This window comes from Haematobia irritans, chromosome 3 (assembly GCF_050003625.1).
Source record: "Haematobia irritans isolate KBUSLIRL chromosome 3, ASM5000362v1, whole genome shotgun sequence".
Taxonomy (NCBI): Eukaryota; Metazoa; Arthropoda; class Insecta; order Diptera; family Muscidae; genus Haematobia; species Haematobia irritans.
Genome location: NC_134399.1, coordinates 128,688,967 through 128,833,145, shown reverse-complemented (window position 1 = coordinate 128,833,145; position 144,179 = coordinate 128,688,967).

Here is a 144,179-nt window from a genome sequence, read left to right as displayed (position 1 = left end):
ATTTTTTTAGGTTTTGGGTGGATTTTTCACTTTTTTGGGGGTGGTCACGAATTAAAGTCCTTTTCGCTCTAGGACGCATATTTAAAGAGATATGGGCAAAAGAAGTTTTTCATATAAAAATTTCATTTTTTTTAGGTTTTGGGTGGATTTTTCAATTTTTTGAAAAATCCACCCAAAATCCTCTAGGACGCATATTTAAGGAGATATGGGCAAAAGAAGTTTTTCCTATAAAAATTTCAATTTTTTTAGGTTTTGGGTGGATTTTTCAATTTTTTGGGGGTGGTCACGAATTAAAGTCCTTTTCGCTCTAGGACGCATATTTAAGGAGATATGGGCAAAAGAAGTTTTTCATATAAAAATTTCAATTTTTTTAGGTTTTGGGTGGATTTTTCAATTTTTTGGGGGTGGTCACGAATTAAAGTCCTTTTCGCTCTAGGACGCATATTTAAGGAGATATTAGCAAAATAAGTTTTTCATATAAAAATTTCATTTTTTTTAAGTTTTGGGTGGATTTTTCAATTTTTTGGGGGTGGTCACGAATTAAAGTCCTTTTCGCTCTAGGACGCATATTTAAGGAGATATGGGCAAAAGAAGTTTTTCCTATAAACATTTCAATTTTTTTAGGTTTTGGGTGGATTTTTCAATTTTTTGGGGGTGGTCACGAATTAAAGTCCTTTTCGCTCTAGGACGCATATTTAAAGAGATATTAGCAAAATAAGTTTTTCATATAAAAATTTAAATTTTTTTAGGTTTTGGCTGGATTTTTCAATTTTTTGGGGGTGGTCGCGAATTAAAGTCCTTTTCTCTCTAGGACGCATATTTAAGGAGATATGGGCAAAAGAAGTTTTTCATATAAAAATTTCATTTTTTTTAGGTTTTGGGTGGATTTTTCAATTTTTTGGGGGTGGTCACGAATTTAAGTCCTTTTCGCTCTAGGACGCTTAGTTTAGGAGATATGGGCAAAAGAAGTTTTTCATATAAAAATTTCAATTTTTTTAGGTTTTGGGTGGATTTTTCAATTTTTTGAGGGTGGTCACGAATTAAAGTCCTTTTCGCTCTAGGACGCATATTTAAGGAGATATGGGCAAAAGAAGTTTTTCCTATAAAAATTTCAATTTTTTTAGGTTTTGGGTGGATTTTTCAATTTTTTGGGGGTGGTCACGAATTAAAGTCCTTTTCGCTCTAGGACGCATATTTAAGGAGATATGGGCAAAAGAAGTTTTTCATATAAAAATTTCATTTTTTTTAGGTTTTGGGTGGATTTTTCAATTTGTTGGGGGTGGTCACGAATTAAAGTCCTTTTCGCTCTAGGACGCTTAGTTTAGGAGATATGGGCAAAAGAAGTTTTTCATATAAAAATTTAAATTTTTTTAGGTTTTGGGTGGATTTTTCAATTTTTTGAGGGTGGTCACGAATTAAAGTCCTTTTCGCTCTAGGACGCATATTTAAGGAGATATGGGCAAAAGAAGTTTTTCATATAAAAATTTCAATTTTTTTAGGTTTTGGGTGGATTTTTCAATTTTTTGGGGGTGGTCACGAATTAAAGTCCTTTTCGCTCTAGGACGCATATTTAAGGAGATATGGGCAAAAGAAGTTTTTCATATAAAAATTTCAATTTTTTTAGGTTTTGGGTGGATTTTTCAATTTTTTGAGGGTGGTCACGAATTAAAGTCCTTTTCGCTCTAGGACGCATATTTAAGGAGATATGGGCAAAAGAAGTTTTTCATATAAAAATTTCATTTTTTTTAGGTTTTGGGTGGATTTTTCAATTTTTTGAGGGTGGTCACGAATTAAAGTCCTTTTCGCTCTAGGACGCATATTTAAGGAGATATGGGCAAAAGAAGTTTTTCATATAAAAATTTAAATTTTTTTAGGTTTTGGGTGGATTTTTCAATTTTTTGAGGGTGGTCACGAATTAAAGTCCTTTTCGCTCTAGGACGCTTAGTTTAGGAGATATGGGCAAAAGAAGTTTTTCATATAAAAATTTCAATTTTTTTAGGTTTTGGGTGGATTTTTCAATTTTTTGAGGGTGGTCACGAATTAAAGTCCTTTTCGCTCTAGGACGCATATTTAAGGAGATATGGGCAAAAGAAGTTTTTCATATAAAAATTTCAATTTTTTTAGGTTTTGGGTGGATTTTTCAATTTTTTGGGGGTGGTCACGAATTAAAGTCCTTTTCGCTCTAGGACGCATATTTAAGGAGATATTAGCAAAATAAGTTTTTCATATAAAAATTTCAATTTTTTTAAGTTTTGGGTGGATTTTTCAATTTTTTGGGGGTGGACACGAATTAAAGTCCTTTTCGCTCTAGGACCCATATTTAAGGAGATATGGGCAAAAGAAGTTTTTCATACAAAAATTTAAATTTTTTTAGGTTTTGGGTGGATTTTTCAATTTTTTGGGGGTGGTCACGAATTAAAGTCCTTTTCGCTCTAGGACGCATATTTAAAGAGATATGGGCAAAAGAAGTTTTTCATATAAAAATTTCATTTTTTTTAGGTTTTGGGTGGATTTTTCAATTTTTTGAAAAATCCACCCAAAATCCTCTAGGACGCATATTTAAGGAGATATGGGCAAAAGAAGTTTTTCCTATAAAAATTTCAATTTTTTTAGGTTTTGGGTGGATTTTTCAATTTTTTGGGGGTGGTCACGAATTAAAGTCCTTTTCGCTCTAGGACGCATATTTAAGGAGATATGGGCAAAAGAAGTTTTTCATATAAAAATTTCAATTTTTTTAGGTTTTGGGTGGATTTTTCAATTTTTTGGGGGTGGTCACGAATTAAAGTCCTTTTCGCTCTAGGACGCATATTTAAGGAGATATTAGCAAAATAAGTTTTTCATATAAAAATTTCATTTTTTTTAAGTTTTGGGTGGATTTTTCAATTTTTTGGGGGTGGTCACGAATTAAAGTCCTTTTCGCTCTAGGACGCATATTTAAGGAGATATGGGCAAAAGAAGTTTTTCCTATAAACATTTCAATTTTTTTAGGTTTTGGGTGGATTTTTCAATTTTTTGGGGGTGGTCACGAATTAAAGTCCTTTTCGCTCTAGGACGCATATTTAAAGAGATATTAGCAAAATAAGTTTTTCATATAAAAATTTAAATTTTTTTAGGTTTTGGCTGGATTTTTCAATTTTTTGGGGGTGGTCGCGAATTAAAGTCCTTTTCTCTCTAGGACGCATATTTAAGGAGATATGGGCAAAAGAAGTTTTTCATATAAAAATTTCATTTTTTTTAGGTTTTGGGTGGATTTTTCAATTTTTTGGGGGTGGTCACGAATTTAAGTCCTTTTCGCTCTAGGACGCTTAGTTTAGGAGATATGGGCAAAAGAAGTTTTTCATATAAAAATTTCAATTTTTTTAGGTTTTGGGTGGATTTTTCAATTTTTTGAGGGTGGTCACGAATTAAAGTCCTTTTCGCTCTAGGACGCATATTTAAGGAGATATGGGCAAAAGAAGTTTTTCCTATAAAAATTTCAATTTTTTTAGGTTTTGGGTGGATTTTTCAATTTTTTGGGGGTGGTCACGAATTAAAGTCCTTTTCGCTCTAGGACGCATATTTAAGGAGATATGGGCAAAAGAAGTTTTTCATATAAAAATTTCATTTTTTTTAGGTTTTGGGTGGATTTTTCAATTTGTTGGGGGTGGTCACGAATTAAAGTCCTTTTCGCTCTAGGACGCTTAGTTTAGGAGATATGGGCAAAAGAAGTTTTTCATATAAAAATTTAAATTTTTTTAGGTTTTGGGTGGATTTTTCAATTTTTTGAGGGTGGTCACGAATTAAAGTCCTTTTCGCTCTAGGACGCATATTTAAGGAGATATGGGCAAAAGAAGTTTTTCATATAAAAATTTCAATTTTTTTAGGTTTTGGGTGGATTTTTCAATTTTTTGGGGGTGGTCACGAATTAAAGTCCTTTTCGCTCTAGGACGCATATTTAAGGAGATATGGGCAAAAGAAGTTTTTCATATAAAAATTTCAATTTTTTTAGGTTTTGGGTGGATTTTTCAATTTTTTGAGGGTGGTCACGAATTAAAGTCCTTTTCGCTCTAGGACGCATATTTAAGGAGATATGGGCAAAAGAAGTTTTTCATATAAAAATTTCATTTTTTTTAGGTTTTGGGTGGATTTTTCAATTTGTTGGGGGTGGTCACGAATTAAAGTCCTTTTCGCTCTAGGACGCATATTTAAGGAGATATGGGCAAAAGAAGTTTTTCATATAAAAATTTAAATTTTTTTAGGTTTTGGGTGGATTTTTCAATTTTTTGAGGGTGGTCACGAATTAAAGTCCTTTTCGCTCTAGGACGCTTAGTTTAGGAGATATGGGCAAAAGAAGTTTTTCATATAAAAATTTCAATTTTTTTAGGTTTTGGGTGGATTTTTCAATTTTTTGAGGGTGGTCACGAATTAAAGTCCTTTTCGCTCTAGGACGCATATTTAAGGAGATATGGGCAAAAGAAGTTTTTCCTATAAAAATTTCAATTTTTTTAGGTTTTGGGTGGATTTTTCAATTTTTTGGGGGTGGTCACGAATTAAAGTCCTTTTCGCTCTAGGACGCATATTTAAGGAGATATGGGCAAAAGAAGTTTTTCCTATAAAAATTTCAATTTTTTTAGGTTTTGGGTGGATTTTTCAATTTTTTGAGGGTGGTCACGAATTAAAGTCCTTTTCGCTCTAGGACGCTTAGTTTAGGAGATATGGGCAAAAGAAGTTTTTCCTATAAAAATTTCAATTTTTTTAGGTTTTGGGTGGATTTTTCAATTTTTTGGGGGTGGTCACGAATTAAAGTCCTTTTCGCTCTAGGACGCATATTTAAGGAGATATTAGCAAAATAAGTTTTTCATATAAAAATTTCAATTTTTTTAAGTTTTGGGTGGATTTTTCAATTTTTTGAGTGTGGTCACGAATTAAAGTCCTTTTCGCTCTAGGACGCATATTTAAGGAGATATGGGCAAAAGAAGTTTTTCATATAAAAATTTCAATTTTTTTAGGTTTTGGGTGGATTTTTCAATTTTTTGAGGGTGGTCACGAATTAAAGTCCTTTTCGCTCTAGGACGCATATTTAAGGAGATATGGGCAAAAGAAGTTTTTCATATAAAAATTTCATTTTTTTTAGGTTTTGGGTGGATTTTTCAATTTGTTGGGGGTGGTCACGAATTAAAGTCCTTTTCGCTCTAGGACGCATATTTAAGGAGATATGGGCAAAAGAAGTTTTTCCTATAAAAATTTCAATTTTTTTAGGTTTTGGGTGGATTTTGCAATTTTTTGGGGGTGGTCACGAATTAAAGTCCTTTTCGCTCTAGGACGCATATTTAAGGAGATATGGGCAAAAGAAGTTTTTCATATAAAAATTTCATTTTTTTTAGGTTTTGGGTGGATTTTTCAATTTTTTGGGGGTGGTCACGAATTAAAGTCCTTTTCGCTCTAGGACGCTTAGTTTAGGAGATATGGGCAAAAGATGTTTTTCATATAAAAATTTCAATTTTTTTAGGTTTTGGGTGGATTTTTAAATTTTTTGAGGGTGGTCACGAATTAAAGTCCTTTTCGCTCTAGGACGCATATTTAAGGAGATATGGGCAAAAGAAGTTTTTCATATAAAAATTTCAATTTTTTTAGGTTTTGGGTGGATTTTTCAATTTTTTGGGGGTGGTCACGAATTAAAGTCCTTTTCGCTCTAGGACGCATATTTAAGGAGATATGGGCAAAAGAAGTTTTTCATATAAAAATTTCAATTTTTTTAGGTTTTGGGTGGATTTTTCAATTTTTTGGGGGTGGTCACGAATTAAAGTCCTTTTCGCTCTAGGACGCATATTTAAGGAGATATGGGCAAAAGAAGTTTTTCATATAAAAATTTCATTTTTTTAGGTTTTGGGGGGATTTTTCAATTTTTTGAGGGTGGTCACGAATTAAAGTCCTTTTCCCTCTAGGACGCATATTTAAGGAGATATGGGCAAAAGAAGTTTTTCATATAAAAATTTCAATTTTTTTAGGTTTTGGGTGGATTTTTCAATTTTTTGAGGGTGGTCACGAATTAAAGTCCTTTTCGCTCTAGGACGCTTAGTTTAGGAGATATGGGCAAAAGAAGTTTTTCATATAAAAATTTCAATTTTTTTAGGTTTTGGGTGGATTTTTCAATTTTTTGAGGGTGGTCACGAATTAAAGTCCTTTTCGCTCTAGGACGCATATTTAAGGAGATATGGGCAAAAGAAGTTTTTCCTATAAAAATTTCAATTTTTTTAGGTTTTGGGTGGATTTTTCAATTTTTTGGGGGTGGTCACGAATTAAAGTCCTTTTCGCTCTAGGACGCATATTTAAGGAGATATGGGCAAAAGAAGTTTTTCCTATAAAAATTTCAATTTTTTTTAGGTTTTGGGTGGATTTTTCAATTTTTTGGGGGTGGTCACGAATTAAAGTCCTTTTCGCTCTAGGACGCATATTTAAGGAGATATGGGCAAAAGAAGTTTTTCCTATAAAAATTTCAATTTTTTTAGGTTTTGGGTGGATTTTTCAATTTTTTGGGGGTGGTCACGAATTAAAGTCCTTTTCGCTCTAGGACGCATATTTAAGGAGATATGGGCAAAAGAAGTTTTTCATATAAAAATTTAAATTTTTTTAGGTTTTGGGTGGATTTTTCAATTTTTTGGGGGTGGTCGCGAATTAAAGTCCTTTTCTCTCTAGGACGCATATTTAAGGAGATATGGGCAAAAGAAGTTTTTCATATAAAAATTTCATTTTTTTTTAGGTTTTGGGTGGATTTTTCAATTTGTTGGGGGTGGTCACGAATTAAAGTCCTTTTCGCTCTAGGACGCTTAGTTTAGGAGATATGGGCAAAAGAAGTTTTTCATATAAAAATTTCAATTTTTTTAGGTTTTGGGTGGATTTTTCAATTTTTTGAGGGTGGTCACGAATTAAAGTCCTTTTCGCTCTAGGACGCATATTTAAGGAGATATGGGCAAAAGAAGTTTTTCATATAAAAATTTCAATTTTTTTAGGTTTTGGGTGGATTTTTCAATTTTTTGGGGGTGGTCACGAATTAAAGTCCTTTTCGCTCTAGGACGCATATTTAAGGAGATATGGGCAAAAGAAGTTTTTCATATAAAAATTTCAATTTTTTTAGGTTTTGGGTGGATTTTTCAATTTTTTGAGGGTGGTCACGAATTAAAGTCCTTTTCGCTCTAGGACGCATATTTAAGGAGATATGGGCAAAAGAAGTTTTTCATATAAAAATTTCATTTTTTTTAGGTTTTGGGTGGATTTTTCAATTTTTTGAGGGTGGTCACGAATTAAAGTCCTTTTCGCTCTAGGACGCATATTTAAGGAGATATGGGCAAAAGAAGTTTTTCATATAAAAATTTAAATTTTTTTAGGTTTTGGGTGGATTTTTCAATTTTTTGAGGGTGGTCACGAATTAAAGTCCTTTTCGCTCTAGGACGCATATTTAAGGAGATATGGGCAAAAGAAGTTTTTCATATAAAAATTTCAATTTTTTTAGGTTTTGGGTGGATTTTTCAATTTTTTGAGGGTGGTCACGAATTAAAGTCCTTTTCGCTCTAGGACGCATATTTAAGGAGATATGGGCAAAAGAAGTTTTTCATATAAAAATTTCATTTTTTTTAGGTTTTGGGTGGATTTTTCAATTTGTTGGGGGTGGTCACGAATTAAAGTCCTTTTCGCTCTAGGACGCTTAGTTTAGGAGATATGGGCAAAAGAAGTTTTTCATATAAAAATTTCAATTTTTTTAGGTTTTGGGTGGATTTTTCAATTTTTTGAGGGTGGTCACGAATTAAAGTCCTTTTCGCTCTAGGACGCATATTTAAGGAGATATGGGCAAAAGAAGTTTTTCATATAAAAATTTCAATTTTTTTAGGTTTTGGGTGGATTTTTCAATTTTTTGGGGGTGGTCACGAATTAAAGTCCTTTTCGCTCTAGGACGCATATTTAAGGAGATATGGGCAAAAGAAGTTTTTCATATAAAAATTTCAATTTTTTTAGGTTTTGGGTGGATTTTTCAATTTTTTGAGGGTGGTCACGAATTAAAGTCCTTTTCGCTCTAGGACGCATATTTAAGGAGATATGGGCAAAAGAAGTTTTTCATATAAAACTTTCATTTTTTTTAGGTTTTGGGTGGATTTTTCAATTTTTTGAGGGTGGTCACGAATTAAAGTCCTTTTCGCTCTAGGACGCATATTTAAGGAGATATGGGCAAAAGAAGTTTTTCATATAAAAATTTCAATTTTTTTAGGTTTTGGGTGGATTTTTCAATTTTTTGAGGGTGGTCACGAATTAAAGTCCTTTTCGCTGTAGGACGCTTAGTTTAGGAGATATGGGCAAAAGAAGTTTTTCATATAAAAATTTCAATTTTTTTTAATTTTGGGTGGATTTTTCAATTTTTTGAGGGTGGTCACGAATTAAAGTCCTTTTCGCTCTAGGATGCATATTTAAGGAGATATGGGCAAAAGAAGTTTTCCTATAAAAATTTCAATTTTTTTAGGTTTTGGTTGGATTTTTCAATTTTTTGGGGGTGGTCACGAATTAAAGTCCTTTTCGCTCTAGGACGCATATTTAAGGAGATATGGGCAAAAGAAGTTTTTCCTATAAAAATTTCAATTTTTTTAGGTTTTGGGTGGATTTTTCAATTTTTTGAGGGTGGTCACGAATTAAAGTCCTTTTCGCTCTAGGACGCTTAGTTTAGGAGATATGGGCAAAAGAAGTTTTTCATATAAAAATTTCAATTTTTTTAGGTTTTGGGTGGATTTTTCAATTTTTTGGGGGTGGTCACGAATTAAAGTCCTTTTCGCTCTAGGACGCATATTTAAGGAGATATGGGCAAAAGAAGTTTTTCCTATAAAAATTTCATTTTTTTTAGGTTTTGGGTGGATTTTTCAATTTTTTGGGGGTGGTCACGAATTAAAGTCCTTTTCGCTCTAGGACGCATATTTAAGGAGATATGGGCAAAAGAAGTTTTTCATATAAAAATTTAAATTTTTTTAGGTTTTGGGTGGATTTTTCAATTTTTTGGGGGTGGTCGCGAATTAAAGTCCTTTTCTCTCTAGGACGCATATTTAAGGAGATATGGGCAAAAGAAGTTTTTCCTATAAAAATTTCAATTTTTTTAGGTTTTGGGTGGATTTTTCAATTTTTTGGGGGTGGTCACGAATTAAAGTCCTTTTCGCTCTAGGACGCATATTTAAGGAGATATGGGCAAAAGAAGTTTTTCATATAAAAATTTCATTTTTTTTAGGTTTTGGGTGGATTTTTCAATTTTTTGGGGGTGGTCACGAATTAAAGTCCTTTTCGCTCTAGGACGCTTAGTTTAGGAGATATGGGCAAAAGATGTTTTTCATATAAAAATTTCAATTTTTTTAGGTTTTGGGTGGATTTTTAAATTTTTTGAGGGTGGTCACGAATTAAAGTCCTTTTCGCTCTAGGACGCATATTTAAGGAGATATGGGCAACAGAAGTTTTTCCTATAAAAATTTCAATTTTTTTAGGTTTTGGGTGGATTTTTCAATTTTTTGGGGGTGGTCACGAATTAAAGTCCTTTTCGCTCTAGGACGCATATTTAAGGAGATATGGGCAAAAGAAGTTTTTCATATAAAAATTTAAATTTTTTTAGGTTTTGGGTGGATTTTTCAATTTTTTAAGGGTGGTCGCGAATTAAAGTCCTTTTCTCTCTAGGACGCATATTTAAGGAGATATGGGCAAAAGAAGTTTTTCATATAAAAATTTCATTTTTTTAGGTTTTGGGTGGATTTTTCAATTTGTTGGGGGTGGTCACGAATTAAAGTCCTTTTCGCTCTAGGACGCTTAGTTTAGGAGATATGGGCAAAAGAAGTTTTTCATATAAAAATTTTAATTTTTTTAGGTTTTGGGTGGATATTTTAATTTTTTGGGGGTGGTCACGAATTAAAGTCCTTTTCGCTCTAGGACGCATATTTAAGGAGATATGGGAAAATAAGTTTTTCATATAAAAATTTCATTTTTTTTAGGTTTTAGGTGGATTTTTGAATTTTTTTAGGGTGGTCACGAATTAAAGTCCTTTTCGCACTAGGACGCATATTTAAGGAGATATGGGCAAAAGAAGTTTTTCATATAAAAATTTAAATTTTTTTAGGTTTTGGGTGGATTTTTCAATTTTTTGAGGGTGGTCGCGAATTAAAGTCCTTTTCGCTCTAGGACGCATATTTAAGGAGATATGGGCAAAAGAAGTTTTTCATATAAAAATTTAAATTTTTTTAGGTTTTGGGTGGATTTTTCAATTTTTTGAGGGTGGTCACGAATTAAAGTCCTTTTCGCTCTAGGACGCATATTTAAGGAGATATGGGCAAAAGAAGTTTTTCATATAAAAATTTCAATTTTTTTAGGTTTTGGGTGGATTTTTCAATTTTTTGGGGGTGGTCACGAATTAAAGTCCTTTTCGCTCTAGGACGCATATTTAAAGAGATATGGGCAAAAGAAGTTTTTCATATAAAAATTTCAATTTTTTTAGGTTTTGGGTGGATTTTTCAAATTTTTGAGGGTGGTCACGAATTAAAGTCCTTTTCGCTCTAGGACGCATATTTAAGGAGATATGGGCAAAAGAAGTTTTTCATATAAAAATTTCAATTTTTTTAGGTTTTGGGTGGATTTTTCAATTTTTTGGGGGTGGTCACGAATTAAAGTCCTTTTCGCTCTAGGACGCATATTTAAGGAGATATTAGCAAAATAAGTTTTTCATATAAAAATTTCAATTTTTTTTTGGGTGGATTTTTCAATTTTTTAAGGGTGGTCGCGAATTAAAGTCCTTTTCTCTCTAGGACGCATATTTAAGGAGATATGGGCAAAAGAAGTTTTTCATATAAAAATTTCATTTTTTTAGGTTTTGGGTGGATTTTTCAATTTGTTGGGGGTGGTCACGAATTAAAGTCCTTTTCGCTCTAGGACGCTTAGTTTAGGAGATATGGGCAAAAGAAGTTTTTCATATAAAAATTTTAATTTTTTTAGGTTTTGGGTGGATTTTTTAATTTTTTGGGGGTGGTCACGAATTAAAGTCCTTTTCGCTCTAGGACGCATATTTAAGGAGATATGGGAAAATAAGTTTTTCATATAAAAATTTCATTTTTTTTTGGTTTTAGGTGGATTTTTGAATTTTTTTAGGGTGGTCACGAATTAAAGTCCTTTTCGCACTAGGACGCATATTTAAGGAGATATGGGCAAAAGAAGTTTTTCATATAAAAATTTAAATTTTTTTAGGTTTTGGGTGGATTTTTCAATTTTTTGAGGGTGGTCGCGAATTAAAGTCCTTTTCGCTCTAGGACGCATATTTAAGGAGATATGGGCAAAAGAAGTTTTTCATATAAAAATTTAAATTTTTTTAGGTTTTGGGTGGATTTTTCAATTTTTTGAGGGTGGTCACGAATTAAAGTCCTTTTCGCTCTAGGACGCATATTTAAGGAGATATGGGCAAAAGAAGTTTTTCATATAAAAATTTCAATTTTTTTAGGTTTTGGGTGGATTTTTCAATTTTTTGGGGGTGGTCACGAATTAAAGTCCTTTTCGCTCTAGGACGCATATTTAAAGAGATATGGGCAAAAGAAGTTTTTCATATAAAAATTTCAATTTTTTTAGGTTTTGGGTGGATTTTTCAAATTTTTGAGGGTGGTCACGAATTAAAGTCCTTTTCGCTCTAGGACGCATATTTAAGGAGATATGGGCAAAAGAAGTTTTTCATATAAAAATTTCAATTTTTTTAGGTTTTGGGTGGATTTTTCAATTTTTTGGGGGTGGTCACGAATTAAAGTCCTTTTCGCTCTAGGACGCATATTTAAGGAGATATTAGCAAAATAAGTTTTTCATATAAAAATTTCAATTTTTTTTTGGGTGGATTTTTCAATTTTTTGGGGGTGGACACGAATTAAAGTCCTTTTCGCTCTAGGACGCATATTTAAGGAGATATGGGCAAAAGAAGTTTTTCATACAAAAATTTAAATTTTTTTAGGTTTTGGGTGGATTTTTAAATTTTTTTGGGGTGGTCACGAATTAAAGTCCTTTTCGCTCTAGGACGCATATTTAAGGAGATATGGGCAAAAGAAGTTTTTCATATAAAAATTTCAATTTTTTTAGGTTTTGGGTGGATTTTTCAATTTTTTGAGGGTGGTCACGAATTAAAGTCCTTTTCGCTCTAGGACGCATATTTAAAGAGATATGGGCAAAAGAAGTTTTTCATATAAAAATTTCAATTTTTTTTAGGTTTTGGGTGGATTTTTCAAATTTTTGAGGGTAGTCACGAATTAAAGTCCTTTTCGCTCTAGGACGCATATTTAAGGAGATATGGGCAAAAGAAGTTTTTCCTATAAAAATTTCAATTTTTTTAGGTTTTGGGTGGATTTTTCAATTTTTTGGGGGTGGTCACGAATTAAAGTCCTTTTCGCTTTAGGACGCATATTTAAGGAGATATGGGCAAAAGAAGTTTTTCATATAAAAATTTCATTTTTTTAGGTTTTGGATAGATTTTTCAATTTGTTGGGGGTGGTCACGAATTAAAGTCCTTTTCGCTCTAGGACGCATATTTAAGGAGATATGGGCAAAATAAGTTTTTCATATAAAAATTTCAATTTTTTTGGGTTTTGGGTGGATTTTTCAATTTTTTGGGGGTGGTCACGAATTAAAGTCCTTTTCGCTCTAGGACGCATATTTAAGGAGATATTAGCAAAATAAGTTTTTCATATAAAAATTTCAATTTTTTTAAGTTTTGGGTGGATTTTTCAATTTTTTTGGGGGTGGACACGAATTAAAGTCCTTTTCGCTCTAGGACGCATATTTAAGGAGATATGGGCAAAAGAAGTTTTTCCTATAAAAATTTCAATTTTTTTAGGTTTTGGGTGGATTTTTCAATTTTTTGGGGGTGGTCACGAATTAAAGTCCTTTTCGCTCTAGGACGCATATTTAAGGAGATATGGGCAAAAGAAGTTTTTCATATAAAAATTTCATTTTTTTAGGTTTTGGGTGGATTTTTCAATTTTTTGAGGGTGGTCACGAATTAAAGTCCTTTTCGCTCTAGGACGCATATTTAAGGAGATATGGGCAAAAGAAGTTTTTCATATAAAAATTTCATTTTTTTTAGGTTTTGGGTGGATTTTTCAATTTTTTGAGGGTGGTCACGAATTAAAGTCCTTTTCGCTCTAGGACGCATATTTAAGGAGATATGGGCAAAAGAAGTTTTTCATATAAAAATTTCAATTTTTTAGGTTTTGGGTGGATTTTTCAATTTTTTGAGGGTGGTCACGAATTAAAGTCCTTTTCGCTCTAGGACGCATATTTAAGGAGATATGGGCAAAAGAAGTTTTTCATACAAAAATTAAAATTTTTTTAGGTTTTGGGTGGATTTTTCAATTTTTTGGGGGTGGTCACGAATTAAAGTCCTTTTCGCTCTAGGACGCATATTTAAGGAGATATGGGCAAAAGAAGTTTTTCATATAAAAATTTAAATTTTTTTAGGTTTTGGGTGGATTTCTCAATTTTTTGGGGGTGGTCACGAATTAAAGTCCTTTTCGCTCTAGGACGCATATTTAAGGAGATATTAGCAAAATAAGTTTTTCATATAAAAATTTCAATTTTTTTAGGTTTTGGGTGGATTTTTCAATTTTTTGGGGGTGGTCACGAATTAAAGTCCTTTTCGCTCTAGGACGCATATTTAAGGAGATATGGGCAAAAGAAGTTTTTCATATAAAAATTTAAATTTTTTTAGGTTTTGGGTGGATTTTTCAATTTTTTGGGGGTGGTCACGAATTAAAGTCCTTTTCGCTCTAGGACGCATATTTAAGGAGATATTAGCAAAATAAGTTTTTCATATAAAAATTTCAATTTTTTTAAGTTTTGGGTGGATTTTTCAATTTTTTGGGGGTGGACACGAATTAAAGTCCTTTTCGCTCTAGGACGCATATTTAAGGAGATATGGGCAAAAGAAGTTTTTCATACAAAAATTTAAATTTTTTTAGGTTTTGGGTGGATTTTTCAATTTTTTGGGGGTGGTCACGAATTAAAGTCCTTTTCGCTCTAGGACGCATATTTAAGGAGATATGGGCAAAATAAGTTTTTCATATAAAAATTTCAATTTTTTTGGGTTTTGGGTGGATTTTTCAATTTTTTGGGGGTGGTCACGAATTAAAGTCCTTTTCGCTCTAGGACGCATATTTAAGGAGATATTAGCAAAATAAGTTTTTCATATAAAAATTTCAATTTTTTTAAGTTTTGGGTGGATTTTTCAATTTTTTTGGGGGTGGACACGAATTAAAGTCCTTTTCGCTCTAGGACGCATATTTAAGGAGATATGGGCAAAAGAAGTTTTTCCTATAAAAATTTCAATTTTTTTAGGTTTTGGGTGGATTTTTCAATTTTTTGGGGGTGGTCACGAATTAAAGTCCTTTTCGCTCTAGGACGCATATTTAAGGAGATATGGGCAAAAGAAGTTTTTCATATAAAAATTTCATTTTTTTAGGTTTTGGGTGGATTTTTCAATTTTTTGAGGGTGGTCACGAATTAAAGTCCTTTTCGCTCTAGGACGCATATTTAAGGAGATATGGGCAAAAGAAGTTTTTCATATAAAAATTTCAATTTTTTTAGGTTTTGGGTGGATTTTTCAATTTTTTGGGGGTGGTCACGAATTAAAGTCCTTTTCGCTCTAGGACGCATATTTAAAGAGATATGGGCAAAAGAAGTTTTTCATATAAAAATTTCAATTTTTTTAGGTTTTGGGTGGATTTTTCAAATTTTTGAGGGTGGTCACGAATTAAAGTCCTTTTCGCTCTAGGACGCATATTTAAGGAGATATGGGCAAAAGAAGTTTTTCATATAAAAATTTCAATTTTTTTAGGTTTTGGGTGGATTTTTCAATTTTTTGGGGGTGGTCACGAATTAAAGTCCTTTTCGCTCTAGGACGCATATTTAAGGAGATATTAGCAAAATAAGTTTTTCATATAAAAATTTCAATTTTTTTTTGGGTGGATTTTTCAATTTTTTAAGGGTGGTCGCGAATTAAAGTCCTTTTCTCTCTAGGACGCATATTTAAGGAGATATGGGCAAAAGAAGTTTTTCATATAAAAATTTCATTTTTTTAGGTTTTGGGTGGATTTTTCAATTTGTTGGGGGTGGTCACGAATTAAAGTCCTTTTCGCTCTAGGACGCTTAGTTTAGGAGATATGGGCAAAAGAAGTTTTTCATATAAAAATTTTAATTTTTTTAGGTTTTGGGTGGATTTTTTAATTTTTTGGGGGTGGTCACGAATTAAAGTCCTTTTCGCTCTAGGACGCATATTTAAGGAGATATGGGAAAATAAGTTTTTCATATAAAAATTTCATTTTTTTTTGGTTTTAGGTGGATTTTTGAATTTTTTTAGGGTGGTCACGAATTAAAGTCCTTTTCGCACTAGGACGCATATTTAAGGAGATATGGGCAAAAGAAGTTTTTCATATAAAAATTTAAATTTTTTTAGGTTTTGGGTGGATTTTTCAATTTTTTGAGGGTGGTCGCGAATTAAAGTCCTTTTCGCTCTAGGACGCATATTTAAGGAGATATGGGCAAAAGAAGTTTTTCATATAAAAATTTAAATTTTTTTAGGTTTTGGGTGGATTTTTCAATTTTTTGAGGGTGGTCACGAATTAAAGTCCTTTTCGCTCTAGGACGCATATTTAAGGAGATATGGGCAAAAGAAGTTTTTCATATAAAAATTTCAATTTTTTTAGGTTTTGGGTGGATTTTTCAATTTTTTGGGGGTGGTCACGAATTAAAGTCCTTTTCGCTCTAGGACGCATATTTAAAGAGATATGGGCAAAAGAAGTTTTTCATATAAAAATTTCAATTTTTTTAGGTTTTGGGTGGATTTTTCAAATTTTTGAGGGTGGTCACGAATTAAAGTCCTTTTCGCTCTAGGACGCATATTTAAGGAGATATGGGCAAAAGAAGTTTTTCATATAAAAATTTCAATTTTTTTAGGTTTTGGGTGGATTTTTCAATTTTTTGGGGGTGGTCACGAATTAAAGTCCTTTTCGCTCTAGGACGCATATTTAAGGAGATATTAGCAAAATAAGTTTTTCATATAAAAATTTCAATTTTTTTTTGGGTGGATTTTTCAATTTTTTGGGGGTGGACACGAATTAAAGTCCTTTTCGCTCTAGGACGCATATTTAAGGAGATATGGGCAAAAGAAGTTTTTCATACAAAAATTTAAATTTTTTTAGGTTTTGGGTGGATTTTTAAATTTTTTTGGGGTGGTCACGAATTAAAGTCCTTTTCGCTCTAGGACGCATATTTAAGGAGATATGGGCAAAAGAAGTTTTTCATATAAAAATTTCAATTTTTTTAGGTTTTGGGTGGATTTTTCAATTTTTTGAGGGTGGTCACGAATTAAAGTCCTTTTCGCTCTAGGACGCATATTTAAAGAGATATGGGCAAAAGAAGTTTTTCATATAAAAATTTCAATTTTTTTTAGGTTTTGGGTGGATTTTTCAAATTTTTGAGGGTAGTCACGAATTAAAGTCCTTTTCGCTCTAGGACGCATATTTAAGGAGATATGGGCAAAAGAAGTTTTTCCTATAAAAATTTCAATTTTTTTAGGTTTTGGGTGGATTTTTCAATTTTTTGGGGGTGGTCACGAATTAAAGTCCTTTTCGCTTTAGGACGCATATTTAAGGAGATATGGGCAAAAGAAGTTTTTCATATAAAAATTTCATTTTTTTAGGTTTTGGATAGATTTTTCAATTTGTTGGGGGTGGTCACGAATTAAAGTCCTTTTCGCTCTAGGACGCATATTTAAGGAGATATGGGCAAAATAAGTTTTTCATATAAAAATTTCAATTTTTTTGGGTTTTGGGTGGATTTTTCAATTTTTTGGGGGTGGTCACGAATTAAAGTCCTTTTCGCTCTAGGACGCATATTTAAGGAGATATTAGCAAAATAAGTTTTTCATATAAAAATTTCAATTTTTTTAAGTTTTGGGTGGATTTTTCAATTTTTTTGGGGGTGGACACGAATTAAAGTCCTTTTCGCTCTAGGACGCATATTTAAGGAGATATGGGCAAAAGAAGTTTTTCCTATAAAAATTTCAATTTTTTTAGGTTTTGGGTGGATTTTTCAATTTTTTGGGGGTGGTCACGAATTAAAGTCCTTTTCGCTCTAGGACGCATATTTAAGGAGATATGGGCAAAAGAAGTTTTTCATATAAAAATTTCATTTTTTTAGGTTTTGGGTGGATTTTTCAATTTTTTGAGGGTGGTCACGAATTAAAGTCCTTTTCGCTCTAGGACGCATATTTAAGGAGATATGGGCAAAAGAAGTTTTTCATATAAAAATTTCATTTTTTTTAGGTTTTGGGTGGATTTTTCAATTTTTTGAGGGTGGTCACGAATTAAAGTCCTTTTCGCTCTAGGACGCATATTTAAGGAGATATGGGCAAAAGAAGTTTTTCATATAAAAATTTCAATTTTTTAGGTTTTGGGTGGATTTTTCAATTTTTTGAGGGTGGTCACGAATTAAAGTCCTTTTCGCTCTAGGACGCATATTTAAGGAGATATGGGCAAAAGAAGTTTTTCATACAAAAATTAAAATTTTTTTAGGTTTTGGGTGGATTTTTCAATTTTTTGGGGGTGGTCACGAATTAAAGTCCTTTTCGCTCTAGGACGCATATTTAAGGAGATATGGGCAAAAGAAGTTTTTCATATAAAAATTTAAATTTTTTTAGGTTTTGGGTGGATTTCTCAATTTTTTGGGGGTGGTCACGAATTAAAGTCCTTTTCGCTCTAGGACGCATATTTAAGGAGATATTAGCAAAATAAGTTTTTCATATAAAAATTTCAATTTTTTTAGGTTTTGGGTGGATTTTTCAATTTTTTGGGGGTGGTCACGAATTAAAGTCCTTTTCGCTCTAGGACGCATATTTAAGGAGATATGGGCAAAAGAAGTTTTTCATATAAAAATTTAAATTTTTTTAGGTTTTGGGTGGATTTTTCAATTTTTTGGGGGTGGTCACGAATTAAAGTCCTTTTCGCTCTAGGACGCATATTTAAGGAGATATTAGCAAAATAAGTTTTTCATATAAAAATTTCAATTTTTTTAAGTTTTGGGTGGATTTTTCAATTTTTTGGGGGTGGACACGAATTAAAGTCCTTTTCGCTCTAGGACGCATATTTAAGGAGATATGGGCAAAAGAAGTTTTTCATACAAAAATTTAAATTTTTTTAGGTTTTGGGTGGATTTTTCAATTTTTTGGGGGTGGTCACGAATTAAAGTCCTTTTCGCTCTAGGACGCATATTTAAGGAGATATGGGCAAAAGAAGTTTTTCATATAAAAATTTAAATTTTTTTAGGTTTTGGGTGGATTTTTCAATTTTTTGGGGGTGGTCACGAATTAAAGTCCTTTTCGCTCTAGGACGCATATTTAAGGAGATATGGGCAAAAGAAGTTTTTCCTATAAAAATTTCAATTTTTTTAGGTTTTGGGTGGATTTTTCAATTTTTTGGGGGTGGTCACGAATTAAAGTCCTTTTCGCTCTAGGACGCATATTTAAAGAGATATTAGCAACATAAGTTTTTCATATAAAAATTTAAATTTTTTTAGGTTTTGGGTGGATTTTTCAATTTTTTGGGGGTGGTCACGAATTAAAGTCCTTTTCGCTCTAGGACGCATATTTAAGGAGATATGGGCAAAAGAAGTTTTTCATATAAAAATTTAAATTTTTTTAGGTTTTGGGTGGATTTTTCAATTTTTTGGGGGTGGTCGCGAATTAAAGTCCTTATCTCTCTAGGACGCATATTTAAGGAGATATGGGCAAAAGAAGTTTTTCATATAAAAATTTCATTTTTTTTAGGTTTTGGGTGGATTTTTCAATTTGTTGGGGGTGGTCACGAATTAAAGTCCTTTTCGCTCTAGGACGCTTAGTTTAGGAGATATGGGCAAAAGAAGTTTTTCATATAAAAATTTCAATTTTTTTAGGTTTTGGGTGGATTTTTTAATTTTTTTTGGGGGTGGTCACGAATTAAAGTCCTTTTCGCTCTAGGACGCATATTTAGGAGATATGGGAAAAATAAGTTTTTCATATAAAAATTTCATTTTTTTTTAGGTTTTAGGTGGATTTTTGAATTTGTTTAGGGTGGTCACGAATTAAAGTCCTTTTCGCTCTAGGACGCATATTTAAGGAGATATGGGCAAAAGAAGTTTTTCATATAAAAATTTAAATTTTTTTAGGTTTTGGGTGGATTTTTCAAATTTTTGAGGGTGGTCACGAATTAAAGTCCTTTCCGCTCTAGGACGCATATTTAAGGAGATAAGGGCAAAAGAAGTTTTTCATATAAAAATTTCAATTTTTTTAGGTTTTGGGTGGATTTTTCAATTTTTTGGGGGTGGTCCCGAATTAAAGTCCTTTTCGCTCTAGGACGCATATTTAAGGAGTTATGGGCAAAAGAAGTTTTTCATATAAAAATTTCAATTTTTTTACGTTTTGGGTGGATTTTTCAATTTTTTGGGGGTGGACACGAATTAAAGTCCTTTTCGCTCTAGGACGCATATTTAAGGAGATATGGGCAAAAGAAGTTTTTCATACAAAAATTTAAATTTTTTTAGGTTTTGGGTGGATTTTTCAAATTTTTGAGGGTGGTCACGAATTAAAGTCCTTTTCGCTCTAGGACGCATATTTAAGGAGATATGGGAAAAATAAGTTTTTCATATAAAAATTTCATTTTTTTTAGGTTTTAGGTGGATTTTTGAATTTTTTTAGGGTGGTCACGAATTAAAGTCCTTTTCGCTCTAGGACGCATATTTAAGGAGATATGGGCAAAAGAAGTTTTTCATATAAAAATTTAAATTTTTTTAGGTTTTGGGTGGATTTTTCAATTTTTTGGGGGTGGACACGAATTAAAGTCCTTTTCGCTTTAGGACGCATATTTAAGGAGATATGGGCAAAAGAAGTTTTTCATACAAAAATTTAAATTTTTTTAGGTTTTGGGTGGATTTTTCAATTAAAGTCCTTTTCGCTCTAGGACGCATATTTAAGGAGATATGGGCAAAAGAAGTTTTTCATATAAAAATTTCAATTTTTTTAGGTTTTGGGTGGATTTTTCAATTTTTTGAGGGTGGTCACGAATTAAAGTCCTTTTCGCTCTAGGACGCATATTTAAGGAGATATGGGCAAAAGAAGTTTTTCTTATAAAAATTTCAATTTTTTTAGGTTTTGGGTGGATTTTTCAATTTTTTGGGGGTGGTCACGAATTAAAGTCCTTTTCGCTCTAGGACGCATATTTAAGGAGATATGGGCAAAAGAAGTTTTTCATATAAAAATTTCATTTTTTTTAGGTTTTGGGTGGATTTTTCAATTTGTTGGGGGTGGTCACGAATTAAAGTCCTTTTCGCTCTAGGACGCTTAGTTTAGGAGATATGGGCAAAAGAAGTTTTTCATATAAAAATTTCAATTTTTTTAGGTTTTGGGTGGATTTTTCAATTTTTTGAGGGTGGTCACGAATTAAAGTCCTTTTCGCTCTAGGACGCATATTTAAGGAGATATGGGCAAAAGAAGTTTTTCATATAAAAATTTCAATTTTTTTAGGTTTTGGGTGGATTTTTCAATTTTTTGGGGGTGGTCACGAATTAAAGTCCTTTTCGCTCTAGGACGCATATTTAAGGAGATATGGGCAAAAGAAGTTTTTCATATAAAAATTTCAATTTTTTTAGGTTTTGGGTGGATTTTTAAATTTTTTGAGGGTGGTCACGAATTAAAGTCCTTTTCGCTCTAGGACGCATATTTAAGGAGATATGGGCAAAAGAAGTTTTTCATATAAAAATTTCATTTTTTTTAGGTTTTGGGTGGATTTTTCAATTTTTTGAGGGTGGTCACGAATTAAAGTCCTTTTCGCTCTAGGACGCATATTTAAGGAGATATGGGCAAAAGAAGTTTTTCATATAAAAATTTCAATTTTTTTAGGTTTTGGGTGGATTTTTCAATTTTTTGAGGGTGGTCACGAATTAAAGTCCTTTTCGCTCTAGGACGCTTAGTTTAGGAGATATGGGCAAAAGAAGTTTTTCATATAAAAATTTCAATTTTTTTAGGTTTTGGGTGGATTTTTCAAATTTTTGAGGGTGGTCACGAATTAAAGTCCTTTTCGCTCTAGGACGCATATTTAAGGAGATATGGGAAAAATAAGTTTTTCATATAAAAATTTCATTTTTTTTAGGTTTTAGGTGGATTTTTGAATTTTTTTAGGGTGGTCACGAATTAAAGTCCTTTTCGCTCTAGGACGCATAGTTAAGGAGATATGGGCAAAAGAAGTTTTTCATATAAAAATTTAAATTTTTTTAGGTTTTGGGTGGATTTTTCAATTTTTTGGGGGTGGACACGAATTAAAGTCCTTTTCGCTCTAGGACGCATATTTAAGGAGATATGGGCAAAAGAAGTTTTTCATACAAAAATTTAAATTTTTTTAGGTTTTGGGTGGATTTTTCAATTTTTTGGGGGTGGTCACGAATTAAAGTCCTTTTCGCTCTAGGACGCATATTTAAGGAGATATGGGCAAAAGAAGTTTTTCATATAAAAATTTCAATTTTTTTAGGTTTTGGGTGGATTTTTCAATTTTTTGAGGGTGGTCACGAATTAAAGTCCTTTTCGCTCTAGGACGCATATTTAAGGAGATATGGGCAAAAGAAGTTTTTCATATAAAAATTTAAATTTTTTTAGGTTTTGGGTGGATTTTTCAATTTTTTGGGGGTGGTCACGAATTAAAGTCCTTTTCGCTCTAGGACGCATATTTAAGGAGATATGGGCAAAAGAAGTTTTTCATATAAAAATTTAAATTTTTTTAGGTTTTGGGTGGATTTTTCAATTTTTTGGGGGTGGTCACGAATTAAAGTCCTTTTCGCTCTAGGACGCATATTTAAGGAGATATTAGCAAAATAAGTTTTTCATATAAAAATTTCAATTTTTTTAAGTTTTGGGTGGATTTTTCAATTTTTTGAGGGTGGTCACGAATTAAAGTCCTTTTCGCTCTAGGACGCATATTTAAGGAGATATGGGCAACAGAAGTTTTTCATATAAAAATTTCAATTTTTTAGGTTTTGGGTGGATTTTTCAATTTTTTGAGGGTGGTCACGAATTAAAGTCCTTTTCGCTCTAGGACGCATATTTAAGGAGATATGGGCAAAAGAAGTTTTTCATATAAAAATTTCATTTTTTTTAGGTTTTGGGTGGATTTTGCAATTTGTTGGGGGTGGTCACGAATTAAAGTCCTTTTCGCTCTAGGACGCTTAGTTTAGGAGATATGGGCAAAAGAAGTTTTTCATATAAAAATTTCAATTTTTTTAGGTTTTGGGTGGATTTTTCAATTTTTTGAGGGTGGTCACGAATTAAAGTCCTTTTCGCTCTAGGACGCATATTTAAGGAGATATGGGCAAAAGAAGTTTTTCCTATAAAAATTTCAATTTTTTTAGGTTTTGGGTGGATTTTTCAATTTTTTGGGGGTGGTCACGAATTAAAGTCCTTTTCGCTCTAGGACGCATATTTAAGGAGATATGGGCAAAAGAAGTTTTTCATATAAAAATTTCATTTTTTTAGGTTTTGGGTGGATTTTTCAATTTGTTGGGGGTGGTCACGAATTAAAGTCCTTTTCGCTCTAGGACGCTTAGTTTAGGAGATATGGGCAAAAGAAGTTTTTCATATAAAAATTTCAATTTTTTTAGGTTTTGGGTGGATTTTTCAATTTTTTGAGGGTGGTCACGAATTAAAGTCCTTTTCGCTCTAGGACGCATATTTAAGGAGATATGGGCAAAAGAAGTTTTTCATATAAAAATTTCAATTTTTTTAGGTTTTGGGTGGATTTTTAAATTTTTTGGGGGTGGTCACGAATTAAAGTCCTTTTCGCTCCAGGACGCATATTTAAGGAGATATGGGCAAAAGAAGTTTTTCATATAAAAATTTCAATTTTTTTAGGTTTTGGGTGGATTTTTCAATTTTTTGAGGGTGGTCACGAATTAAAGTCCTTTTCGCTCTAGGACGCATATTTAAGGAGATATGGGCAAAAGAAGTTTTTCATATAAAAATTTCATTTTTTTAGGTTTTGGGTGGATTTTTCAATTTTTTGAGGGTGGTCACGAATTAAAGTCCTTTTCGCTCTAGGACGCATATTTAAGGAGATATGGGCAAAAGAAGTTTTTCATATAAAAATTTCAATTTTTTTAGGTTTTGGGTGGATTTTTCAATTTTTTGAGGGTGGTCACGAATTAAAGTCCTTTTCGCTCTAGGACGCTTAGTTTAGGAGATATGGGCAAAAGAAGTTTTTCATATAAAAATTTCAATTTTTTTAGGTTTTGGGTGGATTTTTCAATTTTTTGAGGGTGGTCACGAATTAAAGTCCTTTTCGCTCTAGGACGCATATTTAAGGAGATATGGGCAAAAGAAGTTTTTCCTATAAAAATTTCAATTTTTTTAGGTTTTGGGTGGATTTTTCAATTTTTTGGGGGTGGTCACGAATTAAAGTCCTTTTCGCTCTAGGACGCATATTTAAGGAGATATGGGCAAAAGAAGTTTTTCCTATAAAAATTTCAATTTTTTTAGGTTTTGGGTGGATTTTTCAATTTTTTGAGGGTGGTCACGAATTAAAGTCCTTTTCGCTCTAGGACGCTTAGTTTAGGAGATATGGGCAAAAGAAGTTTTTCATATAAAAATTTCAATTTTTTTAGGTTTTGGGTGGATTTTTCAATTTTTTGGGCGTGGTCACGAATTAAAGTCCTTTTCGCTCTAGGACGCATATTTAAGGAGATATGGGCAAAAGAAGTTTTTCATATAAAAATTTCAATTTTTTTAAGTTTTGGGTGGATTTTTCAATTTTTTGAGGGTGGTCACGAATTAAAGTCCTTTTCGCTCTAGGACGCATATTTAAGGAGATATGGACACAAGAAGTTTTTCATATAAAAATTTCAATTTTTTAGGTTTTGGGTGGATTTTTCAATTTTTTGAGGGTGGTCACGAATTAAAGTCCTTTTCGCTCTAGGACGCATATTTAAGGAGATATGGGCAAAAGAAGTTTTTCATATAAAAATTTCATTTTTTTTAGGTTTTGGGTGGATTTTTCAATTTGTTGGGGGTGGTCACGAATTAAAGTCCTTTTCGCTCTAGGACGCTTAGTTTAGGAGATATGGGCAAAAGAAGTTTTTCATATAAAAATTTCAATTTTTTTAGGTTTTGGGTGGATTTTTCAATTTTTTGAGGGTGGTCACGAATTAAAGTCCTTTTCGCTCTAGGACGCATATTTAAGGAGATATGGGCAAAAGAAGTTTTTCATATAAAAATTTCAATTTTTTTAGGTTTTGGGTGGATTTTTCAATTTTTTGGGGGTGGTCACGAATTAAAGTCCTTTTCGCTCTAGGACGCATATTTAAGGAGATATGGGCAAAAGAAGTTTTTCATATAAAAATTTCATTTTTTTTAGGTTTTGGATGGATTTTTCAATTTGTTGGGGGTGGTCACGAATTAAAGTCCTTTTCGCTCTAGGACGCTTAGTTTAGGAGATATGGGCAAAAGAAGTTTTTCATATAAAAATTTCAATTTTTTTAGGTTTTGGGTGGATTTTTCAATTTTTTGAGGGTGGTCACGAATTAAAGTCCTTTTCGCTCTAGGACGCATATTTAAGGAGATATGGGCAAAAGAAGTTTTTCATATAAAAATTTCAATTTTTTTAGGTTTTGGGTGGATTTTTCAATTTTTTGGGGGTGGTCACGAATTAAAGTCCTTTTCGCTCTAGGACGCATATTTAAGGAGATATGGGCAAAAGAAGTTTTTCATATAAAAATTTCAATTTTTTTAGGTTTTGGGTGGATTTTTCAATTTTTTGAGGGTGGTCACGAATTAAAGTCCTTTTCGCTCTAGGACGCATATTTAAGGAGATATGGGCAAAAGAAGTTTTTCATATAAAAATTTCATTTTTTTTAGGTTTTGGGTGGATTTTTTCAATTTTTTGAGGGTGGTCACGAATTAAAGTCCTTTTCGCTCTAGGACGCATATTTAAGGAGATACGGGCAAAAGAAGTTTTTCATATAAAAATTTCAATTTTTTTAGGTTTTGGGTGGATTTTTCAATTTTTTGAGGGTGGTCACGAATTAAAGTCCTTTTCGCTCTAGGACGCTTAGTTTAGGAGATATGGGCAAAAGAAGTTTTTCATATAAAAATTTCAATTTTTTTAGGTTTTGGGTGGATTTTTCAATTTTTTGAGGGTGGTCACGAATTAAAGTCCTTTTCGCTCTAGGACGCATATTTAAGGAGATATGGGCAAAAGAAGTTTTTCCTATAAAAATTTCAATTTTTTTAGGTTTTGGGTGGATTTTTCAATTTTTTGGGGGTGGTCACGAATTAAAGTCCTTTTCGCTCTAGGACGCATATTTAAGGAGATATGGGCAAAAGAAGTTTTTCCTATAAAAATTTCAATTTTTTTAGGTTTTGGGTGGATTTTTCAATTTTTTGAGGGTGGTCACGAATTAAAGTCCTTTTCGCTCTAGGACGCTTAGTTTAGGAGATATGGGCAAAAGAAGTTTTTCATATAAAAATTTCAATTTTTTTAGGTTTTGGGTGGATTTTTCAATTTTTTGGGGGTGGTCACGAATTAAAGTCCTTTTCGCTCTAGGACGCATATTTAAGGAGATATGGGCAAAAGAAGTTTTTCCTATAAAAATTTCAATTTTTGTAGGTTTTGGGTGGATTTTTCAATTTTTTTAGGGTGGTCACGAATTAAAGTCCTTTTCGCTCTAGGACGCATATTTAAGGAGATATGGGCAAAAGAAGTTTTTCATATAAAAATTTAAATTTTTTTAGGTTTTGGGTGGATTTTTTAATTTTTTTTTGGCGGTGGTCACGAATTAAAGTCCTTTTCGCTCTAGGACGCATATTTAAGGAGATATGGGAAAAATAAGTTTTTCATATAAAAATTTAAATTTTTTCAGGTTTTGGGTGGATTTTTCAAATTTTTGAGGGTGGTCACGAATTAAAGTCCTTTTCGCTCTAGGACGCATATTTAAGGAGATATGGGCAAAAGAAGTTTTTCATATAAAAATTTCAATTTTTTTGGTTTTGGGTGGATTTTTCAATTTTTTGGGGGTGGTCACGAATTAAAGTCCTTTTCGCTCTAGGACGCATATTTAAGGAGTTATGGGCAAAAGAAGTTTTTCATATAAAAATTTCAATTTTTTTAAGTTTTGGGTGGATTTTTAAATTTTTTGGGGGTGGACACGAATTAAAGTCCTTTTCGCTCTAGGACGCATATTTAAGGAGATATGGGCAAAAGAAGTTTTTCATACAAAAATTTAAATTTTTTTAGGTTTTGGGTGGATTTTTCAAATTTTTGAGGGTGGTCACGAATTAAAGTCCTTTTCGCTCTAGGACGCATATTTAAGGAGATATGGGAAAAATAAGTTTTTCATATAAAAATTTCATTTTTTTTAGGTTTTAGGTGGATTTTTGAATTTTTTTAGGGTGGTCACGAATTAAAGTCCTTTTCGCTCTAGGACGCATATTTAAGGAGATATGGGCAAAAGAAGTTTTTCATATAAAAATTTAAATTTTTTTAGGTTTTGGGTGGATTTTTCAATTTTTTGGGGGTGGACACGAATTAAAGTCCTTTTCGCTCTAGGACGCATATTTAAGGAGATATGGGCAAAAGAAGTTTTTCATACAAAAATTTAAATTTTTTTAGGTTTTGGGTGGATTTTTCAATTTTTTGGGGGTGGTCACGAATTAAAGTCCTTTTCGCTCTAGGACGCATATTTAAGGAGATATGGGCAAAAGAAGTTTTTCATATAAAAATTTCAATTTTTTTAGGTTTTGGGTGGATTTTTCAATTTTTTGAGGGTGGTCACGAATTAAAGTCCTTTTCGCTCTAGGACGCATATTTAAGGAGATATGAGCAAAAGAAGTTTTTCATATAAAAATTTAAATTTTTTTAGGTTTTGGGTGGATTTTTCAATTTTTTGGGGGTGGTCACGAATTAAAGTCCTTTTCGCTCTAGGACGCATATTTAAGGAGATATGGGCAAAAGAAGTTTTTCCTATAAAAATTTCAATTTTTTTAGGTTTTGGGTGGATTTTTCAATTTTTTGGGGGTGGTCACGAATTAAAGTCCTTTTCGCTCTAGGACGCATATTTAAGGAGATATGGGCAAAAGAAGTTTTTCATATAAAAATTTCATTTTTTTTAGGTTTTGGGTGGATTTTTCAATTTGTTGGGGGTGGTCACGAATTAAAGTCCTTTTCGCTCTAGGACGCATATTTAAGGAGATATGGGCAAAATAAGTTTTTCATATAAAAATTTCAATTTTTTTAGGTTTTGGGTGGATTTTTCAATTTTTTTGGGGGTGGTCACGAATTAAAGTCCTTTTCGCTCTAGGACGCATATTTAAGGAGATATTAGCAAAATAAGTTTTTCATATAAAAATTTCAATTTTTTTAAGTTTTGGGTGGATTTTTCAATTTGTTGGGGGTGGACACGAATTAAAGTCCTTTTCGCTCTAGGACGCATATTTAAGGAGATATGGGCAAAAGAAGTTTTTCCTATAAAAATTTCAATTTTTTTAGGTTTTGGGTGGATTTTTCAATTTTTTGGGGGTGGTCACGAATTAAAGTCCTTTTCGCTCTAGGACGCATATTTAAGGAGATATTAGCAAAATAAGTTTTTCATATAAAAATTTCAATTTTTTTAAGTTTTGGGTGGATTTTTCAATTTTTTGAGGGTGGTCACGAATTAAAGTCCTTTTCGCTCTAGGACGCATATTTAAGGAGATATGGGCAAAAGAAGTTTTTCATATAAAAATTTCAATTTTTTAGGTTTTGGGTGGATTTTTCAATTTTTTGAGGGTGGTCACGAATTAAAGTCCTTTTCGCTCTAGGACGCATATTTAAGGAGATATGGGCAAAAGAAGTTTTTCATATAAAAATTTAAATTTTTTTAGGTTTTGGGTGGATTTTTCAATTTTTTGGGGGTGGTCGCGAATTAAAGTCCTTTTCTCTCTAGGACGCATATTTAAGGAGATATGGGCAAAAGAAGTTTTTCATATAAAAATTTCTTTTTTTTTAGGTTTTGGGTGGATTTTTCAATTTGTTGGGGGTGGTCACGAATTAAAGTCCTTTTCGCTCTAGGACGCTTAGTTTAGGAGATATGGGCAAAAGAAGTTTTTCATATAAAAATTTCAATTTTTTTAGGTTTTGGGTGGATTTTTTAATTTTTTGGGGGTGGTCACGAATTAAAGTCCTTTTCGCTCTAGGACGCATATTTAAGGAGATATGGGAAAAATAAGTTTTTCATATAAAAATTTCATTTTTTTTAGGTTTTAGGTGGATTTTTGAATTTTTTTAGGGTGGTCACGATTTAAAGTCCTTTTCGCTCTAGGACGCATATTTAAGGAGATATGGGCAAAAGAAGTTTTTCATATAAAAATTTAAATTTTTTTAGGTTTTGGGTGGATTTTTCATTTTTTTGAGGGTGGTCGCGAATTAAAGTCCTTTTTGCTCTAGGACGCATATTTAAGGAGATATGGGCAAAAGAAGTTTTTCATATAAAAATTTAAATTTTTTTAGGTTTTGGGTGGATTTTTCAATTTTTTGAGGGTGGTCACGAATTAAAGTCCTTTTCGCTCTAGGACGCATATTTAAGGAGATATGGGCAAAAGAAGTTTTTCATATAAAAATTTCAATTTTTTTAGGTTTTGGGTGGATTTTTCAATTTTTTGGGGGTGGTCACGAATTAAAGTCCTTTTCGCTCTAGGACGCATATTTAAAGAGATATGGGCAAAAGAAGTTTTTCATATAAAAATTTCAATTTTTTTAGGTTTTGGGTGGATTTTTCAAATTTTTGAGGGTGGTCACGAATTAAAGTCCTTTTCGCTCTAGGACGCATATTTAAGGAGATATGGGCAAAAGAAGTTTTTCATATAAAAATTTCAATTTTTTTAGATTTTGGGTGGATTTTTCAATTTTTTGGGGGTGGTCACGAATTAAAGTCCTTTTCGCTCTAGGACGCATATTTAAGGAGATATTAGCAAAATAAGTTTTTCATATAAAAATTTCAATTTTTTTAGGTTTTGGGTGGATTTTTCAATTTTTTGAGGGTGGTTACGAATTAAAGTCCTTTTCGCTCTAGGACGCATATTTAAGGAGATATGGGCAAAAGAAGTTTTTCCTATAAAAATTTCAATTTTTTTAGGTTTTGGGTGGATTTTTCAATTTTTTGGGGGTGGTCACGAATTAAAGTCCTTTTCACTCTAGGACGCATATTTAAGGAGATATGGGCAAAATAAGTTTTTCATATAAAAATTTCAATTTTTTTAGGTTTTGTGTGGATTTTTCAATGTTTTGAGGGTGGTCGCGAATTAAAGTCCTTTTCGCTCTAGGACGCATATTTAAGGAGATATGGGCAAAAGAAGTTTTTCATATAAAAATTTAAATTTTTTTAGGTTTTGGGTGGATTTTTCAATTTTTTGAGGGTGGTCACGAATTAAAGTCCTTTTCGCTCTAGGACGCATATTTAAGGAGATATGGGCAAAAGAAGTTTTTCATATAAAAATTTCATTTTTTTTAGGTTTTGGGTGGATTTTTCAATTTTTTGGGGGTGGTCACGAATTAAAGTCCTTTTCGCTCTAGGACGCATATTTAAAGAGATATGGGCAAAAGAAGTTTTTCATATAAAAATTTCAATTTTTTTAGGTTTTGGGGGTGGTCACGAATTAAAGTCCTTTTCGCTCTAGGACGCATATTTAAGGAGATATTAGCAAAATAAGTTTTTCATATAAAAATTTCATTTTTTTTAGGTTTTGGGTGGATTTTTCAATTTTTTGGGGGTGGTCACGAATTAAAGTCCTTTTCGCTCTAGGACGCATATTTAAGGAGATATGGGCAAAAGAAGTTTTTCATATAAAAATTTCAATTTTTTTAGGTTTTGGGTGGATTTTTCAATTTTTTGGGGGTGGTCACGAATTAAAGTCCTTTTCGCTCTAGGACGCATATTTAAAGAGATATGGGCAAAAGAAGTTTTTCATATAAAAATTTCAATTTTTTTAGGTTTTGGGTGCATTTTTCAATTTTTTGAGGGTGGTCACGAATTAAAGTCCTTATCGCTCTAGGACGCATATTTAAGAAGATATGGGCAAAAGAAGTTTTTCATATAAAAATGTCAATTTTTTTAGGTTTTGGGTGGATTTTTCAATTTTTTGAGGGTGGTCACGAATTAAAGTCCTTTTCGCTCTAGGACGCATATTTAAGGAGATATTAGCAAAATAAGTTTTTCATATAAAAATTTCAATTTTTTTAAGTTTTGGGTGGATTTTTCAATTTTTTGGGGGTGGTCACGAATTAAAGTCCTTTTCGCTCTAGGACGCATATTTAAGGAGATATTAGCAAAATAAGTTTTTCATATAAAAATTTCAATTTTTTTAAGTTTTGGGTGGATTTTTCAATTTTTTGGGGGTGGTCACGAATTAAAGTCCTTTTCGCTCTAGGACGCATATTTAAGGAGATATGGGCAAAAGAAGTTTTTCATATAAAAATTAAAATTTTTTTAGGTTTTGGGTGGATTTTTCAATTTTTTGGGGGTGGTCACGAATTAAAGTCCTTTTCGCTCTAGGACGCATATTTAAGGAGATATGGGCAAAAGAAGTTTTTCATATAAAAATTTCAATTTTTTTAGGTTTTGGGTGGATTTTTCAATTTTTTGGGGGTGGTCACGAATTAAAGTCCTTTTCGCTCTAGGACGCATATTTAAGGAGATATTAGCAAAATAAGTTTTTCATATAAAAATTTCAATTTTTTTAAGTTTTGGGTTGATTTTTCAATTTTTTGGGGGTGGACACGAATTAAAGTCCTTTTCGCTCTAGGACGCATATTTAAGGAGATATGGGCAAAAGAAGTTTTTCATATAAAAATTTCAATTTTTTTAGGTTTTGGGTGGATTTTTCAATTTTTTGAGGGTGGTCACGAATTAAAGTCCTTTTCGCTCTAGGACGCTTAGTTTAGGAGATATGGGCAAAAGAAGTTTTTCATATAAAAATTTCAATTTTTTTAGGTTTTGGGTGGATTTTTCAATTTTTTGAGGGTGGTCACGAATTAAAGTCCTTTTCGCTCTAGGACGCATATTTAAGGAGATATGGGCAAAAGAAGTTTTTCATATAAAAATTTCATTTTTTTTTAGGTTTTGGGTGGATTTTTAAATTTTTTGGGGGTGGTCACGAATTAAAGTCCTTTTCGCTCTAGGACGCATATTAAAGGAGATATGGGCAAAAGAAGTTTTTCATATAAAAATTTAAATTTTTTTAGGTTTTGGGTGGATTTTTCAATTTTTTGGGGGTGGTCACGAATTAAAGTCCTTTTCGCTCTAGGACGCATATTTAAAGAGATATTAGCAAAATAAGTTTTTCATATAAAAATTTAATTTTTTTTAGGTTTTGGGTGGATTTTTCAATTTGTTGGGGGTGGTCACGAATTAAAGTCCTTTTCGCTCTAGGACGCATATTTAAGGAGATATGGGCAAAAGAAGTTTTTCATATAAAAATTTCAATTTTTTTAGGTTTTGGGTGGATTTTCAATTTTTTGGGGGTGGTCACGAATTAAAGTCCTTTTCGCTCTAGGACGCATATTTAAGGAGATATTAGCAAAATAAGTTTTTCATATAAAAATTTCAATTTTTTTAAGTTTTGGGTGGATTTTTCAATTTTTTGGGGGTGGTCACGAATTAAAGTCCTTTTCGCTCTAGGACGCATATTTAAGGAGATATTAGCAAAATAAGTTTTTCATATAAAAATTTCAATTTTTTTAAGTTTTGGGTGGATTTTTCAATTTTTTGGGGGTGGTCACGAATTAAAGTCCTTTTCGCTCTAGGACGCATATTTAAGGAGATATGGGCAAAAGAAGTTTTTCATATAAAAATTTAAATTTTTTTAGGTTTAGGTTTTTATATGAAAAACTTCTTTTGCCCATATCTCCTTAAATATGCGTCCTAGAGCGAAAAGGACTTTAATTCGTGACCACCCCCAAAAAATTGAAAAATCCACCCAAAACCTAAAAAAATTGAAATTTTTATAGGAAAAACTTCTTTTGCCCATATCTCCTTAAATATGCGTCCTAGAGCGAAAAGGACTTTAATTCGTGACCACCCTCAAAAATTTGAAAAATCCACCCAAAACCTAAAAAAATTTAAATTTTTATATGAAAAACTTCTTTTGCCCATATCTCTTTAAATATGCGTCCTAGAGCGAAAAGGACTTTAATTCGTGACCACCCCCAACAAATTGAAAAATCCACCCAAAACCTAAAAAAAATTGAAATTTTTATATGAAAAAGTTCTTTTGCCCATATCTCCTTAAATATGCGTCCTAGAGAGAAAAGGACTTTAATTCGCGACCACCCCCAAAAAATTTTCGCTCTAGGACGCTTAGTTTAGGAGATATGGGCAAAAGAAGTTTTTCATATAAAAATTTAAATTTTTTTAGGTTTTGGGTGGATTTTTCAATTTTTTGGGGGTGGTCACGAATTAAAGTCCTTTTCGCTCTAGGACGCATATTTAAGGAGATATGGGCAAAAGAAGTTTTTCCTATAAAAATTTCAATTTTTTTAGGTTTTGGGTGGATTTTTCAATTTTTTGGGGGTGGTCACGAATTAAAGTCCTTTTCGCTCTAGGACGCATATTTAAGGAGATATGGGCAAAAGAAGTTTTTCATATAAAAATTTCAATTTTTTTAGGTTTTGGGTGGATTTTTCAATTTTTTGGGGGTGGTCACGAATTAAAGTCCTTTTCGCTCTAGGACGCATATTTAAGGAGATATGGGCAAAATAAGTTTTTCATATAAAAATTTCAATTTTTTAGGTTTTGGGTGGATTTTTCAATTTTTTGGGGGTGGTCACGAATTAAAGTCCTTTTCGCTCTAGGACGCATATTTAAGGAGATATTAGCAAAATAAGTTTTTCATATAAAAATTTCAATTTTTTTAGGTTTTGGGTGGATTTTTCAATTTTTTGGGGGTGGTCACGAATTAAAGTCCTTTTCGCTCTAGGACGCATATTTAAGGAGATATGGGCAAAAGAAGTTTTTCATATAAAAATTTCAATTTTTTTAGGTTTTGGGTGGATTTTTCAATTTTTTGGGGGTGGTCACGAATTAAAGTCCTTTTCGCTCTAGGACGCATATTTAAGGAGATATTAGCAAAATAAGTTTTTCATATAAAAATTTCAATTTTTTTAGGTTTTGGGTGGATTTTTCAATTTTTTGAGGGTGGTCACGAATTAAAGTCCTTTTCGCTCTAGGACGCATATTTAAGGAGATATGGGCAAAAGAAGTTTTTCCTATAAAAATTTCAATTTTTTTAGGTTTTGGGTGGATTTTTCAATTTTTTGGGGGTGGTCGCGAATTAAAGTCCTTTTCTCTCTAGGACGCATATTTAAGGAGATATGGGCAAAAGAAGTTTTTCATATAAAAATTTCATTTTTTTTAGGTTTTGGGTGGATTTTTCAATTTTTTGGGGGTGGTCACGAATTAAAGTCCTTTTCGCTCTAGGACGCATATTTAAGGAGATATGGGCAAAAGAAGTTTTTCCTATAAAAATTTCAATTTTTTTAGGTTTTGGGTGGATTTTTCAATTTTTTGGGGGTGGTCACGAATTAAAGTCCTTTTCGCTCTAGGACGCATATTTAAGGAGATATGGGCAAAAGAAGTTTTTCATATAAAAATTTCAATTTTTTTAGGTTTTGGGTGGATTTTTCAATTTTTTGGGGGTGGTCACGAATTAAAGTCCTTTTCGCTCTAGGACGCATATTTAAGGAGATATGGGCAAAATAAGTTTTTCATATAAAAATTTCAATTTTTTTAGGTTTTGGGTGGATTTTTCAATTTTTTGGGGGTGGTCACGAATTAAAGTCCTTTTCGCTCTAGGACGCATATTTAAGGAGATATTAGCAAAATAAGTTTTTCATATAAAAATTTCAATTTTTTTAGGTTTTGGGTGGATTTTTCAATTTTTTGGGGGTGGTCACGAATTAAAGTCCTTTTCGCTCTAGGACGCATATTTAAGGAGATATGGGCAAAAGAAGTTTTTCATATAAAAATTTCAATTTTTTTAGGTTTTGGGTGGATTTTTCAATTTTTTGGGGGTGGTCACGAATTAAAGTCCTTTTCGCTCTAGGACGCATATTTAAGGAGATATTAGCAAAATAAGTTTTTCATATAAAAATTTCAATTTTTTTAGGTTTTGGGTGGATTTTTCAATTTTTTGAGGGTGGTCACGAATTAAAGTCCTTTTCGCTCTAGGACGCATATTTAAGGAGATATGGGCAAAAGAAGTTTTTCCTATAAAAATTTCAATTTTTTTAGGTTTTGGGTGGATTTTTCAATTTTTTGGGGGTGGTCGCGAATTAAAGTCCTTTTCTCTCTAGGACGCATATTTAAGGAGATATGGGCAAAAGAAGTTTTTCATATAAAAATTTCATTTTTTTTAGGTTTTGGGTGGATTTTTCAATTTTTTGGGGGTGGTCACGAATTAAAGTCCTTTTCGCTCTAGGACGCATATTTAAGGAGATATGGGCAAAAGAAGTTTTTCATATAAAAATTTCAATTTTTTTAGGTTTTGGGTGGATTTTTCAATTTTTTGAGGGTGGTCACGAATTAAAGTCCTTTTCGCTCTAGGACGCTTAGTTTAGGAGATATGGGCAAAAGAAGTTTTTCATATAAAAATTTCAATTTTTTTAGGTTTTGGGTGGATTTTTCAATTTTTTGAGGGTGGTCACGAATTAAAGTCCTTTTCGCTCTAGGACGCATATTTAAGGAGATATGGGCAAAAGAAGTTTTTCATATAAAAATTTCATTTTTTTTAGGTTTTGGGTGGATTTTTCAATTTTTTGGGGGTGGTCACGAATTAAAGTCCTTTTCGCTCTAGGACGCATATTTAAGGAGATATGGGCAAAAGAAGTTTTTCATATAAAAATTTCAATTTTTTTAGGTTTTGGGTGGATTTTTCAATTTTTTGGGGGTGGTCACGAATTAAAGTCCTTTTCGCTCTAGGACGCATATTTAAGGAGATATTAGCAAAATAAGTTTTTCATATAAAAATTTCAATTTTTGTAGGTTTTGGGTGGATTTTTCAATTTTTTGAGGGTGGTCACGAATTAAAGTCCTTTTCGCTCTAGGACGCATATTTAAGGAGATATGGGCAAAAGAAGTTTTTCCTATAAAAATTTAAATTTTTTTAGGTTTTGAGTGGATTTTTCAATTTTTTGGGGGTGGTCACGAATTAAAGTCCTTTTCGCTCTAGGACGCATATTTAAGGAGATATTAGCAAAATAAGTTTTTCATATAAAAATTTCAATTTTTTTAAGTTTTGGGTGGATTTTTCAATTTTTTGGGGGTGGTCACGAATTAAAGTCCTTTTCGCTCTAGGACGCATATTTAAGGAGATATTAGCAAAATAAGTTTTTCATATAAAAATTTCAATTTTTTTAAGTTTTGGGTGGATTTTTCAATTTTTTGGGGGTGGTCACGAATTAAAGTCCTTTTCGCTCTAGGACGCATATTTAAGGAGATATGGGCAAAAGAAGTTTTTCATATAAAAATTTAAATTTTTTTAGGTTTTGGGTGGATTTTTCAATTTTTGGGGGTGGTCACGAATTAAAGTCCTTTTCGCTCTAGGACGCATATTTAAGGAGATATTAGCAAAATAAGTTTTTCATATAAAAATTTCATTTTTTTTAGGTTTTGGGTGGATTTTTCAATTTTTTGGGGGTGGTCACGAATTAAAGTCCTTTTCGCTCTAGGACGCATATTTAAGGAGATATGGGCAAAAGAAGTTTTTCATATAAAAATTTCAATTTTTTTAGGTTTTGGGTGGATTTTTCAATTTTTTGGGGGTGGTCACGAATTAAAGTCCTTTTCGCTCTAGGACGCTTAGTTTAGGAGATATGGGCAAAAGAAGTTTTTCATATAAAAATTTCAATTTTTTTAGGTTTTGGGTGGATTTTTCAATTTTTTGAGGGTAGTCACGAATTAAAGTCCTTTTCGCTCTAGGACGCATATTTAAGGAGATATGGGCAAAAGAAGTTTTTCATATAAAAATTTCATTTTTTTAGGTTTTGGGTGGATTTTTCAATTTTTGGGGGGTGGTCACGAATTAAAGTCCTTTTCGCTCTAGGACGCATATTAAAGGAGATATGGGCAAAAGAAGTTTTTCATATAAAAATTTCAATTTTTTTAGGTTTTGGGTGGATTTTTCAATTTTTTGGGGGTGGTCACGAATTAAAGTCCTTTTCGCTCTAGGACGCATATTTAAGGAGATATTAGCAAAATAAGTTTTTCATATAAAAATTTCAATTTTTTTAGGTTTTGGGTGGATTTTTCAATTTTTTGAGGGTGGTCACGAATTAAAGTCCTTTTCGCTCTAGGACGCATATTTAAGGAGATATGGGCAAAAGAAGTTTTTCCTATAAAAATTTCAATTTTTTTAGGTTTTGGGTGGATTTTTCAATTTTTTGGGGGTGGTCACGAATTAAAGTCCTTTTCGCTCTAGGACGCATATTTAAGGAGATATTAGCAAAATAAGTTTTTCATATAAAAATTTCAATTTTTTTAAGTTTTGGGTGGATTTTTCAATTTTTTGGGGGTGGTCACGAATTAAAGTCCTTTTCGCTCTAGGACGCATATTTAAGGAGATATTAGCAAAATAAGTTTTTCATATAAAAATTTCAATTTTTTTAAGTTTTGGGTGGATTTTTCAATTTTTTGGGGGTGGTCACGAATTAAAGTCCTTTTCGCTCTAGGACGCATATTTAAGGAGATATGGGCAAAAGAAGTTTTTCATATAAAAATTTAAATTTTTTTAGGTTTTGGGTGGATTTTTCAATTTTTTGGGGGTGGTCACGAATTAAAGTCCTTTTCGCTCTAGGACGCATATTTAAGGAGATATTAGCAAAATAAGTTTTTCATATAAAAATTTCATTTTTTTTAGGTTTTGGGTGGATTTTTCAATTTTTTGGGGGTGGTCACGAATTAAAGTCCTTTTCGCTCTAGGACGCATATTTAAGGAGATATGGGCAAAAGAAGTTTTTCATATAAAAATTTCAATTTTTTTAGGTTTTGGGTGGATTTTTCAATTTTTTGGGGGTGGTCACGAATTAAAGTCCTTTTCGCTCTAGGACGCATATTTAAGGAGATATTAGCAAAATAAGTTTTTCATATAAAAATTTCAATTTTTTTAAGTTTTGGGTGGATTTTTCAATTTTTTGGGGGTGGACACGAATTAAAGTCCTTTTCGCTCTAGGACGCATATTTAAGGAGATATGGGCAAAAGAAGTTTTTCATATAAAAATTTCAATTTTTTTAGGTTTTGGGTTGATTTTTAAATTTTTTGAGGGTGGTCACGAATTAAAGTCCTTTTCGCTCTAGGACGCTTAGTTTAGGAGATATGGGCAAAAGAAGTTTTTCATATAAAAATTTCAATTTTTTTAGGTTTTGGGTGGATTTTTCAATTTTTTGAGGGTAGTCACGAATTAAAGTCCTTTTCGCTCTAGGACGCATATTTAAGGAGATATGGGCAAAAGAAGTTTTTCATATAAAAATTTCATTTTTTTAGGTTTTGGGTGGATTTTTCAATTTTTGGGGGGTGGTCACGAATTAAAGTCCTTTTCGCTCTAGGACGCATATTAAAGGAGATATGGGCAAAAGAAGTTTTTCATATAAAAATTTCAATTTTTTTAAGTTTTGGGTGAATTTTTCAATTTTTTGGGGGTGGTCACGAATTAAAGTCCTTTTCGCTCTAGGACGCATATTTAAAGAGATATTAGCAAAATAAGTTTTTCATATAAAAATTTAAATTTTTTTAGGTTTTGGGTGGATTTTTCAATTTGTTGGGGGTGGTCACGAATTAAAGTCCTTTTCGCTCTAGGACGCATATTTAAGGAGATATGGGCAAAAGAAGTTTTTCATATAAAAATTTCAATTTTTTTAGGTTTTGGGTGGATTTTTCAATTTTTTGGGGGTGGTCACGAATTAAAGTTCTTTTCGCTCTAGGACGCATATTTAAGGAGATATTAGCAAAATAAGTTTTTCATATAAAAATTTCAATTTTTTTAAGTTTTGGGTGGATTTTTCAATTTTTTGGGGGTGGTCACGAATTAAAGTCCTTTTCGCTCTAGGACGCATATTTAAGGAGATATTAGCAAAATAAGTTTTTCATATAAAAATTTCAATTTTTTTAAGTTTAGGTTTTTATATGAAAAACTTCTTTTCCCCATATCTCCTTAAATATGCGTCCTAGAGCGAAAAGGACTTTAATTCGTGACCACCCCCAAAAAATTGAAAAATCCACCCAAAACCTAAAAAAAATTTAAATTTTTATATGAAAAACTTCTTTTGCCCATATCTCCTTAAATATGCGTCCTAGAGCGAAAAGGACTTTAATTCGTGACCACCCTCAAAAATTTGAAAAATCCACCCAAAACCTAAAAAAATTTAAATTTTTATATGAAAAACTTCTTTTGCCCATATCTCTTTAAATATGCGTCCTAGAGCGAAAAGGACTTTAATTCGTGACCACCCCCAACAAATTGAAAAATCCACCCAAAACTTAAAAAAAAAATGAAATTTTTATATGAAAAACTTCTTTTGCCCATATCTCCTTAAATATGCGTCCTAGAGCGAAAAGGACTTTAATTCGTGACCACCCCCAAAAAATTGAAAAATCCACCCAAAACCTAAAAAAATTGAAATTTTTATATGAAAAACTTCTTTTGCCCATATCTCCTTAAATATGCGTCCTAGAGAGAAAAGGACTTTAATTCGCGACCACCCCCAAAAAATTGAAAAATCCACCCAAAACCTAAAAAAAATGAAATTTTTATATGAAAAACATCTTTTGCCCATATCTCCTTAAATATGCGTCCTAGAGCGAAAAGGACTTTAATTCGTGACCACCCTAAAAAAATTCAAAAATCCACCTAAAACCTAAAAAAATTGAAATTTTTATATGAAAAACTTCTTTTACCCATATCTCCTAAACTAAGCGTCCTAGAGCGAAAAGGACTTTAATTCGTGACCACCCTCAAAAAATTGAAAAATCCACCCAAAACCTAAAAAAATTGAAATTTTTATAGGAAAAACTTATTTTGCCCATATCTCCTTAAATATGCGTCCTAGAGCGAAAAGGACTTTAATTCGTGACCACCCTCAAAAAATTGAAAAATCCACCCAAAACCTAAAAAAATTGAAATTTTTATATGAAAAACTTCTTTTGCCCATATCTCCTTAAATATGCGTCCTAGTGCGAAAAGGACTTTAATTCGTGACCACCCCCAACAAATTGAAAAATCCACCCAAAACATAAAAAAAATGAAATTTTTATATGAAAAACTTCTTTTGCCCATATCTCCTTAAATATGCGTCCTAGAGCGAAAAGGACTTTAATTCGTGACCACCCCCAAAAAATTGAAAAATCCACCCAAAACCTAAAAAAATTGAAATTTTTATATGAAAAACTTCTTTTGCCCATATCTCCTTAAATATGCGTTTTTTAAGTTTTGGGTGGATTTTTCAATTTGTTGGGGGTGGTCACGAATTAAAGTCCTTTTCGCTCTAGGACGCATATTTAAAGAGATATGGGCAAAAGAAGTTTTTCATATAAAAATTTAAATTTTTTTAGGTTTTGGGTGGATTTTTCAAATTTTTGAGGGTGGTCACGAATTAAAGTCCTTTTCGCTCTAGGACGCATATTTAAGGAGATATGGGCAAAAGAAGTTTTTCATATAAAAATTTAAATTTTTTTTAGGTTTTGGGTGGATTTTTCAATTTTTTGGGGGTGGTCACGAATTAAAGTCCTTTTCGCTCTAGGACGCATATTTAAGGAGATATTAGCAAAATAAGTTTTTCATATAAAAATTTCAATTTTTTTAAGTTTAGGTTTTTATATGAAAAACTTCTTTTGCCCATATCTCCTTAAATATGCGTCCTAGAGCGAAAAGGACTTTAATTCGTGACCACCCCCAAAAAATTGAAAAATCCACCCAAAACCTAAAAAAAATTTAAATTTTTATATGAAAAACTTCTTTTGCCCATATCTCCTTAAATATGCGTCCTAGAGCGAAAAGGACTTTAATTCGTGACCACCCTCAAAAATTTGAAAAATCCACCCAAAACCTAAAAAAATTTAAATTTTTATATGAAAAACTTCTTTTGCCCATATCTCTTTAAATATGCGTCCTAGAGCGAAAAGGACTTTAATTCGTGACCACCCCCAACAAATTGAAAAATCCACCCAAAACTTAAAAAAAAATTAAATTTTTATATGAAAAACTTCTTTTGCCCATATCTCCTTAAATATGCGTCCTAGAGCGAAAAGGACTTTAATTCGTGACCACCCCCAAAAAATTGAAAAATCCACCCAAAACCTAAAAAAATTGAAATTTTTATATGAAAAACTTCTTTTGCCCATATCTCCTTAAATATGCGTCCTAGAGAGAAAAGGACTTTAATTCGCGACCACCCCCAAAAAATTGAAAAATCCACCAAAAACCTAAAAAAAATGAAATTTTTATATGAAAAACTTCTTTTGCCCATATCTCCTTAAATATGCGTCCTAGAGCGAAAAGGACTTTAATTCGTGACCACCCTAAAAAAATTCAAAAATCCACCTAAAACCTAAAAAAATTGAAATTTTTATATGAAAAACTTCTTTTACCCATATCTCCTAAACTAAGCCCATATCTCCTTAAATATGCGTCCTAGTGCGAAAAGGACTTTAATTCGTGACCACCCCCAACAAATTGAAAAATCCACCCAAAACCTAAAAAAAATGAAATTTTTATATGAAAAACTTCTTTTGCCCATATCTCCTTAAATATGCGTCCTAGAGCGAAAAGGACTTTAATTCGTGACCACCCCCAAAAAATTGAAAAATCCACCCAAAACCTAAAAAAATTGAAATTTTTATATGAAAAACTTCTTTTGCCCATATCTCCTTAAATATGCGTCCTAGAGAGAAAAGGACTTTAATTCGCGACCACCCCCAAAAAATTTTCGCTCTAGGACGCTTAGTTTAGGAGATATGGGCAAAAGAAGTTTTTCATATAAAAATTTCAATTTTTTTAGGTTTTGGGTGGATTTTTCAATTTTTTGGGGGTGGTCACGAATTAAAGTCCTTTTCGCTCTAGGACGCATATTTAAGGAGATATGGGCAAAAGAAGTTTTTCCTATAAAAATTTCAATTTTTTTAGGTTTTGGGCGGATTTTTCAATTTTTTGAGGGTGGTCACGAATTAAAGTCCTTTTCGCTCTAGGACGCATATTTAAGGAGATATGGGCAAAAGAAGTTTTTCATATAAAAATTTAAATTTTTTTAGGTTTTGGGTGGATTTTTCAATTTTTTGGGGGTGGTCGCGAATTAAAGTCCTTTTCGCTCTAGGACGCTTAGTTTAGGAGATATGGGCAAAAGAAGTTTTTCATATAAAAATTTCAATTTTTTTAGGTTTTGGGTGGATTTTTCAATTTTTTGAGGGTGGTCACGAATTAAAGTCCTTTTCGCTCTAGGACGCATATTTAAGGAGATATGGGCAAAAGAAGTTCTTCATATAAAAATTTCAATTTTTTTAGGTTTTGGGTGGATTTTTCAATTTTTTGGGGGTGGTCACGAATTAAAGTCCTTTTCGCTCTAGGACGCATATTTAAGGAGATATGGGCAAAAGAAGTTTTTCCTATAAAAATTTCAATTTTTTTAGGTTTTGGGTGGATTTTTCAATTTTTTGGGGGTGGTCACGAATTAAAGTCCTTTTCGCTCTAGGACGCATATTTAAGGAGATATGGGCAAAAGAAGTTTTTCATATAAAAATTTCAATTTTTTTAGGTTTTGGGTGGATTTTTCAATTTTTTGGGGGTGGTCACGAATTAAAGTCCTTTTCGCTCTAGGACGCATATTTAAGGAGATATGGGCAAAATAAGTTTTTCATATAAAAATTTCAATTTTTTTAGGTTTTGGGTGGATTTTTCAATTTTTTGAGGGTGGTCACGAATTAAAGTCCTTTTCGCTCTAGGACGCATATTTAAGGAGATATGGGCAAAAGAAGTTTTTCCTATAAAAATTTCAATTTTTTTAGGTTTTGGGTGGATTTTTCAATTTTTTGGGGGTGGTCGCGAATTAAAGTCCTTTTCTCTCTAGGACGCATATTTAAGGAGATATGGGCAAAAGAAGTTTTTCATATAAAAATTTAATTTTTTTTAGGTTTTGGGTGGATTTTTCAATTTTTTGGGGGTGGTCACGAATTAAAGTCCTTTTCGCTCTAGGACGCATATTTAAGGAGATATGGGCAAAAGAAGTTTTTCATATAAAAATTTCAATTTTTTTAGGTTTTGGGTGGATTTTTCAATTTTTTGAGGGTGGTCACGAATTAAAGTCCTTTTCGCTCTAGGACGCATATTTAAAGAGATATGGGCAAAAGAAGTTTTTCATATAAAAATTTCAATTTTTTTAGGTTTTGGGTGGATTTTTCAATTTTTTGAGGGTGGTCACGAATTAAAGTCCTTTTCGCTCTAGGACGCATATTTAAGGAGATATGGGCAAAAGAAGTTTTTCATATAAAAATTTCATTTTTTTTAGGTTTTGGGTGGATTTTTCAATTTTTTGGGGGTGGTCACGAATTAAAGTCCTTTTCGCTCTAGGACGCATATTTAAGGAGATATGGGCAAAAGAAGTTTTTCATATAAAAATTTCAATTTTTTTAGGTTTTGGGTGGATTTTTCAATTTTTTGGGGGTGGTCACGAATTAAAGTCCTTTTCGCTCTAGGACGCATATTTAAAGAGATATTAGCAAAATAAGTTTTTCATATAAAAATTTAAATTTTTTTAGGTTTTGGGTGGATTTTTCAATTTTTTGAGGGTGGTCACGAATTAAAGTCCTTTTCGCTCTAGGACGCATATTTAAGGAGATATGGGCAAAAGAAGTTGTTCATATAAAAATTTCAATTTTTTTAGGTTTTGGGTGGATTTTTCAATTTTTTGGGGGTGGTCACGAATTAAAGTCCTTTTCGCTCTAGGACGCATATTTAAGGAGATATTAGCAAAATAAGTTTTTCATATAAAAATTTCAATTTTTTTAAGTTTTGGGTGGATTTTTCAATTTTTTGGGGGTGGTCACGAATTAAAGTCCTTTTCGCTCTAGGACGCATATTTAAGGAGATATTAGCAAAATAAGTTTTTCATATAAAAATTTCAATTTTTTTATGTTTTGGGTGGATTGTTCAATTTTTTGGGGGTGGTCACGAATTAAAGTCCTTTTCGCTCTAGGACGCATATTTAAGGAGATATGGGCAAAAGAAGTTTTTCATATAAAAATTTAAATTTTTTTAGGTTTTGGGTGGATTTTGCAATTTTTAGGGGGTGGTCACGAATTAAAGACCTTTTCGCTCTAGGACGCATATTTAAGGAGATATTAGCAAAATAAGTTTTTCATATAAAAATTTCATTTTTTTTAGGTTTTGGGTGGATTTTTCAATTTTTTGGGGGTGGTCACGAATTAAAGTCCTTTTCGCTCTAGGACGCATATTTAAGGAGATATGGGCAAAAGAAGTTTTTCATATAAAAATTTCAATTTTTTTAGGTTTTGGGTGGATTTTTCAATTTTTTGGGGGTGGTCACGAATTAAAGTCCTTTTCGCTCTAGGACGCATATTTAAGGAGATATTAGCAAAATAAGTTTTTCATATAAAAATTTCAATTTTTTTAAGTTTTGGGTGGATTTTTCAATTTTTTGGGGGTGTACACGAATTAAAGTCCTTTTCGCTCTAGGACGCATATTTAAGGAGATATGGGCAAAAGAAGTTTTTCATATAAAAATTTAAATTTTTTTAGGTTTTGGGTGGATTTTTCAATTTTTTGAGGGTGGTCACGAATTAAAGTCCTTTTCGCTCTAGGACGCTTAGTTTAGGAGATATGGGCAAAAGAAGTTTTTCATATAAAAATTTCAATTTTTTTAGGTTTTGGGTGGATTTTTCAATTTTTTGAGGGTGGTCACGAATTAAAGTCCTTTTCGCTCTAGGACGCATATTTAAGGAGATATGGGCAAAAGAAGTTTTTCATATAAAAATTTCATTTTTTTTAGGTTTTGGGTGGATTTTTCAATTTTTTGGGGGTGGTCACGAATTAAAGTCCTTTTCGCTCTAGGACGCATATTAAAGGAGATATGGGCAAAAGAAGTTTTTCATATAAAAATTTCAATTTTTTTAGGTTTTGGGTGGATTTTTCAATTTTTTGGGGGTGGTCACGAATTAAAGTCCTTTTCGCTCTAGGACGCATATTTAAAGAGATATTAGCAAAATAAGTTTTTCATATAAAAATTTAAATTTTTTTAGGTTTTGGGTGGATTTTTCAATTTGTTGGGGGTGGTCACGAATTAAAGTCCTTTTCGCTCTAGGACGCATATTTAAGGAGATATGGGCAAAAGAAGTTTTTCATATAAAAATTTCAATTTTTTTAGGTTTTGGGTGGATTTTTCAATTTTTTGGGGGTGGTCACGAATTAAAGTCCTTTTCGCTCTAGGACGCATATTTAAGGAGATATTAGCAAAATAAGTTTTTCATATAAAAATTTCATTTTTTTTAAGTTTTGGGTGGATTTTTCAATTTTTTGGGGGTGGTCACGAATTAAAGTCCTTTTCGCTCTAGGACGCATATTTAAGGAGATATTAGCAAAATATGTTTTTCATATAAAAATTTCAATTTTTTTAGGTTTTGGGTGGATTTTTCAATTTTTTGGGGGTGGTCACGAATTAAAGTCCTTTTCGCTCTAGGACGCATATTTAAGGAGATATGGGCAAAAGAAGTTTTTCATATAAAAATTTAAATTTTATTAGGTTTAGGTTTTTATATGAAAAACTTCTTTTGCCCATATCTCCTTAAATATGCGTCCTAGAGCGAAAAGGACTTTAATTCGTGACCACCCCCAAAAAATTGAAAAATCCACCCAAAACCTAAAAAAATTGAAATTTTTATATGAAAAACTTCTTTTGCCCATATCTCCTTAAATATGCGTCCTAGAGAGAAAAGGACTTTAATTCGCGACCACCCCCAAAAAATTGAAAAATCCACCCAAAACCTAAAAAAAATGAAATTTTTATATGAAAAACTTCTTTTGCCCATATCTCTTTAAATATGCGTCCTAGAGCGAAAAGGACTTTAATTCGTGACCACCCTAAAAAAATTCAAAAATCCACCTAAAACCTAAAAAAAGTGAAATTTTTATATGAAAAACTTCTTTTCCCCATATCTCCTAAACTAAGCGTCCTAGAGCGAAAAGGACTTTAATTCGTGACCACCCTCAAAAAATTGAAAAATCCACCCAAAACCTAAAAAAATTTAAATTTTTATATGAAAAACTTCTTTTGCCCATATCTCCTTAAATATGCGTCCTAGAGCGAAAAGGACTTTAATTCGTGACCACCCCCAACAAATTGAAAAATCCACCCAAAACCTAAAAAAAATGAAATTTTTATATGAAAAACTTCTTTTGCCCATATCTCCTTAAATATGCGTCCTAGAGCGAAAAGGACTTTAATTCGTGACCACCCTCAAAAAATTGAAAAATCCACCCAAAACCTAAAAAAAATGAAATTTTTATATGAAAAACTTCTTTTGCCCATATCTCCTTAAATATGCGTCCTAGAGCGAAAAGGACTTTAATTCGTGACCACCCTCAAAAAATTGAAAAATCCACCCAAAACCTAAAAAAATTGAAATTTTTATATGAAAAACTTCTTTTGCCCATATCTCCTAAACTAAGCGTCCTAGAGCGAAAAGGACTTTAATTCGTGACCACCCCCAACAAATTGAAAAATCCACCCAAAACCTAAAAAAATTGAAATTTTTATATGAAAAACTTCTTTTGCCCATATCTCTTTAAATATGCGTTCTAGAGCGAAAAGGACTTTAATTCGTGACCACCCTCAAAAAATTGAAAAATCCACCCAAAACCTAAAAAAATTTAATTTTTGTATGAAAAACTTCTTTTGCCCATATCTCCTTAAATATGCGTCCTAGAGCGAAAAGGACTTTAATTCGTGTCCACCCCCAAAAAATTGAAAAATCCACCCAAAACCTAAAAAAAATGAAATTTTTGTATGAAAAACTTCTTTTGCCCATATCTCCTTAAATATGCGTCCTAGAGAGAAAAGGACTTTAATTCGCGACCACCCCCAAAAAATTGAAAAATCCACCCAAAATCTAAAAAAATTGAAATTTTTATAGGAAAAACTTCTTTTGCCCATATCTCCTTAAATATGCGTCCTAGAGAGAAAAGGACTTTAATTCGTGACCACCCCCAACAAATTGAAAAATCCACCCAAAACCTAAAAAAAATGAAATTTTTATATGAAAAACTTCTTTTGCCCATATCTCCTTAAATATGTGTCCTAGAGAGAAAAGGACTTTAATTCGCGACCACCCCCAAAAAATTGAAAAATCCACCCAAAACCTAAAAAAATTGAAATTTTTATAGGAAAAACTTCTTTTGCCCATATCTCCTTAAATATGCGTCCTAGAGTGAAAAGGACTTTAATTCGTGACCACCCCCAACAAATTGAAAAATCCACCCAAAACCTAAAAAAATTGAAATTTTTATAGGAAAAACTTCTTTTGCCCATATCTCCTTAAATATGCGTCCTAGAGCGAAAAGGACTTTAATTCGTGACCACCCTCAAAAAATTGAAAAATCCACCCAAAACCTAAAAAAATTGAAATTTTTATATGAAAAACTTCTTTTGCCCATATCTCCTTAAATATGCGTCCTAGAGCGAAAAGGACTTTAATTCGTGACCACCCCCAAAAAATTGAAAAATCCACCCAAAACCTAAAAAAATTTAAATTTTTATATGAAAAACTTCTTTTGCCCATATCTCCTTAAATATGCGTCCTAGAGCGAAAAGGACTTTAATTCGTGACCACCCTCAAAAATTTGAAAAATCCACCCAAAACCTAAAAAAATTGAAATTTTTATATGAAAAACTTATTTTGCTAATATCTCCTTAAATATGCGTCCTAGGGCGAAAAGGACTTTAATTCGTGACCACCCCCAAAAAATTGAAAAATCCACCCAAAACCTAAAAAAATTTAAATTTTTATATGAAAAACTTCTTTTGCCCATATCTCCTTAAATATGCGTCCTAGAGAGAAAAGGACTTTAATTCGTGTCCACCCCCAAAAAATTGAAAAATCCACCCAAAACTTAAAAAAATTTAAATTTTTATATGAAAAACTTATTTTGCTAATATCTCCTTAAATATGCGTCCTAGAGCGAAAAGGACTTTAATTCGTGACCACCCCCAAAAAATTGAAAAATCCACCCAAAACCTAAAAAATTGAAATTTTTATATGAAAAACTTCTTTTGCCCATATCTCCTTAAATATGCGTCCTAGAGCGAAAAGGACTTTAATTCGTGACCACCCCCAAAAAATTGAAAAATCCACCCAAAACCTAAAAAAATTTAAATTTTTGTATGAAAAACTTCTTTTGCCCATATCTCCTTAAATATGCGTCCTAGAGCGAAAAGGACTTTAATTCGTGTCCACCCCCAAAAAATTGAAAAATCCACCCAAAACTTAAAAAAATTGAAATTTTTATATGAAAAACTTATTTTGCTAATATCTCCTTAAATATGCGTCCTAGAGCGAAAAGGACTTTAATTCGTGACCACCCCCAAAAAATTGAAAAATCCACCCAAAACCTAAAAAAATTGAAATTTTTATATGAAAAACTTCTTTTGCCCATATCTCCTTAAATATGCGTCCTAGAGCGAAAAGGACTTTAATTCGTGACCACCCCCAAAAAATTGAAAAATCCACCCAAAACCTAAAAAAATTTAAATTTTTGTATGAAAAACTTCTTTTGCCCATATCTCCTTAAATATGCGTCCTAGAGCGAAAAGAACTTTAATTCGTGACCACCCCCAAAAAATTGAAAAATCCACCCAAAACTTAAAAAAATTGAAATTTTTATATGAAAAACTTCTTTTGCTAATATCTCCTTAAATATGCGTCCTAGAGCGAAAAGGACTTTAATTCGTGACCACCCCCAAAAAATTGAAAAATCCACCCAAAACCTAAAAAAATTGAAATTTTTATAGGAAAAACTTCCCATAGGAAAAGCTGCCCATATCTCCTTAAATATGCGTCCTAGAGCGAAAAGGACTTTAATTCGTGACCACCCCCAAAAAATTGAAAAATCCACCCAAAACCTAAAAAAATTGAAATTTTTATAGGAAAAACTTCTTTTGCCCATATCTCCTTAAATATGCGTCCTAGAGCGAAAAGGACTTTAATTCGTGACCACCCCCAACAAATTGAAAAATCCACCCAAATCCTAAAAAAATTGAAATTTTTATATGAAAAACTTCTTTTGCCCATATCTCCTAAACTAAGCGTCCTAGAGCGAAAAGGACTTTAATTCGTGACCACCCCCAACAAATTGAAAAATCCACCCAAATCCTAAAAAAATTGAAATTTTTATATGAAAAACTTCTTTTGCCCATATCTCCTTAAATATGCGTCCTAGAGCGAAAAGGACTTTAATTCGTGACCACCCCCAAAAAATTGAAAAATCCACCCAAAACCTAAAAAAATTGAAATTTTTATAGGAAAAACTTCTTTTGCCCATATCTCCTTAAATATGCGTCCTAGAGCGAAAAGGACTTTAATTCGTGTCCACCCCCAAAAAATTGAAAAATCCACCCAAAACCTAAAAAAATTGAAATTTTTATATGAAAAACTTCTTTTGCCCATATCTCCTTAAATATGCGTCCTAGAGCGAAAAGGACTTTAATTCGTGACCACCCCCAACAAATTGAAAAATCCACCCAAAACCTAAAAAAAATGAAATTTTTATATGAAAATCTTCTTTTGCCCATATCTCCTTAAATATGCGTCCTAGAGCGAAAAGGACTTTAATTCGTGACCACCCTCAAAAAATTGAAAAATCCACCCAAAACCTAAAAAAATTGAAATTTTTATATGAAAAACTTCTTTTGCCCATATCTCCTAAACAAAGCGTCCTAGAGCGAAAAGGACTTTAATTCGTGACCACCCCCAACAAATTGAAAAATCCACCCAAAACCTAAAAAAAATGAAATTTTTATATGAAAAACTTATTTTGCTAATATCTCTTTAAATATGCGTCCTAGAGCGAAAAGGACTTTAATTCGTGACCACCCCCAAAAAATTGAAAAATCCACCCAAAACCTAAAAAAATTGAAATTTTTATAGGAAAAACTTCTTTTGCCCATATCTCCTTAAATATGCGTCCTAGAGCGAAAAGGACTTTAATTCGTGACCACCCCCAAAAAATTGAAAAATCCACCCAAAACCTAAAAAAAAATGAAATTTTTATATGAAAAACTTCTTTTGCCCATATCTCCTTAAATATGCGTCCTAGAGCGAAAACGACTTTAATTCGTGACCACCCCCAAAAAATTGAAAAATCCACCCAAAACCTAAAAAAATTTAAATTTTTGTATGAAAAACTTCTTTTGCCCATATCTCCTTAAATATGCGTCCTAGAGCGAAAAGGACTTTAATTCGTGTCCACCCCCAAAAAATTGAAAAATCCACCCAAAACTTAAAAAAATTGAAATTTTTATATGAAAAACTTATTTTGCTAATATCTCCTTAAATATGCGTCCTAGAGCGAAAAAGACTTTAATTCGTGACCACCCCCAAAAAATTGAAAAATCCACCCAAAACCTAAAAAAAATGAAATTTTTATATGAAAAACTTCTTTTGCCCATATCTCCTTAAATATGCGTCCTAGAGAGAAAAGGACTTTAATTCGTGTCCACCCCCAAAAAATTGAAAAATCCACCCAAAACTTAAAAAAATTGAAATTTTTATATGAAAAACTTATTTTGCTAATATCTCCTTAAATATGCGTCCTAAAAAAATTGAAATTTTTATATGAAAAACTTCTTTTGCCCATATCTTCTTAAATATGCGTCCTAGAGCGAAAAGGACTTTAATTCGTGACCACCCTCAAAAAATTGAAAAATCCACCCAAAACCTAAAAAAATTGAAATTTTTATATGAAAAACTTCTTTTGCCCATATCTCCTTAAATATGCGTCCTAGAGCGAAAAGGACTTTAATTCGTGTCCACCCCCAAAAAATTGAAAAATCCACCCAAAACTTAAAAAAATTGAAATTTTTATATGAAAAAATTATTTTGCTAATATCTCCTTAAATATGCGTCCTAGAGCGAAAAGGACTTTAATTCGTGACCACCCCCAAAAAATTGAAAAATCCACCCAAAACCTAAAAAAAATGAAATTTTTATATGAAAAACTTCTTTTGCCCATATCTCCTTAAATATGCGTCCTAGAGCGAAAAGGACTTTAATTCGTGACCACCCCCAAAAAATTGAAAAATCCACCCAAAACCTAAAAAAATTTAAATTTTTGTATGAAAAACTTCTTTTGCCCATATCTCCTTAAATATGCGTCCTAGAGCGAAAAGGACTTTAATTCGTGTCCACCCCCAAAAAATTGAAAAATCCACCCAAAACTTAAAAAAATTGAAATTTTTATATGAAAAACTTATTTTGCTAATATCTCCTTAAATATGCGTCCTAGAGCGAAAAAGACTTTAATTCGTGACCACCCCCAAAAAATTGAAAAATCCACCCAAAACCTAAAAAAAAATGAAATTTTTATATGAAAAACTTCTTTTGCCCATATCTCCTTAAATATGCGTCCTAGAGAGAAAAGGACTTTAATTCGTATCCACCCCCAAAAAATTGAAAAATCCACCCAAAACTTAAAAAAATTGAAATTTTTATATGAAAAACTTATTTTGCTAATATCTCCTTAAATATGCGTCCTAAAAAAATTGAAATTTTTATATGAAAAACTTCTTTTGCCCATATCTCCTTAAATATGCGTCCTAGAGCGAAAAGGACTTTAATTCGTGACCACCCTCAAAAAATTGAAAAATCCACCCAAAACCTAAAAAAATTGAAATTTTTATATGAAAAACTTCTTTTGCCCATATCTCCTTAAATATGCGTCCTAGAGCGAAAAGGACTTTAATTCGTGTCCACCCCCAAAAAATTGAAAAATCCACCCAAAACTTAAAAAAATTGAAATTTTTATATGAAAAAATTATTTTGCTAATATCTCCTTAAATATGCGTCCTAGAGCGAAAAGGACTTTAATTCGTGACCACCCCCAAAAAATTGAAAAATCCACCCAAAACCTAAAAAAATTGAAATTTTTATATGAAAAACTTATTTTGCTAATATCTCCTTAAATATGCGTCCTAGAGCGAAAAGGACTTTAATTCGTGACCACCCCCAAAAAATTGAAAAATCCACCCAAAACCTAAAAAATTGAAATTTTTATAGGAAAAACTTCTTTTGCCCATATCTCCTTAAATATGCGTCCTAGAGCGAAAAGGACTTTAATTCGTGACCACCCTCAAAAAATTGAAAAATCCACCCAAAACCTAAAAAAATTTAAATTTTTGTATGAAAAACTTCTTTTGCCCATATCTCCTTAAATATGCGTCCTAGAGCGAAAAGGACTTTAATTCGTGACCACCCTCAAAAAATTGAAAAATCCACCCAAAACCTAAAAAAATTGAAATTTTTATATGAAAAACTTCTTTTGCCCATATCTCCTAAACTAAGCGTCCTAGAGCGAAAAGTACTTTAATTCGTGACCACCCCCAACAAATTGAAAAATCCACCCAAAACCTAAAAAAATGAAATTTTTATATGAAAAACTTCTTTTGCCCATATCTCCTTAAATATGCGTCCTAGAGCGAAAAGGACTTTAATTCGTGACCACCCTCAAAAAATTGAAAAATCCACCCAAAACCTAAAAAAATTGAAATTTTTATATGAAAAACTTCTTTTGCCCATATCTCCTTAAATATGAGTCCTAGAGCGAAAAGGACTTTAATTCGTGACCACCCTCAAAAAATTGAAAAATCCACCCAAAACCTAAAAAAATTTAAATTTTTATATGAAAAACTTATTTTGCTAATATCTCTTTAAATATGCGTCCTAGAGCGAAAAGGACTTTAATTTGTGACCACCCCCAAAAAATTTAAAAATCCACCCAAAACCTAAAAAAATTTAAATTTTTATATGAAAAACTTCTTTTGCCCATATCTCCTTAAATATGCGTCCTAGAGAGAAAAGGACTTTAATTCGTGACCACCCTCAAAAAATTGAAAAATCCACCCAAAACCTAAAAAAATTGAAATTTTTATATGAAAAACTTCTTTTGCCCATATCTCCTTAAATATGCGTCCTAGAGCGAAAAGGACTTTAATTCGTGACCACCCCCAAAAAATTGAAAAATCCACCCAAAACCTAAAAAAATTGAAATTTTTATATGAAAAACTTCTTTTGCCCATATCTCCTTAAATATGCGTCCTAGAGCGAAAAGGACTTTAATTCGTGACCACCCCCAAAAAATTGAAAAATCCACCCAAAACCTAAAAAAATGAAATTTTTATATGAAAAACTTCTTTCTTCGTCCTAGAGCGAAAAGGACTTTAATTCGTGACCACCCCCAAAAAATTGAAAAATCCACCCAAAACCTAAAAAAATTGAAATTTTTATATGAAAAACTTCTTTTGCCCATATCTGCTTAAATATGCGTCCTAGAGCGAAAAGGACTTTAATTCGTGACCACCCCCAAAAAATTGAAAAATCCACCCAAAACCTAAAAAAATGAAATTTTTATATGAAAAACTTCTTTTGCCCATATCTCCTTAAATATGCGTCCTAGAGCGAAAAGGACTTTAATTCGTGACCACCCTCAAAAAACTGAAAAATCCACCCAAAACCTAAAAAAATTGAAATTTTTATATGAAAAACTTCTTTTGCCCATATCTCTTTAAATATGCGTCCTAGAGCGAAAAGGACTTTAATTCGTGACCACCCCCAAAAATTGAAAAATCCACCCAAAACCTAAAAAAAATGAAATTTTTATATGAAAAACTTCTTTTGCCCATATCTCCTTAAATATGCGTCCTAGAGCGAAAAGGACTTTAATTCGTGACCACCCCCAAAAAATTGAAAAATCCACCCAAAACCTAAAAAAAATGAAATTTTTATATGAAAAACTTCTTTTGCCCATATCTCCTTAACTATGCGTCCTAGAGAGAAAAGGACTTTAATTCGCGACCACCCCCAAAAAATTGAAAAATCCACCCAAAACCTAAAAAAATTGAAATTTTTATAGGAAAAACTTCTTTTGCCCATATCTCCTTAAATATGCGTCCTAGAGCGAAAAGGACTTTAATTCGTGACCACCCTCAAAAAAATTGAAAAATCCACCCAAAACCTAAAAAAATTGAAATTTTTATATGAAAAACTTATTTTGCTAATATCTCCTTAAATATGCGTCCTAGAGCGAAAAGGACTTTAATTCGTGACCACCCCCAAAAAATTGAAAAATCCACCCAAAACCTAACAAAATTGAAATTTTTATATGAAAAACTTCTTTTGCCCATATATCTTTAAATATGTGTCCTAGAGCGAAAAGGACTTTAATTCGTGACCACCCCCAAAAAATTGAAAAATCCACCCAAAACCTAAAAAAATTTAAATTTTTATATGAAAAACTTCTTTTGCCCATATCTCCTTAAATATGCGTCCTAGAGCGAAAAGGACTTTAATTCGTGACCACCCCCAACAAATTGAAAAATCCACCCAGAACCTAAAAAAATTGAAATTTTTATATGAAAAACTTCTTTTGCCCATATCTCCTTAAATATGCGTCCTAGAGCGAAAAGGACTTTAATTCGTGACCACCCTCAAAAATTTGAAAAATCCACCCAAAACCTAAAAAAATTGAAATTTTTATAGGAAAAACTTCTTTTGCCCATATCTCCTTAAATATGCGTCCTAGAGCGAAAAGGACTTTAATTCGTGACCACCCCCAAAAAATTGAAAAATCCACCCAAAACCTAAAAAAATTTAAATTTTTATAGGAAAAACTTCTTTTGCCCATATCTCCTTAAATATGCGTCCTAGAGCGAAAAGGACTTTAATTCGTGACCACCCTCAAAAAATTGAAAAATCCACCCAAAACCTAAAAAAATTGAAATTTTTATATGAAAAACTTCTTTTGCCCATATCTCCTAAACTAAGCGTCCTAGAGCGAAAAGGACTTTAATTCGTGACCACCCCCAAAAAATTGAAAAATCCACCCAAAACCTAAAAAAATTGAAATTTTTATATGAAAAACTTCTTTTGCCCATATCTCCTTAAATATGCGTCCTAGAGCGAAAAGGACTTTAATTCGTGACCACCCCCAAAAAATTGAAAAATCCACCCAAAACCTAAAAAAATTTAAATTTTTATATGAAAAACTTCTTTTGCCCATATCTCCTTAAATATGCGTCCTAGAGCGAAAAGGACTTTAATTCGTGACCACCCTCAAAAAATTGAAAAATCCACCCAAAACCTAAAAAAATTTAAATTTTTATATGAAAAACTTCTTTTGCCCATATCTCCTTAAATATGCGTCCTAGAGCGAAAAGGGCTTTAATTCGTGACCACCCCCAAAAAATTGAAAAATCCACCCAAAACCTAAAAAAATTGAAATTTTTATATGAAAAACTTCTTTTGCCCATATCTCCTTAAATATGCGTCCTAGAGCGAAAAGGACTTTAATTCGTGACCACCCCCAAAAAATTGAAAAATCCACCCAAAACCTAAAAAAATTTAAATTTTTATATGAAAAACTTCTTTTGCCCATATCTCCTTAAATATGCGTCCTAGAGCGAAAAGGACTTTAATTCGTGACCACCCCCAAAAAATTGAAAAATCCACCCAAAACCTAAAAAAATTTAAATTTTTATATGAAAAACTTCTTTTGCCCATATCTCCTTAAATATGCGTCCTAGAGCGAAAAGGACTTTAATTCGTGACCACCCCCAAAAAATTGAAAAATCCACCCAAAACCTAAAAAAATTGAAATTTTTATAGGAAAAACTTCTTTTGCCCATATCTCCTTAAATATGCGTCCTAGAGCGAAAAGGACTTTAATTCGTGACCACCCCCAAAAAATTGAAAAATCCACCCAAAACCTAAAAAAATTGAAATTTTTATATGAAAAACTTCTTTTGCCCATATCTCCTAAACTAAGCGTCCTAGAGCGAAAAGGACTTTAATTCGTGACCACCCTCAAAAAATTGAAAAATCCACCCAAAACCTAAAAAAATTGAAATTTTTATATGAAAAACTTCTTTTGCCCATATCTCCTTAAATATGCGTCCTAGAGCGAAAAGGACTTTAATTCGTGACCACCCTCAAAAAATTGAAAAATCCACCCAAAACCTAAAAAAAATGAAATTTTTATATGAAAAACTTCTTTTGCCCATATCTCCTTAAATATGCGTCCTAGAGCGAAAAGGACTTTAATTCGTGACCACCCTCAAAAAATTGAAAAATCCACCCAAAACCTAAAAAAATTGAAATTTTTATATGAAAAACTTCTTTTGCCCATATCTCCTTAAATATGCGTCCTAGAGCGAAATGGACTTTAATTCGTGACCACCCTCAAAAAATTGAAAAATCCACCCAAAACCTAAAAAAATTTAAATTTTTATATGAAAAACTTCGTTTGCCCATATCTCCTAAACTAAGCGTCCTAGAGCGAAAAGGACTTTAATTCGTGACCACCCCCAACAAATTGAAAAATCCACCCAAAACCTAAAAAAATTGAAATTTTTATATGAAAAACTTCTTTTGCCCATATCTCCTTAAATATGCGTCCTAGAGCGAAAAGGACTTTAATTCGTGACCACCCTCAAAAATTTGAAAAATCCACCCAAAACCTAAAAAAATTGAAATTTTTATAGGAAAAACTTCTTTTGCCCATATCTCCTTAAATATGCGTCCTAGAGCGAAAAGGACTTTAATTCGTGACCACCCCCAAAAAATTGAAAAATCCACCCAAAACCTAAAAAAATTTAAATTTTTATAGGAAAAACTTCTTTTGCCCATATCTCCTTAAATATGCGTCCTAGAGCGAAAAGGACTTTAATTCGTGACCACCCTCAAAAAATTGAAAAATCCACCCAAAACCTAAAAAAATTGAAATTTTTATATGAAAAACTTATTTTGCTAATATCTCCTTAAATATGCGTCCTAGAGCGAAAAGGACTTTAATTCGTGACCACCCCCAAAAAATTGAAAAATCCACCCAAAACCTAAAAAAATTGAAATTTTTATATGAAAAACTTCTTTTGCCCATATCTCTTTAAATATGCGTCCTAGAGCGAAAAGGACTTTAATTCGTGACCACCCCCAAAAAATTGAAAAATCCACCCAAAACCTAAAAAAATTGAAATTTTTATATGAAAAACTTCTTTTGCCCATATCTCCTTAAATATGCGTCCTAGAGCGAAAAGGACTTTAATTCGTGACCACCCCCAAAAAATTGAAAAATCCACCCAAAACCTAAAAAAATTGAAATTTTTATAGGAAAAACTTCTTTTGCTCATATCTCCTTAAATATGCGTCCTAGAGCGAAAAGGACTTTAATTCGTGACCACCCCCAAAAAATTGAAAAATCCACCCAAAACCTAAAAAAATTGAAATTTTTATATGAAAAACTTCTTTTGCCCATATCTCCTAAACTAAGCGTCCTAGAGCGAAAAGGACTTTAATTCGTGACCACCCTCAAAAAAGTGAAAAATCCACCCAAAACCTAAAAAAATTTAAATTTTTATATGAAAAACTTCTTTTGCCCATATCTCCTTAAATATGCGTCCTAGAGCGAAAAGGACTTTAATTCGTGACCACCCTCAAAAAATTGAAAAATCCACCCAAAACCTAAAAAAAATGAAATTTTTATATGAAAAACTTCTTTTGCCCATATCTCCTTAAATATGCGTCCTAGAGCGAAAAGGACTTTAATTCGTGACCACCCTCAAAAAATTGAAAAATCCACCCAAAACCTAAAAAAATTGAAATTTTTATATGAAAAACTTCTTTTGCCCATATCTCCTTAAATATGCGTCCTAGAGCGAAAAGGACTTTAATTCGTGACCACCCTCAAAAAATTGAAAAATCCACCCAAAACCTAAAAAAATTTAAATTTTTATATGAAAAACTTCTTTTGCCCATATCTCCTAAACTAAGCGTCCTAGAGCGAAAAGGACTTTAATTCGTGACCACCCCCAACAAATTGAAAAATCCACCCAAAACCTAAAAAAATTGAAATTTTTATATGAAAAACTTCTTTTGCCCATATCTCCTTAAATATGCGTCCTAGAGCGAAAAGGACTTTAATTCGTGACCACCCTCAAAAATTTGAAAAATCCACCCAAAACCTAAAAAAATTGAAATTTTTATAGGAAAAACTTCTTTTGCCCATATCTCCTTAAATATGCGTCCTAGAGCGAAAAGGACTTTAATTCGTGACCACCCCCAAAAAATTGAAAAATCCACCCAAAACCTAAAAAAATTTAAATTTTTATAGGAAAAACTTCTTTTGCCCATATCTCCTTAAATATGCGTCCTAGAGCGAAAAGGACTTTAATTCGTGACCACCCTCAAAAAATTGAAAAATCCACCCAAAACCTAAAAAAATTGAAATTTTTATATGAAAAACTTCTTTTGCCCATATCTCCTAAACTAAGCGTCCTAGAGCGAAAAGGACTTTAATTCGTGACCACCCCCAAAAAATTGAAAAATCCACCCAAAACCTAAAAAAATTGAAATTTTTACATGAAAAACTTCTTTTGCCCATATCTCCTTAAATATGCGTCCTAGAGCGAAAAGGACTTTAATTCGTGACCACCCCCAAAAAATTGAAAAATCCACCCAAAACCTAAAAAAATTGAAATTTTTATATGAAAAACTTCTTTTGCCCATATCTCCTTAAATATGCGTCCTAGAGCGAAAAGGACTTTAATTCGTGACCACCCTCAAAAAATTGAAAAATCCACCCAAAACCTAAAAAAATTTAAATTTTTATATGAAAAACTTCTTTTGCCCATATCTCCTTAAATATGCGTCCTAGAGCGAAAAGGACTTTAATTCGTGACCACCCTCAAAAAATTGAAAAATCCACCCAAAACCTAAAAAAATTGAAATTTTTATATGAAAAACTTCTTTTGCCCATATCTCTTTAAATATGCGTCCTAGAGCGAAAAGGACTTTAATTCGTGACCACCCCCAAAAAATTGAAAAATCCACCCAAAACCTAAAAAAATTTAAATTTTTATATGAAAAACTTCTTTTGCCCATATCTCCTTAAATATGCGTCCTAGAGCGAAAAGGACTTTAATTCGTGACCACCCCCAAAAAATTGAAAAATCCACCCAAAACCTAAAAAAATTTAAATTTTTATATGAAAAACTTATTTTGCTAATATCTCTTTAAATATGCGTCCTAGAGCGAAAAGGACTTTAATTCGTGACCACCCCCAAAAAATTGAAAAATCCACCCAAAACCTAAAAAAATTGAAATTTTTATAGGAAAAACTTCTTTTGCCCATATCTCCTTAAATATGCGTCCTAGAGCGAAAAGGACTTTAATTCGTGACCACCCCCAAAAAATTGAAAAATCCACCCAAAACCTAAAAAAATTGAAATTTTTATATGAAAAACTTCTTTTGCCCATATCTCCTTAAATATGCGTCCTAGAGCGAAAAGGACTTTAATTCGTGACCACCCCCAAAAAATTGAAAAATCCACCCAAAACCTAAAAAAATTGAAATTTTTATATGAAAAACTTCTTTTGCCCATATCTCCTTAAATATGCGTCCTAGAGCGAAAAGGACTTTAATTCGTGACCACCCCCAAAAAATTGAAAAATCCACCCAAAACCTAAAAAAATTTAAATTTTTATATGAAAAACTTATTTTGCTAATATCTCTTTAAATATGCGTCCTAGAGCGAAAAGGACTTTAATTCGTGACCACCCCCAAAAAATTGAAAAATCCACCCAAAACCTAAAAAAATTGAAATTTTTATATGAAAAACTTCTTTTGCCCATATCTCCTTAAATATGCGTCCTAGAGCGAAAAGGACTTTAATTCGTGACCACCCCCAAAAAATTGAAAAATCCACCCAAAACCTAAAAAAATTGAAATTTTTATATGAAAAACTTCTTTTGCCCATATCTCCTAAACTAAGCCCCTAGAGCGAAAAGGACTTTAATTCTTGACCACCCTCAAAAAATTGAAAAATCCACCCAAAACCTAAAAAAATTGAAATTTTTATATGAAAAACTTCTTTTGCCCATATCTCCTTAAATATGCGTCCTAGAGCGAAAAGGGCTTTAATTCGTGACCACCCCCAACAAATTGAAAAATCCACCCAAAACCTAAAAAAATTGAAATTTTTATATGAAAAACTTCTTTTGCCCATATCTCCTTAAATATGCGTCCTAGAGCGAAAAGGACTTTAATTCGTGACCACCCTCAAAAAATTGAAAAATCCACCCAAAACCTAAAAAAATTTAAATTTTTATATGTAAAACTTCTTTTGCCCATATCTCCTTAAATATGCGTCCTAGAGCGAAAAGGACTTTAATTCGTGACCACCCCCAACAAATTGAAAAATCCACCCAAAACCTAAAAAAATTGAAATTTTTATATGAAAAACTTCTTTTGCCCATATCTCCTTAAATATGCGTCCTAGAGCGAAAAGGACTTTAATTCGTGACCACCCTCAAAAAATTGACAAATCCACCCAAAACCTAAAAAAATTTAAATTTTTATATGAAAAACTTCTTTTGCCCATATCTCCTTAAATATGCGTCCTAGAGCGAAAAGGACTTTATTTCATGACCACCCCCAACAAATTGAAAAATCCACCCAAAACCTAAAAAAAATGAAATTTTTATATGAAAAACTTCTTTTGCCCATATCTCCTTAAATATGCGTCCTAGAGCGAAAAGGACTTTAATTCGTGACCACCCCCAACAAATTGAAAAATCCACCCAAAACCTAAAAAAAATGAAATTTTTATATGAAAAACTTCTTTTGCCCATATCTCCTTAAATATGCGTCCTAGAGGACGCATATTTAAGGAGGACTTTAATTCGTGACCACCCTCAAAAAATTGAAAAATCCACCCAAAACCTAAAAAAATTGAAATTTTTAAAGAAAAAACATATCTCCTTAAATATGCGTCCTAGAGAGAAAAGGACTTTAATTCGTGACCACCCCCAACAAATTGAAAAATCCACCCAAAACCTAAAAAAAATGAAATTTTTATAGGAAAAACTTCTTTTGCCCATATATCCTTAAATATGCGTCCTAGAGCGAAAAGGACTTTAATTCGTGACCACCCTCAAAAAATTGAAAAATCCACCCAAAACCTAAAAAAATTTAAATTTTTATATGAAAAACTTATTTTGCCCATATCTCCTTAAATATGCGTCCTAGAGCGAAAAGGACTTTAATTCGTGACCACCCCCAACAAATTGAAAAATCCACCCAAAACCTAAAAAAAATGAAATTTTTATATGAAAAACTTCTTTTGCCCATATCTCCTTAAATATGCGTCCTAGAGAGAAAAGGACTTTAATTCGTGACCACCCCCAAAAAATTGAAAAATCCACCCAAAACCTAAAAAAATTGAAACTTTTATATGAAAAACTTCTTTTGCCCATATCTCCTAAACTAAGCGTCCTAGAGCGAAAAGGACTTTAATTCGTGACCACCCCCAAAAAATTGAAAAACCCACCCAAAACCTAAAAAAATTTAAATTTTTATATGAAAAACTTCTTTTGCCCATATCTCCTTAAATATGCGTCCTAGAGCGAAAAGGACTTTAATTCGTGACCACCCCCAACAAATTGAAAAATCCACCCAAAACCTAAAAAAAATGAAATTTTTATATGAAAAACTTCTTTTGCCCATATCTCCTTAAATATGCGTCCTAGAGCGAAAAGGACTTTAATTCGTGACCACCCCCAAAAAATTGAAAAATCCACCCAAAACCTAAAAAAATTGAAATTTTTATAGGAAAAACTTATTTTGCCCATATCTCCTTAAATATGCGTCCTAGAGCGAAAAGGACTTTAATTCGTGACCACCCCCAAAAAATTGAAAAATCCACCCAAAACCTAAAAAAATTGAAATTATTATAGGAAAAACTTCTTTTGCCCATATCTCCTTAAATATGCGTCCTAGAGAGAAAAGGACTTTAATTCGTGACCACCCTCAAAAAATTGAAAAATCCACCCAAAACCTAAAAAAATTGAAATTTTTATATGAAAAACTTATTTTGCCCATATCTCCTTAAATATGCGTCCTAGAGCGAAAAGGACTTTAATTCGTGACCACCCCCAAAAAATTGAAAAATCCACCCAAAACCTAAAAAAATTGAAATTTTTATATGAAAAACTTCTTTTGCCCATATCTCCTTAAATATGCGTCCTAGAGCGAAAAGGACTTTAATTCGTGACCACCCCCAAAAAATTGAAAAATCCACCCAAAACCTAAAAAAATTGAAATTTTTATAGGAAAAACTTCTTTTGCCCATATCTCCTTAAATATGCGTCCTAGAGCGAAAAGGACTTTAATTCGTGACCACCCCCAACAAATTGAAAAATCCACCCAAAACCTAAAAAAAATGAAATTTTTATATGAAAAACTTCTTTTGCCCATATCTCCTTAAATATGCGTCCTAGAGAGAAAAGGACTTTAATTCGCGACCACCCCCAAAAAATTGAAAAATCCACCCAAAACCTAAAAAAATTTAAATTTTTATATGAAAAACTTCTTTTGCCCATATCTCCTTAAATATACGTCCTAGAGCGAAAAGGACTTTAATTCGTGACCACCCCCAAAAAATTGAAAAATCCACCCAAAACCTAAAAAAATTGAAATTTTTATATGAAAAACTTCTTTTGCCCATATCTCTTTAAATATGCGTCCTAGAGCGAAAAGGACTTTAATTCGTGACCACCCCCAAAAAATTGAAAAATCCACCCAAAACCTAAAAAAATTGAAATTTTTATATGAAAAACTTCTTTTGCCCATATCTCCTTAAATATGCGTCCTAGAGCGAAAAGGGCTTTAATTCGTGACCACCCCCAAAAAATTGAAAAATCCACCCAAAACCTAAAAAAATTGAAATTTTTATATGAAAAACTTCTTTTGCCCATATCTCCTTAAATATGCGTCCTAGAGCGAAAAGGGCTTTAATTCGTGACCACCCCCAAAAAATTGAAAAATCCACCCAAAACCTAAAAAAATTGAAATTTTTATATGAAAAACTTCTTTTGCCCATATCTCCTTAAATATGCGTCCTAGAGCGAAAAGGACTTTAATTCGTGACCACCCCCAAAAAATTGAAAAATCCACCCAAAACCTAAAAAAATTGAAATTTTTATATGAAAAACTTCTTTTGCCCATATCTCCTTAAATATGCGTCCTAGAGCGAAAAGGACTTTAATTCGTGACCACCCCCAAAAAATTGAAAAATCCACCCAAAACCTAAAAAATTTTAAATTTTTATATGAAAAACTTCTTTTGCCCATATCTCCTTAAATATGCGTCCTAGAGCGAAAAGGACTTTAATTCGTGACCACCCCCAAAAAATTGAAAAATCCACCCAAAACCTAAAAAAATTGAAATTTTTATATGAAAAACTTCTTTTGCCCATATCTCCTTAAATATGCGTCCTAGAGCGAAAAGGACTTTAATTCGTGACCACCCCCAAAAAATTGAAAAATCCACCCAAAACCTAAAAAAAATGAAATTTTTATATGAAAAACTTCTTTTGCCCATATCTCCTTAAATATGCGTCCTAGAGCGAAAAGGACTTTAATTCGTGACCACCCCCAAAAAATTGAAAAATCCACCCAAAACCTAAAAAAATTGAAATTTTTATATGAAAAACTTCTTTTGCCCATATCTCCTTAAATATGCGTCCTAGAGCGAAAAGGACTTTAATTCGTGACCACCCCCAAAAAATTGAAAAATCCACCCAAAACCTAAAAAATTTTAAATTTTTATATGAAAAACTTCTTTTGCCCATATCTCCTTAAATATGCGTCCTAGAGCGAAAAGGACTTTAATTCGTGACCACCCCCAAAAAATTGAAAAATCCACCCAAAACCTAAAAAAATTTAAATTTTTATATGAAAAACTTCTTTTGCCCATATCTCCTTAAATATGCGTCCTAGAGCGAAAAGGACTTTAATTCGTGTCCACCCCCAAAAAATTGAAAAATCCACCCAAAACTTAAAAAAATTGAAATTTTTATATGAAAAACTTATTTTGCTAATATCTCCTTAAATATGCGTCCTAGAGCGAAAAGGACTTTAATTCGTGATCACCCCCAACAAATTGAAAAATCCACCCAAAACCTAAAAAAATTTAAATTTTTGTATGAAAAACTTCTTTTGCCCATATCTCCTAAACTAAGCGTCCTAGAGCGAAAAGGACTTTAATTCGTGTCCACCCCCAAAAAATTGAAAAATCCACCCAAAACTTAAAAAATTGAAATTTTTATATGAAAAACTTATTTTGCTAATATCTCCCTAAATATGCGTCCTAGAGCGAAAAGGACTTTAATTCGTGACCACCCCCAAAAAATTAAAAAATCCACCCAAAACCTAAAAAAATTTAAATTTTTATATGAAAAACTTCTTTTGCCCATATCTCCTTAAATATGCGTCCTAGAGCGAAAAGGACTTTAATTCGTGACCACCCTCAAAAAATTGAAAAATCCGCCCAAAACCTAAAAAAATTTAAATTTTTGTATGAAAAACTTCTTTTGCCCATATCTCCTTAAATATGCGTCCTAGAGCGAAAAGGACTTTAATTCGTGTCCACCCCCAAAAAATTGAAAAATCCACCCAAAACTTAAAAAAATTGAAATTTTTATATGAAAAACTTATTTTGCTAATATCTCCTTAAATATGCGTCCTAGAGCGAAAAGGACTTTAATTCGTGACCACCCCCAAAAAATTGAAAAATCCACCCAAAACCTAAAAAAATTGAAATTTTTATATGAAAAACTTCTTTTGCCCATATCTCCTTAAATATGCGTCCTAGAGCGAAAAGGACTTTAATTCGTGACCACCCTCAAAAATTTGAAAAATCCACCCAAAACTTAAAAAAATTTAAATTTTTATATGAAAAACTTATTTTGCTAATATCTCTTTAAATATGCGTCCTAGAGCGAAAAGGACTTTAATTCGTGACCACCCCCAAAAAATTGAAAAATCCACCCAAAACCTAAAAAAATTGAAATTTTTATATGAAAAACTTCTTTTGCCCATATCTCCTTAAATATGCGTCCTAGAGCGAAAAGGACTTTAATTCGTGACCACCCTCAAAAAATTGAAAAATCCACCCAAATCCTAAAAAAATTGAAATTTTTATATGAAAAACTTCTTTTGCCCATATCTCCTTAAATATGCGTCCTAGAGCGAAAAGGACTTTAATTCGTGACCACCCCCAAAAAATTGAAAAATCCACCCAAAACCTAAAAAAATTTAAATTTTTGTATGAAAAACTTCTTTTGCCCATATCTCCTTAAATATGCGTCCTAGAGCGAAAAGGACTTTAATTCGTGTCCACCCCCAAAAAATTGAAAAATCCACCAAAAACTTAAAAAAATTGAAATTTTTATATGAAAAACTTCTTTTGCCCATATCTCCTTAAATATGCGTCCTAGAGCGAAAAGAAAAAAATTGAAATTTTTATAGGAAAAACTTCTTTTGCCCATATCTCCTTAAATATGCGTCCTAGAGCGAAAAGGACTTTAATTCGTGACCACCCTCAAAAATTTGAAAAATCCACCCAAAACCTAAAAAAATTGAAATTTTTATATGAAAAACTTCTTTTGCCCATATCTCTTTAAATATGCGTCCTAGAGCGAAAAGGACTTTAATTCGTGACCACCCTCAAAAAATTGAAAAATCCACCCAAATCCTAAAAAAATTGAAATTTTTATATGAAAAACTTCTTTTGCCCATATCTCCTTAAATATGCGTCCTAGAGCGAAAAGGACTTTAATTCGTGACCACCCTCAAAAATTTGAAAAATCCACCCAAAACCTAAAAAAATTGAAATTTTTATATGAAAAACTTCTTTTGCCCATATCTCCTTAAATATGCGTCCTAGAGCGAAAAGGACTTTAATTCGTGACCACCCCCAACAAATTGAAAAATCCACCCAAAACCTAAAAAAATTGAAATTTTTATAGGAAAAACTTCTTTTGCCCATATCTCCTTAAATATGCGACCTAGAGCGAAAAGGACTTTAATTCGTGACCACCCTCAAAAAATTGAAAAATCCACCCAAAACCTAAAAAAATTTAAATTTTTATATGAAAAACTTCTTTTGCCCATATCTCCTTAAATATGCGTCCTAGAGCGAAAAGGACTTTAATTCGTGACCACCCCCAAAAAATTGAAAAATCCACCCAAAACCTAAAAAAATTGAAATTTTTATAGGAAAAACTTCTTTTGCCCATATCTCCTTAAATATGCGTCCTAGAGCGAAAAGGACTTTAATTCGTGACCACCCTCAAAAAATTGAAAAATCCACCCAAAACCTAAAAAAATTGAAATTTTTATATGAAAAACTTATTTTGCTAATATCTCTTTAAATATGCGTCCTAGAGCGAAAAGGACTTTAATTCGTGACCACCCCCAAAAAATTGAAAAATCCACCCAAAACCTAAAAAAATTGAAATTTTTATATGAAAAACTTCTTTTGCCCATATCTCCTTAAATATGCGTCCTAGAGCGAAAAGGACTTTAATTCGTGACCACCCCCAAAAAATTGAAAAATCCACCCAAAACCTAAAAAAATTGAAATTTTTATATGAAAAACTTCTTTTGCCCATATCTCCTTAAATATGCGTCCTAGAGCGAAAAGGACTTTAATTCGTGACCACCCCCAACAAATTGAAAAATCCACCCAAAACCTAAAAAAATTTAAATTTTTATATGAAAAACTTCTTTTGCCCATATCTCCTTAAATATGCGTCCTAGAGCGAAAAGGACTTTAATTCGTGACCACCCCCAACAAATTGAAAAATCCACCCAAAACCTAAAAAAATTGAAATTTTTTATAGGAAAAACTTCTTTTGCCCATATCTCCTTAAATATGCGTCCTAGAGCGAAAAGGACTTTAATTCGTGACCACCCTCAAAAAATTGAAAAATCCACCCAAAACCTAAAAAAATTGAAATTTTTATATGAAAAACTTCTTTTGCCCATATCTCCTTAAATATGCGTCCTAGAGCGAAAAGGACTTTAATTCGTGTCCACCCCCAAAAAATTGAAAAATCCACCCAAAACTTAAAAAAATTGAAATTTTTATATGAAAAACTTATTTTGCTAATATCTCCTTAAATATGCGTCCTAGAGCGAAAAGGACTTTAATTCGTGACCACCCCCAAAAAATTGAAAAATCCACCCAAAACCTAAAAAAATTGAAATTTTTATATGAAAAACTTCTTTTGCCCATATCTCCTTAAATATGCGTCCTAGAGCGAAAAGGACTTTAATTCGTGACCACCCCCAAAAAATTGAAAAATCCACCCAAAACCTAAAAAAATTGAAATTTTTATAGGAAAAACTTCTTTTGCTAATATCTCCTTAAATATGCGTCCTAGAGCGAAAAGGACTTTAATTCGTGACCACCCCCAAAAAATTGAAAAATCCACCCAAAACCTAAAAAAATTGAAATTTTTATATGAAAAACTTCTTTTGCCCATATCTCCTTAAATATGCGTCCTAGAGCGAAAAGCACTTTAATTCGTGACCACCCCCAAAAAATTGAAAAATCCACCCAAAACCTAAAAAAAATTTAAATTTTTATATGAAAAACTTCTTTTGCCCATATCTCCTTAAATATGCGTCCTAGAGCGAAAAGGACTTTAATTCGTGACCACCCCCATCAAATTGAAAAATCCACCCAAAACCTAAAAAAGATGAAATTTTTATATGAAAAACTTCTTTTGCCCATATCTCCTTAAATATGCGTCCTAGAGCGAAAAGAACTTTAATTCGTGACCACCCCCAAAAAATTGAAAAATCCACCCAAAACCTAAAAAAATTGAAATTTTTATAGGAAAAACTTCTTTTGCCCATATCTCCTTAAATATGCGTCCTAGAGCGAAAAGGACTTTAATTCGTGACCACCCCCAAAAAATTGAAAAATCCACCCAAAACCTAAAAAATTGAAATTTTTATATGAAAAACTTCTTTTGCCCATATCTCCTAAACTAAGCGTCCTAGAGCGAAAAGGACTTTAATTCGTGACCACCCTCAAAAAATTGAAAAATCCACCCAAAACCTAAAAAAATTGAAATTTTTATATGAAAAACTTCTTTTGCCCATATCTCCTTAAATATGCGTCCTAGAGCGAAAAGGACTTTAATTCGTGACCACCCCCAAAAAATTGCAAAATCCACCCAAAACCTAAAAAAATTGAAATTTTTATAGGAAAAACTTCTTTTGCCCATATCTCCTTAAATATGCGTCCTAGAGCGAAAAGGACTTTAATTCGTGACCACCCTCAAAAAATTGAAAAATCCACCCAAAACCTAAAAAAATTGAAATTTTTATATGAAAAACTTCTTTTGCCCATATCTCCTTAAATATGCGTCCTAGAGCGAAAAGGACTTTAATTCGTGTCCACCCCCAAAAAATTGAAAAATCCACCCAAAACTTAAAAAAATTGAAATTTTTGTATGAAAAACTTATTTTGCTAATATCTCCTTAAATATGCGTCCTAGAGCGAAAAGGACTTTAATTCGTGACCACCCCCAAAAAATTGAAAAATCCACCCAAAACCTAAAAAAATTTAAATTTTTATATGAAAAACTTCTTTTGCCCATATCTCCTTAAATATGCGTCCTAGAGCGAAAAGGACTTTAATTCGTGACCACCCCCAACAAATTGAAAAATCCACCCAAAACCTAAAAAAGATGAAATTTTTATATGAAAAACTTCTTTTGCCCATATCTCCTTAAATATGCGTCCTAGAGCGAAAAGAACTTTAATTCGTGACCACCCCCAAAAAATTGAAAAATCCACCCAAAACCTAAAAAAATTGAAATTTTTATAGGAAAAACTTCTTTTGCCCATATCTCCTTAAATATGCGTCCTAGAGCGAAAAGGACTTTAATTCGTGACCACCCCCAAAAAATTGAAAAATCCACCCAAAACCTAAAAAAATTGAAATTTTTATATGAAAAACTTCTTTTGCCCATATCTCCTAAACTAAGCGTCCTAGAGCGAAAAGGACTTTAATTCGTGACCACCCTCAAAAAATTGAAAAATCCACCCAAAACCTAAAAAAATTGAAATTTTTATATGAAAAACTTCTTTTGCCCATATCTCCTTAAATATGCGTCCTAGAGCGAAAAGGACTTTAATTCGTGACCACCCCCAAAAAATTGCAAAATCCACCCAAAACCTAAAAAAATTGAAATTTTTATAGGAAAAACTTCTTTTGCCCATATCTCCTTAAATATGCGTCCTAGAGCGAAAAGGACTTTAATTCGTGACCACCCTCAAAAAATTGAAAAATCCACCCAAAACCTAAAAAAATTGAAATTTTTATATGAAAAACTTCTTTTGCCCATATCTCCTTAAATATGCGTCCTAGAGCGAAAAGGACTTTAATTCGTGTCCACCCCCAAAAAATTGAAAAATCCACCCAAAACTTAAAAAAATTGAAATTTTTGTATGAAAAACTTATTTTGCTAATATCTCCTTAAATATGCGTCCTAGAGCGAAAAGGACTTTAATTCGTGACCACCCCCAAAAAATTGAAAAATCCACCCAAAACCTAAAAAAATTGAAATTTTTATATGAAAAACTTCTTTTGCCCATATCTCCTTAAATATGCGTCCTAGAGCGAAAAGGACTTTAATTCGTGACCACCCCCAAAAAATTGAAAAATCCACCCAAAACCTAAAAAAATTGAAATTTTTATAGGAAAAACTTCTTTTGCCCATATCTCCTTAAATATGCGTCCTAGAGCGAAAAGGACTTTAATTCGTGACCACCCTCAAAAAATTGAAAAATCCACCCAAAACCTAAAAAAATTGAAATTTTTATATGAAAAACTTCTTTTGCCCATATCTCCTTAAATATGCGTCCTAGAGCGAAAAGGACTTTAATTCGTGACCACCCCCAAAAAATTGAAAAATCCACCCAAAACCTAAAAAAATTTAAATTTTTATATGAAAAACTTCTTTTGCCCATATCTCTTTAAATATGCGTCCTAGAGCGAAAAGGACTTTAATTCGTGACCACCCCCAAAAAATTGAAAAATCCACCCAAAACCTAAAAAAATTGAAATTTTTATAGGAAAAACTTCTTTTGCCCATATCTCCTTAAATATGCGTCCTAGAGCGTAAAGGACTTTAATTCGTGACCACCCCCAACAAATTGAAAAATCCACCCAAAACCTAAAAAAATTGAAATTTTTATATGAAAAACTTCTTTTGCCCATATCTCCTTAAATATGCGTCCTAGAGCGAAAAGGACTTTAATTCGTGACCACCCCCAAAAAATTGAAAAATCCACCCAAAACCTAAAAAAAATTAAATTTTTGTATGAAAAACTTCTTTTGCCCATATCTCCTTAAATATGCGTCCTAGAGCGAAAAGGGCTTTAATTCGTGACCACCCCCAAAAAATTGAAAAATCCACCCAAAACCTAAAAAAATTTAAATTTTTATATGAAAAACTTTTTTTGCCGATATCTCCTTAAATATGCGTCCTAGAGCGAAAAGGACTTTAATTCGTGACCACCCTCAAAAATTTGAAAAATCCACCCAAAACCTAAAAAAATTGAAATTTTTATATGAAAAACTTCTTTTGCCCATATCTCTTTAAATATGCGTCCTAGAGCGAAAAGGACTTTAATTCGTGACCACCCCCAAAAAATTGAAAAATCCACCCAAAACCTAAAAAAATTTAAATTTTTGTATGAAAAACTTCTTTTGCCCATATCTCCTTAAATATGTGTCCTAGAGCGAAAAGGACTTTAATTCGTGTCCACCCCCAAAAAATTGAAAAATCCACCCAAAACTTAAAAAAATTGAAATTTTTATATGAAAAACTTATTTTGCTAATATCTCCTTAAATATGCGTCCTAGAGCGAAAAGGACTTTAATTCGTGACCACCCCCAAAAAATTGCAAAATCCACCCAAAACCTAAAAAAATTAAAATTTTTATATGAAAAACTTCTTTTGCCCATATCTCCTTAAATATGCGTCCTAGAGCGAAAAGGACTTTAATTCGTGACCACCCTCAAAAATTTGAAAAATCCACCCAAAACCTAAAAAAATTGAAATTTTTATATGAAAAACTTCTTTTGCCCATATCTCTTTAAATATGCGTCCTAGAGCGAAAAGGACTTTAATTCGTGACCACCCCCAAAAAATTGAAAAATCCACCCAAAACCTAAAATAATTGAAATTTTTATAGGAAAAACTTCTTTTGCCCATATCTCCTTAAATATGCGTCCTAGAGCGAAAAGGACTTTAATTCGTGACCACCCTCAAAAATTTGAAAAATCCACCCAAAACCTAAAAAAATTGAAATTTTTATATGAAAAACTTCTTTTGCCCATATCTCTTTAAATATGCGTCCTAGAGCGAAAAGGACTTTAATTCGTGACCACCCCCAAAAAATTGAAAAATCCACCCAAAACCTAAAAAAATTGAAATTTTTATAGGAAAAACTTCTTTTGCCCATATCTCCTTAAATATGCGTCCTAGAGCGAAAAGGACTTTAATTCGTGACCACCCTCAAAAAATTGAAAAATCCACCCAAAACCTAAAAAAATTGAAATTTTTATATGAAAAACTTCTTTTGCCCATATCTCCTAAACTAAGCGTCCTAGAGCGAAAAGGACTTTAATTCGTGACCACCCCCAACAAATTGAAAAATCCACCCAAAACCTAAAAAAAATGAAATTTTTATATGAAAAACTTCTTTTGACCATATCTCCTTAAATATGCGTCCTAGAGCGAAAAGGACTTTAATTCGTGACCACCCTCAAAAATTTGAAAAATCCACCCAAAACCTAAAAAAATTGAAATTTTTATAGGAAAAACTTCTTTTGCCCATATCTCCTTAAATATGCGTCCTAGAGCGAAAAGGACTTTAATTCGTGACCACCCCCAAAAAATTGAAAAATCCACCCAAAACCTAAAAAAATTGAAATTTTTATAGGAAAAACTTCTTTTGCCCATATCTCCTTAAATATGCGTCCTAGAGCGAAAAGGACTTTAATTCGTGACCACCCCCAACAAATTGAAAAATCCACCCAAAACCTAAAAAAAATGAAATTTTTATATGAAAAACTTCTTTTGCCCATATCTCCTTAAATATGCGTCCTAGAGCGAAAAGGACTTTAATTCGTGACCACCCCCAAAAAATTGAAAAATCCACCCAAAACCTAAAAAAAATTAAATTTTTGTATGAAAAACTTCTTTTGCCCATATCTCCTTAAATATGCGTCCTAGAGCGAAAAGGACTTTAATTCGTGACCACCCCCAAAAAATTGAAAAATCCACCCAAAACCTAAAAAAATTTAAATTTTTATATGAAAAACTTCTTTTGCCCATATCTCCTTAAATATGCGTCCTAGAGCGAAAAGGACTTTAATTCGTGACCACCCTCAAAAATTTGAAAAATCCACCCAAAACCTAAAAAAATTGAAATTTTTATATGAAAAACTTCTTTTGCCCATATCTCTTTAAATATGCGTCCTAGAGCGAAAAGGACTTTAATTCGTGACCACCCCCAAAAAATTGAAAAATCCACCCAAAACCTAAAAAAATTTAAATTTTTGTATGAAAAACTTCTTTTGCCCATATCTCCTTAAATATGTGTCCTAGAGCGAAAAGGACTTTAATTCGTGTCCACCCCCAAAAAATTGAAAAATCCACCCAAAACTTAAAAAAATTGAAATTTTTATATGAAAAACTTATTTTGCTAATATCTCCTTAAATATGCGTCCTAGAGCGAAAAGGACTTTAATTCGTGACCACCCCCAAAAAATTGAAAAATCCACCCAAAACCTAAAAAAATTAAAATTTTTATATGAAAAACTTCTTTTGCCCATATCTCCTTAAATATGCGTCCTAGAGCGAAAAGGACTTTAATTCGTGACCACCCTCAAAAATTTGAAAAATCCACCCAAAACCTAAAAAAATTGAAATTTTTATATGAAAAACTTCTTTTGCCCATATCTCTTTAAATATGCGTCCTAGAGCGAAAAGGACTTTAATTCGTGACCACCCCCAAAAAATTGAAAAATCCACCCAAAACCTAAAATAATTGAAATTTTTATAGGAAAAACTTCTTTTGCCCATATCTCCTTAAATATGCGTCCTAGAGCGAAAAGGACTTTAATTCGTGACCACCCTCAAAAATTTGAAAAATCCACCCAAAACCTAAAAAAATTGAAATTTTTATATGAAAAACTTCTTTTGCCCATATCTCTTTAAATATGCGTCCTAGAGCGAAAAGGACTTTAATTCGTGACCACCCCCAAAAAATTGAAAAATCCACCCAAAACCTAAAAAAATTGAAATTTTTACAGGAAAAACTTCTTTTGCCCATATCTCCTTAAATATGCGTCCTAGAGCGAAAAGGACTTTAATTCGTGACCACCCTCAAAAAATTGAAAAATCCACCCAAAACCTAAAAAAATTGAAATTTTTATATGAAAAACTTCTTTTGCCCATATCTCCTAAACTAAGCGTCCTAGAGCGAAAAGGACTTTAATTCGTGACCACCCCCAACAAATTGAAAAATCCACCCAAAACCTAAAAAAAATGAAATTTTTATATGAAAAACTTCTTTTGACCATATCTCCTTAAATATGCGTCCTAGAGCGAAAAGGACTTTAATTCGTGACCACCCTCAAAAATTTGAAAAATCCACCCAAAACCTAAAAAAATTGAAATTTTTATAGGAAAAACTTCTTTTGCCCATATCTCCTTAAATATGCGTCCTAGAGCGAAAAGGACTTTAATTCGTGACCACCCCCAAAAAATTGAAAAATCCACCCAAAACCTAAAAAAATTGAAATTTTTATATGAAAAACTTCTTTTGCCCATATCTCCTAAACTAAGCGTCCTAGAGCGAAAAGGACTTTAATTCGTGACCACCCTCAAAAAATTGAAAAATCCACCCAAAACCTAAAAAAATTGAAATTTTTATATGAAAAACTTCTTTTGCCCATATCTCCTTAAATATGCGTCCTAGAGCGAAAAGGACTTTAATTCGTGACCACCCCCAAAAAATTGAAAAATCCACCCAAAACTTAAAAAAATTGAAATTTTTATATGAAAAACTTCTTTTGCCCATATCTCCTTAAATATGCGTCCTAGAGCGAAAAGGACTTTAATTCGTGACCACCCTAAAAAAATTGAAAAATCCACCCAAAACCTAAAAAAATTGAAATTTTTATATGAAAAACTTCTTTTGCCCATATCTCCTTAAATATGCGTCCTAGAGCGAAAAGGACTTTAATTCGTGACCACCCCCAAAAAATTGAAAAATCCACCCAAAATCTAAAAAAATTGAAATTTTTATATGAAAAACTTCTTTTGCCCATATCTCCTTAAATATGCGTCCTAGAGCGAAAAGGACTTTAATTCGTGACCACCCTCAAAAAATTGAAAAATCCACCCAAAACCTAAAAAAATTGAAATTATAGGAAAAACTTCTTTTGCCCATATCTCCTAAACTAAGCGTCCTAGAGCGAAAAGGACTTTAATTCGTGTCCACCCCCAAAAAATTGAAAAATCCACCCAAAACCAAAAAAAATTTAAATTTTTATATGAAAAACTTCTTTTGCCCATATCTCCTTAAATATGCGTCCTAGAGCGAAAACGACTTTAATTCGTGACCACCCCCAAAAAATTGAAAAATCCACCCAAAACCTAAAAAAATTGAAATTTTTATATGAAAAACTTCTTTTGCCCATATCTCCTTAAATATGCGTCCTAGAGCGAAAAGGACTTTAATTCGTGTCCACCCCCAAAAAATTGAAAAATCCACCCAAAACTTAAAAAAATTGAAATTTTTATATGAAAAACTTATTTTGCTAATATCTCCTTAAATATGCGTCCTAGAGCGAAAAGGACTTTAATTCGTGACCACCCCCAAAAAATTGAAAAATCCACCCAAAATCTAAAAAAATTGAAATTTTTATATGAAAAACTTCTTTTGCCCATATCTCTTTAAATATGCGTCCTAGAGCGAAAAGGACTTTAATTCGTGACCACCCCCAAAAAAATTGAAAAATTCACCCAAAACTTAAAAAAATTGAAATTTTTATATGAAAAACTTCTTTTGCCCATATCTCCTTAAATATGCGTCCTAGAGCGAAAAGGACTTTAATTCGTGACCACCCCCAAAAAATTGAAAAATCCACCCAAAACCTAAAAAAATTGAAATTTTTATATGAAAAACTTCTTTTGCCCATATCTCCTTAAATATGCGTCCTAGAGCGAAAAGGACTTTAATTCGTGACCACCCCCAAAAAATTGAAAAATCCACCCAAAACCTAAAAAAATGAAATTTTTATATGAAAAACTTCTTTTGCCCATATCTCCTTAAATATGCGTCCTAGAGCGAAAAGGACTTTAATTCGTGACCACCACCAAAAAATTGAAAAATCCACCCAAAACCTAAAAAAATTGAAATTTTTATATGAAAAACTTCTTTTGCCCATATCTCCTTAAATATGCGTCCTAGAGCGAAAAGGACTTTAATTCGTGACCACCCTCAAAAATTTGAAAAATCCACCCAAAACCTAAAAAAATTGAAATTTTTATATGAAAAACTTCTTTTGCCCATATCTCCTTAAATATGCGTCCTAGAGCGAAAAGGACTTTAATTCGTGACCACCCTCAAAAAATTGAAAAATCCACCCAAAACCTAAAAAAATTGAAATTTTTATATGAAAAACTTCTTTTGCCCATATCTCCTTAAATATGCGTCCTAGAGCGAAAAGGACTTTAATTCGTGACCACCCTCAAAAATTTGAAAAATCCACCCAAAACCTAAAAAAATTGAAATTTTTATATGAAAAACTTCTTTTGCCCATATCTCCTAAACTAAGCGTCCTAGAGCGAAAAGGACTTTAATTCGTGTCCACCCCCAAAAAATTGAAAAATCCACCCAAAACCAAAAAAAATTTAAATTTTTATATGAAAAACTTCTTTTGCCCATATCTCCTTAAATATGCGTCCTAGAGCGAAAAGGACTTTAATTCGTGACCACCCCCAAAAAATTGAAAAATCCACCCAAAACCTAAAAAAATTGAAATTTTTATATGAAAAACTTCTTTTGCCCATATCTCTTTAAATATGCGTCCTAGAGCGAAAAGGACTTTAATTCGTGACCACCCCCAAAAAATTGAAAAATCCACCCAAAACCTAAAAAAAATGAAATTTTTATATGAAAAACTTATTTTGCTAATATCTCCTTAAATATGCGTCCTAGAGCGAAAAGGACTTTAATTCGTGACCACCCCCAAAAAATTGCAAAATCCACCCAAAACCTAAAAAAATTGAAATTTTTATAGGAAAAACTTCTTTTGCCCATATCTCCTTAAATATGCGTCCTAGAGCGAAAAGGACTTTAATTCGTGACCACCCTCAAAAAATTGAAAAATCCACCCAAAACCTAAAAAAATTGAAATTTTTATATGAAAAAATTCTTTTGCCCATATCTCCTAAACTAAGCGTCCTAGAGCGAAAAGGACTTTAATTCGTGACCACCCCCAACAAATTGAAAAATCCACCCAAAACCTAAAAAAAATGAAATCTTTATATGAAAAACTTCTTTTGCCCATATCTCCTTAAATATGCGTCCTAGAGCGAAAAGGACTTTAATTCGTGACCACCCCCAAAAAATTGAAAAATCCACCCAAAACCTAAAAAAATTGAAATTATAGGAAAAACTTCTTTTGCCCATATCTCCTTAAATATGCGTCCTAGAGCGAAAAGGACTTTAATTCGTGACCACCCTCAAAAAATTGAAAAATCCACCCAAAACCTAAAAAAATTGAAATTTTTATATGAAAAACTTCTTTTGCCCATATCTCCTAAACTAAGCGTCCTAGAGCGAAAAGGACTTTAATTCGTGACCACCCTCAAAAAATTGAAAAATCCACCCAAAACCTAAAAAAATTTAAATTTTTATATGAAAAACTTCTTTTGCCCATATCTCCTTAAATATGCGTCCTAGAGCGAAAAGGACTTTAATTCGTGACCACCCCAACAAATTGAAAAATCAACCCAAAACCTAAAAAAAATGAAATTTTTATATGAAAAACTTCTTTTGCCCATATCTCCTTAAATATGCGTCCTAGAGCGAAAAGGACTTTAATTCGTGACCACCCTCAAAAAATTGAAAAATCCACCCAAAACCTAAAAAAATTGAAATTTTTATATGAAAAACTTCTTTTGCCCATATCTCCTTAAATATGCGTCCTAGAGCGAAAAGGACTTTAATTCGTGACCACCCCCAAAAAATTGAAAAATCCACCCAAAACCTAAAAAAATTGAAATTTTTATAGGAAAAACTTCTTTTGCCCATATCTCCTTAAATATGCGTCCTAGAGCGAAAAGGACTTTAATTCGTGACCACCCTCAACAAATTGAAAAATCCACCCAAAACCTAAAAAAATTGAAATTTTTATATGAAAAACTTCTTTTGCCCATATCTCCTTAAATATGCGTCCTAGAGCGAAAAGGACTTTAATTCGTGACCACCCCCAAAAAATTGAAAAATCCACCCAAAACCTAAAAAAATTGAAATTTTTATATGAAAAACTTCTTTTGCCCATATCTCCTTAAATATGCGTCCTAGAGCGAAAAGGACTTTAATTCGTGACCACCCCCAAAAAATTGAAAAATCCACCCAAAACCTAAAAAAATTGAAATTTTTATAGGAAAAACTTCTTTTGCCCATATCTCCTTAAATATGCGTCCTAGAGAGAAAAGGACTTTAATTCGTGTCCACCCCCAAAAAATTGAAAAATCCACCCAAAACTTAAAAAAATTGAAATGTTTATAGGAAAAACTTATTTTGCTAATATCTCCTAAACTAAGCGACCTAGAGCGAAAAGGACTTTAATTCGTGACCACCCCCAACAAATTGAAAAATCCACCCAAAACCTAAAAAAATTGAAATTTTTATATGAAAAACTTCTTTTGCCCATATCTCCTAAACTAAGCGTCCTAGAGCGAAAAGGACTTTAATTCGAAAAATCCACCCAAAACCTAAAAAAATTGAAATTTTTATATGAAAAACTTCTTTTGCCCATATCTCCTTAAATATGCGTCCTAGAGCGAAAAGGACTTTAATTCGTGACCACCCCCAACAAATTGAAAAATCCACCCAAAACCTAAAAAAATTTAAATTTTTGTATGAAAAACTTCTTTTGCCCATATCTCCTTAAATATGCGTCCTAGAGCGAAAAGGACTTTAATTCGTGTCCACCCCCCAAAAAATTGAAAAATCCACCCAAAACTTAAAAAAATTGAAATTTTTATATGAAAAACTTATTTTGCTAATATCCCCAAAAAATTGAAAAATCCACCCAAAACCTAAAAAAATTGAAATTTTTATATGAAAAACTTCTTTTGCCCATATCTCCTTAAATATGCGTCCTAGAGCGAAAAGGACTTTAATTCGTGACCACCCCCAAAAAATTGAAAAATCCACCCAAAACCTAAAAAAATTGAAATTTTTATAGGAAAAACTTCTTTTGCCCATATCTCCTTAAATATGCGTCCTAGAGCGAGAAGGACTTTAATTCGTGACCACCCTCAAAAAATTGAAAAATCCACCCAAAACCTAAAAAAATTGAAATTTTTATAAGAAAAACTTCTTTTGCCCATATCTCCTTAAATATGCGTCCTAGAGCGAAAAGGACTTTAATTCGTGACCACCCTAAAAAAATTCAAAAATCCACCTAAAACCTAAAAAAATTGAAATTTTTATATGAAAAACTTCTTTTGCCCATATCTCCTTAAATATGCGTCCTAGAGCGAAAAGGACTTTAATTCGTGACCACCCCCAAAAAATTGAAAAATCCACCCAAAACCTAAAAAAATTGAAATTTTTATAGGAAAAACTTCTTTTGCCCATATCTCCTTAAATATGCGTCCTAGAGCGAAAAGGACTTTAATTCGTGACCACCCTCAAAAAATTGAAAAATCCACCCAAAACCTAAAAAAATTGAAATTTTTATATGAAAAACTTCTTTTGCCCATATCTCCTTAAATATGCGTCCTAGAGCGAAAAGGACTTTAATTCGTGACCACCCTCAAAAAATTGAAAAATCCACCCAAAACCTAAAAAAATTGAAATTTTTATATGAAAAACTTCTTTTGCCCATATCTCCTTAAATATGCGTCCTAGAGCGAAAAGGACTTTAATTCGTGACCACCCCCAAAAAATTGAAAAATCCACCCAAAACCTAAAAAAATTGAAATTTTTATAGGAAAAACTTCTTTTGCCCATATCTCCTTAAATATGCGTCCTAGAGAGAAAAGGACTTTAATTCGTGTCCACCCCCAAAAAATTGAAAAATCCACCCAAAACTTAAAAAAATTGAAATTTTTATAGGAAAAACTTATTTTGCTAATATCTCTTTAAATATGCGTCCTAGAGCGAAAAGGACTTTAATTCGTGACCACCCCCAACAAATTGAAAAATCCACCCAAAACCTAAAAAAATTTAAATTTTTATATGAAAAACTTCTTTTGCCCATATCTCCTTAAATATGCGTCCTAGAGCGAAAAGGACTTTAATTCGTGACCACCCCCAAAAAATTGAAAAATCCACCCAAAACCTAAAAAAATTTTAATTTTTGTATGAAAAACTTCTTTTGCCCATATCTCCTTAAATATGCGTCCTAGAGCGAAAAGGACTTTAATTCGTGACCACCCTCAAAAAATTGAAAAATCCACCCAAAACCTAAAAAAATTGAAATTTTTATATGAAAAACTTCTTTTGCCCATATCTCCTAAACTAAGCGTCCTAGAGCGAAAAGGACTTTAATTCGTGACCACCCCCAAAAAATTGAAAAATCCACCCAAAACCTAAAAAAATTGAAATTTTTATAGGAAAAACTTCTTTTGCCCATATCTCCTTAAATATGCGTCCTAGAGAGTAAAGGACTTTAATTCGTGTCCACCCCCAAAAAATTGAAAAATCCACCCAAAACCTAAAAAAATTGAAATTTTTATATGAAAAACTTCTTTTGTCCATATCTCCTTAAATATGCGTCCTAGAGCGAAAAGGACTTTAATTCGCGACCACCCCCAACAAATTGAAAAATCCACCCAAAACCTAAAAAAATTTAAATTTTTATATGAAAAACTTCTTTTGCCCATATCTCCTTAAATATGCGTCCTAGAGCGAAAAGGACTTTAATTCGTGACCACCCTCAAAAAATTGAAAAATCCACCCAAAACCTAAAAAAATTGAAATTTTTATATGAAAAACTTCTTTTGCCCATATCTCCTTAAATATGCGTCCTAGAGCGAAAAGGACTTTAATTCGTGACCACCCTCAAAAAATTGAAAAATCCACCCAAAACCTAAAAAAATTGAAATTTTTATATGAAAAACTTCTTTTGCCCATATCTCCTTAAATATGCGTCCTAGAGCGAAAAGGACTTTAATTCGTGACCACCCTCAAAAAATTGAAAAATCCACCCAAAACCTAAAAAAATTGAAATTTTTATATGAAAAACTTCTTTTGCCCATATCTCCTTAAATATGCGTCATAGAGCGAAAAGGACTTTAATTCGTGACCACCCTCAAAAAATTGAAAAATCCACCCAAAACCTAAAAAAATTTAAATTTTTATATGAAAAACTTCTTTTGCCCATATCTCCTTAAATATGCGTCCTAGAGAGAAAAGGACTTTAATTCGTGTCCACCCCCAAAAAATTGAAAAATCCACCCAAAACCTAAAAAAATTGAAATTTTTATATGAAAAACTTCTTTTGCCCATATCTCCTTAAATATGCGTCCTAGAGCGAAAAGGACTTTAATTCGTGACCACCCCCAAAAAATTGAAAAATCCACCCAAAACCTAAAAAAATTGAAATTTTTATATGAAAAACTTCTTTTGCCCATATCTCCTTAAATATGCGTCCTAGAGCGAAAAGGACTTTAATTCGTGACCACCCTCAAAAAATTGAAAAATCCACCCAAAACCTAAAAAAATTGAAATTTTTATAAGAAAAACTTCTTTTGCCCATATCTCCTTAAATATGCGTCCTAGAGCGAAAAGGACTTTAATTCTTGACCACCCTCAAAAAATTGAAAAATCCACCCAAAACCTAAAAAAATTGAAATTTTTATATGAAAAACTTATTTTGCCCATATCTCCTTAAATATGCGTCCTAGAGAGAAAAGGACTTTAATTCGTGACCACCCTCAAAAAAGCGAAAAGGACTTTAATTCGTGACCACCCTCAAAAAATTGAAAAATCCACCCAAAACCTAAAAAAATTTAAATTTTTGTATGAAAAACTTCTTTTGCCCATATCTCCTTAAATATGCGTCCTAGAGCGAAAAGGACTTTAATTCGTGACCACCCTCAAAAAATTGAAAAATCCACCCAAAACCTAAAAAAAATGAAATTTTTATATGAAAAACTTCTTTTGCCCATATCTCCTTAAATATCCGTCCTAGAGCGAAAAGGACTTTAATTCGTGTCCACCCCCAAAAAATTGAAAAATCCACCCAAAACCTAAAAAAATTGAAATTTTTATAGGAAAAACTTCTTTTGCCCATATCTCCTTAAATATGCGTCCTAGAGCGAAAAGGACTTTAATTCGTGACCACCCTCAAAAAATTGAAAAATCCACCCAAAACCTAAAAAAATTGAAATTTTTATATGAAAAACTTCTTTTGCCCATATCTCCTAAACTAAGCGTCCTAGAGCGAAAAGGACTTTAATTCGTGACCACCCTCAAAAAATTGAAAAATCCACCCAAAACCTTAAAAAATTGAAATTTTTATATGAAAAACTTCTTTTGCCCATATCTCCTTAAATATGCGTCCTAGAGCGAAAAGGACTTTAATTCGTGACCACCCCCAAAAAATTGAAAAATCCACCCAAAACCTAAAAAAATTGAAATTTTTATATGAAAAACTTCTTTTGCCCATATCTCCTTAAATATGCGTCCTAGAGCGAAAAGGACTTTAATTCGTGTCCACCCCCAAAAAATTGAAAAATCCCCCCAAAACTTAAAAAAATTGAAATTTTTATATGAAAAACTTATTTTGCTAATATCTCCTTAAATATGCGTCCTAGAGCGAAAAGGACTTTAATTCGTGACCACCCCCAAAAAATTGAAAAATCCACCCAAAACTTAAAAAAATTGAAATTTTTATATGAAAAACTTATTTTGCTAATATCTCCTTAAATATGCGTCCTAGAGCGAAAAGGACTTTAATTCGTGACCACCCCCAAAAAATTGAAAAATCCACCCAAAACCTAAAAAAAATGAAATTTTTATATGAAAAACTTATTTTGCCCATATCTCCTTAAATATGCGTCCTAGAGCGAAAAGGACTTTAATTCGTGACCACCCCCAACAAATTGAAAAATCCACCCAAAACCTAAAAAAAATGAAATTTTTATATGAAAAACTTCTTTTGCCCATATCTCCTTAAATATGCGTCCTAGAGCGAAAAGGACTTTAATTCGTAACCACCCCCAAAAAATTGAAAAATCCACCCAAAACCTAAAAAAATGAAATTTTTATATGAAAAACTTCTTTTGCCCATATCTCCTTAAATATGCGTCCTAGAGCGAAAAGGACTTTAATTCGTGACCACCCCCAAAAAATTGAAAAATCCACCCAAAACCTAAAAAAATTGAAATTTTTATATGAAAAACTTCTTTTGCCCATATCTCCTTAAATATGCGTCCTAGAGCGAAAAGGACTTTAATTCGTGACCACCCTCAAAAATTTGAAAAATCCACCCAAAACCTAAAAAAATTGAAATTTTTATATGAAAAACTTCTTTTGCCCATATCTCTTTAAATATGCGTCCTAGAGCGAAAAGGACTTTAATTCGTGACCACCCCCAAAAAATTGAAAAATCCACCCAAAACCTAAAAAAATTGAAATTTTTATAGGAAAAACTTCTTTTGCCCATATCTCCTTAAATATGCGTCCTAGAGCGAAAAGGACTTTAATTCGTGACCACCCCCAACAATTTGAAAAATCCACCCAAAACCTAAAAAAAATGAAATTTTTATATGAAAAACTTCTTTTGCCCATTTCTCCTTAAATATGCGTCCTAGAGCGAAAAGGACTTTAATTCGTGACCACCCTCAAAAAATTGAAAAATCCACCCAAAACCTAAAAAAATTGAAATTTTTATATGAAAAACTTCTTTTGCCCATATCTCTTTAAATATGCGTCCTAGAGCGAAAAGGACTTTAATTCGTGACCACCCCCAAAAAATTGAAAAATCCACCCAAAACCTAAAAAAATTGAAATTTTTATAGGAAAAACTTCTTTTGCTAATATCTCCTTAAATATGCGTCCTAGAGCGAAAAGGACTTTAATTCGTGACCACCCCCAACAAATTGAAAAATCCACCCAAAACCTAAAAAAAATTGAAATTTTTATATGAAAAACTTCTTTTGCCCATATCTCCTTAAATATGCGTCCTAGAGCGAAAAGGACTTTAATTCGTGACCACCCTCAAAAATTTGAAAAATCCACCCAAAACCTAAAAAAATTGAAATTTTTATAGGAAAAACTTCTTTTGCCCATATCTCCTTAAATATGCGTCCTAGAGCGAAAAGGACTTTAATTCGTGACCACCCTCAAAAAATTGAAAAATCCACCCAAAACCTAAAAAAATTGAAATTTTTATATGAAAAACTTCTTTTGCCCATATCTCCTTAAATATGCGTCCTAGAGCGAAAAGGACTTTAATTCGTGACCACCCTCAAAAAATTGAAAAATCCACCCAAAACCTAAAAAAATTGAAATTTTTATATGAAAAACTTCTTTTGCCCATATCTCCTTAAATATGCGTCCTAGAGCGAAAAGGACTTTAATTCGTGACCACCCCCAAAAAATTGAAAAATCCACCCAAAACCTAAAAAAATTGAAATTTTTATATGAAAAACTTCTTTTGCTAATATCTCCTTAAATATGCGTCCTAGAGCGAAAAGGACTTTAATTCGTGACCAGCCTCAAAAAATTGAAAAATCCACCCAAAACCTAAAAAAATTTTAATTTTTATATGAAAAACTTCTTTTGCCCATATCTCCTTAAATATGCGTCCTAGAGCGAAAAGGACTTTAATTCGTGACCACCCTCAAAAAATTGAAAAATCCACCCAAAACCTAAAAAAAATGAAATTTTTATATGAAAAACTTCTTTTGCCCATATCTCCTTAAATATGCGTCCTAGAGCGAAAAGGACTTTAATTCGTGACCACCCTCAAAAAATTGAAAAATCCACCCAAAACCTAAAAAAATTGAAATTTTTATATGAAAAACTTCTTTTGCCCATATCTCCTTAAATATGCGTCCTAGAGCGAAAAGGACTTTAATTCGTGACCACCCCCAAAAAATTGAAAAATCCACCCAAAACCTAAAAAAATTGAAATTTTTATATGAAAAACTTCTTTTGCCCATATCTCCTAAATATGCGTCCTAGAGCGAAAAGGACTTTAATTCGTGACCACCCTCAAAAATTTGAAAAATCCACCCAAAACCTAAAAAAATTTAAATTTTTATATGAAAAACTTCTTTTGCCCATATCTCTTTAAATATGCGTCCTAGAGCGAAAAGGACTTTAATTCGTGACCACCCCCAAAAAATTGAAAAATCCACCCAAAACCTAAAAAAATTGAAATTTTTATAGGAAAAACTTCTTTTGCCCATATCTCCTCAAATATGCGTCCTAGAGCGAAAAGGACTTTAATTCGTGACCACCCCCAAAAAATTGAAAAATCCACCCATAACCTAAAAAAATTGAAATTTTTATAGGAAAAACATCTTTTGCCCATATCTCCTTAAATATGCGTCCTAGAGCGAAAAGGACTTTAATTCGTGACCACCCTCAAAAAATTGAAAAATCCATCCAAAACCTAAAAAAATTGAAATTTTTATATGAAAAACTTCTTTTGCCCATATCTCTTTAAATATGCGTCCTAGAGCGAAAAGGACTTTAATTCGTGACCACCCCCAAAAAAATTGAAAAATCCACCCAAAACCTAAAAAAATTGAAATTTTTATAGGAAAAACTTCTTTTGCTAATATCTCCTTCAATATGCGTCCTAGAGCGAAAAGGACTTTAATTCGTGACCACCCCCAAAAAATTGAAAAATCCACCCAAAACCTAAAAAAATTGAAATTTTTATATGAAAAACTTCTTTTGCCCATATCTCCTTAAATATGCGTCCTAGAGCGAAAAGGACTTTAATTCGTGACCACCCTCAAAAATTTGAAAAATCCACCCAAAACCTAAAAAAATTGAAATTTTTATAGGAAAAACTTCTTTTGCCCATATCTCCTTAAATATGCGTCCTAGAGCGAAAAGGACTTTAATTCGTGACCACCCTCAAAAAATTGAAAAATCCACCCAAAACCTAAAAAAATTGAAATTTTTATATGAAAAACTTCTATTGCCCATATCTCCTTAAATATGCGTCCTAGAGCGAAAAGGACTTTAATTCGTGACCACCCTCAAAAAATTGAAAAATCCACCCAAAACCTAAAAAAATTGAAATTTTTATATGAAAAACTTCTTTTGCCCATATCTCTTTAAATATGCGTCCTAGAGCGAAAAGGACTTTAATTCGTGACCACCCCCAAAAAATTGAAAAATCCACCCAAAACTTAAAAAAATTGAAATTTTTATATGAAAAACTTATTTTGCTAATATCTCCTTAAATATGCGTCCTAGAGCGAAAAGGACTTTAATTCGTGACCACCCCCAAAAAATTGAAAAATCCACCCAAAACCTAAAAAAATTGAAATTTTTATATGAAAAACTTCTTTTGCCCATATCTCCTTAAATATGCGTCCTAGAGCGAAAAGGACTTTAATTCGTGACCACCCTCAAAAAATTGAAAAATCCACCCAAAACCTAAAAAAATTGAAATTTTTATATGAAAAACTTCTTTTGCCCATATCTCCTAAACTAAGCGTCCTAGAGCGAAAAGGACTTTAATTCGTGACCACCCTCAAAAAATTGAAAAATCCACCCAAAACCTAAAAAAATTGAAATTTTTATATGAAAAACTTCTTTTGCCCATATCTCCTAAACTAAGCGTCCTAGAGCGAATTAAAGTCCTTTTCGCTCTAGGACGCATATTTAAGGAGATATGGGCAAAAGAAGTTATTCATATAAAAATTTAAATTTTTTTAGGTTTTGGGTGGATTTTTCAATTTTTTGGGGGTGGACACGAATCAAAGTCCTTTTCGCTCTAGGACGCATATTTAAGGAGATATGGGCAAAAGAAGTTTTTCATATAAAAATTTAAATTTTTTTAGGTTTTGGGTGGATTTTTCAATTTTTTGGGGGTGGTCACGAATTAAAGTCCTTTTCGCTCTAGGACGCATATTTAAGGAGATATTAGCAAAATAAGTTTTTCATACAAAAATTTAAATTTTTTTAGGTTTTGGGTGGATTTTTCAATTTTTTGGGGGTGGTCACGAATTAAAGTCCTTTTCGCTCTAGGACGCTTAGTTTAGGAGATATGGGCAAAAGAAGTTTTTCATATAAAAATTTCTTTTTTTTAGGTTTTGGGTGGATTTTTCAATTTGTTGGGGGTGGTCACGAATTAAAGTCCTTTTCGCTCTAGGACGCTTAGTTTAGGAGATATGGGCAAAAGAAGTTTTTCATATAAAAATTTCAATTTTTTTAGGTTTTGGGTGGATTTTTCAATTTTTTGAGGGTGGTCACGAATTAAAGTCCTTTTCGCTCTAGGACGCATATTTAAGGAGATATGGGCAAAAGAAGTTTTTCCTATAAAAATTTCAATTTTTTTAGGTTTTGGGTGGATTTTTTAATTTTTTGGGGGTGGTCACGAATTAAAGTCCTTTTCGCTCTAGGACGCATATTTAAAGAGATATGGGCAAAAGAAGTTTTTCATATAAAAATTTCAATTTTTTTAGGTTTTGGGTGGATTTTTCAAATGTTTGAGGGTGGTCACGAATTAAAGTCCTTTTCGCTCTAGGACGCATATTTAAGGAGATATGGGCAAAAGAAGTTTTTCCTATAAAAATTTCAATTTTTTTAGGTTTTGGGTGGATTTTTCAATTTTTTGGGGGTGGTCACAAATTAAAGTCCTTTTCGCTCTAGGACGCATATTTAAGGAGATATGGGCAAAAGAAGTTTTTCATATAAAAATTTCAATTTTTTTAGGTTTTGGGTGGATTTTTCAATTTTTTGGGGGTGGTCACGAATTAAAGTCCTTTTCGCTCTAGGACGCATATTTAAGGAGATATGGGCAAAAGAAGTTTTTCATATAAAAATTTCAATTTTTTTAGGTTTTGGGTGGATTTTTCAATTTTTTGGGGGTGGTCACGAATTAAAGTCCTTTTCGCTCTAGGACGCATATTTAAGGAGATATTGGCAAAATAAGTTTTTCATATAAAAATTTCAATTTTTTTAAGTTTTGGGTGGATTTTTCAATTTTTTGAGGGTGGACACGAATTAAAGTCCTTTTCGCTCTAGGACGCATATTTAAGGAGATATGGGCAAAAGAAGTTTTTCATACGAAAATTTAAATTTTTTTAGGTTTTGGGTGGATTTTTCAATTTTTTGGGGGTGGTCACGAATTAAAGTCCTTTTCGCTCTAGGACGCATATTTAAGGAGATATGGGCAAAAGAAGTTTTTCATATAAAAATTTCAATTTTTTTAGGTTTTGGGTGGATTTTTCAATTTTTTGGGGGTGGTCACGAATTAAAGTCCTTTTCGCTCTAGGACGCTTAGTTTAGGAGATATGGGCAAAAGAAGTTTTTCATATAAAAATTTCAATTTTTTTAGGTTTTGGGTGGATTTTTCAATTTTTTGGGGGTGGTCACGAATTAAAGTCCTTTTCGCTCTAGGACGCATATTTAAGGAGATATGGGCAAAAGAAGTTTTTCATATAAAAATTTCAATTTTTTTAGGTTTTGGGTGGATTTTTCAATTTTTTGGGGGTGGTCACGAATTAAAGTCCTTTTCGCTCTAGGACGCATATTTAAGGAGATATGGGCAAAAGAAGTATTTCATATAAAAATTTCAATTTTTTTAGGTTTTGGGTGGATTTTTCAATTTTTTGAGGGTGGTCACGAATTAAAGTCCTTTTCGCTCTAGGACGCATATTTAAGGAGATATGGGCAAAAGAAGTTTTTCCTATAAAAATTTCAATTTTTTTAGGTTTTGGGTGGATTTTTCAATTTTTTGGGGGTGGTCACGAATTAAAGTCCTTTTCGCTCTAGGACGCATATTTAAGGAGATATTAGCAAAATAAGTTTTTCATATAAAAATTTCAATTTTTTTAAGTTTTGGGTGGATTTTTCAATTTTTTGGGGGTGGACACGAATTAAAGTCCTTTTCGCTCTAGGACGCATATTTAAGGAGATATGGGCAAAAGAAGTTTTTCATATAAAAATTTCAATTTTTTTAGGTTTTGGGTGGATTTTTCAATTTTTTGGGGGTGGTCACGAATTAAAGTCCTTTTCGCTCTAGGACGCATATTTAAGGAGATATGGGCAAAAGAAGTTTTTCCTATAAAAATTTCAATTTTTTTAGGTTTTGGGTGGATTTTTCAATTTTTTGGGGGTGGTCACGAATTAAAGTCCTTTTCGCTCTAGGACGCATATTTAAGGAGATATGGGCAAAAGAAGTTTTTCATATAAAAATTTCATTTTTTTTAGGTTTTGGGTGGATTTTTCAATTTGTTGGGGGTGGTCACGAATTAAAGTCCTTTTCGCTCTAGGACGCTTAGTTTAGGAGATATGGGCAAAAGAAGTTTTTCCTATAAAAATTTCAATTTTTTTAGGTTTTGGGTGGATTTTTCAATTTTTTGAGGGTGGTCACGAATTAAAGTCCTTTTCGCTCTAGGACGCATATTTAAGGAGATATGGGCAAAAGAAGTTTTTCATATAAAAATTTCAATTTTTTTAGGTTTTGGGTGGATTTTTCAAATTTTTGAGGGTGGTCACGAATTAAAGTCCTTTTCGCTCTAGGACGCATATTTAAGGAGATATGGGCAAAAGAAGTTTTTCATATAAAAATTTCAATTTTTTTAGGTTTTGGGTGGAATTTTCAATTTTTTGAGGGTGGTCACGAATTAAAGTCCTTTTCGCTCTAGGACGCATATTTAAGGAGATATGGGCAAAAGAAGTTTTTCATATAAAAATTTCAATTTTTTTAGGTTTTGGGTGGATTTTTCAAATTTTTGAGGGTGGTCACGAATTAAAGTCCTTTTCGCTCTAGGACGCATATTTAAGGAGATATGGGCAAAAGAAGTTTTTCCTATAAAAATTTCAATTTTTTTAGGTTTTGGGTGGATTTTTCAATTTGTTGGGGGTGGTCACGAATTAAAGTCCTTTTCGCTCTAGGACGCATATTTAAGGAGATATGGGCAAAAGAAGTTTTTCATATAAAAATTTCATTTTTTTTAGGTTTTGGGTGGATTTTTCAATTTGTTGGGGTTGGTCACGAATTAAAGTCCTTTTCGCTCTAGGACGCATATTTAAGGAGATATTAGCAAAATAAGTTTTTCATATAAAAATTTCAATTTTTTTAGGTTTTGGGTGGATTTTTCAATTTTTTGGGTGTGGTCACGAATTAAAGTCCTTTTCGCTCTAGGACGCATATTTAAGGAGATATTAGCAAAATAAGTTTTTCATATAAAAATTTCAATTTTTTTAAGTTTTGGGTGGATTTTTCAATTTTTTGGGGGTGGTCACGAATTAAAGTCCTTCTCGCTCTAGGACGCATATTTAAAGAGATATGGGCAAAAGAAGTTTTTCATATAAAAATTTAAATTTTTTTAGGTTTTGGGTGGATTTTTCAATTTTTTGGGGGTGGTCACGAATTAAAGTCCTTTTCGCTCTAGGACGCATATTTAAGGAGATATGGGCAAAAGAAGTTTTTCATATAAAAATTTCAATTTTTTTAGGTTTTGGGTGGATTTTTCAATTTTTTGGGGGTGGTCACGAATTAAAGTCCTTTTCGCTCTAGGACGCATATTTAAGGAGATATGGGCAAAAGAAGTTTTTCATATAAAAATTTCAATTTTTTTAGGTTTTGGGTGGATTTTTCAATTTTTTGAGGGTGGTCACGAATTAAAGTCCTTTTCGCTCTAGGACGCATATTTAAGGAGATATGGGCAAAAGAAGTTTTTCCTATAAAAATTTCAATTTTTTTAGGTTTTGGGTGGATTTTTCAATTTTTTGGGGGTGGTCACGAATTAAAGTCCTTTTCGCTCTAGGACGCATATTTAAGGAGATATGGGCAAAAGAAGTTTTTCATATAAAAATTTCAATTTTTTTAGGTTTTGGGTGGATTTTTCAATTTTTTGGGGGTGGTCACGAATTAAAGTCCTTTTCGCTCTAGGACGCATATTTAAGGAGATATGGGCAAAAGAAGTTTTTCATATAAAAATTTCAATTTTTTTAGGTTTTGGGTGGATTTTTCAATTTTTTGGGGGTGGTCACGAATTAAAGTCCTTTTCGCTCTAGGACGCATATTTAAGGAGATATGGGCAAAAGAAAGTCCTTTTTCAAAAGAAGTTTTTCATATAAAAATGTCAATTTTTTTAGGTTTTGGGTGGATTTTTCAATTTTTTGGGGGTGGTCACGAATTAAAGTCCTTTTCGCTCTAGGACGCATATTTAAGGAGATATTAGCAAAATAAGTTTTTCATATAAAAATTTCAATTTTTTTAAGTTTTGGGTGGATTTTTCAATTTTTTGGGGGTGGACACGAATTAAAGTCCTTTTCGCTCTAGGACGCATATTTAAGGAGATATGGGCAAAAGAAGTTTTTCATACAAAAATTTAAATTTTTTTAGGTTTTGAGTGGATTTTTCAATTTTTCGGGGGTGGTCACGAATTAAAGTCCTTTTCGCTCTAGGACGCATATTTAAGGAGATATGGGCAAAAGAAGTTTTTCATATAAAAATTTCAATTTTTTTAGGTTTTGGGTGGATTTTTCAATTTTTTGGGGGTGGTCACGAATTAAAGTCCTTTTCGCTCTAGGACGCATATTTAAGGAGATATGGGCAAAAGAAGTTTTTCATATAAAAATTTCAATTTTTTTAGGTTTTGGGTGGATTTTTCAATTTTTTGGGGGTGGTCACGAATTAAAGTCCTTTTCGCTCTAGGACGCATATTTAAGGAGATATGGGCAAAAGAAGTTTTTCATATAAAAATTTCATTTTTTTTAGGTTTTGGGTGGATTTTTCAATTTGTTGGGGGTGGTCACGAATTAAAGTCCTTTTCGCTCTAGGACGCTTAGTTTAGGAGATATGGGCAAAAGAAGTTTTTCATATAAAAATTTCAATTTTTTTAGGTTTTGGGTGGCTTTTTCAATTTTTTGAGGGTGGTCACGAATTAAAGTCCTTTTCGCTCTAGGACGCATATTTAAGGAGATATGGGCAAAAGAAGTTTTTCATATAAAAATTTCAATTTTTTTAGGTTTTGGGTGGATTTTTCAAATTTTTGAGGGTGGTCACGAATTAAAGTCCTTTTCGCTCTAGGACGCATATTTAAGGAGATATGGGCAAAATAAGTTTTTCATATAAAAATTTCAATTTTTTTAGGTTTTGGGTGGATTTTTCAATTTTTTGAGGGTGGTCACGAATTAAAGTCCTTTTCGCTCTAGGACGCATATTTAAGGAGATATGGGCAAAAGAAGTTTTTCATATAAAAATTTCAATTTTTTTAGGTTTTGGGTGGATTTTTCAAATTTTTGAGGGTGGTCACGAATTAAAGTCCTTTTCGCTCTAGGACGCATATTTAAGGAGATATGGGCAAAAGAAGTTTTTCCTATAAAAATTTCAATTTTTTTAGGTTTTGGGTGGATTTTTCAATTTTTTGGGGGTGGTCACGAATTAAAGTCCTTTTCGCTCTAGGACGCATATTTAAGGAGATATGGGCAAAAGAAGTTTTTCATATAAAAATTTCATTTTTTTTAGGTTTTGGGTGGATTTTTCAATTTGTTGGGGGTGGTCACGAATTAAAGTCCTTTTCGCTCTAGGACGCATATTTAAGGAGATATGGGCAAAATAAGTTTTTCATATAAAAATTTCAATTTCTTTAGGTTTTGGGTGGATTTTTCAATTTTTTGGGGGTGGTCACGAATTAAAGTCCTTTTCGCTCTAGGACGCATATTTAAGGAGATATTAGCAAAATAAGTTTTTCATATAAAAATTTCAATTTTTTTAAGTTTTGGGTGGATTTTTCAATTTTTTGGGGGTGGTCACGAATTAAAGTCCTTTTCGCTCTAGGACGCATATTTAAAGAGATATGGGCAAAAGAAGTTTTTCATATAAAAATTTCAATTTTTTTAGGTTTTGGGTGGATTTTTCAAATTTTTGAGGGTGGTCACGAATTAAAGTCCTTTTCGCTCTAGGACGCATATTTAAGGAGATATGGGCAAAAGAAGTTTTTCATATAAAAATTTAAATTTTTTTAGGTTTTGGGTGGATTTTTCAATTTGTTGGGGGTGGTCACGAATTAAAGTCCTTTTCGCTCTAGGACGCATATTTAAGGAGATATGGGCAAAAGAAGTTTTTCATATAAAAATTTCAATTTTTTTAGGTTTTGGGTGGATTTTTCAATTTTTTGAGGGTGGTCACGAATTAAAGTCCTTTTCGCTCTAGGACGCATATTTAAGGAGATATGGGCAAAAGAAGTTTTTCCTATAAAAATTTCAATTTTTTTAGGTTTTGGGTGGATTTTTCAATTTTTTGGGGGTGGTCACGAATTAAAGTCCTTTTCGCTCTAGGACGCATATTTAAGGAGATATGGGCAAAAGAAGTTTTTCATATAAAAATTTCAATTTTTTTAGGTTTTGGGTGGATTTTTCAATTTTTTGGGGGTGGTCACGAATTAAAGTCCTTTTCGCTCTAGGACGCATATTTAAGGAGATATGGGCAAAAGAAGTTTTTCATATAAAAATTTCAATTTTTTTAGGTTTTGGGTGGATTTTTCAATTTTTTGGGGGTGGTCACGAATTAAAGCCCTTTTCGCTCTAGGACGCATATTTAAGGAGATATGGGCAAAAGAAGTTTTTCGTATAAAAATTTCAATTTTTTTAGGTTTTGGGTGGATTTTTCAATTTTTTGAGGGTGGTCACGAATTAAAGTCCTTTTCGCTCTAGGACGCATATTTAAGGAGATATGGGCAAAAGAAGTTTTTCCTATAAAAATTTCAATTTTTTTAGGTTTTGGGTGGATTTTTCAATTTTTTGGGGGTGGTCACGAATTAAAGTCCTTTTTGCTCTAGGACGCATATTTAAGGAGATATGGGCAAAAGAAGTTTTTCATATAAAAATTTCAATTTTTTTAGGTTTTGGGTGGATTTTTCAAATTTTTGAGGGTGGTCACGAATTAAAGTCCTTTTCGCTCTAGGACGCATATTTAAGGAGATATGGGCAAAAGAAGTTTTTCATATAAAAATTTAAATTTTTTTAGGTTTTGGGTGGATTTTTCAATTTTTTGGGGGTGGTCACGAATTAAAGTCCTTTTCGCTCTAGGACGCATATTTAAGGAGATATGGGCAAAAGAAGTTTTTCATACAAAAATTTCAATTTTTTTAGGTTTTGGGTGGATTTTTCAATTTTTTGGGGGTGGTCACGAATTAAAGTCCTTTTCGCTCTAGGACGCATATTTAAGGAGATATGGGCAAAAGAAGTTTTTCATATAAAAATTTCAATTTTTTTAGGTTTTGGGTGGATTTTTCAATTTTTTGGGGGTGGTCACGAATTAAAGCCCTTTTCGCTCTAGGACGCATAGTTAAGGAGATATGGGCAAAAGAAGTTTTTCCTATAAAAATTTCAATTTTTTTAGGTTTTGGGTGGATTTTTCAATTTTTTGGGGGTGGTCACGAATTAAAGTCCTTTTCGCTCTAGGACGCATATTTAAGGAGATATGGGCAAAAGAAGTTTTTCATATAAAAATTTCATTTTTTTTAGGTTTTGGGTGGATTTTTCAATTTGTTGGGGGTGGTCACGAATTAAAGTCCTTTTCGCTCTAGGACGCATATTTAAGGAGATATGGGCAAAAGAAGTTTTTCATATAAAAATTTCAATTTTTTTAGGTTTTGGGTGGATTTTTCAATTTTTTGGGGGTGGTCACGAATTAAAGTCCTTTTCGCTCTAGGACGCAAATTTAAGGAGATATTAGCAAAATAAGTTTTTCATATAAAAATTTCAATTTTTTTAAGTTTTGGGTGGATTTTCCAATTTTTTGAGGGTGGTCACGAATTAAAGTCCTTTTCGCTCTATGACGCATATTTAAGGAGATATGGGCAAAAGAAGTTTTTCATATAAAAATTTAAATTTTTTTAGGTTTTGGGTGGATTTTTCAATTTTTTGGGGGTGGTCACGAATTAAAGTCCTTTTCGCTCTAGGACGCATATTTAAAGAGATATGGGCAAAAGAAGTTTTTCATATAAAAATTTCAATTTTTTTTAGGTTTTGGGTGGATTTTTCAAATTTTTGAGGTGGTCACGAATTAAAGTCCTTTTCGCTCTAGGACGCATATTTAAAGAGATATGGGCAAAAGAAGTTTTTTATATAAAAATTTCATTTTTTTAGGGTTTGGGTGGATTTTTCAATTTTTTGAGGGTGGTCACGAATTAAAGTCCTTTTCGCTCTAGGACGCATATTTAAGGAGATATGGGCAAAAGAAGTTTTTCCTATAAAAATTTCAATTTTTTTAGGTTTTGGGTGGATTTTTCAATTTTTTGGGGGTGGTCACGAATTAAAGTCCTTTTCGCTCTAGGACGCATATTTAAGGAGATATGGGCAAAAGAAGTTTTTCATATAAAAATTTCAATTTTTTTAGGTTTTGGGTGGATTTTTCAATTTTTTGGGGGTGGTCACGAAGTAAAGTCCTTTTCGCTCTAGGACGCATATTTAAGGAGATATTAGCAAAATAAGTTTTTCATATAAAAATTTCAATTTTTTTAAGTTTTGGGTGGATTTTTCAATTTTTTGGGGGTGGACACGAATTAAAGTCCTTTTCGCTCTAGGACGCATATTTAAGGAGATATGGGCAAAAGAAGTTTTTCATACAAAAATTTAAATTTTTTTAGGTTTTGGGTGGATTTTTCAATTTTTTGAGGGTGGTCACGAATTAAAGTCCTTTTCGCTCTAGGACGCTTAGTTTAGGAGATATGGGCAAAAGAAGTTTTTCATATAAAAATTTCAATTTTTTTAGGTTTTGGGTGGATTTTTCAATTCTTTGAGGGTGGTCACGAATTAAAGTCCTTTTCGCTCTAGGACGCTTAGTTTAGGAGATATGGGCAAAAGAAGTTTTTCATATAAAAATTTCAATTTTTTTAGGTTTTGGGTGGATTTTTCAATTTTTTGAGGGTGGTCACGAATTAAAGTCCTTTTCGCTCTAGGACGCTTAGTTTAGGAGATATGGGCAAAATAAGTTTTTCATATAAAAATTTCAATTTTTTTAGGTTTTGGGTGGATTTTTCAATTTTTTGAGGGTGGTCACGAATTAAAGTCCTTTTCGCTCTAGGACGCATATTTAAGGAGATATGGGCAAAAGAAGTTTTTCCTATAAAAATTTCAATTTTTTTAGGTTTTGGGTGGATTTTTCAATTTTTTGGGGGTGGTCACGAATTAAAGTCCTTTTCGCTCTAGGACGCATATTTAAAGAGATATGGGCAAAAGAAGTTTTTCATATAAAAATTTCAATTTTTTTAGGTTTTGGGTGGATTTTTCAATTTTTTGGGGGTGATCACGAATTAAAGTCCTTTTCGCTCTAGGACGCATATTTAAGGAGATATGGGCAAAAGAAGTTTTTCCTATAAAAATTTCAATTTTTTTAGGTTTTGGGTGGATTTTTCAATTTTTTGGGGGTGGTCACGAATTAAAGTCCTTTTCGCTCTAGGACGCATATTTAAGGAGATATTAGCAAAATAAGTTTTTCATATAAAAATTTCAATTTTTTTAAGTTTTGGGTGGATTTTTCAATTTTTTGGGGGTGGTCACGAATTAAAGACCTTTTCGCTCTAGGACGCATATTTAAGGAGATATGGGCAAAAGAAGTTTTTCATACAAAAATTTAAATTTTTTTAGGTTTTGGGTGGATTTTTCAATTTTTTGGGGGTGGACACGAATTAAAGTCCTTTTCGCTCTAGGACGCATATTTAAGGAGATATTAGCAAAATAAGTTTTTCATATAAAAATTTCAATTTTTTTAAGTTTTGGGTGGATTTTTCAATTTTTTGGGGGTGGTCACGAATTAAAGACCTTTTCGCTCTAGGACGCATATTTAAGGAGATATGGGCAAAAGAAGTTTTTCATATAAAAATTTCATTTTTTTTAGGTTTTGGGTGGATTTTTCAATTTTTTGGGGGTGGTCACGAATTAAAGTCCTTTTCGCTCTAGGACGCATATTTAAGGAGATATTAGCAAAATAAGTTTTTCATATAAAAATTTCAATTTTTTTAAGTTTTGGGTGGATTTTTCAATTTTTTGGGGGTGGTCACGAATTAAAGACCTTTTCGCTCTAGGACGCATATTTAAGGAGATATGGGCAAAAGAAGTTTTTCATATAAAAATTTCATTTTTTTTAGGTTTTGGGTGGATTTTTCAATTTGTTGGGGGTGGTCACGAATTAAAGTCCTTTTCACTCTAGGACGCTTAGTTTAGGAGATATTAGCAAAATAAGTTTTTCATATAAAAATTTCAATTTTTTTAGGTTTTGGGTGGATTTTTCAATTTTTGAGGGTGGTCACGAATTAAAGTCCTTTTCGCTCTAGGACGCATATTTAAGGAGATATGGGCAAAAGAAGTTTTTCATATAAAAATTTCATTTTTTTTTAGGTTTTGGGTGGATTTTTCAATTTGTTGGGGGTGGTCACGAATTAAAGTCCTTTTCGCTCTAGGACGCATATTTAAGGAGATATGGGCAAAAGAAGTTTTTCATATAAAAATTTCAATTTCTTTAGGTTTTGGGTGGATTTTTCAATTTTTTGGGGGTGGTCACGAATTAAAGTCCTTTTCGCTCTAGGACGCATATTTAAGGAGATATTAGCAAAATAAGTTTTTCATATAAAAATTTCAATTTTTTTAAGTTTTGGGTGGATTTTTCAATTTTTTGGGGGTGGTCACGAATTAAAGTCCTTTTCGCTCTAGGACGCATATTTAAAGAGATATGGGCAAAAGAAGTTTTTCATATAAAAATTTCAATTTTTTTAGGTTTTGGGTGGATTTTTCAAATTTTTGAGGGTGGTCACGAATTAAAGTCCTTTTCGCTCTAGGACGCATATTTAAGGAGATATGGGCAAAAGAAGTTTTTCATATAAAAATTTAAATTTTTTTAGGTTTTGGGTGGATTTTTCAATTTGTTGGGGGTGGTCACGAATTAAAGTCCTTTTCGCTCTAGGACGCATATTTAAGGAGATATGGGCAAAAGAAGTTTTTCATATAAAAATTTCAATTTTTTTAGGTTTTGGGTGGATTTTTCAATTTTTTGAGGGTGGTCACGAATTAAAGTCCTTTTCGCTCTAGGACGCATATTTAAGGAGATATGGGCAAAAGAAGTTTTTCCTATAAAAATTTCAATTTTTTTAGGTTTTGGGTGGATTTTTCAATTTTTTGGGGGTGGTCACGAATTAAAGTCCTTTTCGCTCTAGGACGCATATTTAAGGAGATATGGGCAAAAGAAGTTTTTCATATAAAAATTTCAATTTTTTTAGGTTTTGGGTGGATTTTTCAATTTTTTGGGGGTGGTCACGAATTAAAGTCCTTTTCGCTCTAGGACGCATATTTAAGGAGATATGGGCAAAAGAAGTTTTTCATATAAAAATTTCAATTTTTTTAGGTTTTGGGTGGATTTTTCAATTTTTTGGGGGTGGTCACGAATTAAAGCCCTTTTCGCTCTAGGACGCATATTTAAGGAGATATGGGCAAAAGAAGTTTTTCGTATAAAAATTTCAATTTTTTTAGGTTTTGGGTGGATTTTTCAATTTTTTGAGGGTGGTCACGAATTAAAGTCCTTTTCGCTCTAGGACGCATATTTAAGGAGATATGGGCAAAAGAAGTTTTTCCTATAAAAATTTCAATTTTTTTAGGTTTTGGGTGGATTTTTCAATTTTTTGGGGGTGGTCACGAATTAAAGTCCTTTTTGCTCTAGGACGCATATTTAAGGAGATATGGGCAAAAGAAGTTTTTCATATAAAAATTTCAATTTTTTTAGGTTTTGGGTGGATTTTTCAAATTTTTGAGGGTGGTCACGAATTAAAGTCCTTTTCGCTCTAGGACGCATATTTAAGGAGATATGGGCAAAAGAAGTTTTTCATATAAAAATTTAAATTTTTTTAGGTTTTGGGTGGATTTTTCAATTTTTTGGGGGTGGTCACGAATTAAAGTCCTTTTCGCTCTAGGACGCATATTTAAGGAGATATGGGCAAAAGAAGTTTTTCATACAAAAATTTCAATTTTTTTAGGTTTTGGGTGGATTTTTCAATTTTTTGGGGGTGGTCACGAATTAAAGTCCTTTTCGCTCTAGGACGCATATTTAAGGAGATATGGGCAAAAGAAGTTTTTCATATAAAAATTTCAATTTTTTTAGGTTTTGGGTGGATTTTTCAATTTTTTGGGGGTGGTCACGAATTAAAGCCCTTTTCGCTCTAGGACGCATAGTTAAGGAGATATGGGCAAAAGAAGTTTTTCCTATAAAAATTTCAATTTTTTTAGGTTTTGGGTGGATTTTTCAATTTTTTGGGGGTGGTCACGAATTAAAGTCCTTTTCGCTCTAGGACGCATATTTAAGGAGATATGGGCAAAAGAAGTTTTTCATATAAAAATTTCATTTTTTTTAGGTTTTGGGTGGATTTTTCAATTTGTTGGGGGTGGTCACGAATTAAAGTCCTTTTCGCTCTAGGACGCATATTTAAGGAGATATGGGCAAAAGAAGTTTTTCATATAAAAATTTCAATTTTTTTAGGTTTTGGGTGGATTTTTCAATTTTTTGGGGGTGGTCACGAATTAAAGTCCTTTTCGCTCTAGGACGCAAATTTAAGGAGATATTAGCAAAATAAGTTTTTCATATAAAAATTTCAATTTTTTTAAGTTTTGGGTGGATTTTCCAATTTTTTGAGGGTGGTCACGAATTAAAGTCCTTTTCGCTCTATGACGCATATTTAAGGAGATATGGGCAAAAGAAGTTTTTCATATAAAAATTTAAATTTTTTTAGGTTTTGGGTGGATTTTTCAATTTTTTGGGGGTGGTCACGAATTAAAGTCCTTTTCGCTCTAGGACGCATATTTAAAGAGATATGGGCAAAAGAAGTTTTTCATATAAAAATTTCAATTTTTTTTAGGTTTTGGGTGGATTTTTCAAATTTTTGAGGTGGTCACGAATTAAAGTCCTTTTCGCTCTAGGACGCATATTTAAAGAGATATGGGCAAAAGAAGTTTTTTATATAAAAATTTCATTTTTTTAGGGTTTGGGTGGATTTTTCAATTTTTTGAGGGTGGTCACGAATTAAAGTCCTTTTCGCTCTAGGACGCATATTTAAGGAGATATGGGCAAAAGAAGTTTTTCCTATAAAAATTTCAATTTTTTTAGGTTTTGGGTGGATTTTTCAATTTTTTGGGGGTGGTCACGAATTAAAGTCCTTTTCGCTCTAGGACGCATATTTAAGGAGATATGGGCAAAAGAAGTTTTTCATATAAAAATTTCAATTTTTTTAGGTTTTGGGTGGATTTTTCAATTTTTTGGGGGTGGTCACGAAGTAAAGTCCTTTTCGCTCTAGGACGCATATTTAAGGAGATATTAGCAAAATAAGTTTTTCATATAAAAATTTCAATTTTTTTAAGTTTTGGGTGGATTTTTCAATTTTTTGGGGGTGGACACGAATTAAAGTCCTTTTCGCTCTAGGACGCATATTTAAGGAGATATGGGCAAAAGAAGTTTTTCATACAAAAATTTAAATTTTTTTAGGTTTTGGGTGGATTTTTCAATTTTTTGAGGGTGGTCACGAATTAAAGTCCTTTTCGCTCTAGGACGCTTAGTTTAGGAGATATGGGCAAAAGAAGTTTTTCATATAAAAATTTCAATTTTTTTAGGTTTTGGGTGGATTTTTCAATTCTTTGAGGGTGGTCACGAATTAAAGTCCTTTTCGCTCTAGGACGCTTAGTTTAGGAGATATGGGCAAAAGAAGTTTTTCATATAAAAATTTCAATTTTTTTAGGTTTTGGGTGGATTTTTCAATTTTTTGAGGGTGGTCACGAATTAAAGTCCTTTTCGCTCTAGGACGCTTAGTTTAGGAGATATGGGCAAAATAAGTTTTTCATATAAAAATTTCAATTTTTTTAGGTTTTGGGTGGATTTTTCAATTTTTTGAGGGTGGTCACGAATTAAAGTCCTTTTCGCTCTAGGACGCATATTTAAGGAGATATGGGCAAAAGAAGTTTTTCCTATAAAAATTTCAATTTTTTTAGGTTTTGGGTGGATTTTTCAATTTTTTGGGGGTGGTCACGAATTAAAGTCCTTTTCGCTCTAGGACGCATATTTAAAGAGATATGGGCAAAAGAAGTTTTTCATATAAAAATTTCAATTTTTTTAGGTTTTGGGTGGATTTTTCAATTTTTTGGGGGTGATCACGAATTAAAGTCCTTTTCGCTCTAGGACGCATATTTAAGGAGATATGGGCAAAAGAAGTTTTTCCTATAAAAATTTCAATTTTTTTAGGTTTTGGGTGGATTTTTCAATTTTTTGGGGGTGGTCACGAATTAAAGTCCTTTTCGCTCTAGGACGCATATTTAAGGAGATATTAGCAAAATAAGTTTTTCATATAAAAATTTCAATTTTTTTAAGTTTTGGGTGGATTTTTCAATTTTTTGGGGGTGGTCACGAATTAAAGACCTTTTCGCTCTAGGACGCATATTTAAGGAGATATGGGCAAAAGAAGTTTTTCATACAAAAATTTAAATTTTTTTAGGTTTTGGGTGGATTTTTCAATTTTTTGAGGGTGGTCACGAATTAAAGTCCTTTTCGCTCTAGGACGCATATTTAAGGAGATATGGGCAAAAGAAGTTTTTCATATAAAAATTTCAATTTTTTTAGGTTTTGGGTGGATTTTTTTTGAGGGTGGTCACGAATTAAAGTCCTTTTCGCTCTAGGACGCATATTTAAGGAGATATGGGCAAAAGAAGTTTTTCATATAAAAATTTCAATTTTTTTAGGTTTTGGGTGGATTTTTCAATTTTTTGGGGGTGGTCACGAATTAAAGTCCTTTTCGCTCTAGGACGCATATTTAAGGAGATATGGGCAAAAGAAGTTTTTCATATAAAAATTTAAATTTTTTTAGGTTTTGGGTGGATTTTTCAATTTTTTGAGGGTGGTCACGAATTAAAGTCCTTTTCGCTCTAGGACGCATATTTAAGGAGATATGGGCAAAAGAAGTTTTTCCTATAAAAATTTCAATTTTTTTAGGTTTTGGGTGGATTTTTCAATTTTTTGGGGGTGGTCACGAATTAAAGTCCTTTTCGCTCTAGGTCGCATATTTAAAGAGATATGGGCAAAAGAAGTTTTTCATATAAAAATTTCAATTTTTTTAGGTTTTGGGTGGATTTTTCAATTTTTTGGGGGTGGTCACGAATTAAAGTCCTTTTCGCTCTAGGACGCATATTTAAGGAGATATTAGCAAAATAAGTTTTTCATATAAAAATTTCAATTTTTTTAAGTTTTGGGTGGATTTTTCAATTTGTTGGGGGTGGTCACGAATTAAAGTCCTTTTCGCTCTAGGACGCATATTTAAGGAGATATGGGCAAAAGAAGTTTTTCATATAAAAATTTCAATTTTTTTAGGTTTTGGGTGGATTTTTCAATTTTTTGAGGGTGGTCACGAATTAAAGTCCTTTTCGCTCTAGGACGCATATTTAAGGAAATATGGGCAAAAGAAGTTTTTCATATAAAAATTTAAATTTTTTTAGGTTTTGGGTGGATTTTTCAATTTTTTGGGGGTGGTCACGAATTAAAGTCCTGTTCGCTCTAGGACGCATATTTAAAGAGATATTAGCAAAATAAGTTTTTCATATAAAAATTTAAATTTTTTTAGGTTTTGGGTGGATTTTTTAATTTTTTGGGGGTGGTCACGAATTAAAGTCCTTTTCGCTCTAGGACGCATATTTAAGGAGATATGGGCAAAAGAAGTTTTTCATATAAAAATTTCATTTTTTTTAGGTTTTGGGTGGATTTTTCAATTTGTTGGGGGTGGTCACGAATTAAAGTCCTTTTCGCTCTAGGACGCATATTTAAGGAGATATTAGCAAAATAAGTTTTTCATATAAAAATTTCATTTTTTTTAGGTTTTGGGTGGATTTTTCAATTTTTTGGGGGTGGTCACGAATTAAAGTCCTTTTCGCTCTAGGACGCATATTTAAGGAGATATGGGCAAAAGAAGTTCTTCATATAAAAATTTCAATTTTTTTAGGTTTTGGGTGGATTTTTCAATTTTTTGGGGGTGGTCACGAATTAAAGTCCTTTTCGCTCTAGGACGCATATTTAAAGAGATATGGGCAAAAGAAGTTTTTCATATAAAAATTTCATTTTTTTTAGGTTTTGGGTGGATTTTTCAATTTGTTGGGGGTGGTCACGAATTAAAGTCCTTTTCGCTCTAGGACGCTTAGTTTAGGAGATATGGGCAAAAGAAGTTTTTCATATAAAAATTTCAATTTTTTTAGGTTTTGGGTGGATTTTTCAATTTTTTGAGGGTGGTCACGAATTAAAGTCCTTTTCGCTCTAGGACGCATATTTAAGGAGATATGGGCAAAAGAAGTTTTTCCTATAAAAATTTCAATTTTTTAGGTTTTGGGTGGATTTTTCAATTTTTTGGGGGTGGTCACGAATTAAAGTCCTTTTCGCTCTAGTACGCATATTTAAAGAGATATGGGCAAAAGAAGTTTTTCATATAAAAATTTCAATTTTTTAGGTTTTGGGTGGATTTTTCAAATTTTTGAGGGTGGTCACGAATTAAAGTCCTTTTCGCTCTAGGACGCATATTTAAGGAGATATGGGCAAAAGAAGTTTTTCATATAAAAATTTAAATTTTTTTAGGTTTTGGGTGGATTTTTCAATTTTTTGGGGGTGGTCACGAATTAAAGTCCTTTTCGCTCTAGGACGCATATTTAAGGAGATATGGGCAAAAGAAGTTTTTCATATAAAAATTTCAATTTTTTTAGGTTTTGGGTGGATTTTTCAATTTTTTGAGGGTGGTCACGAATTAAAGTCCTTTTCGCTCTAGGACGCATATTTAAGGAGATATGGGCAAAAGAAGTTTTTCATATAAAAATTTCATTTTTTTTAGGTTTTGGGTGGATTTTTCAATTTGTTGGGGGTGGTCACGAATTAAAGTCCTTTTCGCTCTAGGACGCTTAGTTTAGGAGATATGGGCAAAAGAAGTTTTTCATATAAAAATTTCAATTTTTTTAGGTTTTGGGTGGATTTTTCAATTTTTTGAGGGTGGTCACGAATTAAAGTCCTTTTCGCTCTAGGACGCATATTTAAGGAGATATGGGCAAAAGAAGTTTTTCCTATAAAAATTTCAATTTTTTTAGGTTTTGGGTGGATTTTTCAATTTTTTGAGGGTGGTCACGAATTAAAGTCCTTTTCGCTCTAGGACGCATATTTAAGGAGATATGGGCAAAAGAAGTTTTTCCTATAAAAATTTCAATTTTTTTAGGTTTTGGGTGGATTTTTCAATTTTTTGGGGGTGGTCACGAATTAAAGTCCTTTTCGCTCTAGGACGCATATTTAAGGAGATATGGGCAAAAGAAGTTTTATATATAAAAATTTAAATTTTTTTAGGTTTTGGGTGGATTTTTCAATTTTTTGGGGGTGGTCACGAATTAAAGTCCTTTTCGCTCTAGGACGCATATTTAAGGAGATATGGGCAAAAGAAGTTTTTCATATAAAAATTTCAATTTTTTTAGGTTTTGGGTGGATTTTTCAATTTTTTGGGGGTGGTCACGAATTAAAGTCCTTTTCGCTCTAGGACGCATATTTAAGGAGATATGGGCAAAAGAAGTTTTTCATATAAAAATTTCAATTTTTTTAGGTTTTGGGTGGATTTTTCAATTTTTTGAGGGTGGTCACGAATTAAAGTCCTTTTCGCTCTAGGACGCATATTTAAGGAGATATGGGCAAAAGAAGTTTTTCATATAAAAATTTCAATTTTTTTAGGTTTTGGGTGGATTTTTCAAATTTTTGAGGGTGGTCACGAATTAAAGTCCTTTTCGCTCTAGGACGCATATTTAAGGAGATATGGGCAAAAGAAGTTTTTCATATAAAAATTTCAATTTTTTTAGGTTTTGGGTGGATTTTTCAATATGTTGGGGGTGGTCACGAATTAAAGTCCTTTTCGCTCTAGGACGCTTAGTTTAGGAGATATGGGCAAAAGAAGTTTTTCATATAAAAATTTCAATTTTTTTAGGTATTGGGTGGATTTTTCAATTTTTTGGGGGTGGTCACGAATTAAAGTCCTTTTCGCTCTAGGACGCATATTTAAGGAGATATGGGCAAAAGAAGTTTTTCCTATAAAAATTTCAATTTTTTTAGGTTTTGGGTGGATTTTTCAATTTTTTGGGGGTGGTCACGAATTAAAGTCCTTTTCGCTCTAGGACGCATATTTAAGGAGATATGGGCAAAAGAAGTTTTTCATATAAAAATTTCATTTTTTTAGGTTTTGGGTGGATTTTTCAATTTGTTGGGGGTGGTCACGAATTAAAGTCCTTTTCGCTCTAGGACGCATATTTAAGGAGATATGGGCAAAATAAGTTTTTCATATAAAAATTTCAATTTTTTTAGGTTTTGGGTGGATTTTTCAATTTTTTGGGGGTGGTCACGAATTAAAGTCCTTTTCGCTCTAGGACGCATATTTAAGGAGATATTAGCAAAATAAGTTTTTCATATAAAAATTTCAATTTTTTTAGGTTTTGGGTGGATTTTTCAATTTTTTGAGGGTGGTCACGAATTAAAGTCCTTTTCGCTCTAGGACGCATATTTAAGGAGATATGGGCAAAAGAAGTTTTTCATATAAAAATTTCATTTTTTTTAGGTTTTGGGTGGATTTTTCAATTTGTTGGGGGTGGTCACGAATTAAAGTCCTTTTCGCTCTAGGACGCATATTTAAGGAGATATGGGCAAAAGAAGTTTTTCATATAAAAATTTCAATTTTTTTAGGTTTTGGGTGGATTTTTCAATTTGTTGGGGGTGGTCACGAATTAAAGTCCTTTTCCCTCTAGGACGCATATTTAAGGAGATATGGGCAAAAGAAGTTTTTCATATAAAAATTTCAATTTTTTTAGGTTTTGGGTGGATTTTTCAATTTTTTGGGGGTGGTCACGAATTAAAGTCCTTTTCGCTCTAGGACGCATATTTAAGGAGATATGGGCAAAAGAAGTTTTTCATATAAAAATTTCAATTTTTTTAGGTTTTGGGTGGATTTTTCAATTTTTTGGGGGTGGACACGAATTAAAGTCCTTTTCTCTCTAGGACGCATATTTAAGGAGATATGGGCAAAAGAAGTTTTTCCTATAAAAATTTAAATTTTTTTAGGTTTTGGGTGGATTTTTCAATTTTTTGGGGGTGGTCACGAATTAAAGTCCTTTTCGCTCTAGGACGCATATTTAAGGAGATATTAGCAAAATAAGTTTTTCATATAAAAATTTCAATTTTTTTAAGTTTTGGATGGATTTTTCAATTTGTTGGGGGTGGTCACGAATTAAAGTCCTTTTCGCTCTAGGACGCTTAGTTTAGGAGATATGGGCAAAAGAAGTTTTTCATATAAAAATTTCAATTTTTTTAGGTTTTGGGTGGATTTTTCAATTTTTTGAGGGTGGTCACGAATTAAAGTCCTTTTCGCTCTAGGACGCATATTTAAGGAGATATGGGCAAAAGAAGTTTTTCATATAAAAATTTCAATTTTTTTAGGTTTTGGGTGGATTTTTCAATTTTTTGAGGGTGGTCACGAATTAAAGTCCTTTTCGCTCTAGGACGCATATTTAAGGAGATATGGGCAAAAGAAGTTTTTCATATAAAAATTTCATTTTTTTTAGGTTTTGGGTGGATTTTTCAATTTGTTGGGGGTGGTCACGAATTAAAGTCCTTTTCGCTCTAGGACGCTTAGTTTAGGAGATATGGGCAAAAGAAGTTTTTCATATAAAAATTTCAATTTTTTTAGGTTTTGGGTGGATTTTTCAATTTTTTGAGGGTGGTCACGAATTAAAGTCCTTTTCGCTCTAGGACGCATATTTAAGGAGATATGGGCAAAAGAAGTTTTTCCTATAAAAATTTCAATTTTTTTTAGGTTTTGGGTGGATTTTTCAATTTTTTGAGGGTGGTCACGAATTAAAGTCCTTTTCGCTCTAGGGCGCATATTTAAGGAGATATGGGCAAAAGAAGTTTTTCCTATAAAAATTTCAATTTTTTTAGGTTTTGGGTGGATTTTTCAATTTTTTGGGGGTGGTCACGAATTAAAGTCCTTTTCGCTCTAGGACGCATATTTAAGGAGATATGGGCAAAAGAAGTTTTTCATATAAAAATTTAAATTTTTTTAGGTTTTGGGTGGATTTTTCAATTTTTTGGGGGTGGTCACGAATTAAAGTCCTTTTCGCTCTAGGACGCATATTTAAGGAGATATGGGCAAAAGAAGTTTTTCATATAAAAATTTCAATTTTTTTAGGTTTTGGGTGGATTTTTCAATTTTTTGGGGGTGGTCACGAATTAAAGTCCTTTTCGCTCTAGGACGCATATTTAAGGAGATATGGGCAAAAGAAGTTTTTCATATAAAAATTTCAATTTTTTTAGGTTTTGGGTGGATTTTTCAATTTTTTGAGGGTGGTCACGAATTAAAGTCCTTTTCGCTCTAGGACGCATATTTAAGGAGATATGGGCAAAAGAAGTTTTTCATATAAAAATTTCAATTTTTTTAGGTTTTGGGTGGATTTTTCAAATTTTTGAGGGTGGTCACGAATTAAAGTCCTTTTCGCTCTAGGACGCATATTTAAGGAGATATGGGCAAAAGAAGTTTTTCATATAAAAATTTCAATTTTTTTAGGTTTTGGGTGGATTTTTCAATTTGTTGGGGGTGGTCACGAATTAAAGTCCTTTTCGCTCTAGGACGCTTAGTTTAGGAGATATGGGCAAAAGAAGTTTTTCATATAAAAATTTCAATTTTTTTAGGTTTTGGGTGGATTTTTCAAATTTTTGAGGGTGGTCACGAATTAAAGTCCTTTTCGCTCTAGGACGCATATTTAGGGAGATATGGGCAAAAGAAGTTTTTCCTATAAAAATTTCAATTTTTTTAGGTTTTGGGTGGATTTTTCAATTTTTTGGGGGTGGTCACGAATTAAAGTCCTTTTCGCTCTAGGACGCATATTTAAGGAGATATGGGCAAAAGAAGTTTTTCATATAAAAATTTCATTTTTTTAGGTTTTGGGTGGATTTTTCAATTTGTTGGGGGTGGTCACGAATTAAAGTCCTTTTCGCTCTAGGACGCATATTTAAGGAGATATGGGCAAAATAAGTTTTTCATATAAAAATTTCAATTTTTTTAGGTTTTGGGTGGATTTTTCAATTTTTTGGGGGTGGTCACGAATTAAAGTCCTTTTCGCTCTAGGACGCATATTTAAGGAGATATTAGCAAAATAAGTTTTTCATATAAAAATTTCAATTTTTTTAGGTTTTGGGTGGATTTTTCAATTTTTTGAGGGTGGTCACGAATTAAAGTCCTTTTCGCTCTAGGACGCATATTTAAGGAGATATGGGCAAAAGAAGTTTTTCATATAAAAATTTAATTTTTTTTAGGTTTTGGGTGGATTTTTCAATTTGTTGGGGGTGGTCACGAATTAAAGTCCTTTTCGCTCTAGGACGCATATTTAAGGAGATATGGGCAAAAGAAGTTTTTCATATAAAAATTTCAATTTTTTTAGGTTTTGGGTGGATTTTTCAATTTGTTGGGGGTGGTCACGAATTAAAGTCCTTTTCGCTCTAGGACGCATATTTAAGGAGATATGGGCAAAAGAAGTTTTTCATATAAAAATTTCAATTTTTTTAGGTTTTGGGTGGATTTTTCAATTTTTTGGGGGTGGTCACGAATTAAAGTCCTTTTCGCTCTAGGACGCATATTTAAGGAGATATGGGCAAAAGAAGTTTTTCATATAAAAATTTCAATTTTTTTAGGTTTTGGGTGGATTTTTCAATTTTTTGGGGGTGGACACGAATTAAAGTCCTTTTCTCTCTAGGACGCATATTTAAGGAGATATGGGCAAAAGAAGTTTTTCCTATAAAAATTTCAATTTTTTTAGGTTTTGGGTGGATTTTTCAATTTTTTGGGGGTGGTCACGAATTAAAGTCCTTTTCGCTCTAGGACGCATATTTAAGGAGATATGGGCAAAATAAGTTTTTCATATAAAAATTTCAATTTTTTTAAGTTTTGGGTGGATTTTTCAATTTGTTGGGGGTGGTCACGAATTAAAGTCCTTTTCGCTCTAGGACGCTTAGTTTAGGAGATATGGGCAAAAGAAGTTTTTCATATAAAAATTTCAATTTTTTTAGGTTTTGGGTGGATTTTTCAATTTTTTGAGGGTGGTCACGAATTAAAGTCCTTTTCGCTCTAGGACGCATATTTAAGGAGATATGGGCAAAAGAAGTTTTTCCTATAAAAATTTCAAGTTTTTTAGGTTTTGGGTGGATTTTTCAATTTTTTGGGGGTGGTCACGAATTAAAGTCCTTTTCGCTCTAGGACGCATATTTAAGGAGATATGGGCAAAAGAAGTTTTTCATATAAAAATTTCAATTTTTTTAGGTTTTGGGTGGATTTTTCAATTTTTTGAGGGTGGTCACGAATTAAAGTCCTTTTCGCTCTAGGACGCATATTTAAGGAGATATGGGCAAAAGAAGTTTTTCATATAAAAATTTCATTTTTTTTAGGTTTTGGGTGGATTTTTCAATTTTTTGGGGGTGGTCACGAATTAAAGTCCTTTTCGCTCTAGGACGCATATTTAAGGAGATATGGGCAAAAGAAGTTTTTCATATAAAAATTTCAATTTTTTTAGGTTTTGGGTGGATTTTTCAATTTTTTGGGGGTGGACACGAATTAAAGTCCTTTTCTCTCTAGGACGCATATTTAAGGAGATATAGGCAAAAGAAGTTTTTCCTATAAAAATTTCAATTTTTTTAGGTTTTGGGTGGATTTTTAAATTTTTTGGGGGTGGTCACGAATTAAAGTCCTTTTCGCTCTAGGACGCATATTTAAGGAGATATTAGCAAAATAAGTTTTTCATATAAAAATTTCAATTTTTTTAAGTTTTGGGTGGATTTTTCAATTTTTTGGGGGTGGTCACGAATTAAAGTCCTTTTCGCTCTAGGACGCATATTTAAGGAGATATGGGCAAAAGAAGTTTTTCCTATAAAAATTTCAATTTTTTTAGGTTTTGGGTGGATTTTTCAATTTTTTGGGGGTGGTCACGAATTAAAGTCCTTTTCGCTCTAGGACGCATATTTAAAGAGATATGGGCAAAAGAAGTTTTTCATATAAAAATTTCAATTTTTTTAGGTTTTGGGTGGATTTTTCAATTTTTTGGGGGTGGTCACGAATTAAAGTCCTTTTCGCTCTAGGACGCATATTTAAGGAGATATGGGCAAAAGAAGTTTTTCATATAAAAATTTAAATTTTTTTAGGTTTTGGGTGGATTTTTCAATTTTTTGAGGGTGGTCACGAATTAAAGTCCTTTTCGCTCTAGGACGCATATTTAAGGAGATATGGGCAAAAGAAGTTTTTCCTATAAAAATTTCAATTTTTTTAGGTTTTGGGTGGATTTTTCAATTTTTTGGGGGTGGTCACGAATTAAAGTCCTTTTCGCTCTAGGACGCATATTTAAGGAGATATGGGCAAAAGAAGTTTTTCATATAAAAATTTCAATTTTTTTAGGTTTTGGGTGGATTTTTCAATTTTTTGGGGGTGGACACGAATTAAAGTCCTTTTCGCTCTAGGACGCATATTTAAGGAGATATGGGCAAAAGAAGTTTTTCATATAAAAATTTCAATTTTTTTAGGTTTTGGGTGGATTTTTCAATTTTTTGGGGGTGGACACGAATTAAAGTCCTTTTCGCTCTAGGACGCATATTTAAGGAGATATGGGCAAAAGAAGTTTTTCATATAAAAATTTCAATTTTTTTAGGTTTTGGGTGGATTTTTCAATTTTTTGAGGGTGGTCACGAATTAAAGTCCTTTTCGCTCTAGGACGCATATTTAAGGAGATATGGGCAAAAGAAGTTTTTCCTATAAAAATTTCAATTTTTTTAGGTTTTGGGTGGATTTTTCAATTTTTTGGGGGTGGTCACGAATTAAAGTCCTTTTCGCTCTAGGACGCATATTTAAAGAGATATGGGCAAAAGAAGTTTTTCATATAAAAATTTCAATTTTTTTAGGTTTTGGGTGGATTTTTCAATTTTTTGGGGGTGGTCACGAATTAAAGTCCTTTTCGCTCTAGGGCGCATATTTAAGGAGATATTAGCAAAATAAGTTTTTCATATAAAAATTTCAATTTTTTTAAGTTTTGGGTGGATTTTTCAATTTGTTGGGGGTGGTCACGAATTAAAGTCCTTTTCGCTCTAGGACGCATATTTAAGGAGATATGGGCAAAAGAAGTTTTTCATATAAAAATTTCAATTTTTTTAGGTTTTGGGTGGATTTTTCAATTTTTTGGGGGTGGTCACGAATTAAAGTCCTTTTCGCTCTAGGGCGCATATTTAAGGAGATATTAGCAAAATAAGTTTTTCATATAAAAATTTCAATTTTTTTAAGTTTTGGGTGGATTTTTCAATTTGTTGGGGGTGGTCACGAATTAAAGTCCTTTTCGCTCTAGGACGCATATTTAAGGAGATATGGGCAAAAGAAGTTTTTCATATAAAAATTTCAATTTTTTTAGGTTTTGGGTGGATTTTTCAATTTTTTGAGGGTGGTCACGAATTAAAGTCCTTTTCGCTCTAGGACGCATATTTAAGGAGATATGGGCAAAAGAAGTTTTTCATATAAAAATTTAAATTTTTTTAGGTTTTGGGTGGATTTTTCAATTTTTTGGGGGTGGTCACGAATTAAAGTCCTGTTCGCTCTAGGACGCATATTTAAAGAGATATTAGCAAAATAAGTTTTTCATATAAAAATTTAAATTTTTTTAGGTTTTGGGTGGATTTGTTAATTTTTTGGGGGTGGTCACGAATTAAAGTCCTTTTCGCTCTAGGACGCATATTTAAGGAGATATGGGCAAAAGAAGTTTTTCATATAAAAATTTCATTTTTTTTAGGTTTTGGGTGGATTTTTCAATTTGTTGGGGGTGGTCACGAATTAAAGTCCTTTTCGCTCTAGGACGCATATTTAAGGAGATATTAGCAAAATAAGTTTTTCATATAAAAATTTCATTTTTTTTAGGTTTTGGGTGGATTTTTCAATTTTTTGGGGGTGGTCACGAATTAAAGTCCTTTTCGCTCTAGGACGCATATTTAAGGAGATATGGGCAAAAGAAGTTCTTCATATAAAAATTTCAATTTTTTTAGGTTTTGGGTGGATTTTTCAATTTTTTGGGGGTGGTCACGAATTAAAGTCCTTTTCGCTCTAGGACGCATATTTAAAGAGATATGGGCAAAAGAAGTTTTTCATATAAAAATTTCATTTTTTTTAGGTTTTGGGTGGATTTTTCAATTTGTTGGGGGTGGTCACGAATTAAAGTCCTTTTCGCTCTAGGACGCGTAGTTTAGGAGATATGGGCAAAAGAAGTTTTTCATATAAAAATTTCAATTTTTTTAGGTTTTGGGTGGATTTTTCAATTTTTTGAGGGTGGTCACGAATTAAAGTCCTTTTCGCTCTAGGACGCATATTTAAGGAGATATGGGCAAAAGAAGTTTTTCCTATAAAAATTTCAATTTTTTAGGTTTTGGGTGGATTTTTCAATTTTTTGGGGGTGGTCACGAATTAAAGTCCTTTTCGCTCTAGGACGCATATTTAAAGAGATATGGGCAAAAGAAGTTTTTCATATAAAAATTTCAATTTTTTTAGGTTTTGGGTGGATTTTTCAAATTTTTGAGGGTGGTCACGAATTAAAGTCCTTTTCGCTCTAGGACGCATATTTAAGGAGATATGGGCAAAAGAAGTTTTTCATATAAAAATTTAAATTTTTTTAGGTTTTGGGTGGATTTTTCAATTTTTTGGGGGTGGTCACGAATTAAAGTCCTTTTCGCTCTAGGACGCATATTTAAGGAGATATGGGCAAAAGAAGTTTTTCATATAAAAATTTCAATTTTTTTAGGTTTTGGGTGGATTTTTCAATTTTTTGGGGGTGGTCACGAATTAAAGTCCTTTTCGCTCTAGGACGCATATTTAAGGAGATATGGGCAAAAGAAGTTCTTCATATAAAAATTTCAATTTTTTTAGGTTTTGGGTGGATTTTTCAATTTTTTGGGGGTGGTCACGAATTAAAGTCCTTTTCGCTCTAGGACGCATATTTAAAGAGATATGGGCAAAAGAAGTTTTTCATATAAAAATTTCATTTTTTTTAGGTTTTGGGTGGATTTTTCAATTTGTTGGGGGTGGTCACGAATTAAAGTCCTTTTCGCTCTAGGACGCGTAGTTTAGGAGATATGGGCAAAAGAAGTTTTTCATATAAAAATTTCAATTTTTTTAGGTTTTGGGTGGATTTTTCAATTTTTTGAGGGTGGTCACGAATTAAAGTCCTTTTCGCTCTAGGACGCATATTTAAGGAGATATGGGCAAAAGAAGTTTTTCCTATAAAAATTTCAATTTTTTAGGTTTTGGGTGGATTTTTCAATTTTTTGGGGGTGGTCACGAATTAAAGTCCTTTTCGCTCTAGGACGCATATTTAAAGAGATATGGGCAAAAGAAGTTTTTCATATAAAAATTTCAATTTTTTTAGGTTTTGGGTGGATTTTTCAAATTTTTGAGGGTGGTCACGAATTAAAGTCCTTTTCGCTCTAGGACGCATATTTAAGGAGATATGGGCAAAAGAAGTTTTTCATATAAAAATTTAAATTTTTTTAGGTTTTGGGTGGATTTTTCAATTTTTTGGGGGTGGTCACGAATTAAAGTCCTTTTCGCTCTAGGACGCATATTTAAGGAGATATGGGCAAAAGAAGTTTTTCATATAAAAATTTCAATTGTTTTAGGTTTTGGGTGGATTTTTCAATTTTTTGAGGGTGGTCACGAATTAAAGTCCTTTTCGCTCTAGGACGCATATTTAAGGAGATATGGGCAAAAGAAGTTTTTCATATAAAAATTTCATTTTTTTTAGGTTTTGGGTGGATTTTTCAATTTGTTGGCGGTGGTCACGAATTAAAGTCCTTTTCGCTCTAGGACGCTTAGTTTAGGAGATATGGGCAAAAGAAGTTTTTCATATAAAAATTTCAATTTTTTTAGGTTTTGGGTGGATTTTTCAATTTTTTGAGGGTGGTCACGAATTAAAGTCCTTTTCGCTCTAGGACGCATATTTAAGGAGATATGGGCAAAAGAAGTTTTTCCTATAAAAATTTCAATTTTTTTAGGTTTTGGGTGGATTTTTCAATTTTTTGAGGGTGGTCACGAATTAAAGTCCTTTTCGCTCTAGGACGCATATTTAAGGAGATATGGGCAAAAGAAGTTTTTCCTATAAAAATTTCAATTTTTTTAGGTTTTGGGTGGATTTTTCAATTTTTTGGGGGTGGTCACGAATTAAAGTCCTTTTCGCTCTAGGACGCATATTTAAGGAGATATGGGCAAAAGAAGTTTTTCATATAAAAATTTAAATTTTTTTAGGTTTTGGGTGGATTTTTCAATTTTTTGGGGGTGGTCACGAATTAAAGTCCTTTTCGCTCTAGGACGCATATTTAAGGAGATATGGGCAAAAGAAGTTTTTCATATAAAAATTTCAATTTTTTTAGGTTTTGGGTGGATTTTTCAATTTTTTGGGGGTGGTCACGAATTAAAGTCCTTTTCGCTCTAGGACGCATATTTAAGGAGATATGGGCAAAAGAAGTTTTTCATATAAAAATTTCATTTTTTTTAGGTTTTGGGTGGATTTTTCAATTTTTTGAGGGTGGTCACGAATTAAAGTCCTTTTCGCTCTAGGACGCATATTTAAGGAGATATGGGCAAAAGAAGTTTTTCATATAAAAATTTCAATTTTTTTAGGTTTTGGGTGGATTTTTCAAATTTTTGAGGGTGGTCACGAATTAAAGTCCTTTTCGCTCTAGGACGCATATTTAAGGAGATATGGGCAAAAGAAGTTTTTTATATAAAAATTTCAATTTTTTTAGGTTTTGGGTGGATTTTTCAATTTGTTGGGGGTGGTCACGAATTAAAGTCCTTTTCGCTCTAGGACGCTTAGTTTAGGAGATATGGGCAAAAGAAGTTTTTCATATAAAAATTTCAATTTTTTTAGGTTTTGGGTGGATTTTTCAAATTTTTGAGGGTGGTCACGAATTAAAGTCCTTTTCGCTCTAGGACGCATATTTAAGGAGATATGGGCAAAAGAAGTTTTTCCTATAAAAATTTCAATTTTTTTAGGTTTTGGGTAGATTTTTCAATTTTTTGGGGGTGGTCACGAATTAAAGTCCTTTTCGCTCTAGGACGCATATTTAAGGAGATATGGGCAAAAGAAGTTTTTCATATAAAAATTTCATTTTTTTAGGTTTTGGGTGGATTTTTCAATTTGTTGGGGGTGGTCACGAATTAAAGTCCTTTTCGCTCTAGGACGCATATTTAAGGAGATATGGGCAAAATAAGTTTTTCATATAAAAATTTCAATTTTTTTAGGTTTTGGGTGGATTTTTCAATTTTTTGGGGGTGGTCACGAATTAAAGTCCTTTTCGCTCTAGGACGCATATTTAAGGAGATATTAGCAAAATAAGTTTTTCATATAAAAATTTCAATTTTTTTAAGTTTTGGGTGGATTTTTCAATTTGTTGGGGGTGGTCACGAATTAAAGTCCTTTTCGCTCTAGGACGCTTAGTTTAGGAGATATGGGCAAAAGAAGTTTTTCATATAAAAATTTCAATTTTTTTAGGTTTTGGGTGGATTTTTCAATTTTTTGAGGGTGGTCACGAATTAAAGTCCTTTTCGCTCTAGGACGCATATTTAAGGAGATATGGGCAAAAGAAGTTTTTCATATAAAAATTTCAATTTTTTTTAGGTTTTGGGTGGATTTTTCAATTTTTTGGGGGTGGTCACGAATTAAAGTCCTTTTCGCTCTAGGACGCATATTTAAGGAGATATGGGCAAAAGAAGTTTTTCATATAAAAATTTCAATTTTTTTAGGTTTTGGGTGGATTTTTCAATTTTTTGAGGGTGGTCACGAATTAAAGTCCTTTTCGCTCTAGGACGCATATTTAAGGAGATATGGGCAAAAGAAGTTTTTCATATAAAAATTTCAATTTTTTTAGGTTTTGGGTGGATTTTTCAATTTTTTGGGGGTGGTCACGAATTAAAGTCCTTTTCGCTCTAGGACGCATATTTAAGGAGATATGGGCAAAAGAAGTTTTTCATATAAAAATTTCAATTTTTTTAGGTTTTGGGTGGATTTTTCAATTTTTTGGGGGTGGACACGAATTAAAGTCCTTTTCTCTCTAGGACGCATATTTAAGGAGATATGGGCAAAAGAAGTTTTTCATATAAAAATTTCATTTTTTTTTAGGTTTTGGGTGGATTTTTCAATTTGTTGGGGGTGGTCACGAATTAAAGTCCTTTTCGCTCTAGGACGCTTAGTTTAGGAGATATGGGCAAAAGAAGTTTTTCATATAAAAATTTCAATTTTTTCAGGTTTTGGGTGGATTTTTCAATTTTTTGAGGGTGGTCACGAATTAAAGTCCTTTTCGCTCTAGGACGCATATTTAAGAAGATATGGGCAAAAGAAGTTTTTCCTATAAAAATTTCAATTTTTTTAGGTTTTGGGTGGATTTTTCAATTTTTTGGGGGTGGTCACGAATTAAAGTCCTTTTCGCTCTAGGACGCATATTTAAGGAGATATGGGCAAAAGAAGTTTTTCCTATAAAAATTTCAATTTTTTTAGGTTTTGGGTGGATTTTTCAATTTTTTGGGGGTGGTCACGAATTAAAGTCCTTTTCGCTCTAGGACGCATATTTAAGGAGATATGGGCAAAAGAAGTTTTTCATATAAAAATTTAATTTTTTTTAGGTTTTGGGTGGATTTTTCAATTTTTTGGGGGTGGTCACGAATTAAAGTCCTTTTCGCTCTAGGACGCATATTTAAGGAGATATGGGCAAAAGAAGTTTTTCATATAAAAATTTCAATTTTTTTAGGTTTTGGGTGGATTTTTCAATTTTTTGGGGGTGGTCACGAATTAAAGTCCTTTTCACTCTAGGACGCATATTTAAGGAGATATGGGCAAAAGAAGTTTTTCATATAAAAATTTCATTTTTTTTAGGTTTTGGGTGGATTTTTCAATTTTTTGAGGGTGGTCACGAATTAAAGTCCTTTTCGCTCTAGGACGCATATTTAAGGAGATATGGGCAAAAGAAGTTTTTCATATAAAAATTTCAATTTTTTTAGGTTTTGGGTGGATTTTTCAAATTTTTGAGGGTGGTCACGAATTAAAGTCCTTTTCGCTCTAGGACGCATATTTAAGGAGATATGGGCAAAAGAAGTTTTCATATAAAAATTTCAATTTTTTTAGGTTTTGGGTGGATTTTTCAATTTGTTGGGGGTGGTCACGAATTAAAGTCCTTTTCGCTCTAGGACGCTTAGTTTAGGAGATATGGGCAAAAGAAGTTTTTCATATAAAAATTTCAATTTTTTTAGGTTTTGGGTGGATTTTTCAAATTTTTGAGGGTGGTCACGAATTAAAGTCCTTTTCGCTCTAGGACGCATATTTAAGGAGATATGGGCAAAAGAAGTTTTTCCTATAAAAATTTCAATGTTTTTAGGTTTTGGGTGGATTTTTCAATTTTTTGGGGGTGGTCACGAATTAAAGTCCTTTTCGCTCTAGGACGCATATTTAAGGAGATATGGGCAAAAGAAGTTTTTCATATAAAAATTTCATTTTTTTAGGTTTTGGGTGGATTTTTCAATTTGTTGGGGGTGGTCACGAATTAAAGTCCTTTTCGCTCTAGGACGCATATTTAAGGAGATATGGGCAAAATAAGTTTTTCATATAAAAATTTCAATTTTTTTAGGTTTTGGGTGGATTTTTCAATTTTTTGGGGGTGGTCACGAATTAAAGTCCTTTTCGCTCTAGGACGCATATTTAAGGAGATATTAGCAAAATAAGTTTTTCATATAAAAATTTCAATTTTTTTAGGTTTTGGGTGGATTTTTCAATTTTTTGAGGGTGGTCACGAATTAAAGTCCTTTTCGCTCTAGGACGAATATTTAAGGAGATATGGGCAAAAGAAGTTTTTCATATAAAAATTTCATTTTTTTTTAGGTTTTGGGTGGATTTTTCAATTTGTTGGGGGTGGTCACGAATTAAAGTCCTTTTCGCTCTAGGACGCATATTTAAGGAGATATGGGCAAAAGAAGTTTTTCATATAAAAATTTCAATTTTTTTAGGTTTTGGGTGGATTTTTCAATTTGTTGGGGGTGGTCACGAATTAAAGTCCTTTTCGCTCTAGGACGCATATTTAAGGAGATATTAGCAAAATAAGTTTTTCATATAAAAATATCAATTTTTTTAAGTTTTGGGTGGATTTTTCAATTTGTTGGGGGTGGTCACGAATTAAAGTCCTTTTCGCTCTAGGACGCTTAGTTTAGGAGATATGGGCAAAAGAAGTTTTTCATATAAAAATTTCAATTTTTTTAGGTTTTGGGTGGATTTTTCAATTTTTTGAGGGTGGTCACGAATTAAAGTCCTTTTCGCTCTAGGACGCATATTTAAGGAGATATGGGCAAAAGAAGTTTTTCATATAAAAATTTCAATTTTTTTAGGTTTTGGGTGGATTTTTCAATTTTTTGGAGTGGTCACGAATTAAAGTCCTTTTCGCTCTAGGACGCATATTTAAGGAGATATGGCAAAAGAAGTTTTTCCTATAAAAATTTCAATTTTTTTAGGTTTTGGGTGGATTTTTAAATTTTTTGGGGGTGGTCACGAATTAAAGTCCTTTTCGCTCTAGGACGCATATTTAAGGAGATATGGGCAAAAGAAGTTTTTCCTATAAAAATTTAAATTTTTTTAGGTTTTGGGTGGATTTTTCAATTTTTTGGGGGTGGTCACGAATTAAAGTCCTTTTCGCTCTAGGACGCATATTTAAGGAGATATGGGCAAAAGAAGTTTTTCATATAAAAATTTCAATTTTTTTAGGTTTTGGGTGGATTTTTCAATTTTTTGAGGGTGGTCACGAATTAAAGTCCTTTTCGCTCTAGGACGCATATTTAAGGAGATATGGGCAAAAGAAGTTTTTCCTATAAAAATTTAAATTTTTTTAGGTTTTGGGTGGATTTTTCAATTTTTTGGGGGTGGTCACGAATTAAAGTCCTTTTCGCTCTAGGACGCATATTTAAGGAGATATGGGCAAAAGAAGTTTTTCATATAAAAATTTCAATTTTTTTAGGTTTTGGGTGGATTTTTCAATTTTTTGGGGGTGGTCACGAATTAAAGTCCTTTTCGCTCTAGGACGCATATTTAAGGAGATATGGGCAAAAGAAGTTTTTCATATAAAAATTTCAATTTTTTTAGGTTTTGGGTGGATTTTTCAATTTGTTGGGGGTGGTCACGAATTAAAGTCCTTTTCGCTCTAGGAAGCTTAGTTTAGGAGATATGGGCAAAAGAAGTTTTTCATATAAAAATTTAAATTTTTTTAGGTTTTGGGTGGATTTTTCAATTTTTTGAGGGTGGTCACGAATTAAAGTCCTTTTCGCTCTAGGACGCATATTTAAGGAGATATGGGCAAAAGAAGTTTTTCATATAAAAATTTCAATTTTTTTAGGTTTTGGGTGGATTTTTCAATTTTTTGGGGGTGGTCACGAATTAAAGTCCTTTTCGCTCTAGGACGCATATTTAAGGAGATATGGGCAAAAGAAGTTTTTCATATAAAAATTTCATTTTTTTAGGTTTTGGGTGGATTTTTCAATTTTTTGGGGGTGGTCACGAATTAAAGTCCTTTTCGCTCTAGGACGCATATTTAAGGAGATATGGGCAAAAGAAGTTTTTCCTATAAAAATTTCAATTTTTTTAGGTTTTGGGTGGATTTTTCAATTTTTTGGGGGTGGTCACGAATTAAAGTCCTTTTCGCTCTAGGACGCATATTTAAGGAGATATGGGCAAAAGAAGTTTTTCCTATAAAAATTTCAATTTTTTTAGGTTTTGGGTGGATTTTTCAATTTTTTGAGGGTGGTCACGAATTAAAGTCCTTTTCGCTCTAGGACGCTTAGTTTAGGAGATATGGGCAAAAGAAGTTTTTCATATAAAAATTTCAATTTTTTTAGGTTTTGGGTGGATTTTTCAATTTTTTGGGGGTGGTCACGAATTAAAGTCCTTTTCGCTCTAGGACGCATATTTAAGGAGATATGGGCAAAAGAAGTTTTTCATATAAAAATTTCAATTTTTTTAGGTTTTGGGTGGATTTTTCAATTTGTTGGGGGTGGTCACGAATTAAAGTCCTTTTCGCTCTAGGACGCTTAGTTTAGGAGATATGGGCAAAAGAAGTTTTTCATATAAAAATTTAATTTTTTTTAGGTTTTGTGTGGATTTTTCAATTTTTTGGGGGTGGTCACGAATTAAAGTCCTTTTCTATCTAGGACGCATATTTAAGGAGATATGGGCAAAAGAAGTTTTTCCTATAAAAATTACAATTTTTTTAGGTTTTGGGTGGATTTTTCAATTTTTTGGGGGTGGTCACGAATTAAAGTCCTTTTCGCTCTAGGACGCATATTTAAGGAGATATGAGCAAAAGAAGTTTTTCATATAAAAATTTCAATTTTTTTAGGTTTTGGGTGGATTTTTCAATTTTTTGGGGGTGGTCACGAATTAAAGTCCTTTTCGCTCTAGGACGCATATTTAAGGAGATATGGGCAAAAGAAGTTTTTCCTATAAAAATTTCAATTTTTTTAGGTTTTGGGTGGATTTTTCAATTTTTTGGGGGTGGTCACGAATTAAAGTCCTTTTCGCTCTAGGACGCATATTTAAGGAGATATGGGCAAAAGAAGTTTTTCATATAAAAATTTCAATTTTTTTAGGTTTTGGGTGGATTTTTCAATTTTTTGGGGGTGGTCACGAATTAAAGTCCTTTTCGCTCTAGGACGCATATTTAAGGAGATATTAGCAAAATAAGTTTTTCATATAAAAATTTAATTTTTTTTAGGTTTTGGGTGGATTTTTCAATTTTTTGGGGGTGGTCACGAATTAAAGTCCTTTTCGCTCTAGGACGGATATTTAAGGAGATATGGGCAAAAGAAGTTTTTCATATAAAAATTTAAATTTTTTTAGGTTTTGGGTGGATTTTTCAATTTTTTGAGGGTGGTCACGAATTAAAGTCATTTTCGCTCTAGGACGCATATTTAAGGAGATATGGGCAAAAGAAGTTTTTCCTATAAAAATTTCAATTTTTTTAGGTTTTGGGTGGATTTTTCAATTTTTTGGGGGTGGTCACGAATTAAAGTCCTTTTCGCTCTAGGACGCATATTTAAGGAGATATGGGCAAAAGAAGTTTTTCCTATAAAAATTTCAATTTTTTTAGGTTTTGGGTGGATTTTTCAATTTTTTGAGGGTGGTCACGAATTAAAGTCCTTTTCGCTCTAGGACGCATATTTAAGGAGATATGGGCAAAAGAAGTTTTTCCCATAAAAATTTAAATTTTTTTAGGTTTTGGGTGGATTTTTCAATTTTTTGGGGGTGGTCACGAATTAAAGTCCTTTTCGCTCTAGGACGCATATTTAAGGAGATATGGGCAAAAGAAGTTTTTCATATAAAAATTTCAATTTTTTTAGGTTTTGGGTGGATTTTTCAATTTTTTGGGGGTGGTCACGAATTAAAGTCCTTTTCGCTCTAGGACGCATATTTAAGGAGATATTAGCAAAATAAGTTTTTCATATAAAAATTTAAATTTTTTTAGGTTTTGGGTGGATTTTTCAATTTTTTGGGGGTGGTCACGAATTAAAGTCCTCTTCGCTCTAGGACGCATATTTAAGGAGATATGGGCAAAAGAAGTTTTTCATATAAAAATTTCAATTTTTTTAGGTTTTGGGTGGATTTTTCAATTTTTTGGGGGTGGTCACGAATTAAAGTCCTTTTCGCTCTAGGACGCATATTTAAGGAGATATGGGCAAAAGAAGTTTTTCCTATAAAAATTTCAATTTTTTTAGGTTTTGGGTGGATTTTTCAATTTTTTGAGGGTGGTCACCAATTAAAGTCCTTTTCGCTCTAGGACGCATATTTAAGGAGATATGGGCAAAAGAAGTTTTTCCTATAAAAATTTCAATTTTTTTAGGTTTTGGGTGGATTTTTCAATTTTTTGGGGGTGGTCACGAATTAAAGTCCTTTTCGCTCTAGGACGCATATTTAAGGAGATATGGGCAAAAGAAGTTTTTCATATAAAAATTTCAATTTTTTTAGGTTTTGGGTGGATTTTTCAATTTTTTGGGGGTGGTCACGAATTAAAGTCCTTTTCGCTCTAGGACGCATATTTAAGGAGATATTAGCAAAATAAGTTTTTCATATAAAAATTTAAATTTTTTTAGGTTTTGGGTGGATTTTTCAATTTTTTGGGGGTGGTCACGAATTAAAGCCCTTTTCGCTTTAGGACGGATATTTAAGGAGATATGGGCAAAATAAGTTTTTCATATAAAAATTTCAATTTTTTTAGGTTTTGGGTGGATTTTTCAATTTTTTGAGGGTGGTCACGAATTAAAGTCCTTTTCGCTCTAGGACGCATATTTAAGGAGATATGGGCAAAAGAAGTTTTTCCTATAAAAATTTCAATTTTTTTAGGTTTTGGGTGGATTTTTCAATTTTTTGGGGGTGGTCACGAATTAAAGTCCTTTTCGCTCTAGGACGCATATTTAAGGAGATATGGGCAAAAGAAGTTTTTCCTATAAAAATTTCAATTTTTTTAGGTTTTGGGTGGATTTTTCAATTTTTTGAGGGTGGTCACGAATTAAAGTCCTTTTCGCTCTAGGACGCATATTTAAGGAGATATAGGCAAAAGAAGTTTTTCCTATAAAAATTTCAATTTTTTTAGGTTTTGGGTGGATTTTTCAATTTTTTGGGGGTGGTCACGAATTAAAGTCCTTTTCGCTCTAGGACGCATATTTAAGGAGATATGGGCAAAAGAAGTTTTTCATATAAAAATTTCAATTTTTTTAGGTTTTGGGTGGATTTTTCAATTTTTTGGGGGTAGTCACGAATTAAAGTCCTTTTCGCTCTAGGACGCATATTTAAGGAGATATTAGCAAAATAAGTTTTTCATATAAAAATTTAAATTTTTTTAGGTTTTGGGTAGATTTTTCAATTTTTTGGGGGTGGTCACGAATTAGAGTCCTTTTCGCTCTAGGACGCATATTTAAGGAGATATGGGCAAAAGAAAGTTTTCATATAAAAATTTCAATTTTTTTAGGTTTTGGGTGGATTTTTCAATTTTTTGGGGGTGGTCACGAATTAAAGTCCTTTTCGCTCTAGGACGCATATTTAAGGAGATATGGGCAAAAGAAGTTTTTCATATAAAAATTTCAATTTTTTTAGGTTTTGGGTGGATTTTTCAATTTTTTGAGGGTGGTCACGAATTAAAGTCCTTTTCGCTCTAGGACGCATATTTAAGGAGATATGGGCAAAAGAAGTTTTTCCTATAAAAATTTCAATTTTTTTAGGTTTTGGGTGGATTTTTCAATTTTTTGAGGGTTGTCACGAATTAAAGTCCTTTTCGCTCTAGGACGCATATTTAAGGAGATATGGGCAAAAGAAGTTTTTCCTATAAAAATTTCAATTTTTTTAGGTTTTGTGTGGATTTTTCAATTTTTTGGGGGTGGTCACGAATTAAAGTCCTTTTCGCTCTAGGACGCATATTTAAGGAGATATGGGCAAAAGAAGTTTTTTATATAAAAATTTCAATTTTTTTAGGTTTTGGGTGGATTTTTCAATTTTTTGGGGGTGGTCACGAATTAAAGTCCTTTTCGCTCTAGGACGCATATTTAAGGAGATATGGGCAAAAGAAGTTTTTCATATAAAAATTTAAATTTTTTTAGGTTTTGGGTGGATTTTTCAATTTTTTGAGGGTGGTCACGAATTAAAGTCCTTTTCGCTCTAGGACGCATATTTAAGGAGATATGGGCAAAAGAAGTTTTTCATATAAAAATTTCAATTTTTTTAGGTTTTGGGTGGATTTTTCAATTTTTTGAGGGTGGTCACGAATTAAAGTCCTTTTCGCTCTAGGACGCATATTTAAGGAGATATTAGCAAAATAAGTTTTTCATATAAAAATTTCAATTTTTTTAGGTTTTGGGTGAATTTTTCAATTTTTTGGGGGTGGTCACGAATTAAAGTCCTTTTCGCTCTAGGACGCATATTTAAGGAGATATGGGCAAAAGAAGTTTTTCATATAAAAATTTCAATTTTTTTAGGTTTTGGGTGGATTTTTCAATTTTTTGGGGGTGGTCACGAATTAAAGTCCTTTTCGCTCTAGGACGCATATTTAAGGAGATATGGGCAAAAGAAGTTTTTCATATAAAAATTTAAATTTTTTTAGGTTTTGGGTGGATTTTTCAATTTTTTGAGGGTGGTCACGAATTAAAGTCCTTTTCGCTCTAGGACGCATATTTAAGGAGATATGGGCAAAAAAAGTTTTTCATATAAAAATTTCATTTTTTTTAGGTTTTGGGTGGATTTTTCAATTTTTTGAGGGTGGTCACGAATTAAAGTCCTTTTCGCTCTAGGACGCATATTTAAGGAGATATGGGCAAAAGAAGTTTTTCATATAAAAATTTCAATTTTTTTAGGTTTTGGGTGGATTTTTCAAATTTTTGAGGGTGGTCACGAATTAAAGTCCTTTTCGCTCTAGGACGCATATTTAAGGAGATATGGGCAAAAGAAGTTTTTCATATAAAAATTTCATTTTTTTTAGGTTTTGGGTGGATTTTTCAATTTTTTGGGGGTGGTCACGAATTAAAGTCCTTTTCGCTCTAGGACGCATATTTAAGGAGATATGGGCAAAAGAAGTTTTTCATATAAAAATTTCAATTTTTTTAGGTTTTGGGTGGATTTTTCAATTTTTTGGGGGTGGTCACGAATTAAAGTCCTTTTCGCTCTAGGACGCATATTTAAGGAGATATTAGCAAAATAAGTTTTTCATATAAAAATTTAAATTTTTTTAGGTTTTGGGTGGATTTTTCAATTTTTTGGGGGTGGTCACGAATTAAAGTCCTTTTCGCTCTAGGACGCATATTTAAGGAGATATGGGCAAAAGAAGGTTTTCATATAAAAATTTCAATTTTTTTAGGTTTTGGGTGGATTTTTCAATTTTTTGGGGGTGGTCACGAATTAAAGTCCTTTTCGCTCTAGGACGCATATTTAAGGAGATATGGGCAAAAGAAGTTTTTCATATAAAAATTTCAATTTTTTTAGGTTTTGGGTGGATTTTTCAATTTTTTGAGGGTTGTCACGAATTAAAGTCCTTTTCGCTCTAGGACGCATATTTAAGGAGATATGGGCAAAAGAAGTTTTTCCTATAAAAATTTCAATTTTTTTAGGTTTTGGGTGGATTTTTCAATTTTTTGGGGGTGGTCACGAATTAAAGTCCTTTTCGCTCTAGGACGCATATTTAAGGAGATATGGGCAAAAGAAGTTTTTTATATAAAAATTTCAATTTTTTTAGGTTTGGGGGGTGGTCACGAATTAAAGTCCTTTTCGCTCTAGGACGCATATTTAAGGAGATATTAGCAAAATAAGTTTTTCATATAAAAATTTAAATTTTTTTAGGTTTTGGGTGGATTTTTCAATTTTTTGAGGGTGGTCACGAATTAAAGTCCTTTTCGCTCTAGGACGCATATTTAAGGAGATATGGGCAAAAGAAGTTTTTCATATAAAAATTTCAATTTTTTTAGGTTTTGGGTGGATTTTTCAATTTTTTGAGGGTGGTCACGAATTAAAGTCCTTTTCGCTCTAGGACGCATATTTAAGGAGATATTAGCAAAATAAGTTTTTCATATAAAAATTTAAATTTTTTTAGGTTTTGGGTGAATTTTTCAATTTTTTGGGGGTGGTCACGAATTAAAGTCCTTTTCGCTCTAGGACGCATATTTAAGGAGATATGGGCAAAAGAAGTTTTTCATATAAAAATTTCAATTTTTTTAGGTTTTGGGTGGATTTTTCAATTTTTTGGGGGTGGTCACGAATTAAAGTCCTTTTCGCTCTAGGACGCATATTTAAGGAGATATGGGCAAAAGAAGTTTTTCATATAAAAATTTAAATTTTTTTAGGTTTTGGGTGGATTTTTCAATTTTTTGAGGGTGGTCACGAATTAAAGTCCTTTTCGCTCTAGGACGCATATTTAAGGAGATATGGGCAAAAAAAGTTTTTCATATAAAAATTTCATTTTTTTTAGGTTTTGGGTGGATTTTTCAATTTTTTGAGGGTGGTCACGAATTAAAGTCCTTTTCGCTCTAGGACGCATATTTAAGGAGATATGGGCAAAAGAAGTTTTTCATATAAAAATTTCAATTTTTTTAGGTTTTGGGTGGATTTTTCAAATTTTTGAGGGTGGTCACGAATTAAAGTCCTTTTCGCTCTAGGACGCATATTTAAGGAGATATGGGCAAAAGAAGTTTTTCATATAAAAATTTCATTTTTTTAGGTTTTGGGTGGATTTTTCAATTTGTTGGGGGTGGTCACGAATTAAAGTCCTTTTCGCTCTAGGACGCTTAGTTTAGGAGATATGGGCAAAAGAAGTTTTTCATATAAAAATTTCAATTTTTTTAGGTTTTGGGTGGATTTTTCAATTTTTTGAGGGTGGTCACGAATTGAAGTCCTTTTCGCTCTAGGACGCATATTTAAGGAGATATGGGCAAAAGAAGTTTTTCATATAAAAATTTAAATTTTTTTAGGTTTTGGGTGGATTTTTTAATTTTTTGGGGGTGGCCGCGAATTAAAGTCCTTTTCTCTCTAGGACGCATATTTAAGGAGATATGGGCAAAAGAAGTTTTTCATATAAAAATTTCATTTTTTTTAGGTTTTGGGTGGATTTTTCAATTTGTTGGGGGTGCTCACGAATTAAAGTCCTTTTCGCTCTAGGACGCATATTTAAGGAGATATTAGCAAAATAAGTTTTTCATATAAAAATTTCATTTTTTTTTAGGTTTTGGGTGGATTTTTCAATTTGTTGGGGGTGGTCACGAATTAAAGTCCTTTTCGCTCTAGGACGCATATTTAAGGAGATATTAGCAAAATAAGTTTTTCATATAAAAATTTCATTTTTTTAGGTTTTGGGTGGATTTTTCAATTTGTTGGGGGTGGTCACGAATTAAAGTCCTTTTCGCTCTAGGACGCTTAGTTTAGGAGATATGGGCAAAAGAAGTTTTTCATATAAAAATTTCAATTTTTTTAGGTTTTGGGTGGATTTTTCAATTTGTTGGGGGTGGTCACGAATTAAAGTCCTTTTCGCTCTAGGACGCATATTTAAGGAGATATGGGCAAAATAAGTTTTTCATACAAAAATTTAAATTTTTTTAGGTTTTGGGTGGATTTTTCAATTTTTTGGGGGTGGTCACGAATTAAAGTCCTTTTCGCTCTAGGACGCATATTTAAGGAGATATGGGCAAAAGAAGTTTTTCCTATAAAAATTTCAATTTTTTTAGGTTTTGGGTGGATTTTTCAATTTTTTGGGAGTGGTCACGAATTAAAGTCCTTTTCGCTCTAGGACGCATATTTAAGGAAATATGGGCAAAAGAAGTTTTTCATATAAAAATTTAAATTTTTTTAGGTTTTGGGTGGATTTTTCAATTTTTTGAGGGTGGTCACGAATTAAAGTCCTTTTCGCTCTAGGACGCTTAGTTTAGGAGATATGGGCAAAAGAAGTTTTTCATATAAAAATTTAAATTTTTTTAGGTTTTGGGTGGATTTTTCAATTTTTTGAGGGTGGTCACGAATTAAAGTCCTTTTCGCTCTAGGACGCTTAGTTTAGGAGATATGGGCAAAAGAAGTTTTTCATATAAAAATTTCAATTTTTTTAGGTTTTGGGTGGATTTTTCAATTTTTTGAGGGTGGTCACGAATTAAAGTCCTTTTCGCTCTAGGACGCATATTTAAGGAGATATGGGCAAAAGAAGTTTTTCATATAAAAATTTCAATTTTTTTAGGTTTTGGGTGGATTTTTCAATTTGTTGGGGGTGGTCACGAATTAAAGTCCTTTTCGCTCTAGGACGCTTAGTTTAGGAGATATGGGCAAAAGAAGTTTTTCATATAAAAATTTCAATTTTTTTAGGTTTTGGGTGGATTTTTCAATTTTTTGGGGGTGGTCAAGAATTAAAGTCCTTTTCGCTCTAGGACGCATATTTAAGGAGATATTAGCAAAATAAGTTTTTCATATAAAAATTTCAATTTTTTTAAGTTTTGGGTGGATTTTTCAATTTTTTGGGGGTGGACACGAATTAAAGTCCTTTTCGCTCTAGGACGCATATTTAAGGAGATATGGGCAAAAGAAGTTTTTCATATAAAAATTTCAATTTTTTTAAGTTTTGGGTGGATTTTTCAATTTTTTGGGGGTGGTCACGAATTAAAGTCCTTTTCGCTCTAGGACGCATATTTAAGGAGATATGGGCAAAAGAAGTTTTTCATATAAAAATTTCAATTTTTTTAGGTTTTGGGTGGATTTTTCAATTTTTTGGGGGTGGTCACGAATTAAAGTCCTTTTCGCTCTAGGACGCATATTTAAGGAGATATGGGCAAAATAAGTTTTTCATATAAAAATTTAAATTTTTTTAGGTTTTGGGTGGATTTTTCAATTTTTTGAGGGTGGTCACGAATTAAAGTCCTTTTCGCTCTAGGACGCATATTTAAGGAGATATGGGCAAAAGAAGTTTTTCATATAAAAATTTAAATTTTTTTAGGTTTTGGGTGGATTTTTCAATTTTTTGAGGGCGGTCACGAATTAAAGTCCTTTTCGCTCTAGGACGCTTAGTTTAGGAGATATGGGCAAAAGAAGTTTTTCATATAAAAATTTAAATTTTTTTAGGTTTTGGGTGGATTTTTCAATTTTTTGGGGGTGGACACGAATTAAAGTCCTTTTCGCTCTAGGACGCATATTTAAGGAGATATGGGCAAAAGAAGTTTTTCATATAAAAATTTCAATTTTTTTAGGTTTTGGGTGGATTTTTCAATTTTTTGGGGGTGGTCAAGAATTAAAGTCCTTTTCGCTCTAGGACGCATATTTAAGGAGATATGGGCAAAAGAAGTTTTTCATATAAAAATTTCATTTTTTTTAGGTTTTGGGTGGATTTTTCAATTTTTTGGGGGTGGACACGAATTAGAGTCCTTTTCGCTCTAGGACGCATATTTAAGGAGATATGGGCAAAAGAAGTTTTTCATATAAAAATTTCATTTTTTTTAGGTTTTGGGTGGATTTTTCAATTTGTTGGGGGTGGTCACGAATTAAAGTCCTTTTCGCTCTAGGACGCTTAGTTTAGGAGATATGGGCAAAAGAAGTTTTTCATATAAAAATTTCAATTTTTTTAGGTTTTGGGTGGATTTTTAAATTTTTTGAGGGTGGTCACGAATTAAAGTCCTTTTCGCTCTAGGACGCATATTTAAGGAGATATGGGCAAAAGAAGTTTTTCATATAAAAATTTAAATTTTTTTAGGTTTTGGGTGGATTTTTCAATTTTTTGGGGGTGGTCACGAATTAAAGTCCTTTTCGCTCTAGGACGCATATTTAAGGAGATATGGGCAAAAGAAGTTTTTCATATAAAAATTTAAATTTTTTTAGGTTTTGGGTGGATTTTTCAATTTTTTGAGGGTGGTCACGAATTAAAGTCCTTTTCGCTCTAGGACGCTTAGTTTAGGAGATATGGGCAAAAGAAGTTTTTCATATAAAAATTTAAATTTTTTTAGGTTTTGGGTGGATTTTTCAATTTTTTGAGGGTGGTCACGAATTAAAGTCCTTTTCGCTCTAGGACGCTTAGTTTAGGAGATATGGGCAAAAGAAGTTTTTCATATAAAAATTTCAATTTTTTTAGGTTTTGGGTGGATTTTTCAATTTTTTGAGGGTGGTCACGAATTAAAGTCCTTTTCGCTCTAGGACGCATATTTAAGGAGATATGGGCAAAAGAAGTTTTTCATATAAAAATTTCAATTTTTTTAGGTTTTGGGTGGATTTTTCAATTTGTTGGGGGTGGTCACGAATTAAAGTCCTTTTCGCTCTAGGACGCTTAGTTTAGGAGATATGGGCAAAAGAAGTTTTTCATATAAAAATTTAAATTTTTTTAGGTTTTGGGTGGATTTTTCAATTTTTTGGGGGTGGTCACGAATTAAAGTCCTTTTCGCTCTAGGACGCATATTTAAGGAGATATGGGCAAAAGAAGTTTTTCATATAAAAATTTAAATTTTTTTAGGTTTTGGGTGGATTTTTCAATTTTTTGAGGGTGGTCACGAATTAAAGTCCTTTTCGCTCTAGGACGCATATTTAAGGAGATATGGGCAAAAGAAGTTTTTCATATAAAAATTTCAATTTTTTTAGGTTTTGGGTGGATTTTTCAATTTTTTGAGGGTGGTCACGAATTAAAGTCCTTTTCGCTCTAGGACGCATATTTAAGGAGATATGGGCAAAAGAAGTTTTTCATATAAAAATTTCAATTTTTTTAGGTTTTGGGTGGATTTTTCAATTTTTTGGGGGTGGTCACGAATTAAAGTCCTTTTCGCTCTAGGACGCTTAGTTTAGGAGGACGCATATTTAGGAGATATGGGCAAAAGAAGTTTTTCATATAAAAATTTAATTTTTTTAGGTTTTGGGTGGATTTTTCAATTTTTTGAGGGTGGTCACGAATTAAAGTCCTTTTCGCTCTAGGACGCATATTTAAGGAGATATGGGCAAAAGAAGTTTTTCATATAAAAATTTCATTTTTTTTTAGGTTTTGGGTGGATTTTTCAATTTTTTGAGGGTGGTCACGAATTAAAGTCCTTTTCGCTCTAGGACGCATATTTAAGGAGATATGGGCAAAAGAAGTTTTTCATATAAAAATTTCAATTTTTTTAGGTTTTGGGTGGATTTTTCAAATTTTTGAGGGTGGTCACGAATTAAAGTCCTTTTCGCTCTAGGACGCATATTTAAGGAGATATGGGCAAAAGAAGTTTTTCATATAAAAATTTCATTTTTTTTAGGTTTTGGGTGGATTTTTCAATTTGTTGGGGGTGGTCACGAATTAAAGTCCTTTTCGCTCTAGGACGCTTAGTTTAGGAGATATGGGCAAAAGAAGTTTTTCATATAAAAATTTAAATTTTTTTAGGTTTTGGGTGGATTTTTCAATTTTTTGAGGGTGGTCACGAATTAAAGTCCTTTTCGCTCTAGGACGCTTAGTTTAGGAGATATGGGCAAAAGAAGTTTTTCATATAAAAATTTAAATTTTTTTAGGTTTTGGGTGGATTTTTTAATTTTTTGGGGGTGGTCGCGAATTAAAGTCCTTTTCTCTCTAGGACGCATATTTAAGAAGATATGGGCAAAAGAAGTTTTTCATATAAAAATTTCATTTTTTGTAGGTTTTGGGTGGATTTTTCAATTTGTTGGGGGTGGTCACGAATTAAAGTCCTTTTCGCTCTAGGACGCATATTTAAGGAGATATTAGCAAAATAAGTTTTTCATATAAAAATTTCATTTTTTTTAGGTTTTGGGTGGATTTTTCAATTTGTTGGGGGTGGTCACGAATTAAAGTCCTTTTCGCTCTAGGACGCATATTTAAGGAGATATTAGCAAAATAAGTTTTTCATATAAAAATTTCATTTTTTTTAGGTTTTGGGTGGATTTTTCAATTTGTTGGGGGTGGTCACGAATTAAAGTCCTTTTCGCTCTAGGACGCTTAGTTTAGGAGATATGGGCAAAAGAAGTTTTTCATATAAAAATTTCAATTTTTTTAGGTTTTGGGTGGATTTTTCAATTTGTTGGGGGTGGTCACGAATTAAAGGCCTTTTCGCTCTAGGACGCATATTTAAGGAGATATGGGCAAAATAAGTTTTTCATACAAAAATTTAAATTTTTTTAGGTTTTGGGTGGATTTTTCAATTTTTTGAGGGTGGTCACGAATTAAAGTCCTTTTCGCTCTAGGACGCTTAGTTTAGGAGATATGGGCAAAAGAAGTTTTTCATATAAAAATTTCAATTTTTTTAGGTTTTGGGTGGATTTTTCAATTTTTTGAGGGTGGTCACGAATTAAAGTCCTTTTCGGAGATATGGGCAAAATAAGTTTTTCATACAAAAATTTAAATTTTTTTAGGTTTTGGGTGGATGTTTCAATTTGTTGGGGGTGGTCACGAATTAAAGTCCTTTTCGCTCTAGGACGCATATTTAAGGAGATATGGGCAAAAGAAGTTTTTCATATAAAAATTTCAATTTTTTTAGGTTTTGGGTGGATTTTTCAATTTTTTGGGGGTGGTCACGAATTAAAGTCCTTTTCGCTCTAGGACGCATATTTAAGGAGATATGGGCAAAAGAAGTTTTTCATATAAAAATTTCAATTTTTTTAGGTTTTGGGTGGATTTTTCAATTTTTTGAGGGTGGTCACGAATTAAAGTCCTTTTCGCTCTAGGACGCATATTTAAGGAGATATGGGCAAAAGAAGTTTTTCATATAAAAATTTCAATTTTTTTAGGTTTTGGGTGGATTTTTCAATTTGTTGGGGGTGGTCACGAATTAAAGTCCTTTTCGCTCTAGGACGCATATTTAAGGAGATATGGGCAAAATAAGTTTTTCATACAAAAATTTAAATTTTTTTAGGTTTTGGGTGGATTTTTCAATTTTTTGAGGGTGGTCACGAATTAAAGTCCTTTTCGCTCTAGGACGCTTAGTTTAGGAGATATGGGCAAAAGAAGTTTTTCATATAAAAATTTCAATTTTTTTAGGTTTTGGGTGGATTTTTCAATTTTTTGAGGGTGGTCACGAATTAAAGTCCTTTTCGCTCTAGGACGCATATTTAAGGAGATATGGGCAAAAGAAGTTTTTCATATAAAAATTTCAATTTTTTTAGGTTTTGGGTGGATTTTTCAATTTGTTGGGGGTGGTCACGAATTAAAGTCCTTTTCGCTCTAGGACGCTTAGTTTAGGAGATATGGGCAAAAGAAGTTTTTCATATAAAAATTTAAATTTTTTTAGGTTTTGGGTGGATTTTTCAATTTTTTGGGGGTGGTCACGAATTAAAGTCCTTTTCGCTCTAGGACGCATATTTAAGGAGATATGGGCAAAAGAAGTTTTTCATATAAAAATTTAAATTTTTTTAGGTTTTGGGTGGATTTTTCAATTTTTTGAGGGTGGTCACGAATTAAAGTCCTTTTCGCTCTAGGACGCATATTTAAGGAGATATGGGCAAAAGAAGTTTTTCATATAAAAATTTCAATTTTTTTAGGTTTTGGGTGGATTTTTCAATTTTTTGAGGGTGGTCACGAATTAAAGTCCTTTTCGCTCTAGGACGCATATTTAAGGAGATATGGGCAAAAGAAGTTTTTCATATAAAAATTTCATTTTTTTTAGGTTTTGGGTGGATTTTTCAATTTGTTGGGGGTGGTCACGAATTAAAGTCCTTTTCGCTCTAGGACGCTTAGTTTAGGAGATATGGGCAAAATAAGTTTTTCATATAAAAATTTCATTTTTTTAGGTTTTGGGTGGATTTTTCAATTTTTTGAGGGTGGTCACGAATTAAAGTCCTTTTCGCTCTAGGACGCATATTTAAGGAGATATGGGCAAAAGAAGTTGTTCATATAAAAATTTAAATTTTTTTAGGTTTTGGGTGGATTTTTCAATTTTTTGGGGGTGGTCACGAATTAAAGTCCTTTTCGCTCTAGGACGCATATTTAAGGAGATATGGGCAAAAGAAGTTTTTCATATAAAAATTTCAATTTTTTTAAGTTTTGGGTGGATTTTTCAATTTTTTGGGGGTGGACACGAATTAAAGTCCTTTTCGCTCTAGGACGCATATTTAAGGAGATATGGGCAAAAGAAGTTTTTCATATAAAAATTTCAATTTTTTTAAGTTTTGGGTGGATTTTTCAATTTTTTGGGGGTGGTCACGAATTAAATTCCTTTTCGCTCTAGGACGCATATTTAAGGAGATATGGGCAAAAGAAGTTTTTCATATAAAAATTTCAATTTTTTTAGGTTTTGGGTGGATTTTTCAATTTTTTGGGGGTGGTCACGAATTAAAGTCCTTTTCGCTCTAGGACGCATATTTAAGGAGATATGGGCAAAATAAGTTTTTCATATAAAAATTTAAATTTTTTTAAGTTTTGGGTGGATTTTTCAATTTTTTGAGGGTGGTCACGAATTAAAGTCCTTTTCGCTCTAGGACGCATATTTAAGGAGATATGGGCAAAAGAAGTTTTTCATATAAAAATTTAAATTTTTTTAGGTTTTGGGTGGATTTTTCAATTTTTTGGGGGTGGTCAAGAATTAAAGTCCTTTTCGCTCTAGGACGCATATTTAAGGAGATATTAGCAAAATAAGTTTTTCATATAAAAATTTCAATTTTTTTAAGTTTTGGGTGGATTTTTCAATTTTTTGGGGGTGGACACGAATTAAAGTCCTTTTCGCTCTAGGACGCATATTTAAGGAGATATGGGCAAAAGAAGTTTTTCATATAAAAATATCAATTTTTTTAAGTTTTGGGTGGATTTTTCAATTTTTTGGGGGTGGTCACGAATTAAAGTCCTTTTCGCTCTAGGACGCATATTTAAGGAGATATGGGCAAAAGAAGTTTTTCATATAAAAATTTCAATTTTTTTAGGTTTTGGGTGGATTTTTCAATTTTTTGGGGGTGGTCACGAATTAAAGTCCTTTTCGCTCTAGGACGCATATTTAAGGAGATATGGGCAAAAGAAGTTTTTCATATAAAAATTTAAATTTTTTTAGGTTTTGGGTGGATTTTTCAATTTTTTGAGGGTGGTCACGAATTAAAGTCCTTTTCGCTCTAGGACGCATATTTAAGGAGATATGGGCAAAAGAAGTTTTTCATATAAAAATTTAAATTTTTTTAGGTTTTGGGTGGATTTTTCAATTTTTTGAGGGCGGTCACGAATTAAAGTCCTTTTCGCTCTAGGACGCATAGTTTAGGAGATGTGGGCAAAAGAAGTTTTTCATATAAAAATTTAAATTTTTTTAGGTTTTGGGTGGATTTTTCAATTTTTTGGGGGTGGACACGAATTAAAGTCCTTTTCGCTCTAGGACGCATATTTAAGGAGATATGGGCAAAAGAAGTTTTTCATATAAAAATTTCAATTTTTTTAGGTTTTGGGTGGATTTTTCAATTTTTTGGGGGTGGTCAAGAATTAAAGTCCTTTTCGCTCTAGGACGCATATTTAAGGAGATATGGGCAAAAGAAGTTTTTCATATAAAAATTTCATTTTTTTTAGGTTTTGGGTGGATTTTTCAATTTTTTGGGGGTGGACACGAATTAAAGTCCTTTTCGCTCTAGGACGAATATTTAAGGAGATATGGGCAAAAGAAGTTTTTCATATAAAAATTTCATTTTTTTTAGGTTTTGGGTGGATTTTTCAATTTGTTGGGGGTGGTCACGAATTAAAGTCCTTTTCGCTCTAGGACGCTTAGTTTAGGAGATATGGGCAAAAGAAGTTTTTCATATAAAAATTTCAATTTTTTTAGGTTTTGGGTGGATTTTTCAATTTTTTGAGGGTGGTCACGAATTAAAGTCCTTTTCGCTCTAGGACGCATATTTAAGGAGATATGGGCAAAAGAAGTTTTTCATATAAAAATTTCATTTTTTTTAGGATTTGGGTGGATTTTTCAATTTGTTGGTGGTGGTCACGAATTAAAGTCCTTTTCGCTCTAGGACGCTTAGTTTAGGAGATATGGGCAAAAGAAGTTTTTCATATAAAAATTTAAATTTTTTTAGGTTTTGGGTGGATTTTTCAATTTTTTGGGGGTGGTCACGAATTAAAGTTCTTTTCGCTCTAGGACGCTTAGTTTAGGAGATATGGGCAAAAGAAGTTTTTCATATAAAAATTTCAATTTTTTTAGGTTTTGGGTGGATTTTTCAATTTTTTGGGGGTGGTCAAGAATTAAAGTCCTTTTCGCTCTAGGACGCATATTTAAGGAGATATTAGCAAAATAAGTTTTTCATATAGAAATTTCAATTTTTTTAAGTTTTGGGTGGATTTTTCAATTTTTTGGGGGTGGACACGAATTAAAGTCCTTTTCGCTCTAGGACGCATATTTAAGGAGATATGGGCAAAAGAAGTTTTTCATATAAAAATTTCAATTTTTTTAAGTTTTGGGTGGATTTTTCAATTTTTTGGGGGTGGTCACGAATTAAAGTCCTTTTTGCTCTAGGACGCATACTTAAGGAGATATGGGCAAAAGAAGTTTTTCATATAAAAATTTCAATTTTTTTAGGTTTTGGGTGGATTTTGCAATTTTTTGGGGGTGGTCACGAATTAAAGTCCTTTTCGCTCTAGGACGCATATTTAAGGAGATATGGGCAAAAGAAGTTTTTCATATAAAAATTTAAATTTTTTTAGGTTTTGGGTGGATTTTTCAATTTTTTGAGGGTGGTCACGAATTAAAGTCCTTTTCGCTCTAGGACGCATATTTAAGGAGATATGGGCAAAAGAAGTTTTTCATATAAAAATTTAAATTTTTTTAGGTTTTGGGTGGATTTTTCAATTTTTTGGGGGTGGACACGAATTAAAGTCCTTTTCGCTCTAGGACGCATATTTAAGGAGATATGGGCAAAAGAAGTTTTTCATATAAAAATTTCAATTTTTTTAGGTTTTGGGTGGATTTTTCAATTTTTTGGGGGTGGTCAAGAATTAAAGTCCTTTTCGCTCTAGGACGCATATTTAAGGAGATATGGGCAAAAGAAGTTTTTCATATAAAAATTTCATTTTTTTTAGGTTTTGGGTGGATTTTTCAATTTTTTGGGGGTGGACACGAATTAAAGTCCTTTTCGCTCTAGGACGCATATTTAAGGAGATATGGGCAAAAGAAGTTTTTCATATAAAAATTTCATTTTTTTTAGGTTTTGGGTGGATTTTTCAATTTGTTGGGGGTGGTCACGAATTAAAGTCCTTTTCGCTCTAGGACGCTTAGTTTAGGAGATATGGGCAAAAGAAGTTTTTCATATAAAAATTTCAATTTTTTTAGGTTTTGAGCGGATTTTTCAATTTTTTGAGGGTGGTCACGAATTAAAGTCCTTTTCGCTCTAGGACGCATATTTAAGGAGATATGGGCAAAAGAAGTTTTTCATATAAAAATTTCATTTTTTTTAGGTTTTGGGTGGATTTTTCAATTTGTTGGGGGTGGTCACGAATTAAAGTCCTTTTCGCTCTAGGACGCTTAGTTTAGGAGATATGGGCAAAAGAAGTTTTTCATATAAAAATTTAAATTTTTTTAGGTTTTGGGTGGATTTTTCAATTTTTTGGGGGTGGTCACGAATTAAAGTTCTTTTCGCTCTAGGACGCTTAGTTTAGGAGATATGGGCAAAAGAAGTTTTTCATATAAAAATTTCAATTTTTTTAGGTTTTGGGTGGATTTTTCAATTTTTTGGGGGTGGTCAAGAATTAAAGTCCTTTTCGCTCTAGGACGCATATTTAAGGAGATATTAGCAAAATAAGTTTTTCATATAAAAATTTCAATTTTTTTAAGTTTTGGGTGGATTTTTCAATTTTTTGGGGGTGGACACGAATTAAAGTCCTTTTCGCTCTAGGACGCATATTTAAGGAGATATGGGCAAAAGAAGTTTTTCATATAAAAATTTCAATTTTTTTAAGTTTTGGGTGGATTTTTCAATTTTTTGGGGGTGGTCACGAATTAAAGTCCTTTTCGCTCTAGGACGCATATTTAAGGAGATATGGGCAAAAGAAGTTTTTCATATAAAAATTTCAATTTTTTTAGGTTTTGGGTGGATTTTTCAATTTTTTGGGGGTGGTCACGAATTAAAGTCCTTTTCGCTCTAGGACGCATATTTAAGGAGATATGGGCAAAAGAAGTTTTTCATATAAAAATTTAAATTTTTTTAGGTGTTGGGTGGATTTTTCAATTTTTTGAGGGTGGTCACGAATTAAAGTCCTTTTCGCTCTAGGACGCATATTTAAGGAGATATGGGCAAAAGAAGTTTTTCATATAAAAATTTAAATTTTTTTAGGTTTTGGGTGGATTTTTCAATTTTTTGAGGGCGGTCACGAATTAAAGTCCTTTTCGCTCTAGGACGCTTAGTTTAGGAGATGTGGGCAAAAGAAGTTTTTCATATAAAAATTTAAATTTTTTTAGGTTTTGGGTGAATTTTTCAATTTTTTGGGGGTGGACACGAATTAAAGTCCTTTTCGCTCTAGGACGCATATTTAAGGAGATATGGGCAAAAGAAGTTTTTCATATAAAAATTTCAATTTTTTTAGGTTTTGGGTGGATTTTTCAATTTTTTGGGGGTGGTCAAGAATTAAAGTCCTTTTCGCTCTAGGACGCATATTTAAGGAGATATGGGCAAAAGAAGTTTTTCATATAAAAATTTCATTTTTTTTAGGTTTTGGGTGGATTTTTCAATTTTTTGGGGGTGGACACGAATTAAAGTCCTTTTCGCTCTAGGACGCATATTTAAGGAGATATGGGCAAAAGAAGTTTTTCATATAAAAATTTCATTTTTTTTAGGTTTTGGGTGGATTTTTCAATTTGTTGGGGGTGGTCACGAATTAAAGTCCTTTTCGCTCTAGGACGCTTAGTTTAGGAGATATGGGCAAAAGAAGTTTTTCATATAAAAATTTCAATTTTTTTAGGTTTTGGGTGGATTTTTCAATTTTTTGAGGGTGGTCACGAATTAAAGTCCTTTTCGCTCTAGGACGCATATTTAAGGAGATATGGGCAAAAGAAGTTTTTCATATAAAAATTTCATTTTTTTTAGGTTTTGGGTGGATTTTTCAATTTGTTGGGGGTGGTCACGAATTAAAGTCCTTTTCGCTCTAGGACGCTTAGTTTAGGAGATATGGGCAAAAGAAGTTTTTCATATAAAAATTTAAATTTTTTTAGGTTTTGGGTGGATTTTTCAATTTTTTGGGGGTGGTCACGAATTAAAGTTCTTTTCGCTCTAGGACGCTTAGTTTAGGAGATATGGGCAAAAGAAGTTTTTCATATAAAAATTTCAATTTTTTTAGGTTTTGGGTGGATTTTTCAATTTTTTGGGGGTGGACACGAATTAAAGTCCTTTTCGCTCTAGGACGCATATTTAAGGAGATATGGGCAAAAGAAGTTTTTCATATAAAAATTTCATTTTTTTTAGGTTTTGGGTGGATTTTTCAATTTGTTGGGGATGGTCACGAATTAAAGTCCTTTTCGCTCTAGGACGCTTAGTTTAGGAGATATGGGCAAAAGAAGTTTTTCATATAAAAATTTCAATTTTTTTAGGTTTTGGGTGGATTTTTCAATTTTTTGAGGGTGGTCACGAATTAAAGTCCTTTTCGCTCTAGGACGCATATTTAAGGAGATATGGGCAAAAGAAGTTTTTCATATAAAAATTAAATTTTTTTAGGTTTTGGGTGGATTTTTCAATTTTTTGGGGGTGGACACGAATTAAAGTCCTTTTCGCTCTAGGACGCATATTTAAGGAGATATGGGCAAAAGAAGTTTTTCATATAAAAATTTAAATTTTTTTAGGTTTTGGGTGGATTTTTCAATTTTTTGCGGGTGGACACGAATTAAAGTCCTTTTCGCTCTAGGACGCATATTTAAGGAGATATGGGCAAAAGAAGTTTTTCATATAAAAATTTAAATTTTTTTAGGTTTTGGGTGGATTTTTCAATTTTTTGGGGGTGGTCACGAATTAAAGTCCTTTTCGCTCTAGGACGCTTAGTTTAGGAGATATGGGCAAAAGAAGTTTTTCATATAAAAATTTAAATTTTTTTAGGTTTTGGGTGGATTTTTCAATTTTTTGAGGGTGGTCGCGAATTAAAGTCCTTTTCGCTCTAGGACGCTTAGTTTAGGAGATATGGGCAAAAGAAGTTTTTCATATAAAAATTTCATTTTTTTTAGGTTTTGGGTGGATTTTTCAATTTGTTGGGGGTGGTCACGAATTAAAGTCCTTTTCGCTCTAGGACGCATATTTAAGAAGATATGGGCAAAAGAAGTTTTTCATATAAAAATTTCATTTTTTTTAGGTTTTGGGTGGATTTTTCAATTTTTGAGGGTGGTCACGAATTAAAGTCCTTTTCGCTCTAGGACGCATATTTAAGGAGATATGGGCAAAAGAAGTTTTTCATATAAAAATTTCAATTTTTTTAGGTTTTGGGTGGATTTTTCAATTTGTTGGGGGTGGTCACGAATTAAAGTCCTTTTCGCTCTAGGACGCATATTTAAGGAGATATGGGCAAAAGAAGTTTTTCATATAAAAATTTCAATTTTTTTAAGTTTTGGGTGGATTTTTCAATTTGTTGGGGGTGGTCACGAATTAAAGTCCTTTTCGCTCTAGGACGCATATTTAAGGAGATATGGGCAAAAGAAGTTTTTCATATAAACATTTCATTTTTTTAGGTTTTGGGTGGATTTTTCAATTTGTTGGGGGTGGTCACGAATTAAAGTCCTTTTCGCTCTAGGACGCATATTTAAGGAGATATGGGCAAAAGAAGTTTTTCCTATAAAAATTTCAATTTTTTTAGGTTTTGGGTGGATTTTTCAATTTTTTGGGGGTGGTCACGAATTAAAGTCCTTTTCGCTCTAGGACGCATATTTAAAGAGATATGGGCAAAAGAAGTTTTTCATATAAAAATTTCAATTTTTTTAAGTTTTGGGTGGATTTTTCAATTTTTTGGGGGTGGTCACGAATTAAAGTCCTTTTCGCTCTAGGACGCTTAGTTTAGGAGATATGGTCAAAAGAAGTTTTTCATATAAAAATTTAAATTTTTTTAGGTTTTGGGTGGATTTTTCAATTTTTTTAGGGTGGTCGCGAATTAAAGTCCACCCCCAAAAAATTGAAAAATCCACCCAAAACCTAAAAAAATTGAAATTTTTATAGGAAAAACTTCTTTTGCCCATATCTCCTTAAATATTCGTCCTAGAGCGAAAAGGACTTTAATTCGTGACCACCCTCAAAAAATTGAAAAATCCACCCAAAACCTAAAAAAATTGAAATTTTTATGTGAAAAACTTCTTTTGCCCATATCTCCTTAAATATGCGTCCTAGAGCGAAAAGGACTTTAATTCGTGACCACCCCCAAAAAATTGAAAAATCCACCCAAAACCTAAAAAAATTGAAATTTTTATAGGAAAAACTTCTTTTGCCCATATCTCCTTAAATATGCGTCCTAGAGCGAAAAGGACTTTAATTCGTGACCACCCCCAACAAATTGAAAAATCCACCCAAAACCTAAAAAAAATGAAATTTTTATATGAAAAACTTCTTTTGCCCATATCTCCTTAAATATGCGTCCTAGAGCGAAAAGGACTTTAATTCGTGTCCACCCCCAAAAAATTGAAAAATCCACCCAAAACTTAAAAAAATTGAAATTTTTATAAGAAAAACTTATTTTGCTAATATCTCCTTAAATATGCGTCCTAGAGCGAAAAGGACTTTAATTCGTGACCACCCCCAAAAAATTGAAAAATCCACCCAAAACCTAACAAAATTGAAATTTTTATAGGAAAAACTTCTTTTGCCCATATCTCCTTAAATATGCGTCCTAGAGCGAAAAGGACTTTAATTCGTGACCACCCTCAAAAAATTGAAAAATCCACCCAAAACCTAAAAAAATTTAAATTTTTATATGAAAAACTTCTTTTGCCCATATCTCCTTAAATATGCGTCCTAGAGCGAAAAGGACTTTAATTCGTGACCACCCCCAAAAAATTGGAAAATCCACCCAAAACCTAAAAAAATTGAAATTTTTATAGGAAAAACTTCTTTTGCCCATATCTCCTTAAATATGCGTCCTAGAGCGAAAAGGACTTTAATTCGTGACCACCCTCAAAAAATTGAAAAATCCACCCAAAACCTAAAAAAAATTGAAATTTTTATATGAAAAACTTCTTTTGCCCATATCTCCTTAAATATGCGTCCTAGAGCGAAAAGGACTTTAATTCGTGACCACCCCCAACAAATTGAAAAATCCACCCAAAACCTAAAAAAATTTAAATTTTTATATGAAAAACTTCTTTTGCCCATATCTCCTTAAATATGCGTCCTAGAGCGAAAAGGACTTTAATTCGCGACCACCCCCAACAAATTGAAAAATCCACCCAAAACCTAAAAAAATTGAAATTTTTATATGAAAAACTTCTTTTGCCCATATCTCCTTAAATATGCGTCCTAGAGCGAAAAGGACTTTAATTCGTGACCACCCTCAAAAAATTGAAAAATCCACCCAAAACTTAAAAAAAATTGAAATTTTTATATGAAAAACTTCTTTTGCCCATATCTCCTTAAATATGCGTCCTAGAGCGAAAAGGACTTTAATTCGTGACCACCCCCAACAAATTGAAAAATCCACCCAAAACCTAAAAAAAATTAAATTTTTATATGAAAAACTTCTTTTGCCCATATCTCCTTAAATATGCGTCCTAGAGCGAAAAGGACTTTAATTCGTGACCACCCCCAACAAATTGAAAAATCCACCCAAAACCTAAAAAAAATTAAATTTTTATATGAAAAACTTCTTTTGCCCATATCTCCTTAAATATGCGTCCTAGAGCGAAAAGGACTTTAATTCGTGACCACCCTCAAAAAATTGAAAAATCCACCCAAAACTTAAAAAAATTGAAATTTTTATATGAAAAACTTATTTTGCTAATATCTCCTTAAATATGCGTCCTAGAGCGAAAAGGACTTTAATTCGTGACCACCCCCAACAAATTGAAAAATCCACCCAAAACCTAAAAAAAATTAAATTTTTATATGAAAAACTTCTTTTGCCCATATCTCCTTAAATATGCGTCCTAGAGCGAAAAGGACTTTAATTCGTGACCACCCTCAAAAATTTGAAAAATCCACCCAAAACCTAAAAAAATTGAAATTTTTATAGGAAAAACTTCTTTTGCCCATATCTCTTTAAATATGCGTCCTAGAGCGAAAAGGACTTTAATTCGTGACCACCCCCAAAAAATTGAAAAATCCACCCAAAACCTAAAAAAATTGAAATTTTTATATGAAAAACTTCTTTTGCCCATATCTCCTTAAATATGCGTCCTAGAGCGAAAAGGACTTTAATTCGTGACCACCCCCAACAAATTGAAAAATCCACCCAAAACCTAAAAAAAATTAAATTTTTATATGAAAAACTTCTTTTGCCCATATCTCCTTAAATATGCGTCCTAGAGCGAAAAGGACTTTAATTCGTGACCACCCTCAAAAAATTGAAAAATCCACCCAAAACTTAAAAAAATTGAAATTTTTATATGAAAAACTTATTTTGCTAATATCTCCTTAAATATGCGTCCTAGAGCGAAAAGGACTTTAATTCGCGACCACCCTCAAAAAATTGAAAAATCCACCCAAAACCTAAAAAAATTTAAATTTTTATATGAAAAACTTATTTTGCCCATATCTCCTTAAATATGCGTCCTAGAGCGAAAAGGACTTTAATTCGCGACCACCCCCAAAAAATTGAAAAATCCACCCAAAACCTAAAAAAATTGAAATTTTTATATGAAAAACTTCTTTTGCCCATATCTCCTTAAATATGCGTCCTAGAGCGAAAAGGACTTTAATTCGTGACCACCCTCAAAAAATTGAAAAATCCACCCAAAACTTAAAAAAAATTGAAATTTTTATATGAAAAACTTCTTTTGCCCATATCTCCTTAAATATGCGTCCTAGAGCGAAAAGGACTTTAATTCGTGACCACCCCCAAAAAATTGAAAAATCCACCCAAAACCTAAAAAAATTGAAATTTTTATATTAAAAACTTCTTTTGCCCATATTTCCTTAAATATGCGTCCTAGAGCGAAAAGGACTTTAATTCGTGACCACCCCCAACAAATTGAAAAATCCACCCAAAACCTAAAAAAATTGAAATTTTTATATGAAAAACTTCTTTTGCCCATATCTCCTAAACTAAGCGTCCTAGAGCGAAAAGGACTTTAATTCGCGACCACCCTCAAAAAATTGAAAAATCCACCCAAAACCTAAAAAAATTGAAATTTTTATATGAAAAACTTCTTTTGCCCATATCTCCTTAAATATGCGTCCTAGAGCGAAAAGGACTTTAATTCGTGACCACCCCCAAAAAATTGAAAAATCCACCCAAAACCTAAAAAAATTGAAATTTTTATATGAAAAACTTCTTTTGCCCATATCTCCTTAAATATGCGTCCTAGAGCGAAAAGGACTTTAATTCGTGTCCACCCCCAAAAAATTGAAAAATCCACCCAAAACTTAAAAAAATTGAAATTTTTATATGAAAAACTTATTTTGCTAATATCTCCTTAAATATGCGTCCTAGAGCGAAAAGGACTTTAATTCGTGACCACCCCCAAAAAATTGAAAAATCCACCCAAAACCTAAAAAAATTGAAATTTTTATATGAAAAACTTCTTTTGAAATTTTTATATGAAAAACTTCTTTTGCCCATATCTCCTTAAATATGCGTCCTAGAGCGAAAAGGACTTTAATTCGTGACCACCCCCAAAAAATTGAAAAATCCACCCAAAACCTAAAAAAATTGAAATTTTTATATGAAAAACTTCTTTTGCCCATATCTCCTTAAATATGCGTCCCAGAGCGAAAAGGACTTTAATTCGTGACCACCCTCAAAAAATTGAAAAATCCACCCAAAACCTAAAAAATTGAAATTTTTATATGAAAAACTTCTTTTGCCCATATCTCCTAAACTAAGCGTCCTAGAGCGAAAAGGACTTTAATTCGCGACCACCCTCAAAAAATTGAAAAATCCACCCAAAACCTAAAAAAATTTAAATTTTTATATGAAAAACTTCTTTTGCCCATATCTCTTTAAATATGCGTCCTAGAGCGAAAAGGACTTTAATTCGTGACCACCCTCAAAAAATTGAAAAATCCACCCAAAACCTAAAAAAATTGAAATTTTTATATGAAAAACTTCTTTTGCCCATATCTCCTTAAATATGCGTCCTAGAGCGAAAAGGACTTTAATTCGTGACCACCCTCAAAAAATTGAAAAATCCACCCAAAACCTAAAAAAATTTAAATTTTTATATGAAAAACTTCTTTTGCCCATATCTCCTTAAATATGCGTCCTAGAGCGAAAAGGACTTTAATTCGTGACCACCCCCAAAAAATTGAAAAATCCACCCAAAACTTAAAAAAATTGAAATTTTTATATGAAAAACTTATTTTGCTAATATCTCCTTAAATATGCGTCCTAGAGCGAAAAGGACTTTAATTCGTGACCACCTCCAAAAAATTGAAAAATCCACCCAAAACCTAAAAAAATTGAAATTTTTATATGAAAAACTTCTTTTGCCCATATCTCCTTAAATATGCGTCCTAGAGCGAAAAGGACTTTAATTCGTGACCACCCCCAAAAAATTGAAAAATCCACCCAAAACCTAAAAAAATTGAAATTTTTATATGAAAAACTTCTTTTGCCCATATCTCCTTAAATATGCGTCCTAGAGCGAAAAGGACTTTAATTCGCGACCACCCTCAAAAAATTGAAAAATCCCCCCAAAACCTAAAAAAATTTAAATTTTTATATGAAAAACTTCTTTTGCCCATATCTCCTTAAATATGCGTCCTAGAGCGAAAAGGACTTTAATTCGTGACCACCCTAAAAAAATTCAAAAATCCACCTAAAACCTAAAAAAAAATGAAATTTTTATATGAAAAACTTATTTTTCCCATATCTCCTTAAATATGCGTCCTAGAGCGAAAAGGA